The following is a 144,179-nucleotide window of genomic DNA, read 5'->3' on the forward strand; positions in this document are numbered from 1 at the left end:
GGCAGGAATTGGATTATAGGATAGTTAACAAGATTATGTGCTCCTGAGGGTTAATACTCCTTCCAGGGGTACTGCTGGTATTTCAAAGGTGTGTTAACCCAGACGCACAAGAACAGCAGACAGGGCTGGTTTAAAACCTGTCCCTAAAGAAGGCAAAGGCCTGGGGCGTGACTACCGACTATGACCTGCCCAGTTAGGAATTTATGATCAGATCACCTTGTGAGGCACTTTCCACAAAACCCACCCTTTTTATTTTCAGCCTAAATAGTGTTGCAGGAAAATCCTACCTATTATTGGTGGATAGTTCTTAGGCAAGACAAACATTTGAGAGAGTTCCTACTTCTGTTAAACTGACCCATTAAAACCTACCTACAGGTAAAGAGAACTTTACCTAGGAAAAGCAGTCTGGCAGAAAGGTAACCTAGATTTGTTTTGAAACTGTTTGCACAGCAAGCACAGTGTTTTCTGGGGTTTTCCCCCCTATTTGTATAATACAGATAAATAAACAAAGCGAAATTTCTTGAAGGTGCTTTTACTCTCACTTTATCTAAGATTGAATATGCCAGTCTATTTATGCCAGCCATTCAAACACACATTAACATTGACCTGCCTTGAAGGTTAGAGATAATTTAAAGTATTTAGTATCTATCTAATCATTTAGCTCCTATTTATTATGATAAACAGGGCCCAAGGCTCTTTGACTTGGAGGTAATGATATTTTGGTATATCTTATTGAAAAACTGGTCGCTTTTAATGTCATATTTTATAGGAAGTTAAGACAAACTCTGGTTCAGTTTTTTACCTGGACTGTAGGACTTTGAAACAGATTATATATAATGCATTCTTTGAAATCTCTCCAGCATAAAGTACAGCTATTTGCACATTGGGTTTTTGCCAACCTGAACCTAAATTGCACTGGTAATAAAAACAAAGGTCTTGATGTACTCGTGGGACATTACTTTCCTGAAACACCAGGGAGAGGGAGAGGAGGAGTAGGTTCAACCATCCGATGATACATTAGCATATTTTAAACAGGAAAAACAAGATTTATCTTTTAAAAACTCATTTGAACAATTATTTGAATATTGAGTTTGTATACAGATAATTGATGTTTCATAACTTGTGAGGGCCTAGAGAACCATCTCCCTGCTTTGAAAAGACAACCCTATACCTGTGCTCTATATTCAAGTTTTCCATTACAAAGAAAAAGAAAAAGAAATCTAGGTCACAGCTTCAGGTTCACAATCTTTAGTATGCCATTCTCTTTGTTCTTTTTTGACATTCCAGTCTTAAGGAGATCATTTGCCTGGTCATCAGTGGCTGTGAGGTGCATTTAAAGGTTTTGAAAGGATACAGTGCATCAGGGAGATTATTATGATAACTAAAAGCAGCATAATTCCCAGTGTTTACAATGTACTTCAGAGCCATCATCCTCAAGACCCAAACCAATCAAAACCAAATCAAAGACCCCAGTGAAGGGGTCATCTTTTCAAGCCAAGTGGCTTGCTCTGTAACCTGGAGTTTCACCTCTCCGGAAATGTCCATCCAAGTGCAGCAGAATGTACTGGCCACAGCTCAGACACTGCCTTTCTCAGCTAAATGAGAACCAAGGTCTATCCTATTATCAAGAATAACTTTGGCCACAGAGTCTAAGGATCAATATCTTCAATAGTCAAGAAGAGGTTCCTCCTCAAAATGTCATTTACATTTATTCCTAACTAGGGAGTTAGGGCCCTGCCAAAGGAAGCGAATTCTGAATCATGAATGGCTTCTTGATAGGTCTCTAACTCAAGGATGTAAATCCAGAAGAGTTGACTAATGAAGTGGCCTAGTTCCTTTGTGAAAAGTTAGGAGCACAGTTACAAGTCCTAAGAAGCATCGCCAGTTATATGCCAACCATCGAGATATTTATAGGCCCAAGGAGAATAATAGTCACCACAGACAAAGATAAATCCTATCCAGGCACAAACCACTTCCACCAAGGTGGCACTGTTACTGGAGTCATTCACAGATTGTTACATTTGCCCACTTAAGCCAGAGGTCAGACTTTTTCATTTTTTTAAAGATTTTACTTATTTATTTTTAGAGAGAGGAAGGGAAGGAGAAAGAGAAGGAGAGAAACACTGATCAGTTGCCTCTCATGGGCCCCCAACTGGGGACCTGGCCTGCAAACCCAGGCATATGCCCTGACTGGGAATCAAACCAGGGACTTTGGTTCGCAGGTTGGCACTCAATCCACTGAGCCACACCAGCCAGGGCTAAACAGTAGTTATTAAACATAAAACAAGCCAGGGAGCTGGAATGTGGCATGCTCAACTCTTTGTATATAAAGAATCTTACTTTAGCGAGGCGTTTGGGCTTTCCAGCGCCAAACTAAAACTTAAGAGGGCTTATCACGGGAGTCTTTTCAAAGTGAAGAGAGCTCTGACAACCCTTTTACACTCAACCTGTGCCCACCAGTGTTCGCAGCAGTTTTTATTTCCGAGATTGCCATTAGCAACTAGCCTTTATTTAAAAGAAAATTGTATTCAATTTTGTGGTCTCCCATTGGTCTCATCTGATTGCTAAACCAGTCCAAGCTGGACAAGCTGGACCCGGTCCAACTCTAGCTGGTAACCACCAACAATTCTCAATGTGGAAAACACTGTACCAGGCTTTACACAAAACAAAACAAATGTGCACATTAACACAGCAGCAGTAACTAAAGAAATGTTACTATGGACTGGCCCACAGAAGGCTGTGCACAGTACCAGCAGTTCCCATTGTGGAGTAAACCAGCAGACTGCAGTGACTGGGGACTGCAGACTGGAACTGGGGAGAGGACTAACCCAGCAAACCCCAGTGAATGGGGACTGTGGGCTGGAATTGGGGAAAGGAATTCCAGACACCTGGGGAATTGTGGACTCTGAACCAGAAGCTATGGGAATTTGTGATCTGGGTGAAATAATCGGCCAGCTCGAGCTAACCTACCAATCCCTGGATTGGACAGCTAATTAGATCCGGAGCTCCATGAAAAGCCAGCAGAGTTCAGAACACCAAGAGCCCTCCGAAACAGCAAGAAAGGCAGAGAGCTCAAAAAAAGTTCTTGGCCATCACACCTGTGTTTCTTGTCCCCAGATGCCGTCAGAACTTCCCTTTAAATCCCACCATTGCTGTCACCAAATCTGGTAAAGAACAAAAATCCAACCAAGTAAATTTAATGATCTAATTGGATTGAAAGATTTATGGATTAGGCAGCATCCCATCTAGTAAGCAGAGAGGTGCTCCAAGAAGTACAGATAGGAAGGTTTTTATAGGCAGAAACTGGGCAGGACAAGGAAGTTACTAACAAAAGAAAAGAGAACTGTTTCTGGCAGGGTCACCTTTGTTTGGGAAAGGGTAGCCCAGGTCTTTAGAGGGCAGATTACCTCATTGGTGTAGGTAAACCGGACAGGTTTGAGGTGACATTCCTGGGCAGGCTGAAAACTGCAATTAAGTTTTGGCTTGTTATGGGGTGGGGGGGGTGGGGCAAGTGACACCACCTAGTTTTTTCCTAACAACTGGGAAAAAGAGGAGAAAACCTGGTTAAAGGCTGCAGCTCTCTCATATTCCTATTGATACCTGGCTCTCCCATCCCCATTGCCTTAATGCCAAAGTGTTTTGAACCAAATAACTTGTTCCTCCAGGATAATGAGGACCCTATTCAATGACAAATAATCTGCAGGATGGATAATGACTTGGGGGGAGTAAGGACTATGACCTATCTTGTGGCCTCCAATCACCTGCAGATCCTTCCCACCGCCCGAACCCGCGGAGATACAAAGGAGGACGAGGAAGTCCATTGGTACAAACTGACACATCAGCCTTCCCTGGCACAAAAGCAGGAAGAGAGTGGAGAGTAGATACGAGGGGCAAATAGAAGACAGGTGAAGTTGTTTCCAAGAGGCAGTTATGTGGAAGCAGATATATTAATGTGTTTAAATCACAGACAAGTAGCCAAATTCCTTCATTGACATCATTGACGTATGGGCACTGCACTACCGTGAAGACCGCTAACACCCACTGCTGAGTTCTTTAGAGACCGTTTGAGAACACGTTCACCCTCCCGTTCTCTCCTCAAGCATACCCTGTTTCCAAGAAAGTCCTCCTGTGTGTCTTCAATGAAGGGCCTTTCTGATTTTTCACTTCAATTAAAAAAAAAAAAAAAAGCAATGAACGAAACCACTATTAAAGAGAAAGCCACAGGCCCAAAATGGTGTTAGTCGGGACAAAATCCTGTAATACTAAAACCTAGATTAAATATCTGATCTACTTGCAGTTTCAAACTTCCCAGAAACATAATCTTAAAGAACCTCTCTGGAATTTTCTGGTCAGTAACAGAGAAGGAAGAGGCAATCTGCATGATAAAAAGCCTTCTCTAAAAAAGATGTCCTGGCTTACTTCTTTTGATAATCAATTCCTTGCCACACCCTTGTTCCTATAAAAGCCTTTCATTTGACACAAGCCCATCAGAGTGCCCTTCTAGTTGCCAAACAGGATGCTGCCTGATTCATGAACTGCTTAATAAAGCTAATCAGATCTTCGTATTTACTCGGTTGTATTTTGGTTTTAAACACCAGCAACCACGGTTAAGTAGCCCATGTAAATGTAACTTTGCAAAACCATTCCACATCACCTTTTTCTCAACTGAATTAGCTTTTAATCCACACGTACAGTCATGCGCTGCATAACAATGTTTCTGTCTGTCCCTGACCACATATACAAAGGTGGTACCCTAAGAATATAACGGAGCTGAAAAATCCCCATCACCCAGGGACCTCACAGCCATCATCTTGACATTGAGGAACACAAGGCTCACGCATTCCTGGTGAGTATGACACCTACAATTATTTACAATACATGGTACCGTATTTAGTACACTGTACTTTTTATCGTTGGCGTGTACTCTCAGCGATAGGCTACACCATACTGCCTAGGTTGTGAGTATACTTCACGATGTTCGCGCAGTGATGAAATTGCTTAACGCCACGTTGCTCAGAACACATCCCCATCTTTAAGCAGCTGGAGGGAAAGTAGAATGTGTTGTCTGAGTCTGTACAGTGTGGATTTGTGGACAGGCTTTTGTCACAGGGTCAGGCATTACCTGGCAGGACTCCCAAAGGCTGGTTACAATGAAGAGCAGCTGGTTGGTAGTTAAGGCACAGGAAGCTTCACCAATGAAGGGGCTAGTAAAGTTGGTGCCCCTCGGGGTAGAAGTAAAAACCCCTACTTACCCAGAAATGGATTCAGGAGGTTGCTTAGGTCAGGTAAATCGGGCACTAGTCATATGGAAAAAAAGAAAGACCTTATTGTCTCCATGGGTGTCCGCTCAGGCCTGCAGGCTGCATGCAGCTCAACACAAAATTGTCAAGTTACTTAAAACATTACTTAGTTTTATTACTAAGTTTTATTACTTAGATATGTACATTTTCTATAATAGTGGTCACCAACTTGGGACCTGCTCAACGATTTTAAAAGATAATCGAAAGGGCCGCTGCATAATTAGGGTTATCATGTGAGGACTTTTTGGCTTATCCGTGGTGGTGGAATCTTGAAAATTAGGCATGGACCTTTTTTTTTTTTTTTTTTTGGTTCATCAGTTTTCGTTAGTGTTTGTATATTTAATGTGTGGCCCAGAGACATCAAAAGATTGGACACCCCTGGTTTATACTGTTGTAATGTTTGCATAGTTTATTGGCTTTGAAATTAAATAATCTCCATTTTAACGAGATTGAAGTGAGACTCGGGGAGAGGGGTCCTGTACCGTTAGTTTGACAGCCCTAAAGCTGAGCATATTTTCAGCAAACATAAACGCCATTAATTCATAAATACACGCACGTGAATCCAATGTCATCACCTGTTGAATTTGAGTGCCAATTACAAAGCTCTTATCGGATTTAAAAAATCAAAACGTGTTTGTACCTTTTTAACATAGATCTATCCCTGGAAAAAGTATTTGGAACATCCTTAGTTTTTAAACTAGTGTTCTCCCTACAAATTAACTTTGTAAAAAAGAAATACTAACTTCTTGTTTACTCAAGAGCCCTTGAAAAATACTTCAGTTCGAGACTAGCGGCAGGGAAGCGCACTAAACCAAGTGCCTGGGCGAAGGTTTCCTCGAGATTACACCGCTTTCATTTCGGACGAGGCTCAAAATTACTGATGACTGCGCTGCCCCTTAACACTAAGGGGGACTTTTTTTGACCGGCTCGGCGAGAGGAGAGACGCAGGGCACAGTGCGACCCGTTCAGTGGCCCCAACCCACTCGGGAGCGGCCCACTGCGGGCGGCCCGGGTTCCCCCTGCCTGCTCTTAGGGCTACCCCGCCTCAGCACCCGGGCAAAGTGTCGCCTGGGCGCCACGTGCGTAGCCCGCCCCGCCCCTGCTTCGCCCGCCCGCGCCGCCGTAGGAGTACGTCCTAGTCACAGAAGCTCGGTGCGCGCCCCGCCCAAGTGCCCGCAGCCCGGGCTACCGTAGCCCGCGAGCCCGGAATTGCCCAGTGCTCCCTCCCTTCCCCTCGGGGTGCCGCTGGGGCGGGCCCGCCCGTCCGGGCCGGCTTGTCCGTCAGCCTCCGCGGGAGGCGGCCGTACTAGATCCGCAGCCGGTGAGTAGCCACGTCACGCAGCTCCCGGAGGCCCCGCCCCCGCCGTCCCCTCCGACCGCCTCCTCACGCCCGGCGAGCAGTTACTGGCTGTGGGGCGCGCGCCTCCCGCACTCGGCCTGAAGTCCTACAACCCTGCTCGCAGCGCCTCCGTCGCTGCCTGTGCCCGCTGACGGCTCGCGGCTCCCGGCTGCGGCGCCCGGCGCGGGTTGGCTGGCTCGCGGCGTGCGTCGCCGAGGCGGGCTGAGTCGACGGGCGGTTAGCGCTCCGTTCGACGCGGGGAGGGGCGGCACGCCGGGCGCTGCACGGCCTCGGCCGACGCGGGCGGCGGTGGCGGCGGCGACGGCGGCGGGGCTCTCGGGCTCTGCGCCCCGGGCCGGAGCCAGCGGGTCTCCCGGCGGAGAGACGGGCAGCCCGGCTCCCTGGCCGCGGGCTCCCTGGCCGCGGGCTCCCTGGCCCGGAGCACCCTGCGGCTGGGGCGGCTGGGGCAAGGGGACGATGTCTGCTCGCGCCCCAGTGCCCGCCGGTCCCTCTTCAGAGGAGCCGCCTGCGGCGGCTGCTGAGAAGGTGTTGCCGTCGCCCGGGGCGAGCCGGGAAGCCGAGCGGGTGCCTACGCCCGAAAGGGAGGGCAAGCCGGCGGCGACGGAGGAGAGGGCCGCGACCGCCACCAGCTTGGGGGCGCGGGGCGAGCCGTCGCCGGCGCCGGTGCTGGGACACAGCGTGCCCCAGGCGGCTGTGCCCGTGAGGCCGCTGGCGCTGCACCTGGCGCACAGGGCGCGCGGGTCTGGGGGCCCCTTCGGGGGGGAGCCGCTGCCCCCGCTGCCCCCGCCGCCGCGGGACCTGCCGGCCGAAGACGCCCGGGAGGAGGAGACGGCGGGCGGCTCTGAAGAAAAGCCGCAGCCGCCGCTGCCCCCGAAGGAGAACCCCTGGACCAAAAAGCCGCTGCAGCACCTGTCCCCGGCCGGGTCGGAGCCGCCGCCGCCTCCACCGGAATCCCCGGAAGCAGGTCTGTGGCTCCTCGGTGGTGGGCTGGGCGCGGGGTGTGAGTGCTGGGGGCGGCTCGCGGGGAGCCCGGGGCTGGCGCGAGCGGGGGAGGGGCAGGCCTCCTTCCCTGCCAGAGGTGTTTGTTCCAAGGTGTCATTCACTCTGCCTATTTACATACATGGACATCTGGACCCGAGCGGCCGGCGGAGGTGGGACCTCGGCTTCTCCGCCTGGCGGGCGCGGCCTCGGGGGTCATGCCCCGCGCGCGTGCCAGGGACTCGGGGGAGCTAAGTTTAGGTAGCTATTGCATGCAACTCCCCCTATAGAAAAGTTTTTGAGGACGTTTTTTCAAACGAAGGGAAACAAGGGGATTTATTTATATGTGGGTGCGCGGTTGCGTTTTATTTTTATTGTGAAATAATGGGTAAGCTGGAAATGCCAGTGTTTTCAAAACACTAAGTAGTCGGTTAAAAATGAGGCTCTAGACCGTAGTTGCTACTTAAAGGCGTTGAATTGTGATTGTGGTGGAAAATAATTGAGGTAGGTAAATGGTAGTGTTCTAACATTCAGATCTCCCTTTAGAGGAGATCAGATTATGTCACTGTCTTTGAATGCTGGCCAATGACTCTAGGGACTGTTTTGGTTGTAGCACCTGCATTTTTGTTTTAGAAAGTTTAAATGGAAATAGTAAATACAACCAAGAAGCAGTATCTCCTAGTTTTGCTTTCTAGATTAAATTACAGTAAATTAATTGAACTTTTAATATAGAAATTACAGCTGTTCACTTGCAAATTTTCCCTTTTTCTTTAAATGAAAGGTTAGTGATGGGGATGGGGAAAATCTGGGCATGTTTGTAAGTCTGTGAAGATCAATGAGATAAAACATGGTGTAAATGTAAGGTAATTATTGTAGACACGTGTATTATCACAGGTGTATAACATGTCTTCAGAGGAACTCCAGTGGAGTTAAGTGTTAATTGATTACTTTAGCTTTTGCACAGTAATACTAATCATTATTCATAAGTTTTGACACTTGCAGAAGAAAACTACTTAAACACTCGTTTTAAGTTTAATATTGCCATCATTCTCTTCTAGCTGCAATTATTTGTTTACTACTATTATTAGCCAAAGAAAACAAGTAGAATCTCCAGAAAATTTTAGCTAAGAGAGAAAACTAGTGAATCTTAATGGCTGTCTCAACTCCCCGCTTTCTAGACTTGCAACACATGTAGAGAACTACCAAAAAAACCCAAAGTCTTTTTTTAAGTATATTTATTGATTATACTATTATAGTTTTCCCAATTTTTTCCTCTTTATGTCCTTTCCACCCTGTACCTCCAACCCTCCAGCATCCCCCCCTTAGTTCATGTTCATGGGTTGTACATATAAGTTCTTTGACTTCTGTTTTCTATATCATTTTTAACCCCTCCCCATCTATTTTATGCCTATCAATTATGTTTCTTATTCCCTGTACCCCCCCATCCTTCCCCTCTCCCTCCCCACTGAAAACCCTCCAAGTGATGTCCATTTCTCTGATTCTATTCCTGTTCTAGTTGTTTGCTTAGTATTTTCATTGTTTTTTTTTAGGTTCAGTTGTTGATAGTTGTGAGTTTGTTATCATTTTACTGTTCATAGTTTTTGATCTTCAATTTCTTAGGTAAGTCCCTTTAACATTTCATATAATAAGGGCTTGGTGACTCCTTTAATTTTACCCTGTCTGGGAAGCACTTTATCTGCCCTTCCATTCTAAATGATAGCTTTGCTGGATAGAGTAATCTTGGATGTAGGTCCTTGTCTTTCATGACTTCAAATACTTCTTAAAGTGTTTGTTCACTGTGAAATCAATTTGACAGGTTTTTAGACCATTAAGGTAAGACTCAGGAGTTTTAAATTGAAAATGACCTTGTGAAAAATATTTAACAGTTTACTGTTTTATTTTTTATTTATTGATTTTAGAGAGAGAGACATCAATTTGTTCCACTTACTCATTCAATCATTGGCTGATTGCATGTGCCCTGATGGGGAAATTGAACCCTGAACCTTGGTGTATCTGGATGATGCGCTAATCAACTGAGCTACTTGGCCAGGGCCTAACAGCTTAATGTAATTAACCTACAGGTGCTTTTATTGAGTGTCTTAATCTTTGTTTGAGATTAAGAGCAAACTGATGTTTGATGTGTGGTGTGGTTCATGGGAATTTCAATTTTGCTGATATCTCTGTATAGGCAACTCATTCTGTTCTTTGAATCCATTCTGTTCCCGCATAAATGTTAATCTTCAGACTTGGAGTAGCAAGTAACTTAGTCTTTCCAACCCTGACTGTACTTTTCTACCACAGTCTTTATTTGCAGTTGAATACTTAGGGAGCTTAGACAAGAGACTAGTGTAGAAGTGCATGGTTCTGCAAGACTTAGGGTTCTAGTCCAGATATTGTTGCTAACTAGCTAGACTTTTGGCAAAATTGCTGGGCCCTGTAAATGAAGTAGATGTATCTCTTCTGGTCCCTAATACCTGTGTACTATCCATATAACTGAGTGTCTTTGCCTCCTATTTTCCTAAGTAAATTTGCAACTTCAAGAACGACCAGCACTGGCCTGCAAAGCAAAGGGTCGCCCCTTCGATTCCCAGGCAGGGCACATGCCTGGGTTGCAGGCCAGGTCCCAGGTGGAGGGTGCCTGAGAGGCAACCACACATTGCTGTTTCTCTCCCTGTCTTTTTCCTTCCCTTCCCCTCTCTCTAAAAATAAATAAAATCTTTTTTGAAAAGCAAAAGAAAAAAAGTGATGAAATAGGAGCAGAGGACCTGCCGTGTCCAGAGTAGGTGAAAACTGGGGAATGTTAAATTAGTACAATAATCTATTAGTAGGCCTGTATAATTTATCCTACAAAACAGGATATTCTTGAGAGGGAAAGAGAAGGATATTAATTATGCTGGGGTAACAGGCTTAAACCATGTCTGTTCTAGCCAAACCTGGATTTATTGTCACTGTCTTAATGAGGTACAAGGATTCCATCCACAAGATTTTGCTAGAAAATTACAGGAAATGTAGGAGTATTTAATCATGAAATTGGATTGTTAATCATGAAATTTCTACGTTAGAAATTGCAGGTGAGGCATTATTGCTTCTTCAGTCCTTGTGAGACACTTTCTTCTACTTTTGGGATGGTTCTTGCCTGTTTCTACGTAATCCAGATAAGTCTCTCTTTTCAACCTAAGCCTGGCCCACCCAAGATACCTAAAATACGTGTCACTGCGATTTTGAATTCAGTCAGGAAACTAAAAAGAATTGTTTCTGTCCTAACCTTGTTTTACTTATTTTGGGGACTTTTATTAAAATCACAGTATGGAATTTATTAATCACTTACCTATAGTTTTCTCTGACCCCCTCAACCTTGTTTTCTCCCTACATTTGCTCCCCAGCTGTTATTACCCTAGTAACTTTATAAGTTAGTTATATAAATGATGCATAAATATATTCTCCTTGTAAAAACAGAACTTTTGATGTACCCTTCAAAGATGAGATAATCAGCTCAAGTAGGTGGCTCAGTTGGTTGGAGCCTCATCCCATACACCAAAAGGTTGAGGGTTCAATTCCTGGTCAGGGCACGTACTTAGGTTCTGGGTTCAATCTCTGGTTGGGGTGTGTACAGGAGACAACCAGATGACATTTTTGTCTCACATCAGTGTTTCTCTCCCTTCCTCTCTAAAATCAGTAAACATATTCTTTGGTATGGATTAAAAAATAATAGCTAATCATGTTTACTAAATGTCCTTTTAAACCTGGGCCATTATTTCCAAATACAGTGTTTTGTGTATGCATTTGGAATATAACATCATTCTTTTTTCATTTAGAGTGGTTTTTGGTCCTTTTTACTTATTATCATTAGTGAGGTTTTTAAAATTATTATTGAGGTATAATTGACATATAACATTAGTTTCAGGGGTACAACATAATGATTTAATATTTGTACGTATTGCAAAATGATAGCCACAATAAGCCTAGTTGTCTGGCCCTATACATACGTAATTGACTTTTTCTTGTGATGAGATTGGTCCTTTTTACTCTAAACCCCTTTTAAAAAACTGCTGAGAAGTGGTTTGTAAATATAACTGACATAGTTAATTTAGCCATTTATGTATTGACTAGCAGCACCTCAATTATTTCAAACATTTTTTATACATACCTCTGTGTCTGACTTTCTAGGCTAGGTAAATAGAATTGTTAGATCACAGGATATTAATCGGCAAGTTACTCTTTAAAGTGACTGTGCGAATGGGTACATGGATACTCCCACTTTTAGAGTGAGGATCAAGGCTTGGGTTTTTTGTTTGTTTGTTTTTTACTTTTTTAAAGCAGTGTAGCAAAGTGACATTTTGCTAGATATCTGTCTTAAACATAAAATTGTGAAATATTTATAATAGTGTGTTTTCTTAAATAACACTTTGCTAAAATGATGGTCATGAAAATTAGAATAAAATTGTTGGTTATGTTGCATATTTTGTTTTTAGTATCCTCCTAGCTCTTAAAATCATTTGTGTTCCTTAACAGTTTAGAATCATTTCTTTATAGGTTCTCAGGGTTATATAATATTTTTTTAAAAATGAGAAACTGAGTTTATTAGTGAAGCAGTGAGATAGAGAACGGGCTACTGCACAGACAGAGCAGCCAAATGATAATATTTTAAAGATACTGGAATATTAATCCAAAAAGTTATACTGGTATAATAAGTACCTCACTAATGATGTTTGAAAAATGGAGATATGAAGATCACACGCTTAATTTGTTTATATACATACATACATACATACATACTTGGAGCCACTAATAGCTTAAATTTGTTTCTTAGGTTTCATCTGTTGAAAAGGTATATATTTTTAAATCCTCACCTGAGGATATGTTTATTGATTTTTAGAGAGAGGAAGGGGCGGGTAGAGAATGAGAGACAGGGAAAGAAAGAGAGGAAAGTAGGTGTTGCCTCCCATACACGCCCCGACCAGGGGTCAAACCCACAACCTTTTAGCGTATGGGGTGATGCTCAACCAACTGAACCACCTGGCCAGGGTGAGATACATATCTTTTTAGTTAAAATTTTTTAATTTAACTTTATGCCCAGGCTGCTGTGGCTCTGTGGATTGAGTGCCAGCCTGCAAATCGAAAGGTCGCTGGTTCGATTCCCAGTCAGGGCACATAGTGCCTGGGTTGCAGGCCCGGTCCCCAGTTGAGGGCATGCAAGAGGCAACCTATTGATGTATCTCTCACACGTTGGTATTTCTCTCCCTCTTTTTCTCCCTCCCTCTCCCTCTCTCTAAATGTAAATACATAAAATCTTTAAACAATAAATTTAATGTTATAGGTTGACTTAGTTTTCCAATTTTAGGTTTTCTCTAATGACATACAGGGCAATTTCTTCCATTTTTAGTTAAAACACGGGAAAATAAAAAAAAACTTTCTTAGGCTTTTTTTGGTCTGTTCTCTATATATGTATATAAAATTAAAAACCTGGTGCACTTCTTTCTGTATCAGTCAGTACATGCAGATTTATCTTATTTTCTAAGTTTTACATTATTTCTGTATAGATGTACCATAGTGTAACTTTTCCATATTAATGGTTGTAGGAATTATTTAAATACAGCTATAAGCAAAGCTATAGTAAATATCTTAAACAGACATCTTTGTACCTTGTCTTGATTCCCAGATAATTTCCCAGAAATGGAATTGCTTTATTGAAAGGTATATACATTTTAAATGACATATTATCCTTTAAAGATTATACTACTACACACTCTTGCCAAGAACATGAGAGAAATGTTCATTTCTTTTATTTATTCCCCCCCCTCTTTGGGGTGGTGGTGGTAAATGTTCATTTCTTTATAGGCTGGCCAACACTAGCCATACTCTTTTCTGTTCTTATGTTAGGTGAAAAATCTTCTGTTTTAGTTTGCATTTATTAGCGCAATTGATTACTATTTTATGTTTGCCTATTTGTATTTCTTTTATGAATCACCTTTTCATCTTTTACTGAGATTTTTTTTTTTTAGGTTCATTAACATCTTTTTAACTCTAAAAGACTGGGTTGATGAGGTGGTCCAAGTAAGAAGCACACAAAGGACTTCCCGATGTTGAACTTGGAATTAGACAACTGTGTTGACATAGTTGGCATTGCACAACTGCAATTCCCCTTCTATCTCTGTTGGGGAGCCTGCTCCTGTGAAGTTGACAGCATGAAGAAGCAGACCACAGCACTTGTTTTTTGTAGACAGCTAGCTCCCAAACAGTTAACTTTGTGATTATTTGTCTAATTTATTTGTAATAAAGCCATTATAAAACTTGGTCATGTGGCCTATCCCTTGTTACTTCTTAGTATGTCAGAGAGCTTGTATAAGGAGGTATTTTGTAATTACCAGGCCCTTTATTTACTTAACTTAGCAACATTTTTCATTTTGCTATGAGAAAAGTTCCTCAAATGTCCTATACTATATTAATTTCGTAAAATATATGTAATATTTACAGAACATACTTCAATGAAATTCTAGATAATGTTCAGGAAAATATTATTTATTTAGTTGGGTTTTTTCCTACCCCATATTTTTTTCCTATTTTCCCATATTTTTTTCCTACTGTATCTAATTTTTCTTAATAAAATATTTTATTCTTATATCCATTATACATGTCTACATATATACACACATAATATGTATACCTAAAGTATAAAGAAGAATAAAACAAATACCTGTGTACTCTTCTGCTTTAGAACTAGAATTATTACAGTGTTCAAGATCCCTGTATGTCCATCCCTGGTGACACCTTTCAGCCTTTGTCCTTTATTTCCTTTTTTGATAAGTGTAAATGGACTTTGATTTACAATGGGATTACCATTTGGCACCAATTATAAATTGAAAATGTCATTGTCAAAGATGCATTTAATACTACACTGCAGAGTATTGGTTGTTTACACTTGTGATTGCATGGCTGACTGGGAGCTGCAGTTCACTGCCCAGCATCATAAGAGTATTATATAGCATATCACTAACCTGGGAAAACATCAAAATTCCAACTTAGAAGTACAATTGTACTGAATATTTACTGTTTTTTCACCATGCAGAAGAAAAAAACTTCAGTCAAACCATTATAATTCCGGACAATCTGTATCTTATTTAAAGGTCTTATTTATTGCCCTAACCACTGTGGCTTAGTTGATTAGAACATTGTCCTATAAACCAAAAGGTCGCTGGTTTGATTCCTAGTCAGGCCATATGCCCAGGTTGCAGGTTTGACCCCCAGTCGGGGTGTCTGCAGGAGGCAACTGATAGACAGATGTTTTTCTCTCTTTCCTCCTTTACCCCCTTCTCTACCTCCCTTCCCCTCTCTCTTGAATGAGAGTAAAATAAACCTTTAAAAAAAACTCTTAGAGATCTTACTTATTTTTAGAGAGAAGGGAGGGGTGGAGGGAGGGAGAGAAACATTGACTGGTTGCCTCTTGCATGCCCCCAGTTGGGGACTTCCTGGCCTGCCACCCAGGCATGTGCCCTGACCCGGAATCTAACCAGTGACCTTTTGGTTTGTAGGCCTATGCTCAATTCACTGAGCATAGGCCATCTGTTTCTTATTTAAATTTGCTTCTCGACAACTGTAATTGAATAACAATAAAAATAAATAAAATAAATTTGCTTCTGGATTTTAACTCAAATATTGTTGCATTCTATGAATTGGTCATTGTGATTTTGAGGATTCGTGTTTTGCTGAATTATTGTGTACATTGTAGATGCAGATCCCAAGTTTATTCTACTTAATGTTTACTTTACTTAGCTAGATGATATTGCCATCTAGTTATCTTGCTAGGCAATGAACCAAACTAAAAGAGAGTTTAAAACTTGGAGACAATATTTTTTATTTTTATTTATATATATAGTCATTTATATATATATATTTATATATATAGTCATTTATATATATATATATATGAAATTGTCAACCACTGTGTTCTTATTCAAGATAAGGACAAGTGGTGATTCCAAGATAGTCTTGTACAAACTTTTACACAGGCCTGTTTTCTACAGCTAAACTTATAGTTGCCAAATGTGTGTTTTCAAGAACAGTTTGAAGTCTTTTGACTTATTTTCTGGATGTTCCTTAATGAACATGTATTAATTTTTTAGAAAAAAGTGTAATTTTTTGTAGTAAAACTCTGTACTGACATGACATTGGTATTATCATAGTTACTCTTTTTTTCTTCATAAGCACTTGTGAGCATTTAATGAACTTCCTCCATGTGGCTTCAGGCTCCCAGGACACAGCCCCCCCCAACCCCAAATCTTCTCAGCTCTTCTGCCAAAGAATTCGGCCTTCAACAAGGACAGGCTGCTTTGGGAGCTTTGCTTTCTCCTGAACTTTGTAGTGACTCGATTGCACCATATCAGTGATGGGACTGGCTCCAGTCTTGTTTTTGGCAGCATTTACCTGTGTCTACTCACTGACCAAGGTCCACAGTTTATCGAGGTTGACAGTTAGGCAGAAGCTCTGGTTCCTCTTTAAGTGGTAGGGCCTCATAACAGCTTTCCTAAAGTAACCTTGGGTGATACTTGTTGAAGTTGATCCTGTGACAGTGCAAGCTACCAGCATTACCTTGGCTTCCTGGGTACTTCCTGTGCTTGCCTGTAGGATTACAAAGTGATGTGTCTGTGGCCATAGCTCATGTGGCCCTGAAATTTCTGGGTTTCCTCAGTCTGGATGGCATGTTCGTGGCTGAGATACAAGAGGGTTACTTGGTTAAATATATTGAATGAAGTGGTTGTAAAAACAATTCTATGTATTTTTTTTAGAGCTCAGTTCCCCCAAAATTATAAAAGCAGGAAAACTCAAGGCAAAGAAGTTCAACAAGGTATGTCTTTACATGAAGTAGTTCTTAACTACTATATGTTTTAAAAATCACAGTGTTCTTAGATTATTGCATACTTTTCTTTTAATTGTATTATTGATGGTAATTTAAAGTAAATAATACTAGAGAATTATAGCCCTTACACAAACCCACATATGACGTGTTATCCTGTTTATATCAGTTTAGTTAGTGTCATCAAATAGTACTAGAAATTAGAGCATAAGACCAAGACATACTTGTTTAAGTTTTCCATTGTTTGGAGAAGCTTTGGGATTAATTTGGCAAATGCCTGCATATAATTGAATGTAGGTGATTTTTTTAAAGATTTTATTTATTTTTTTAGAGAGAGGGTAAGGGAGAGAGAAAGAGAGGGAGAGAAACGTTCAACCCACTGAGCCACACCAGGCAGGGCTGTAGGTGATTTTTAAAATTGCTTTCACTTTTAGAAAATATTTTTTCTGTTTAAAATATCTGATTTGCAGACATAACACTTATTTATTATTTTTAGGCTAGTGATTTCAGCGATATGGCGAATTGGCCTACACCAAGTGAATTATTGAACACTGGAGTGAGTATTGTTTTAGGCTTTATATGGAGGGAAAAGAATGTTCTCATTTCAACATGCAGCATTTATTTCACTTCAAATTTAGAGAATTACATTAATAAAGAGGTGCTGAAAACTCAGCTGCTACCCTTTGCATAGCTTATCTATTTTAATATGTGTCTAATTAAAGCTCATTTTGTTTCATAATTTATGCTATGTGTTCTGATCAATATATGTTTCAGTGCTAACTATATGTACATATATATACATATGTATTATATCAAGAAGTGTTTAATGAATGGAATTTTAATTTAATTTTAATTATGAAAGATGCTGTAAAAGATGGTTCTGAGATATTTTATCAAGTGGATTTTTAGAGGGGCAGCATATGTAATTATACATGTTCTCATTTGACAGTATAGTTTGCTATTTGTAATTAATGCAGTATTAACTGGTGTGTGGTTGTAGATAATATATTAATTTAAACAACTTAATTTGGTATATAAATGACATAATAAATTGCAAATATATAAAGTGTACAATTTGATAAGTTTTGACCTTAAATAAACCTGTGAAACCATCACCACAATCAAGATAACACTTAACCATTACCCCAAAAGTTTCATCACACACCTTTGTAATTCTCCCTGTCACATATCCCCTTATCATCCCAGGCATTTTCTACAATTTTATATGAGTAGAGACATACAGCATGCTCTTTTTTTTTTCTTTTTGGCTTTCATTCAGCTTATTTTGAGATTTATTTGTATTATATGCACCTGTAGTTCATTCCTTATTGCTGAATAGCAGTAGTGTATGGATATAATGCTGTTTATTCATTCATTTATTGATGGATATTTGTGTTGATTCTACTTACTTTTGGCTGTTAGACATGAAGCTTTTATTTATACATTTGTGTAACAGTTCTGCATGGGCATATGCATTCATTTTCCTTGGGTAAATACCTGTGAGCAGAATGGCTAAATTGTATAGAAGCATTTGTTTAGCTTTTCAAGAAACTACTAAACTTTTCATCCCTTCTATCAGTGTGTGAGAATTCTATTTTTCCCACATACTCACTAATATTCTTTGGTTAGTCTTAATTTTAGTCATTCTAGTTGGTATGTGGTAGTAGCCCATTGTAGTTTCAATTTGCATTTTTCTGACTAAAGACGTCAAGGACCTTTTCATATACATTTGCCATTAGTGTATCTTTTTAATGAAGTATCTGTTCAACTCTTACTTGGTTTTTCAAAAATTGAGTTTTCTCATTATTGCATTTAGAGAGTTCATTACGTAGGGTGGAGTAAAAGGTTTATAGTTGTGAGTATGCAAAACACAAGAGTTTATTCTTGTATTATTTATTAATGTATTCTTTTCTATATGAACAACTATAAACCTACTTTTACCCAACCCTGTATATTTTGACTACAAGTTTTTTATCAAATACTTAGGAAATAATTTCTCCCAGTCTGTGGCTTGACTTTCTCTTAACAGTGTCTTTTGAAAAGTACCTTTTACTTTTTAAAAGTTGGCATTTGTCCTGCCACATTTAGATGAGGTATATTATCACAGATTTTTGGATATGTTAGTAAAAATGTTATTGAAAATTATTTCATTCAGTAATACTTTTTTGCAGTGTCAGAGTGTCATCAACCAAGGAAATAAAAAGCTACAAAATAAGAAAGAAAGAGAAGACAAGTTTGAAAAAAGAAGTAACAGTGAGAGCAAAGAAAGCCGGGAAACAAAATTAGATGGTCTTGGTGAAAATGTCAGTGAGGATGAAGCTCAGTCAAGTAATCAACGAAAGAAAGGTTAGTTCATCTATAAGTATATCTCCTCCCTTCCCATTTTATTGAGATATAGTTGTTAGTCTAAGTAAGGTATAGAACACAGTGATTTGATGTATGCGTATATTGCAGAGTGATTACCACACTGTTAACATCCATCACCTGAGTCAGAATTTTTTTCTTGAGATGAGAACTTTTAAGATCTATTCTCAGCAACTTTCAAAAATAATACAGTATTGTTAACTAGTGTAGCCATGCTATACATTGCACCTACAGAAGGAACTTATAATTGTAAGTTTGTATCTTTTGACCCTTTTCACTCACTTCTCCCATCTCCCTCATCTGTTCAGTTTGAGTTCTGCATTTCTAGGTTCCACGTGTAAGTGAGGTCATACAGTATTTGTTTTTCTCTGTCTCACTTATTTCATAGCATAATGCCCTCAAGGTATATCTCTGTTGTTGCAAATGAATGGATTTTCTTTCTCACGGCTCAGTAGTATTCCATTCCATATATGTGACACATTTTTGTTATCCATTTATCTGTCAGTGGACTGTTTCTATGTCAAGGCTATTGTAAATTAGATAGTGCTGGTAAAAATGTCAGTGAGGATGAGGCTGTCAAGTAGTTGATGAAAGAAAGGTTAATTTATGTGTTCATTTTAGTTTTATTTTTTGTAAGAAGGTTGTCGTAATGAAGAATTGTATTTAATCAATTGATTCCTTGTAGTCACCAATGAGAATTTTTGGATTTCTTCATGATACCATCTGCAGTGGTAACTGATTTGCTTTTGTAAGATTCATTTCTGAACTGTCAGGCTTCTGTAAGAATGGAATGAAGTTCCACTTACAGACATGAGTGTAAATATATGATTGGAAAGTTGTGTGATGACTATTGTTTTTTCAGTCTGCATTGGAACTAATCCTTACCTTTTTTGTTTACATATTCTTTTTGGAGGTTTTCATGTGTCGGGGGACATGTTATGATTTAACTGCTTTGTAAAACCATATACTAATCAGTGTTCTGAGCCTAGATAAAAGTGCCTGCATGGGTCTTTTGGCAGAAAAATTCTTTAAACTGTCAGAAGGACAGTAGCTGAGGCACATTGAACATTGGAGAGAGTGGCAGGAGATGCTATTGGAGAGGTAGGCACAGTCCACATTATGTAGGGTTCAAACTTGGGATTAGCATTTTGAGTTACATGGGAAGATATTGTAGCAGTTTTAAGTTGTGGAGGTTATATGGCATGAGAGGGGGCATTTCATGATGAGGTAGTTGCGGCCAACTTGTTTAATAGTGGAAGTAGCAATCTATCATGTCTTGAGCACTTACTTGATTTTTATTTTAATGATTGTCCTTAGCTGCAGAGTAAGCATTAGGCTCACTTGGTACAATGAGCCAAGGCTAATTTCTCAAAAGTGGTGCCAACAGGATAACCATATGGTTATTAGAAAAGAATTTCCCCAGTTCTTAAACATTTTTTATGCTTATTAGACATATAAGTGGTCTTTTTGGCTGTGTAGAATTCATACAGATGGCAGACCTGTCATCCTGCTCTAAGATTTGTCTTCTTTTTTAATTGCTTTAATTAAAACTATCAGCCAACACTAAAATCCAGGTATTTATAGTTAGAGCAATTCATATACTCCAGTCATGAATTGACTCTCCTCAGAGAACACATTTTTGTCTTCAAATTAAAGACTGGCTTGTGCCAAAGAATTTGTACTGTAGTTGTACACTTGATACTGTTCCCTTTCCCATGATTGCCTTTGTAGTGTTTCCCTTGCTCAGGAGTCTTTTTATTTGTAGTCAAAAAAAAATATCTGTCAGAAGACTGAACATTTTGAAACCTTAACTGTGGAATCTGTAAATAGGTAATCTTGAGCATTACACTATAACAATTACATTATCTTTTAGTCAACAAGAAAAGTTAAATTGCTTATATCTCAAGTTAGGAAAATGTGTGTAGTAGTTTTAAAAAGATTAATCAAATGGAATTAGACACATTTTACACTTAAACTTAATTTTCAGAAACCTCTTTCATTAGTAGTAATGCTGGATAAATGAATATTTTAGACAGTGATTTGAAACTAAAAGTATTTTGAATCACTAGCCAAGTTCTCCAGTGTGTACATTATTATTTTACAGCCACACCCCATTCTGAAGCCTAAGAATCAAGCTTTAAACAGGATTAGTGTGTACACATACTATTTTAATACCTTAGTCATCAGAATTAAACAGAAGAGTGAGCATTTCACTTAAAAGCAAAAGAATTCCAGTGATAATTCATTACTGGTTTTTCATTTGATTTTTAGAAACATTATTTGAACAGAATAGATTATTAAGGAGCTGTGTGAGAAGGAAATTGTTTTGGTACTCTACAGGTAATCCTTTTAAGGACAAATTAAGTCTTTCATTTGATTAAAGTTTAGAGTCCTTTCAGAACTACAAAGCTTTATTCAAAATTGTGCATTTGTCATTAAATTATTTTATTTTCTTCAAGCTAATAAGCACAAGTGGGTACCACTCCACTTAGATGATGTAAGACCAGATAGTCAAGAAAGACCAGGATCCCGGAACAGCTCAAGATGTCAACCCGAAACAAATAAATCATCACATAACAATAGGAGAAATGATACACGAAGTAAGTTACATTCTAAGGGAAAAATGACAGAAGAACTTTGTCTTATTGCTTATTATTTTAATAGCCATGTATAATATAAACTATTTGAAAGTAAGTTGCTGATACTGTTCCTCTTTAACCCTGAATATCTTCAGAATATATATTGCAAGAACAGTATATATAGTGTGACTATCCACAGGCGGATTTTTCAAAAAATGTCCTTTATGATTTCCTCCTCACTTTTCTTTTTCTTTTCTTACTTACTTTTTTTTTTTTTTTAAGATTTCATTTATTTATTTTTAGAGAGAGGGGAAGAGAGGGAGGAAGAGAGGGAGAGAAACATCAGTGTGCACTGTGCCTCTTGCACATCCTCTACTGGGGACCTGGCCCATAACCCAGGCATGCGTCCTGACTGGGAATCAAACCTTTGACTCTTTGGTTCATAGACCAGCACTCAGTCCACTGAGCCACACCAGCCACAGCATCCCTCTCTCTTTTCTAGGATCTAATCTGTATCACACATGCTTTTAGTTGTCTTTCATCTTTCTTTCCATTAGTCTGAAATAGTTCACTTGCTTTTGTCTCTTATGACATTGAATCTTTTTAGTATGCTATTTTTACTACTTAGAATATCCTTTTATCTGTCAGTACTTTTATGGGCTCTTGTTTTTATGCTGGAGACATTTTGACAAATTTCTGTGGGATCTCTTAAGTTTGTATCTAAAGATTGCCTGTTTACTAACAACTAGTTACAAAGTGGGGAGGGGCGGTTAACTATGCTTTCATAAAGATAATCATGTTATTCATAGCTGCAAATTGTAATGTATAAGACGGTTTTTATTTTTTAAAGGTTGGAGGCGTGATAGAGAAAAGAGAGATGATCAAGATGAAGTTTCCAGTGTGAGAAGTGAGGGTGGCAACATCCGTGCTTCTTCTAGAGGACGAGGACGAGGCCGGGGACGGGGTAGAGGACGAGGCAGAGGACATCCTCGATGTATGACATGATTTTTTTAATTTAAATTAGATTAACTTTGAAAAAGTGTGCAAGGCCTGTTAGTTTTCCCCACTATCTCATACGTAACTAATTTATTTTTGTGATAATAAATTAGATAATAAATAGATGGTTTTATATTTGTTATTCCTTGAGATACTCTGCTTTGTGTTTTTCTTTATAGTAACTATTTTTTCTGTTTTTAAAAAAATTTCTGACTACCTTTTTCTTTTTATTTATATCAAGTGAACTTTGATTATTCATATGGTTATCAAGAACATGGTGAAAGGACTGATCAACTACTTCAAACAGAACTTAATACCAGTATGATGTATTTCTATGATGATGGTACAGGCGTACAGGTATATCCTGTGGAAGAAGCATTGCTTAAAGAATACATTAAGCGCCAAATGTAAGTTCATCAGGTATAAGCAGATGGGATGATAATATCAGTTGCAATGTCAAACTTCAATATCTCTGATAGTGAATATGTTCTGACACATTTTTTAAGCTGTTTATTCATAAATAAATTTGGAGGATTTTTATGGCATTTTGTATTATTTTTTTCTAGGAAATGGTAAAATAAATATTTTATAAAATTTGTTTGGTTCATGTTATTTATATGACTACTGCTTTGTCTCATGTTTAGGTATTTCTTGCTTAAAGAATATTTGTTATAATGTCATGGGATAATCTGAGTGATTAAATATAAGAATATAAGACTTTGAAATTGAGTAAGTGAAGTTTGGCTTATTTGCAAATGTTTACATTAAAATTTGCAAATGAATATGAATGGCAAAATTTGTGAAAATTATATTTTGTTTTTCAATTACAGCTTACATTCATTCAGTATTATTTTGTATTAGTTTCAGGTGTATGGCACCATGGTTAGACAATTATATACTTTACGAAACGATAGATTGTCTTGATTTTCTTAGCAGTTGATTTCAGGATTTGAAGTTCTTTAAATTTTCTTTTCTTGTGACACATTAAATAAGAACTGCCTAATCTTTTTTAGTTCAGACTCCTTACTCTATTTAGTTCTCATAATAGTTGCTTTCTGAATATTGAAGTCAGTTAGGAGAATATTAGTTTGTGCCTGTTGTCTTTAAGAAAAATACAACCCCTGAGCATGTTAGTATAGTATAACATGTTTTGCATATTTGTAGTGTTTATATAATGGTGAAAAAAATGTTTTCAAGTGATTTGCATAACCAATTTGCTGAAATTTTATTTTTTGTATCCTTACAAAGGTGAAGGTAAAAGGCTATTTTATAAAGGGCATAAACATTCTTAAAACATCTATTTTTATTTAAGAAAGAAAATGGATGCTACTCTGTCACTAGAAAATAATTTCTTCATCATCATCAACCAGACGTCTCCATGAGATGCTTTCATTGGCTTACAATATGAATCAGCTTGTTTATTTTGTTCTTTTGTTAAGTTGATGCAAATACTGAAGAAAGGGACCTTTTTATTGGCAGAAAGTGCCTTACCTGTGGCTAACAACTTCAAACCACTATTCCTGTCTTTTTGGAACTCTTGCTGCCAGGTTCCTTGTAAGACCTGGTAGTGGGCATGCAACTCCATTTCAGGATAATCAGCCTCACATGTGCTTATACAAGTGAGGGGGAGCAAAGCTACTTCCCTATTGACACAATTCCTGATCATGCACTATAGGATCCACTTCTTACGGAAGGACATGATAAGGTTCCTGAGGACAGTGAACAAAATGTCAGACACGGCACTGAGCATGACTCCTTTTGTTGTTACTGTTTTAGCAGGAGGGTTTTTGGCAGATGTTATAGCACCAGATTTAGAATGGCTCTTTACTGTTACCATTCTTTGAGTAAGGAACATCTCTATTTAAAGAGTCATGCTTTTGATTTTGTGTCTTTGAGGTTTCACATACATACCAGGCTTATTGATTAGGGTTTAGATTTTTCTCTTTGAGCAGTTATTGAAAAACTTATACTTGTGGAAACTTTTGCTAAATGGATTTTGAAGTAAGAGGCCTAGCTGATTATAGGTGAGTTTTTTAAATAATTTTAACTGAAAATATTTCTTGTTTTTGCTTATTTCTAGCTGGGACAGTCCTTGCCACAGGTTTAAATATGAGTATGTTTATAAGAAGATTTAACATATATTTGCTGTAGGTAATAGATTTAGAGTTTGAGCATATATATTAGTGCCCACCACATGCCAGGCATTGTGGAAAGGCTACTGAAGTATAACAAAAATCAGAATGTCCAGTCTCTCAAGACTTAGACTTTTTCTTAGGTATTAGATAAGAGTAAATGATTTACTAATGTTACTGAAATGTCAGTAATATTTCACTGAACTAAGGGAGCTTTGCACTGTGATAGTTGGAATAGATATCAAGAGTATAAAAAAACAACTTGGGTATTTACATTTCTAAAATAAGATATTTTCCTCCCAGTAAAAAGTAGGTCAAAGCCAATTTTCATCTATAGGTGATAATTCCTTCAAAGTTTGAATTTGACCTAAATACTTCAGGAGGATCTTTAGTCACCCAGCCTTACACCCAGACATACGACGTGGTATGCTTTCTCATAATTGGCCACCCATCTTTGCAACTTTCTCTGCAATTTGGGAACAGGATAAAATGAAGCTGTAGGCCATATCATTATTGATGTCCTGTATTCTTTTGTATTTTACATTTTTCCCTATTTATCATTTTGTTCTGTCTTTCTAGAATCCTATTCTTATTTTTCTGTGTGGAGGCTATAATTTAAACATGTTTGTAAAATGCCATTACTAAATGCATTCTTCATATTTGTATCTTGCAACTTGTAGTTAACTGATTATAATATTTACATATACATTTCTACACTTTCCTAGAAAGTTTAAGGTGTCTAAGCTTTTTTGTTTTTTCCCCCATGTATTTCATGATGTCATAGTCTTTGTTTAGCTATTTGCTGGTTTTTTTTTTTAATATATTTATTGATTATGCTATTACAGTTGTCCCATTTCCGCCCCTTCACTCAACTCCATCCTGCCCACGCCCTCCCTCCCACATTCCCCCCCTATAGTTCATGTCCATGGGTCATACTTATAAGTTCTTTGGCTTCTACATTTCCTACACTATTCTTACCCTCCCCCTGTCTATTTTCCACCTATCATCTATGCTACTTATTCTCTATACCTTCCCCCCCTCTCCCCCTCCCACTCCCCTATTGACAACCCTCCATGTGATCTCCATCTCTATGGTTCTGTTCCTGTCGTAGTTGTTTGCCTAGTTTGCTCTTGTTTTTGTTTTAGGTGTGGTTGTTAGTAACTGTGAGTTTGCTGTCATTCTTACTGTTCATATTTTTGATCTTCTTTTTCTTAGGTAACTCCTTTTAACATTTCATATAATAATGGTTTGATGATGATGAACTCCTTGAACTTGACCTTACCTGAGAAGCACTTTATCTGCCCTTTCATTCTAAATGATAGCTTTGCTGGATACAGTAATCTTGGATGTAGGCCCTTGCCTTTCATGACTTGGAATAATTCTTGCCAGTCCCTTCTTGCCTGTAAGGTCTCTTTGGAGAAATCAGCTGACAGTCTTATGGGAACCCCTTTGTAGGTAACTGTGTCCTTTTCTCTTGCTGCTTCTAAGATTCTCTCCTTCTGTGTAATCTTGGGTAATGTAATTATGGTGTGCCTTGGTGTGTTCCTCCTTGGGTCCAGCTTCTTTGGGACTCTCTGAGCTTCCTGGACTTCCTGGAAGTCTATTTCCTTTGCCAGACTGGGGAAGTTCTCCTTCATTATTTGTTCAAATAAGTTTTCAATTTTTTGTTCTTCCTCTTCTCCTTCTGGCACCCCTATAATTCGGATGTTGGAACGTTTCAAGATGTCCTGGAGGTTCCTAAGCCTCTCATTTTTCCGAATTCTTGTTTCTTCATTCTTTTCTGATTGGATGTTTCTTTCTTCCTTCTGGTCCACACCGTTGATTTGAGTCCCAGTTTCCTTTGCATCACTATTGGTTCCCTGTACATTTTCCTTTGTTTCTCTTAGCATAGGCTTCATTTTTTCATCTACTTTTCGAACAAATTCAACCAATTCTGTGAACGTCTTGATAACCAGTGTTTTGAACTGTGCATCCAATAGGTTGGCTGTCTCTTCCTCGCTTAGTTGTATTTTTTCTGGAGCTTTGAAGTGTTCTGTCATTTGGGTCATTTTTTTTTTTGTCTTGTTGCATCTGGTACTTTAAGGGGCGGAGCCTTAGGTGTTCCCGGGGCGGGGTAACTCTGGTTGCTGTGCTGTGATGCTGTACGTGGGGGAGGGGCCAAGAGGGAGCAATGGCACCTGCTCCACTCCACCGGATTTCAATCTTTGACTCAGCTACCCACAATCAAACTGGGCCCCTCTGGTGCTGGTTCCCAAGTGGGTGGGCTTGTGTACACTCTGGGCCCCTGTGGGTCTCTCCAATGACCTCTCCTGTGAGGCTGGGAGTCTCTCCTGCTGCCGTCCCAACCCCCACGGGTGTTTTCAATCAGAGGTTTGCCTGGGTTGCGCGGTCTGCTTCACTCCCTGCCGTTTGTCTGGTTTATCTGTGAGCGAATGTGGAGCTGCGGAGTGCTACCCACCGCTCTGCCTGCCCCGTTCTCCGCCACTCTGAGTCCGGCCCTCTCAGTTTATCTGTGCGCAAATGTGGGGCCGCAGGGTCTGCCAGTGGTCAGACTGCCTGCCCCCTTTGTCCCACACTCCGCCAGTCTCGGTCCCGCATCAGCAATGCAAGTCCTCTCCGCCCCGGCTGCCCATCTCCGCCCCTCCTACCGGTCTGGATGAATGTTTATTTTTTATTTCCTTGATGTCGGACTTCCTTGCCGTTTGACTTTCTGTCAGTTGTGGTTGTGCGAGGAGGCGCAGTGTGTGTACCTACGCCACCATCTTGGTTCCCGATTTCCTTCATTTTTTTTCTTTTTTTTTTTTTTTTAAGATTTTATTTATTTTTATAGAGAGGGAAAGAGAAAGAGAGAGAGAGAAACATCAATGTGTGGTTGCGTCCCACTAGGGACCTGGCCCGCAACCCAGGCATATATCCTGACTGGGAATCGAACTGGCAACCCTTTGGTTCACAGCCCACGCTCAGACTACTGAGCTATACCAGCTAGGGCTTGGTTAATCCTTTTTAAAAAAAATAGTTCTGTTACAGTTGTCCCACCTTTTTGCCCATTGCTCACCCCTACCCCACCCTCCCCCCTTTTCCCACAGTCTTTATACTTAGGTAAAGGTGATCTAAATAAAAGTCATCTAATAAAAATCTATTCAATTGTTGGAAGGAAGGCAATCAGTATTCTAAATTACTTTTTTCTCATGTGTAAGAGGAATTATTAACTCAGTAGAGTTTTGCTGTTATTTCTTTTTTTCTCAGTTATAGTTTATACGCGGTATTATTTTGTATTAGTTTCAGGTGTACATTCTAGTGGTTAGATAATCATATCTTTACAAAGTGTTTCCTCCATATTTCCAGTACCCACCTGGCACCATACATTTATTACAGCATTATTAACTATATATCCTATGCTGTACTTTATTTCCCCATGACTACCAGTTTTGTAACTACCAATCTGTACTTCTCAATCCCTTCACCCCTTTCACCCAATCCCCTGAACCGTGCCCCTCTGGCAACCATCAATCTGTTCTCTGTATCAATGTGTCTGTTTTGTTCATTTATGTTGTTCTTTCAATTCCACGTATAAGTGCTATTATTTCTTATATTTATTTGCCCTGTGTTGTATTAAATATATATAATGCCATCAATAAATTAGTTTTTTAGCAGCTGATGTTAAAAGCAATAGCTATCTTTATTTCCTATTGAATAAATGGATGGAATTTACATTTACTGCCTTCCCTTTTTAGTGAATATTACTTCAGCATAGAAAATTTGGAACGGGACTTCTTTCTTAGGAGAAAGATGGATGAACAAGGTTTCTTGCCTATTTCCCTGATTGCTGGTTTCCACCGTGTTCAGGCCCTCACTACAAACCTCAATCTCATTTTAGAGGTAATTATACATTTATGAAACAAATAATACAGTCTGCACTTTTTGTTTGTGCTGTGAACCTGAAACCGCTCAAAAAACGAAATTCTATTAATGTTTTTAAGGGGAAAAAAGTGAAAACAGTCTGTAGTTGCCTAAGGCTTAGACTGTATTTATGGCTTTCTTCCATTTTATAAAGCTCAAGTAAATTACTAACTTTGGAAATCCCTGAAAGAATTGGTAATCATGTTTCTACCTATTTTTAACCTGCTCCTTTAAAACTTCAACATTCTTGGCTGTTCTTCGTTCTTTAGTCTTCTTCACGTTGCTGTACAATGGTGTATATTCCCATTTATTAAGTTTTTGAGAATTTTTTTGTGAAACAAAGACTAATTTAAGTCATTGCATTTATGTTCTTAATGCTTTTATTAAATCTGTTGTCTGTCCTGTTCTAGAAATGCATTGAACATTTTTGGTTTTCTATTACATACATATAATCATTTGACCTTTTTGCTGTATAGTTCTGTGAGCTTTGACAGATTTACACCCTTGTGTGTACCCTTTGTAGCCAGTCTGTTTCCTTGTACATAGTACCTGGGAACTGCTGACCTGATTTTTGTCCCTCTACTTTTGCCTTTTCCAGAATATCGTATAAATAAATTATATCTTATAACCTTTTATTTCTTTCACTTAGTGCATTTGAGTTTCATGCTGTTGGGGGCATCAGTAATTTTTTCTTTCTCGTTGACTTATTCTATAGTACCACAGTTTATCCATTCACTTGTTTTTAGCTATTTAAATTGTTTCCACTTTTTGGAGTTTATGAGCAAAGCATAAAGGTATTTATGTGGACATATGTTTTCATTTCTAGTGGATAAATATTGATTAGGATTGCTTAAATGTATGGTAAGTGATTCATACTATAAGAAATTGCCAACCTATTGTCCTAAGTGGGTCTGACCATCATGCACTCCTATTTGCACGAGCGTTTCATTTGCTCCATGACCTCATCAGCATTAGGTATTGTCAGGCTTTTTTGAATAATAGATCTGTAGTGGTTTCTCATTGTGGCTTTAATTTGCATTTCCCTTATGGTTAATGAAGTTGAGCATCTTTTCATGTGTTTATTTACCATTGGTATACCTTTTTTATTGAAACATCTGTTCAAATCTCTTGCCTGTTTTTATTGGAGTGTGTTTTTTTTTTTAAATATTATTTAATTTTAGGGGGGAAGGGAGGGAGAAAGAGAGGGAGGGAAACAAATGAGTTGTTGCCTCTCACTTGCCCCCTTCTGGGGGCCTGGCCGGGAATCAAAGCAGGCCAGAGCTGGAGTGTTTTTTTTTTTTTTTTTTTGGTTTTGTTTTTTTAATAGAATTGCAAGAGTTCTTTATTCTGGCTACAAATCCTTTATGTGTATTTTACAAATAATTTTTCCCAGTCTTTGACTCATCTTTTCACTTTTTAAACAGATTTCTATAGCAAACTTTTTTGAACACATGTGCTCCATGCTTTAAAAATTAGCTATAGAAAAGTCCAGGTTTTGAAAACACTATAAACTAGTGATTTGTTATTTGTTGATATGTCATTAAAGAGTTATTTTACAAAAAAACATTTCAGGCAATGCCATTATTACATTTATTTATAGATGGTATTTAAATAAAGTTTCTGTATACTGTAACTTGAAGAAAATCATGTTTAGTTCTGTAGCAAAATATTATGGTCATTTTCATAGTAGAATGAGTTTATTAACTGATGCCATTGTACTATATATAGCAAAGATCCAGCTCAGGTTTCATTTTCAATGAAGTTGTTACAATTTCCCTCACTCATTACTTCTGTAGGAATCTGGTTGTAATTGTATACTTTTTTTGTGTGTTGTTTTTTTCTTTTTGGTCTGTTCTTATTCCATTAAGTCCTCAAGCACAATTTTCAGATCAAAAATTTTCAAAATTTACAGCAGTAGGGAAGGAATGTTTAAAAGAACTTTTGTGTTACAATTATGTTTAGCATTTTTGGCATATAAGCTGTTTCAGTAAGAAATAATGATTTTAAAGTAATGTCCAATTATGGAAAATATAACTTGAGAAGTAAGTAGCATGCTTTACTATTATTAAGGGTATACAAATAAGGAAAATAAGGGTGACTTGCAATAAGCACTGTGATACTGTAAACGGGAGGATCTGATAATGCAGATGGCTACTAAGTGGCTAAAAGTCAGGTTGCATAAGCTGGACAAAGGGACAGTTCACACCCAGTGTGATATTTCATCATGCTACTCAGAACAGTATGTGCGATTTAAAATTATGAATTATTTATTTCTGGAATTTTTCTTTTAATATTTTCGGACTGCAGTTGACTACGGGTAACTAAAACTGCAAAAAGTGAAGCTGCACACAGATAAGGGACAGATGAGGGAACTGCTGTACTTTATTTGAGCTTTAGTGTCCTCATCTATGAAATAGTAATTTTTAGAATTTTTAGGCTATTGGAAGTACAGGATGTGCAAGTAAAATTTTTAATGAAAGTTCTTTATTATCTCAATATTCCTACTTATAGGCACTGAAAGATAGCACAGAAGTGGAAATCGTGGACGAAAAAATGAGAAAAAAGATAGAACCAGAAAAATGGCCAATTCCGGGCCCTCCTCCACGGAGGGTGCCACAGACAGACTTCTCTCAACTGATTGACTGCCCAGAGTTTGTACCAGGCCAAGCCTTTTATTCACATACAGGTAACAGCTTTTCTTCTAGAGCAAACTGCATAGCAGTGGGATTCTGTTGCATTTTTCCTATCTTTATAAAGTTTACTTAGGATCAATAGCAAAATTAATGATAACTAAATGACTTTTGATGCTCTAAATTCTATTCATATTGTCTTCCCACGCAGAGCTGTAAATTAAATAGGGATTTAAGAGTAATGAATGAAGCTCTGCTCTAGTCTTAAATTATTTGCGAACATTGTTATGTGTGGAGTTTCTACCTATCTTGTCATTAATTTTACTATATGATTATAGATATATTGTGTCAGTTTTCCCCCTGTAAGCTTGGAATAGTAGGGTTGGAATAGTCTAAACTCATGAGTAGGGAAGACTTCCTTTAATTTTCTTACCAATGTGCTTTAATCTTGTCTTGAAAGGATGAGATGACCTACCTATAAGAAATGCAGAATTGCGATTTTCTTACAAAGTTATTATAATTACTGATTAAGGAAGTGGTGGTATTTAGAATTTCCAAACATTGCTTTAAAGTTAAGATTTTTTTTTCCTGGGCCATTTAAAAGACATTCCCTCTTGGGAAAAAATGTGTGCTTAAACTTTTTTCAGTCAGGGTGATGATCTGCTGATGCTCTTGGATGTCATATGATCGGAATATGCAGAGGAATAGGTGACTCACTGAAATATCATTATAAATATTGGAACAAATCGTGCTGCAGAAATGAAAGCGACCAGAGTTACTTCTGTGCAAGAATGTCTACTCCTAACTCCTTGTGGAGGCAATTGAGCCAACACTGCAGTGGAGATAAACACCTTTGTGATGATGATGATGAGAGACAGACCAGAGGACTGCTGTTGTTTTTATAGGAGCTGCCCATTTATGTGTAATTAGCCTGGGCTGCATGTGCTACTTTTATTCACGGTGGGAAAGTTCATTTTCATTCTGGAAATATTACATGATTCTGTCTTTTCCTCTTAGACTTATGTACTTGTGTCCAGATCAATAAAGCAGAAATAGAGAGGTTTGAGTGGCATTTCCCAGATCGTTAGGTCCTTTGTTATTTAATTTGCCCTTCAGTATAGTGTATGTTGTATAACTTAGATGTTGTCATAATATTTCACATGGACTTTAAGATTTATTAATGTGGACACTAAGATAAGAAATTTAAGAAATGAACAAAAGTATTTTTTTCACTCTTAAAAGTTTATTTTTGATACACCTTTATGAGATACATGCCATCAATAAAGCACTGATGGACAGTCTCAGATATTTTTATTTTTTGTTTCTTTGATTGTCAGCCCTCTGCCTCTAAACCCAGAAAACAGTTTGGGCAAGTGTTTTAAAATTTGAAGACTAGTGACATTTTTTAGGTTTTTAAATAAAGATATGTCTGTGTAAGTTAGATTAATTTATTGTGTAAACGTGGGGTCCAAGATCACATTTTTAACCTGCTTATGAACAGGCATTAGTTAAATTAGATAAAATAGAAAATGGTTCTTCCACACAGTAGCTAAGTCAGACAAGTTGCTGATGCCTGTCCATTAGCCATTTATGCATTATTAATAAAATTACAGGAATAAAACCACAATGTCTTAACATTTTTGTGTTTTTTTAATATATACTCATTTACATGCACATTCACATTGCCTGAAAAAAGTCAGTGTATATTTTAAAATGTTAAAAATTTTAGGTTCTTTTAGATTATACATCAGAAACAAGATGATGATGAGGCATTATAGAAAGATGGAATATTTTTTGAGTTATGCTGACACATTACATCATAGGAATAATTATGTAAATTAAACCTTTCCCTGTGAATCCCAAAATTTCTGACCTTAATAATTCCCCTCTGATATGAAAGCCTTAATTTCCTAACTTCAGTAGAGAAGTTATTTGAAATGGAAGTAAGGGATGGGAAATGTGGATTGTGTTTATTTGTGCACATGAATACAGAAAAGTAGTGGAACTTTTATCTATATCCTTTTTACTCAAATAACAAGACCTTAAATTTCAAAAACATAATCCTTGATAATATACTTTCTGAGAGATTTGTGCAGTAAAATATTTAAAAATTTTGGTCCTTTTCATCAAAAAAATTAAAATTTCTATTTTTCCCTCTATGGAGCTTGAATTGTCTAACATGGATTGACCTTTGTGATGAACAGAGGACCATAATGCACCAGAAAAAGGTTGATTATGGGAATGGTAAGGTGTTTTGAAATTTAGGTTTTTTATCAATAGTAAAACAATTTCATTCACCAAAATTGAGAAGCCAGGTATCTGACAATCTTGGGTTTTGTTTGTTTGTTTGTTCGTATATGTAATGTATAAGGGGATCCCTAATAATTATTAAGCTGTGGGATTTCCTTTGAAATGTTGATCTGCAGAAGTGTTCTTGAATGTGCTGCACATAAAATATAGAATCCTTTTAAAGCAATCTATGTAATTACCAAGAGCTGTGATTCTGGGTGGATAAAAAAGTCATGCCAGGTAAAAAGCATGGAATATATAGGATGGGGCAAAAGTATGTTTATAGTTCGTATGGGAAATAATAAAAATAATGATACAAGAATAAACTTTTATGTACTCACAACTGTAAACCTACTTTTGCCCCACGTTGGTTTTTTTGTGTATGTGTGAAGATTTTATTTATTTTTAAAGAGAGGGACAGAAACATTGGTGTGCAAGAGAAACATTGACAGATTGCCTCTCACACACCCCCAACTGGGAACCTGGCCCTCACCCCAGACATGTAACCCAACTGGGAACTGAACTGGTGAGCTTTGGTTTGCAGGATGGCGTTCAACTCAATGAGCCACTCCAGTCAGGGTCTGCTTTTGCCCCACTTCATTTAAGGTGATTTCTCTCCGGAGAGTCATGTTGACAATTTTCAATTAATGAAAACAGCAACAAGAATTTTTTTCATTGAGTTCTTACAAACTAGAAGCCATAACTGTCAAACTATGTGTCTCATTTTTTTGTTTATAAGTTTCATGTCAAGTAATCATTCACATTCATATTCATTTTGGTCTTGAAAGATTAGGGCTTTGCTATTACCCTTAAAATTCATAGTTTAAAATCTTTTCATGGTAAAAGAAAACAATCACATACAACATATGTATAGCTTAATTATAAGGCGAAGCCCTTTAAAAACTAAATTTTCTTGTCTTACCCAAATTCTTTGGTATTTTAATGTCATTTAATTTATAAGCACACATCCTGTGAATATAGTGAAACACTTTACTTCGTGGGAGAAATATTCAAGCTTAAAAAGCATTTAGAGATGATTGTGTAATAAACTTAAGTAGGTGTTTAAAGGTTACATTTCTCTGTTAAAAAATAGTCACAACTGATTTCCCTAGCACATGCCAGGTGCTGTTCTAATTATTTGTACATGCAGTATGCATAGTGGTAATTTAGTTAATTCTCACTGAAGGGTGGTGGTTCCAAGTCTAATTTTATTTTAATTTCTTTAAAAGATTTTGTTTATTCTGTAGGAGAGGGAAAAGGAGAGAGAAAGAGGGAGAGAAACATCAATGTGTGGTTGCCTCTTGTGTGTCCCCTACTAGGGACCTGGCCTGCAACCCAGGCATGTGCCCTGACTGGGAATTGAACTGGCAAGCAACCCTTTGCTTTGCAGTCTGGCACTCAATCCACTGAGCCACACCAGCCAGGGCCCTAGTCTACTTTTAAAACTTTATTCACTGCATGCACATTGATGACTTACAGTATTAAAAATAGAGTTCTCAGTGACTTTAATTTTTTTTTAATTTTTTATTGATTTTAGGGAGGTAGAGAGAGAGAAATGTGAATATGTTGTTCCATTCATTTATGCATTCTTTGGTTGATTCTTGCAGGTGCCCTGACTGGGGGATTGGCATATTGGGACCTTGGTGTATTGGGACCATGCTCCAAGCAGCTGAGCTACCCGGCCAGGGCCCTGCTATAACTTTAATAATCCTGACCCAAAACTAGTATTTATTTGTACTAATTTAGTGGATCAAATGATGATACGTATACCATTAAGGAAGTTACAGAGTAGCAATGTTCAGCAGAAATCTAATGTTTGCCCTGCATGTAATCCTAATAATTTTAATAGCCTTAAAAGCTACAAATTTTTTTTAATATTTTAAACATTTTAATGCACCTAAATATTACTATAACAGTATAAAATTATGGTTCTATTTTACCTTTTTGTACCATGTCTGAAATCTGGTGTGTAATTTATACTTACCCTGAGGACTAGTCACATTTCAAGTGCTCAGAAGCTCCATTTGGCTAGTGGCTACTATTGGACAGTGCAGTTTAGAGCCTCTTTTGTTATGAAACTATATTCTTTTTTTTAAAGATTTTATTTATCCATTTTTAGAGAAGGGGAAGGGAGGGAGAAAGAGAGATGCAAGAGAAACATTGATCAGTTGCCTCTCGCCCTCCGTCAGCATTCCCCCAGCCGAGGACACAGCTCATAATCCAGGCATATGTCCTGATCAGAAATCAAACCAGTGTGACCCCTTGGTCTGTGGGATGATGCCCAACCTGCTGAGCAACACTAGTGAGGACAACAATATATTCTTTTTCAAGTAATAGTAATCTAGTGATTGAATCCTGGATCTAACTATGTGTCCATGGAGAAGATAAATTTATCTGGTTCTAACATGTAGTAAATGAAAAAAATCTTGGAATATTCTTCTCAAACCCAGGTTCTTGGAGTGCCTTTTGCATTTTCATTTACTAAATAAAATGAAAATTGTTGCTCATTTACATCAGTTTTCTTTATGTAACATACTCAACTTTTGTAAAATTTCTAAGGAATTGGATTGAGTAAATAATGTTTTGAATTCTACAGTATAAATTTGTTATTAAAACACTTTGTCCAAAGCAAGTCTATATTGCATTGTAATGTAAATATTCTTTGACTTTTGGAAAAGAAATTTATAAAGGAATCAGTTTAGATTTTACTTATGAGTGTATAATTACTTTGATTAAAAACAAAGATAGTGTGGAAAAGGCATTTTTAATTCCAACAGAGTTTTAAAACGTTATTGCCAAGGCAGTACACTTTAATGATACGACATTCTACTCTTTAGTAGGAACCAAGTGCGCACTCTGCATTCAGGTGAACCTTGTTAAACAAAGGAAATGTGAAAAGTAAGAGTAATGGCTGCCGTAGTATAAATCCTGGCAAACACAATGAAAGACTGAATTTTGCTGGGAATAAAATAGGCATTTAGTCTAACTGGCTTAATAGCACTTAAAATTCCATAATTTCATTGTATTTCATAAAATTTGAGAATTGACTCCCAAATAGATGTATTGTCATAATTAGCAACTTTCATTGATATTCTTGAATTTTAATGAGTGTGGTCTTTGTAAAGGTTGATGACATTGCAGTTATTATTCATTGGTTTCATGTGAATACATCTTACAAGGTCTTCAGGTTTGAAAATAATTGGGAAAGTTATAATTGAAATTGATTTATGTTTTGTGAAAAACCCAAGGAAAAAATGAAATGTTTTATAAGTAATAAAACTATTATTTTAACTATAGAACTAACTTAAAATTTTAGAGTCTGCTCCCAATTCTCCAAGAATTGGAAGTCCACTGAACCCAAAGAAAAATACTGAAACAAGTAATCTTCAAGCAATGTTTAGAGTTTTGTCTACCAGTTTGCCTGACTTGGACTCAGAACATTGGATAGAAGTGAAAAAAAGGCATCGTCCATCCTCAGTGAAATTGAAGGTAAGTTGTCATAAACCAAGTGAAGTGTGATAAATTCTAGTGGAGTGTTTGTCAGGTTACATATAAAAAATTAGGAAAAGTTTTTAGAAATTGTAAAAATTGGAACTATTGCCTTTCAGTAAAACCTTGTGTTTTACTCAGTAGCTAAAACTTGGTAATATGGTATAAACTTTTAAATAACTTTTCTGGATAAGGTTTGACCTTTCTATGTGACTGATTTAAATTTCAATAATTTAGTTTCTTAAAAGCTGACAATCTAAATTTTAATTTTTTAACCTTGTTAATGTTATTCATAACTTTGTAAATTATTTGTAAAGTTCTTACACAAATAACTTTGTAAAGGATGAACATCAGGTTTTATATGTTTTGGTGTTGTACAGTAGGAAATCGAAAGAGAATTAGTTTCTTGGTGGCACATGAGAAAGTGAGATGGGTCTGGTTAGGAAACGATAGGTGAGATCCTCATGGTAGAACTGCTGTATTTTTGGTGGTTGAACTCTCAAAGGTGATAAAAACCACAAACACAAATGAGTACAAGTAAAACTGGGGGAATCTGAGTAAGATTGATGGGTTATATCAATGTGCATCCCGTTTGTGATATTGTACTATACCGGCAGGGGTGTCCAACCTTTTTATGTCTCTGGGCCACACTGGAAGAAGAGTTGTTTTGGGCCACACATTAAGTACAATTGTCACATGTGATCACAAAAAAACCCCTCATAATGTTTTAAGTAAATTTACAATTTTGTATTGGGTCGCATTCATAGCCATCCTGAGTCACATGTGGCCTGAGGGCCACAGGTTGGACATCCTTCTAATTTGCAAGTTTGGGGGAAACTGGGTAATGAATGCATGAGATCACTATTTCTTACAACTGTATGCAGATGTACGTTTATCTTAAAGTGAAAAGTTTACTACAAATTAACCTGTAAACAGTGCCACTCAAATGATTCAAATATTAAAAATACCTTGTGTGAGGAAAAGCTTACTAAAAATAATTGGGCATAGATGTGGAAAAGATGAAGACTATCTCATATTGAAGATCATTATGAACAGGGCTCTTTTTCCCTAAGATCAAAACATGAAGAAGGGAGGCACACAGGACTTAGGAGTGGTTCTCCTCTGACAGGCTGGGAGACGTTGGTATTTTTGCCTCACCAGGGGGCATTTGGTAACTATCTAGAAATATTTTTGGTGGTCTCCAGGCTCGGACTAAGAGAGTGCTACTGCATCTTGTGAGTGGAGGCCAGGGAAGCTGCTAAACATCCTGTTAACACACACAGCCACCAAGTCCAACATGTCAGTAGTGCTGAGTTTGAGAGATCTTGATCAAAGATAACTTTTTAACTTGCAATGGTAGTTAAATATAGTATACTTAAATGTTTATTTTTCCTTGGGGGCATTTTAAAAGCCTAACAAAGCTATTCCAAACAAAATTTTCTAAAGATCTAATAAATTTTTGTATTTGTCATGGCAAACCTGGGTAACTAGGGAGGGAGAATAGTATCCTGTATTCAAATGACAGGAATTTGTACCATATTTTACTTCTTCTAAGAGCTACGTTTTCCCTCCATATACAGTATCTTCACATTTAAACATTTCTTTAAAAATAATGCTTCATCTTAACATTGATAGCATTAGGACCATTCTAACTCTAATGGAGTCTTGTATTTCTTTGCTCAACTTTTTTTTCTTAAGTACTTATCAGTTAGCGTATTTTGCTGTGTGTGATGTGCATTTTTTGCCCAGATTTTTTGAGGGAAAAATAAGGATACTCATTATACATGGGTATAATGATTAAATACCATGGGCATAAATAATCCCACGTATAATGCGCATAAAACGTGGATGTGCATTATACACAGGAAGGCATTATACATGGCCAGATATGGCACATCACATTTTCTGGTTCAGAATAACACTAGCTGATTTTCTTTTGCAATTTGGCTGCTAAGCTAGTCACTGAACACACAAGTTTTGTATTACTTGTAACATTGTTATGTGAAATTTATCTTAAAAGTGACAGAAAAGTTTTTGTGCGGGGGCTCTGCCCTCAGAGCCCCCTTGGCCTCCACAGATGAGAATAAGTCTACCAAGAGATGATCTGCTTGGGGAGGAAAGGTAGCCGATCTGTCAAAGGAGAAGGGCCTTGAGCCTGTTCCTCAATGGGCTTTTATTGGGTTCAATTTGCACAGGAATACAGGTAAAGCTCATCAGTCATTGTCAGGCAGTAATGATCAAACAATAGATAACATTCAGAGAACTATGAGGGCTTATTCAGAGTCAGGATCAGATAGCTAAAGGGCCATAAAACGTAGGGAAACAAACTCATTTCATGCTTGTACCCCTATCAGAAAATTGAGGGCATTCTTAGCAAAGCAGGTTTCACAGGATTTTATGAATTCTTTCTTAGGCCTGATGGCCCTGGGGAACCGCCTATTTCTGCCCAGGACTGTACCACCCTCTGGCATTGTTTCAGGTTTAAGTCACATAGGGGAAGTGAGGCAGCCAAGAGATTAAGAGACTTCTTGCAGACAGAATGAGGACTCAGTCTATGTCAAAGCTGAGGGTTGAGGGTCCATCACCCCCTTTTTCTATAGTCCCCCAAGTCCTTCCCTGATGTCCCCTCTGCAACTATGCCTGTCTTAGGTTGTCCCTCCCTTGAGTAATCTTACTGGTTATTGGCTAACCAGTCCGCCCAGGGCCAAGCAGGGTGAAGTAAAGGTGGCAGAGGCTGTGCCCCTGCCAGGGGAATAAGCTTTGTCTTCTTAGTGGCTTATGGTCCCAAGGTCTTTTTACTCAGCCTTAGCCATGGTTGGTTCCCAACAAGTTTTTATATAAAATGCCAATTTTTTACTTTAGGAATCAGCATCTCTACCTGAAGAGACATCAAATCAACTACACCCCCCCGATGAACAAGAACAAGAAGAACTTGATTTTTTATTTGATGATGAGATGGAACAAATAGAAGGACGAAAAAACACATTTACTGATTGGTCTGATAATGATTCAGATTATGATATTGATGACCAGGATTTAAACAAGATTTTGATTGTCACTCAGACACCACCTTATTTGAGAAAACATCCTGGAGGAGATCGCACAGGCGACCATATGTCTCAGGCAAAAATTACATTTGAACTTGCTAAAGTTATCAATGATGGCTTATATTATTATGAACAGGATCTATGGATGGAAGGAAATGAAAACACACACACAGCCATAAAGGTAATTGTTTCTGGCCAGCATGTTTTTGCTGATTCTATGGCTTGATTATGTGTTATTGCTTATATTTTCTGAAACTTTTTTAAAGAAAAATTTTGGGTCTTTCATGTTATGAAAGTAACCACTAGTTGTAAATTTAATGGGATGATTCTGGCCCGTTAGTTTCCCAGAATCCTATCAGAAGCAAATGTAATTCTTTTGTGAAGACATTCACCTTTATTATAGACCTGAAAGAATTTACTCAAATTATTTTTATAGGAAAAGTGAACGGCTTACAAGACAGTTTACAAGAAACTTCAGAAATCAAGTACAGAGTGAGAGAATTAGAATATACGAAAGAGGGTGTGGAATGATAGTATAGACAGTCTTTGGTATATTTTAAGTCAAGCTGTATAATTTAACGTAGTGGGTTTTATTTAAAGTTTTTTGTTGTTGGAAGAAAAGGTAAAAAGCAAGCATGAAGTAAGAGATATTGATTGATAAACGTGGCCTAAGATAGATACTTAATGGGAATTTTAGAAGGAAAGAGAAAGAAAATGGGGCAGGCAGAGTCAATATTTTAAGAGGTAACATATACGACCTTCTCTGAACTGAGGGGAGGTATCAGAATAGAACAGCTGGATAAAAAAAAAGAGTGGGCAGCCCTGTCTGGTGTGGCTCAGTGGTTTGAGTGCCAGCCTGTGAACTAAAGGATCGCCAGTTTGATTCCCAGTCAGGGCAAGTGCCTCGGTTGCAGGCCAGGTCCCCAGAGTGGGGCAGCATGAGAGGCAACCACACATTGATGTTTCTCTCCCTCATCCTCCCTCCCTTCTCCTCTCTCTAAAAATAAAAAAAAATTAAAAAAAGAGTGGGCAGCCAGCTGACTGCTGACTTCCCTCCAGCAACAGTTGAATGCAACAGTGGATAGTGTTAATACACTAAGGAAAAATAATTATCAACCTATAATTGTATGCCTTAGAAAAATAGCTTTCAAGTTAGAGGGTGAAGTATGAGGAATTGCAACCAGCAGAAATTCCAAAGGTAGTATAAAAGTGATTCCAGGAGCCAGAGATACAGAACAAACAGAAAAGCAAAGCAAGTGTTAAATACATGAATAAATCTAAATAAATATTAACTGCATTAAACAATAATTAAGTCTTAGAGATTTACAACATTAACAGTTATAAATGAGAACAATAAATGAGTGGTGTTTAAAGGTACTCTTTAGTCTGGAAAGAAGATTGATTGGTTTTAAAGTTTCTATGTTGCTGTTTGAAGGATACCCATATAAAAATAAAATTAGAGGGATAACTTTAAAATTAGAAGAAAATGAGAATGGAATAAGACAAGAAAAAGGGGAAAGAGGGCCTTCAGCTCCAAAATAATGTGGTAGATTTAAACTCAGATATTTAAGTAAAAGAATGAATAAATATTGTCAATGTTTATTAAATACAGCCAAGTTATGTTATTTACATATGCCACATTTTTTAAAAATTGAAACAAAAAGGTTAAAAGGAAAAGATTGGAAAAATACATACTATAAAGTAGTAACCAACCAAAATTAATCTATAGGTTCAACGCAACTCATCAATATTCTAACTGGCATGTTTATAGAAATTGATAAGCTGATCTGAAATTCATTTAAATATTCAAGAAAGGACTTACAGTAGCCAAAACTGTCTTGAAAAAGAACAAAGTTGAAGCAGTCCTTAAATTATACTAGTACTAGTATAAGGATAGACATGCAGATCAATGGGAGAGAATTGAGTGTCTAGAATAAACCCATGTGTCTGTGGTCAGTTGGCTTTCGGTAAAAGTACCTAAACCACTCAATACGGAAAAAGTAGTCTTGGGACAAGAACATGTCCACATGCAAAAGAATAAGTTAGATGCCACCCTAATTTACCATGTACAAAAATTAACTCAAAATAAGTTGACACCTCCGGGGGATGGGCAAGGGCTGGGTAGAGGGGAGAAAATGGGAGACGTCTATAATAGTGTCAACAATAAAATGAGTTAACACCTAAATATAAAAGCAAAAGGTATAGAACTCTTTGCAAGAAAACATTTGACAGTGGTTTCTTATGGCAACATAGCAAAAACAAAATAAAAAATACAAAAGTTGAATATAATCGAAAAAATTTTGTGCATCACGAAGACAGTAAAAGGACAATAAAAACAATTTACATTTACATTACCACCCTGAGAAATGAGAAATACTGACGTATAAGTCCAAGAAAATATGTATAAGATTCATGTGAGGAATATTCTAACTGATGAAAGAAATCAGAGAACGCAGTATTATTCAGGAATGATCAATATTATCAGTTCCCCCCAACTGGATCTATAGATTCAATGCAGTCCCAGTCAAGATTTCAGGAATTAATTTTGTGAATATTGACCATCTAATTCTAAAATTTATGTGGAGATGCACAAGACCCAGAATAGCCAGTTCAGTATTGAAGGAGAGCATCCCGAGGACCAATACTATCCAACTTCAAGAGTTACTGTGAAACTATAGTGATCAAGAAAGTGTGGTGTTGAAAGAATACACAGATAGGTCAGTGGAACAAAGTACCCCAGAAAAAGACCTCCAAAAATACAGTACAGTGATCTTTGGCCAAGGAGCAAAGGCAAATAGTCTTTTCAACAAGGTGATGGAACAGCTGGATATCCGTGTGGAAAATTGAATCTCTACACAGACCTTGTATTTTTTTACAAAAATTAACTCAAAATGCTTCACAAACCTAAATGTAAAATGCAAAACCATAAAACTCCTAGAAGATAATCTTGAAGAAGATCTAAATGAGCTTGATTTGGGCGATGATGTTACAGATATGACACCAAAAACACAATCCATGAAATTGATAAGTTGGATTTCATTAAACCAAAAACTATTCTGTGAAGGACATTGTCGAGAACAAGAAGAAAAGCTTCATAATGAATGGCAGAAAGATACATCTGGTTAGACTATTATGCAAAATATGCAAAGAACTCTTAAAACTCTACAATGTCAAAAACAACTTGATTAAAAATGGGCCAAAGACCTGAACAGACATATATACAGATGGCAGTTACACACATGAGAAGATGTTCCACATCATATGTCATCAAGGAAATGCAAATTAAAACACAATACTGCTACACACAGAATGGCCAAAATCTAGAATAATGACAACACCCAATGCTGGTGAGGATATGGAGCAACAGGAACTTTCATTTGTGGTGAGAATGCAAAATGGTAGAGTCGCCTTGGAAGACAGTTTGGTAATTTCTTGCCAGACTAAAGCATATTCTCTTTTATGTGATCTAGCAGTCACCCACCTTGGTACTTACCCAAAGGAACTAAAAAGTCATGTCCACATTAAAACTTACACATGGATGTTTATATTAAGCTTTATTTGTAATTGCCCAAACTTGGAAGCAACCAAGATGTCCTTCAGCAGGTGAATGGATAAATAAACTGATGTATCCAGACAATGGAATATTATGCAGTGCTAAGAAGAAATGAGCTATTAAGCCAGAAAAGACAGAGAGGAACCTTAAATGTGTATAACTAACTGAAAGATTCCACTCTGAGAAGACTGCTATTAATATGTACTGCATGGTTTCAATTTTTCAACATCCTGGAAATGGAAAACTATGGAGACAGTAAAGAGATTAGTGATTGCCAGGAGTTGAGGGGGGGAGGGAGACACGAATAGGCAGAATAGGAATTTCGGGGCAATGAAACTATTCTGTATATAGTATGGCATGATATATAATGATAGGTGTGTGTCATTTTACATATATGACAACCCATGGAATATACAACACCGAGAGGAACCTGTATAAAAAGTGCATTTTTGGTGATATGCCATTGTGGGTTCACTGATTGTAAGGAAAGTAACAATTGGTGAAGAATGTTAGTAGTGGGTAAGTTGTATGTGTGGGAGGGTATCAAGTGTATATCTGTAGCTTTTTGCATAATTTTTCTGTGAAGCTAAAACTACTTTAAAATTGTCTATTTTTTAAAAAGGTTAGGATAATATATTTACAAATCATGTATTTAATAAAGGATTTGCATTTATAATATATAAAGAAATCTTATAACTCAATAAGAAGACAACCCAGTTAAAATGAAAATTACCTCATGAGATACCGTTTCATAACTACTGGGATGAGTACACAGTTGACTCTGGGGATTAGGGGTTTTGACCCTGTGCAGTTGAAGTCCATGTAAACCTTAACTCCAGTCCTGCAGTATCTGCACGGGACTAGTTCTAGGAACCCCTGCAAATACAAAATTCATGATGTCCAAGTCCCCTTTATAAAATGGCATGGGACACTGCATACAATTGACCCCCCATATTCATGCATTCCCAACCACACAATGAATATATGACACTAGAAAGAAATTAATTTACTGACACATGCTACAACGTGAAAAACATTACATTAAGTAAAAGAAACCAGTCACAAAGTACCACGAAATTGTGTGATATTGTTCATATGAAATGACTAAAAGAGATAGTAATTGGGTTGGTAGGCTGCCTGGGAGGGAGGCTGGGGTTGGGGGATTAGGAGGAATTAGTTGCTGCTTCTAATGGGTGCCGTTGTTTCTTTTTGGAGTAATGAAAATGTAATATTGATTGTGATGATGGTCACAGAACTGTTTTCTAAAAACAGTACAATTGTGCACTGTGGTAAGTTGTACCATATGTGAATTAGATCTCAATAAAGCTGTTTTTAGAAAAACAAGTAAAAGGGAAGATACTCCAGGTACATGAATTGGAAGTTAGTAGTACCCAATGTGATCTACAGATTTAGTAGAACCTTAATCAAAATCTTAATCATCTTTTGCAGAAATAGGAAAATCAATACTAAAATTCATATAGAATCTCATGGGACCCTGAGAGTCAAAAACGATCTTTACAAAGAAGAATGAAGTTGGAAATCTCATACTTCTGATTTTAAAATATATTACAAAACAGTAATTAGGAGTTCTGGCCAAGATGGAGGCATAGGTAGAAAACCTTTGCTTCCTCACACAACCAAAAGGAGGATAACAACCAGAAGTGCCAGAAAAATCAAACTGCATGGAACTGACAACCAAGGAGTGAAAGAAACAGTCAACTAGACCAACCAGACTGGTAGGAAGGAGATGGACAGAGAGAACCCAGGGCAAGGTTGGGGCACTGCATGGGTGGGGCTGGCTGAACAGGAAACAGACTCAGAGCTGACTATGGACTACAGCGGGGGTTGCCACAATGGGAAAAACTCCCAGTCTCACAGGAGAGTTTGTTGGAAAGTGGGGCTAGAGCCCAGCAAACGTGCTGCATTATTCCCTCTCTGACTTTTCCCCCACAGACAGTGCCACAATGCAGCAAAGGTGGTTGCCCTGCCCTGGAGAATACCTAAGGGTCTGCCCCCTTACAACATACAGGTGCACTGAGACAAAGAAATACAGCCCAAATGAAACAACAGAGTAAAACTCCCGAGAAAGAGCTAAGCGATGAGATAGCCAACCTATCTGATGTGGAATTCAAAACACTGGTGATCAAGATGCTCACAGAACTGATTGAGCTTGGTTGAAAAATGAAAGAACAATCAAAGGCTACTCAAAGTGAAATAAAGCAAAATATTCAGGGAACCAACAGTGACGAGGAAGGAAACTAAAACTCAAATCAGCGATTTGGACCAAAAGGAAATAAACATCCAACTGGAACAAAATGAAGAAACAAGAATTCAAAAAAATGAGGAGGGGCTTAGGAACCTCCAGGACATCTTTAAATGTTCCAACATCTGAATCATAGGGATGCCAGAAGAAAAACAAGAGCAAGAAATTGAAAACTTACTTGAACAAATAATGAAGGAAAACTTCCCCAGTCTGGTAAAGGAAATAGACTTCTAGGAAGTCCAGGAAGCCCAGAAAATTCCAAAGAAGTTGGACCCAAAGAGGAACACACCAAGGCGCATCATCATTAAGTTACCCAAGATTAAAGATGATGAGAGAATCTTTTTTTAAAAAAAATATATTTATTATGCTGTATAATGAGAGAATCTTAAAAGCAGCAAGAGAAAAGGAGACAGTTACTTACAAAGGAGTTCCCATTAGACTATCAGCTGATTTCTCAAAAGAAACCTAACAGGCAAAATGGGGGTGGAAAGAAGTGTTTGAAGTCATGAAAAGCAAGGACCTATATCCAAGATTACTCTATCCAGCAAAGCTATCGTTTAGAATGGAAGGGAAGATAAAGTGCTTCTCAGATAAGGTCAAGTTAAAGGAGTTTATCATCACCAAGCCCTTATTATATGAAATGTTAAAGGGGCTTACCTAAGAAAAAGATCAAAACTGTGAACAGTAAAATGACAACACACTCAAAACTATCAACAACTGAACCTAAAAAAAACAACAGAAACAAATACTAAGCAAAAAACTAGAACAAGAACAGAATCAGAGAAATGGACATCATCACATGGAGAATTTTCAGTGGGGAGAGGGAGGGGAAGAATAGAAGGGAAAGGTACAGGGAACATAAGCATAATCGGTAGGCATAAAATAGACGGAGAGAGGTTAAGAATGGTATAAGAAACAGAAGTCAAAGAACTTATATGTACAACCCACAAACATGAACAAAGGGGGGTATGCTCGAGGGTTGGGGGTGCAGGGCGAAGGGGGATAAAGGGGAAAATAGGAAAACTAATAGCATAATCAATAAAATATACTTAAAAAAGTAATTAAAACATTGGTTCTGGCACAAAGACATAAAGGGAATAGAATAAAGAGCCCAGAAATAAACCTGTTAATTGACTTTTATATGGTCAAATGATTTTCAGCATGGGTGCCAAGACCACTCAATAGGGAAAGGACAATCTTGTCAACAAATGGTGTTGGGGGAACTGGGTATGTACATGTAAAAGAATGAAGTTGGACCACATGTAAAAAAGTATAAAGATTTAAACCTAGGAACTTAAGTTATAAAGCTGCTAGAAGAAAACATGGGGGTGAAGATTGAAGACTTGATTTGGCAATGATTTCTAGGACATGACACCGAATGCACATGTAATAAAACAAAAATGGACAAATTGGAATTCAATATGTGTTAACAGACACAACAGAATGAAAAGACAGCCTATAGGATAAAGTATTTGCATATCATCTGGTAAGGGGTTAATATACTTGAGTGTGTGAAGAAATCCAACAACTCCACAAAAATACTATTTAAAAAACTGGGCAAAGGACTCAGACATTTCTCCAAAGGTAATATACAAATGGCCAATAAGCACATAAAAATATGGTTAACATCACTACTCATTAGAGAAATGTAAGTCACAATGAGATATTACCTCATACTCATTAGAATGACTACTTTCAAAATAAAAAGCAAAACCTCAAAAGTAAGTGTTTAAGAGGATGTAGAGAAAGTGGTGCCCTTGTTCATTGTTGGGAGCATAACATGGTATAGCTGCTATGGAAAACAATATGCTAGTTCCTCAGAAAACTGAAGAGAGATTTGCAAACCTATGTTCATAGCAGTAATCAGAATAGCTAAAAATTGAAAACAATTCGAATGTTTGTCATCAGATGAATGAATAACCAGTTTATTCAGCCTTAAAAAGGGAAGAAATCTGTCATATGCCATACTGATGATCTTTGAGGACAAGCAAGTCACAAAGACATACAGTATAATTATACTTAAATGAAGTAGTAAAGTAGTCAAATTCATAGAAACAGAGTACTGTAGTTGGTGGTGGGAGGGGGAAGTGAGTGTTGTAGAATAGGTAGAGGGTTTTGCCGAGAGGAAGAATTGGGGATATCTGTTGCCCAACAATGAATGCACTTTATCATTACAAAAATGTATATTTAAAGGTGGTTAAAATGGTGAGTTTTACATTATGTAGTTTTACCCAGTTGAAAGTATAAATTATAAAAGATAACTGAGGTACTTACCAAATATAATTACCAAAAAAGGCCATTGCATGTATGTTCATAGCACTTACAAAGTAGACTAAAAGACAAAAGGCATTGCTAGAGTATCCTTTTGTAATGATTACAAGTGAAGAAGTCCATCAGAAAAGTGTAACTTAAAATTTAGTATACTTAATATTAAATATTCAAATGTATGAAGCAAAATTGATAGAAAAAATCCAGTCACAGTGAGTGATTTAATTTAGCGTCTAAGTAAACAAAATATTACAATTGTTTTCAGAATCAACTCTAACAGCTACAGAATACATGTTCTTTTTGAGCATATCTATAGTACTTTGACGTAGAGTAGTTTATAAAGCAAATTTCAAAGCAGTGGTATTACATAAAACACATTGAGTAGTATTAAGTTAGTGTTTAAATTGAAAAGCAAAATAATAAAACTATGTTTTAAAACAAAGGTATATTTTAAATAACTCACCAAAGGAGAAATCAGTGGAGATAAGAAAATCTAAGTGGAATGATAACTGAATTTAAGAGGTGCACCCAAAGATATAGGCTTAAGTGTAAAAATATATTAGAAAAAAATGCTTGAAATAAGTCAATCCCCAATATTACCTTTGCTGTATAAAAAATTTTCCTGAAATCTCAAAAGCTTAAAGTAAAAATTTCTTAGATTATTTGATGGTGGCTGTGGGCTAGCTGTTGCAGCAATGTGTGTGTTTGTTTCTGTCCTGTCTTCTTTTAGGGTTTCATACTGAAAGACCAACCCCTATATAGCACTTGTTCGTTCATTCACACTGTAGAGGAAACAATGTGTGGTTGCCTTTCACATGACCCTCACTGGGTACCTGGCCTGCACTCAGGCATGTACCCTGACTGGGAATCAAACTGGCAACCCTTTGGTTCTCAGGCCAGCACTCAATCCACTGAGCTACGCCAGCCAGGGCTGTTATAGCTTTCAAGGAGCTATAGAAACTTCCCAAGAAGTCAAAGGAAATAATAAAAAGCAGAATTAAATTAATTGTATTTAACACAATAGAGGATGAATCATACCAAACACGTAATTCATTGAAAATACTAAAATTTAGAAGGAAAAAAGAGGAAAGTATCTTTGCATGGAAGATAGGATGCAATTACTGATCATAAAACTTTAAAAGGTATTTTAGACCAATAATTTGAACATTTACATGGGAAAATTTTATAGACATGTATAACTTAAAAAACTGACTGGAAAACAGTTGCTCTAAACAAATTTTTAAAATCTTTAAGCCTGAAGATAACTTGGCTTTATTATCAAGTTCTAAAAGTTGGAATAAGTCTAGCTATGCACAAATATTTCCAGTGAATAGAACTAATAGTAAGGACTAAAATAGTTATTGAATGGGGGAGGGGGGTAATAGGGAATACTTTGCTAATTTCATGAGAATATAATCTATATACTGATAAGAGAACATGAATGTGCAGTTCATGAGAATATAAATGAGAATCAAGCATTACAAGTAATCCTATGTATAGATATTGTGAAACAATATTAGCAACCATATCAGCACTGCATTTTTTTGAAAATAGGTAACCACATTTTTATTTCAATAATGCAAGTTGTACATTAGAAAAATCAGTCAATACAAAGACAGTCTGTTAGGGTACAAACCCGCCATCTTCTCAGATTGCCGACCATCTGAATAAAGTGCCCATAAAGATTTAAAAAAATCAGTCAATACAATTATGAACAGATTGAAGAAAGATTGTGATCACTTTAATGAATGCAGAAAATTCATTTGATAAAGTCAACATGCATACATGAGATTTTAGCAACATAGGAATAAAAGCAAATATGTTTACCCTTGCAAAGTGTTTCTGCAAAATCCCATACGAAACAAACAGGACATTCTGAATGGTAAAATGTTGAAGCTAATCTTGTAATCACTGTGAACTTATCAAATACGTTGAATATCTTTGTTAGACCAGTAACACAAACAAAACGATACGAGCTTGAAAGAAAGAAGCAAAAGCTTCCATAAATAGAAAACCCAAAAGTATCTTACAGGTGACTGACTAAATTAGTAAGTGCTTAATAAGTTTTCTAGGTAATTATTTTAAATTCAGAAAATTTCTACTTAGCGGGAGTTAGTTGGAAATAGTAACTTTAAGATCTTATTTTCTAATAAAACAATAGTAATAATCTATGTATTTTCTATGGCTGCCATAAGAAATTAACAAAGATTTGGCAGCTTAAAACAACACAGATTTATTAATTTCTGTAGATACATGGTCCAGGTAAGCTCAGCTGGTTTCTCTACTCTAGATTTACAAGACTGACATCCGGGTGTTCATGCCTGGACTGTTACTGTAGGTTTTATGTGAGAATCACTTCCAAGTTCATTCATGTGGTTTGTAGAATTCAGTTTTTTATGGCTATGGGTAGAGTTGAGGTCTCATTTTCTTTATGATTGTCTGGAGCCTCTCAGCTCCTTTAGGCCACCTGCATTCTTGGTCAAATTGCAGTCTGTAAATGAGCAACAGTGGGTGGAAGAGCCCCATTTTGCATCTCTGACATTTTCTTCTGCATCTCTTATGCCTGTGGTTGGAGAAAGTTCTCTGCACAATCCACGGTAATATCCCTATCTTAAGGTTGCTTATTAGAGATATTTAAATCTGCAAAATCTTTTTATGCCATGTATTTAATATAATCACAGTTATAGGAATTGGGATCTGGACATATTTGAGAGGCACTTCTGTCTACCATAGGGTAGATCTTTAAAAGGATATAGCAGACTTTAAGGAGAGTATTATAATATTTGAAAGGTGTTAGTGAAGACATAATATAAAAACATATGTGGTAAAGAGGGTAATTTTCCCCAAATTGATTCAAAATTCAAATTCCAATAAGCATTTCAACAGGTATGTTTTAAGAATTTGATAAGCTGATTTCTAAAATTTATACGGAAATGTATGGGACAAGATACTCACCACATTCCTAAAGGCACAACAACTTTTTTAGCAGATGGAAGGTATAAGATAGATCATAGAAATGGTATAGGAAATCCAGACACAGTTGTATGTACATATGCACGCTTGGTAAATAGCAGGGAGAATTGCCCGATCAAAGAAAAGGTCTGATTTTTAATATTGAACACATGGTACTGGAAAAGTTGTGTAGGGAAAACACAAAATTATAGATGCCTCTGCCTTGTAGTGTCAAGGAACAACAATTAAAGATCTTCATGATCTTGGAGTTGGGAATGTTTTTGTAAGGACATAAACAGCACAGTTTTAAAGGGCAAGATTAAAAATGTACCACAAAGTATTTTTCTTTAAACATCAATAAAAAAGTGGATACATAGACCACAAAATAAACAAAAGATGGTTTCTACTAATGATTTGATAGAAGTTGTAACCCTAATATGTATATAAAGAAGTACAAATTAATAAAAGATTCACTAAAAAAAGAAAAACTTGTTATATGACATGAACAAGCATTTCACAAAAGCAGAAACCTAAATTATTGAAATCATGAAAAGGTGTTTAACATTAATCAAGAAGATGCAAGTTAAAAGTTTTAATGAAATATTTTATAAAACCCACATTATCAAGGTTAAAACATCAGACAGAAGTGTTTGAGAGTATTTGGAATAATAACTTTATTAACCTGTGTGGGGATAAAACATGTAAAACCATACCCTGTGCTCACCATCTCTGCTCAGGAACATGCTGTTGAGTTGCATTGTTCAAATACGTACGATAGCTGTTAACCACATGCGGTTATTGCATCCTCAAAATGTGCGTAGTCCAAAATGAGATGTGCTCTGTTGTGCACTATGGATTTTAAAGACTTCATAAGAAATAAAAGATTATAAAATATCTCAATGGTTTTTATAATTATTGATATGGAAATAATATATTTGGTTAAATGAAATATTAACATTTCATCTTTTTAAAATTTTTTAGTATAGCTACTGGAAAATTTAAAATTGTGCTTCTTAGTATGTGTATATTTGACAGCACTGTCCTAGGGGAACTTAAAAGTGTTCATCAAAAATAATAACTGAACAACAATAAAAAAATTTAATAAAAAGTTAAAAAGAAATATATAACAGTGTAGCAGGATTGTTCATTAATTCACAAATTGTAAATAACCAAAATGCCTTTCAGCAATTGGTTGGATATGTTGCAGTATAGCAAACAATGTGATGCTATATACTAGTGAAAATGAATGACAGCTATCCACATCTTTATTAATGAATCCAGAAAACAATGCAGAGTGCAAGAAGTTAAATAAGGTTACATACAGAGTATGATTCCATAAAGTTTAACAACAGGTCAAATCAAACAATGTGTTTTTCAGAACTGTATGCGTATATAGAAGGTAATACAAAAGAAAAACCAGGAATAATTATCACAAGTCAGATTTAGGGTTGTTTTGGGGGAAGGGAATAGGACACAGGGGTTCTAATATGTTAACAGTGTTGTGTTTCTAATCGTTGTTACCCATATTTGTTTCATACATTCTGTATGGCACATGTCATAACAATACTAAAAACAGTGTAGCACGAATGGGGATGTGTGGGATAAGAAGCAGCAAGTTGAAACTGACTTACTCACTTCTAGGAGCTGCAGGGTTGTTGCTCCTTGGGCTAAAGTTAAGGTAGGTTGAGCCTATCTTTTGTTTTGCATCCAGTTGTCTTCCTGTCCAGTGGTCTCCTTGGGGGGATGTTGTGAACCTGTACAGTGTTGAAGGCTTTATTAACAGGATGTACAGATAAGACTTTTCCATCCCAGAGATGCTGGGCTTCTGCATCTTGTCACTCATATTACTCACTTGCCTCTGGGCATGTGAGGCTCAGGAATTGCCCAGTCTCCCTCTCTCCTGATACCTCTCCATAAGTAGAAATTTTAGTTTGAATCTGCAGAACAAGGGAGAGAAACCATTACAACCAGTTCCTTAGTTACTATATTCTCTGTCCAAGTTGCTTATGTGGAAACCCAAATGTGCTCAGGCTTCCCCACCCCCACCCCCACCCCCACCCCCCAGCATTTCAGGAAAAAACCTTCAACTTGGGTTCTTTTGAATTACATTGGTCAGGCAGTTAATCTCATCTTCAGGCTCGTAGTGTCTGCTCTTGTGTGGTATGCAGCTTTTTTGTACAGTACTTCTTGGAGTTACCACCTGTGGTTTCAGTGTCAGATCTCCTTGGATTTACTGGCTTTGTATTGTATGAGAGAATATCTCCAGGTACTATGTAGCACGTGTAGCACGACTGGGTGACCCAGACCATCTGCAGGCACGTTGTTGAGAGGCTACACTGGAGGTGGACGCTTTCTCTTTTGCCTTGACCTGGACAGTTTTGGAGTTTGTGGAGCCCTTGAGCCTTGAAAGACATGAGGATTCTTATCCACTCTGACTTTGCTGACCATGTAGCTGTCTCCTGCTGCATCCCCCTTACAAATGCAGGCAGGTCCTTTTCTGTATTTGATGCAGGTGGTGAGAGGAACTTGAGTGAAGTCTTTGGTACATAGCTGAAAAGGTTGTACAAATTCACCAGGAAATGCTACATCATCACCTGGCAGACAGACAGTGCCATCCAACTGACTTGGCAAGAGGGGAGAGTACCTTAAATTTTCCCTCACCCCACCAGAGAACAGCAAATTGAGAACCTGTTTGGCGGGAGAACCAAGATGGCGGCGTAGGTAGACACACTGTGCCTCCTCGCACAACCACAACTGACAGAAAATCGAACGGCAAGGAAGTCTGACACCAAGTAGATAAAAAAGAAACATAACATCCAGACCAGTAGGAGGGGCGGAGACAGGCACCGGGGCTGAGAGGACTCATGTGGCTGTGGTGGGACCGAGACTGGTGGAGTGTGGGATGAAAGGGGGCAGGCAGTCTGACCACTGGCAGACCCTGCGGCCCCACATTTGAGCACAAATAAACTGAGAGGGCCAGACTCAGAGCAGCGGAGAACAGGGCAGGCAGAGCGGTGGGTAGCACCCTGCGGCCCCACATTCGCGCACATATAAACCAGGATGGCGGGGAGCAAAGCAGACCCCGTAACCCAGTGCTCCAGCACGGGGAAATAAAGCCTCAAACCTCTGATTGAAAACGCCCGTGGGGGTTGGGGCAGCAGCAGGAGAGACTCCCAGCCTCACAGGAGAGGTCATTGGAGAGACCCACAGGGGCCCAGAGTGTGCACAAGCCCACCCACTCGGGAACCAGCACCAGAGGGGCCCAGTTTGATTGTGGGTAGCTGAGTCAAAGATTGAAATCCGGTGGAGTGGAGCAGGTGCCATTGCTCCCTCTTGGCCCCTCCCCCACGTACAGCATCACAGCACAGCAACCAGCGTTACCCCGCCCCGGGAACACCTAAGGCTCCGCCCCTTAAAGTACCAGATGCAACAAGACAAAAAAAAAAAATGACCCAAATGACAGAACACTTCAAAGCTCCAGAAAAAATACAACTAAGCGAGGAAGAGACAGCCAACCTATTGGATGCACAGTTCAAAACACTGGTTATCAAGACGTTCACAGAATTGGTTGAATTTGTTCGAAAAGTAGATGAAAAAATGAAGCCTATGCTAAGAGAAACAAAGGAAAATGTACAGGGAACCAATAGTGATGCAAAGGAAACTGGGACTCAAATCAACGGTGTGGACCAGAAGGAAGAAAGAAACATCCAATCAGAAAAGAATGAAGAAACAAGAATTCGGAAAAATGAGAGGCTTAGGAACCTCCAGGACATCTTGAAACGTTCCAACATCCGAATTATAGGGGTGCCAGAAGGAGAAGAGGAAGAACAAAAAATTGAAAACTTATTTGAACAAATAATGAAGGAGAACTTCCCCAGTCTGGCAAAGGAAATAGACTTCCAGGAAGTCCAGGAAGCTCAGAGAGTCCCAAAGAAGCTGGACCCAAGGAGGAACACACCAAGGCACACCATAATTACATTACCCAAGATTACACAGAAGGAGAGAATCTTAGAAGCAGCAAGAGAAAAGGACACAGTTACCTACAAAGGGGTTCCCATAAGACTGTCAGCTGATTTCTCCAAAGAGACCTTACAGGCAAGAAGGGACTGGCAAGAATTATTCCAAGTCATGAAAGGCAAGGGCCTACATCCAAGATTACTGTATCCAGCAAAGCTATCATTTAGAATGAAAGGGCAGATAAAGTGCTTCTCAGATAAGGTCAAGTTCAAGGAGTTCATCATCATCAAACCATTATTATATGAAATGTTAAAAGGAGTTACCTAAGAAAAAGAAGATCAAAAATATGAACAGTAAGAATGACAGCAAACTCACAGTTACTAACAACCACACCTAAAACAAAAACAAGAGCAAACTAGGCAAACAACTACGACAGGAACAGAACCATAGAGATGGAGATCACATGGAGGGTTGTCAATAGGGGAGTGGGAGGGGGAGAGGGGGGGAAAGGTATAGAGAATAAGTAGCATAGATGATAGGCGAAAAATAGACAGGGGGAGGGTAAGAATAGTGTAGGAAATGTAGAAGCCAAAGAACTTATAAGTATGACCCATGGACATGAACTATAGGGGGGGAATGTGGGAGGGAGGGCGTGGGCAGGATGGAGTGGAGTGAGTGGGGGGAATGGGACAACTGTAATAGCATAATCAATAAATATATTAAAAAAAGAGAGAACCTGTTTGGCAAAACTGGGGCCTATTCCTGACCAGGAGTCAGCCATGTACAAGCTCCACTAAGTGCAGTTCTGGACCAATAAAGTAACTTCTCTGAATTTCAGATGAGGATTATTCTTGTCCTCTCTGCCTCATAGTGTTGTAAAGACTGTTGGAAACTGAAAGACTCTGTCCCTGTCAGCACTTTGTCAGGTTTTGTGTTAGGCTCTGCTAGGGAATCTAGAATGTGTCTTATATACTGTGAGGGCCTTACTCTATTGCATGGCCTAAGTTTTAAATCTTATCTGGGTGTCAATGATTGGTTTACAAGGGACTTCTATTGTATTCTGGGTCTGTATGCTCCATCTTGCAAACCTGTTGGACTTTTAGTGTGTTTCTTCAGCTCAGCCCCATACCAGCCACTTTTGGACATGTCTCAGGGGGTCTTGTCCCCCCAAGTATGTGGCTCAGCCTTCGGCCAAGGACTCCACAATGCTGTGCTCCACAGATTTCACTGCTTAAATGGATAACAATCATCTTTTAAAAGTTTAATATTTATTGAATTTGGTCAGTTATGCATCCTAGGAAACACCAGTTTCATTTCTACATGTATATGTATATAGATACACAATTTAATTTACCACTAACAGTGGCATATGAGTTCCTGTTGCACCATTCATGAAGTTTTAATATAGTGAAACTTTGTCATTTTATGAGTAACAGAAAATAATATTCACTGAAGTCAGTATAATGGTAGCCCTGGAGAGAAGGAGGAGAATGTCACTGGACAGGTGCACACAAGGAGGTTCTAAGGCATTTGCAGTATTCTATTAATCTAGATGATGTTGGTGAGTAGTGTGCACTGTATTAATTTGTATACTGTACACATTTTATATATTTTAGAATAAAACAAAATTATCATGTTTTGCTATGTATAATGTGGTCCTGTGTATAATGTGCACCCATGTTTTTGGCCCAAATTTTCAGGAAAAATCTTTCATTTACATTTTTTAATTCAATTTTTTATTTAGTTATATTTAGAAACAAAGCTGATTATCATATTTCAGGGTATTATTTTGCATATAGATTATCATTATTGCTTTCTAGAGCTACACTTATAACGCAAAAGCAAAAATAAAAGAATTAAAGCGCTGGCTGATGTGGCTCAGTGAATTGAGTGCCAGTCTGTGAACCAAAAGGTTGCTGGTTTGATTCCCAGTCAGGGCACATTCCTGGGTTGTGGGACAGGTCCCCAGGTGGGGGCGTGCGAGAAGCAACCATTTGATACATTTCTTGCATATCAGTGTTTCTCTCCCTTTTCCTCCCTCCCTTCCCCTCTCTCTTAAATAAATAATATCTTTTTTAAAAAGAATTAAAAACATTTTTATAGATATGGAATGTATCTATACATTCCATACCCATGTATAATGTGCATCCTTATTTTCCCTCAAAAATCTGAGCAAAAAAGTACTCATTATACATGGCAAAATATAGTACTTTAAAATAGCTGGATGAAGAATTTTGAGAGTTTCAAGTTGTTATAATCAAGGGTGGCATTATAAAGAAGAGTTGGGCTTTAACTAGACCCTAAATAATGGATATTATGTATTGCATATAGCAAAACATTGAATCTAGAGCCCACTATTTTTCTAAATATTCCCAACCAAAAAAAAATGACACAAAAAGTGACTTCCATTGGAAGACATTCTTTTTGACTTCAGTTTCTATCAAGTTCGTTCAATCCATTCATTTACTTTACAGATATTCGAGTGCCTGTGAAATGCCAAGCAAAGTGTTAGGCACTTGTGTACAGTGCTGAGGACAGTAAAAAGTCTCTGCTGTCATAGAGTTTGCAGGTCCAAGGTCCTTTATGTTTCCCCTGTCTGTTGAGCTGAGACTAGGAACCTCTTTTTTTATTTGGTGTAAGGTATGTGCTGACCATAAACAACTGAGTCCTCCTTTCTTGCCTTTTTCCTAGGATTCTCTCTCTCTCTCTCTCTCTCTATTTTTCCCCTTAGTTTCTATGGCAGAGGTTTCTTTCTTTTCACCACTGCTAAGACAATTATTGAAAAAAATTCCCCCTTTATAACTTCTATTAAAAATTTCTACCCTTTGATGCATGCCAGAACATCGTCTTGGCTTTCAGGAAGTATTTGGAAATGTACAAAATCAAAACAGGAAATAGGTAGTCCAACTAAGGAAGGTAGCCAGTTGGCTTGATTTTTGAAAGGGGAAAATGGAGAAAAGAGCAATGAGAGCAGAAAGTAGCCTCTGGCGCTGTGAGTCAGCAATCAAATGTTAGGGCCTTGTGATTATTTCTAAGAACAATGGCTGATGAAAATCTTGTGTTTCAAAGAAAGTAGATTGAAGAGTGACCAAGAATTCAATATTAAAGGTATTTAATAAGTCAAATAAAATTTTAGTTTCTAAAACTATCTTCTTCAAAGTTAGTATTACAGTTAGCTATTATACTGTGAACCAAAAGGTTGCTGGTTCAATTCCCAGTCAGGGCACATGCCTGGGTTGTGGGCCAGGTCCCCAGTTGGGGGTGTGCTAGAGGCAACTATTTGATGTATTTCTTGTAATCTATGTAGTTTTTATAGTGCAATACAGATGTACTTAGTCATATCCTGATAAAGGTATAATTTTTATGAATCTACATGTGTGATAAAGTGACATAGAACTGTATAGACACATTTGTGATGTCAATTTACTGTTTTAATTTTGTACTTTAGTTAGGTAAGTTGTAGCCTTTGGAGGGAACTGTGTGGAAGGTGCGCTGGCCCTCTCTGTACTATTTTTCCAGTTTCCAGTGAACCTATTATTATCTCAGAAAGTCCAAAATTTTAAATATGTAGCCATTCTGGTAGATGTATTATTTCATTGTGGTTTTAATTTGTATCTCTCTGATAACTCATAATACTGAAAACCTTTAATATATTTTATTTGGCTAGCTTCTCCTGTGAGGTTATTATTCATTTCTCTCGCTCATTTTTATAGTTTCTTCCTCTCATTGATTTGTAAGAGCGTCCACTGTGTAACTCACCTTTTCAATCTCATATTGTGTCTTCTGGTGAAAAAAAATTTGTTTAATGTAGTACATTTTTATCAACCATTTCCTTTATTCTGATTTTCTTGTTAACAATCCTTCCCTACTCAAATATCATGAAGGAGTATCTTCTAGAAATTTATTTTGATTTTCACATTTAGAACTACAATACACTTCAAATTTATTTTTTTGTGTATGGTATAAGGGTAAATGTGCATTCTGCAGACATTGGGTGCACTTAATGTCTATTTAAGCCAAGTTTCTTAACAATTCTATAGAGCCATAAACTATTCAGGGGTGTCAAACCTTTTGGCATCTTTGGACCACACTGGAAAAAGAGTTGTCTTGGGCCACACATTAAATACACAAACACTAACGAAACAAACAAACAGAAAATCTCACAATGTTTTAAGTAAATTTATGATTTTGTGTTGTGCTGCATTCACAGCCATCCTGGGCTGCATGTGGCTAGCAGGCTGTGAGTTGGACAGCCCTGTGAGTGAATCTCATAAAGATAGTTTTACATAAAAGAAGCCATGCATCATGATTCCATTTTTATAAATTTGGAAAATAGGCAAAAATGAATCCATAGTGTTGAAGTCAACACATTAATTATCTTTAGGGAGAGCGGGAGGGTAGTGATGGAAAGGGACATGAAGTGTACTTCTAGGTGCTAGTAATGTCTTCACCTGAATGGTGGTTACACAGGTCTGTTCACTTTCAACTACTACTCATTGAGATGTATACTTACGGTTTGTACACTTACTATTGTGTGCTTGTATGTGGATATATATATATGTTATATCTTAATGAATTGGTTTTAAAAGTTGAAATCAAACAAACGTACTGTTTGTGTTTCCATCAGGGTAAAAACTATGTTATTTATCTCTGGCATATGATAAACATAAAATAAGTGTTTATTGAAGTGAGCATTGCTAATAGCAAGCTCTGTAGCAAGATTAAGGAACAGTGAGGAGTAATGATTCTGAATTAGCTTGAAGAGCTTATTGGAGACTTTTGGGAAAGCAATTTCGGTAAACGGGTAAGAGCTGAAGTAATCAGTTAAGGCATTTTTATGAAAAAAATAGCTTCTAATTTAAAGGCGAATAGGATCTAGTAAATGGTGTGATGGCTCAAGTAACAATTCATGTTTGAAGACAGAAGGAAAAGATCATTCAATTATCTCTTAAGAGCAAAGTACAACTGTTTTGTAATGATGATATTTAATTTGGTTCATCTGACAACTACTTCTGCTATTTTTTTTAACTTGCTTAAACACTCTGTAGATGTTGCTCTGCAAAGGGTCAGAGATCCATTAGCACTGAGTGGTGTAGATGGGACATAGGGTTTTGTGGGGGGGGAATTATAAGCAATAGTAAAGTGCAAGCAGTCCCTCTTTTTTATTCCACAGCTTAGGCCAGACATGGATGGTCTTCACACAGCATGGCCAAGTGGCCTTCCAGTAGAGAATGGCCTCCACCTCCCTGATGCTGTACGTATGTGGAGGTCAGGGCAGAGAACAGCTAAGTGACCATGTAACAATAGAAAGGGGAGGCTTCAGGAGCCCCAGGGGCAGAGATTCTTGCTGGGAGCTGGCAACTCAGACCTACTGAGCCTCTTTGCTGCTAACCTTATGAAAACGGTTTGGAACGAAACCTCCAGGGCCATCTAGATTTATCTTTTATTACATGTTTCCCTGAATATAAATAGTTAGAAAATAAAGTGAAAACTTCTTCACCTGGTATTAAACATCTAGTAGCTTTCTCCAACTTATCAGGCCTTTTTTGCCACTGGTTCTACACAAATTTTCTCTTTCATTGGATTAGTTTCTAATAAATGATTGCTTACTCCAAGCTTCTCATCTTTGCTCACATTGCCTAATTTACAATGCTTTTTTTTTCTCTAAATTCTCGCTCTTCAAGAGCTGCCTTTGTCCCATCTCTTCTGTGATACTTTCCTGATCTCAATTCTTATACCAAATGTTATCACTTTCCATGTACTACCTAATATTAGTTTTTATATGTACTACGTTTCCTCCTTTCTAACTTGTAAATTCTTTATGGGTAGGGAACATGTATTGGATTACTTAGTAACCTTTATAATACCCTAGTGGTCTAGTGTATAAATGCTCAGCAAATAATTAATGATTAGAATGTATGCTCTTATAATGTATTTTAAATATAATATTTCAGGATTCTCTATGCCTCTTTAGACTTTGAATATGGTTATTAAGTGGAATGCTAGATTCTTTATTAGAACATCTTTTTATTCTGTTGCAATTAATCCCTGTTTTAAAAACTCATTTTTTGAGGTTGGTATCAATTATTGTGTGTTGGTTACACTGTCAGCTAGTTTAGTAATTAGATTCCTCCATTCTACTTCAGCAAGAAGTTGAGAACTTTAAGAAGCTAAATCTCATTAGTAAAGAGCAGTTTGAAAACCTAACACCTGAACTTCCTTTTGAGCCAAACCAAGAAGTTCCTGTAGCAACTTCGCAGTCCAGGCAAGGTATGTAAATAAATGCTTTTGTGTTAAGTGTCTTAATACTATTAAAGCAATTCTAAATTGTTTTTAAAGTCTGCTTTATTTATTTGAAAACATGTAGGTATCTTGGGTAAAAGGCTAGAATTTTAAAATTCAAATTTTTATTTATCTTTTGGTGAATTTGAAAACATCATAGAGATGTAAAAATACAGATTGTAAAGTTGGTAAGACAGCCTTGTAGTAAATGGACAGAGTCTGAGTCCCACCTTTACTCTTTTTTTTTTTTTTTAATGAAGAAGGATATGCTTATTGATTTTAGAGAGAGAGAGTAATGGAAAGAGAGAGAGACACTGATGTGAGAAACTTTGATTGGTTGCCTCCTGTATGTGCCCTGACTGGGTGTCAAACCCACAACCTGGGCATGTGTCCTGACTGGAGATGAACCCTTCACCTTTTGGTGTATGGGACAATGCTCCAAGCCACACCATCCAGGGCTCCCACCTTACTCTTGGTGAGTAGGCAGGTACTTACAAAGGTGACATAGGAGCCATGTGTTACACCACCAGCCCAAACCCAGATGCTCACTTAAAAGTAGGTAGAATCAGTTGGTTCTTTATGTGTCTCTCTTGATTTTGAGATTGCGAGAATGTTTCTCTTCTCAAAATAAAGAAAAGTCTTCACAGACTTGCTGATTTTTAAAAATATACCGCTGGCTCATTCTTTCGTTTTAAGATGTTAGCTTTGTGTCAAAATGTAAATACATTTTAAATCATCACAAAGTTAATCTGACTTTTTCAGGCAAGTGTAAGTGATTTTGCTTCAGTCTTTTCTGAAGTGAGGTTAAAGAAAAACTTTTAATTTGGAAAACTTGAAACATACACAAAAATAGAGCAAATTATATTTGAAAACCCCCATATACTTACTACCTAACCATTAGCTACTTTATTATACCATAGTCAATTTTGTTTCATCTCAAAGCCACTCATTTGTCTTTACCTGCCACTTGATTCTTTTGAAGAAACTCCCAATCATATTATTCATATTTTTTGTCCCTAAATATTTCTGTACATGTCTTTAAAAATATAAGGACTGTACCTTTTAACATAAGTAACACAGTAATTTCTTTTTTTAATTTTTTAAAAGATTTTATTTATTTGTTTTTAGAGAGGGGATGGGAGGGAGAAAGAGAGGGAGAAAAACATCAATGTGTGGTTGCCTGTCACATACCCAAAACTGGGGACCTGGCCCTCAACCCAGACATGTGCCCTGACTGGGAATCGAACTGGTGACCCTTTGGTTCACAGGCTAGCACTCAGTCCTCTGAGCCACACCAGCCAGGGCAGTAACACAGTAATTTCTCAATATCAAATAATTAGTTTTCAAATTTCCTCATTCATCATGTTTAAGAAAAAAATTAATATCCATGTAAGTTGCAAACATGGCAATAGGTTGGTACAGCTTTTTTAGTCTGTAGGTTTATACTATTATTTGTCCATGCAATTTATTGTTGAAGAAACAGGATTGTTTATCCTATTGAACTTTTCACATTGTGAATTTTATTGATTGCATCCTCATGGGTTCCTTCAGCCTGTTTTCTGGTCCTGAATTTTCTGTAAATATTATTTTGATACAAAGGCTGATGATATTGAGGCTCAGATTTTTGCATTTGATACATATTTTTAAAGGAAGCTTTTCTTTTCATTGATCCATACTTTATTTTTCCCAGTTGTGTTATTTTCAGCTCTAATCTTTTAATACTTCTTTCTGCTTAGTTTGGGTTTATTTTGCTACCCATTTTCTAGTTTCTTAAGATGGAAGCTTAGATAATTGATTTGAGAACCTTCTTTTCTATAATAAGCAATTAATGTTATAAATTTTAAGCACCGTTTAAGGTGCATCTCACAGATTTTTGTATATTTTCATTTTCATTCAATTCCTAATATTTTCTAACTTATTTTGTATTTTTTCTTTTACCTATCAGTTATTTGGAAGTGGTTTTGTTTAATTTATTTATATTTGGATATATTCCTGATATGTTTTTAAAGATTTTACTTATTTTTAGATAGAGGGGAAGGGAGGGAAAAAGAGAGGGAGAGAAACATTCATTGATTGCCCATTGTAGGTGCCCTGACCAGGGACTGAACCCCCAACCCAGGCATGTGCCCTGACCCAAAATTAAATTGGAGGCCTTTTGCTTTACAGGACGAAGCCCAATCAGCTGAGCTACACTGGTCAGAGGGAAGTTTAAATTATTGATTTGAGACTTTTTCTGTTAATAGGCATTTAATCATGTGTATTTTCCTTTAAGCATTGTTTTAACTGCATTTCACAAATTTTGATACGTTTTGTTTTAACTTTCCTTCCCTTCAAAATATTTTCATTTCTCTTAAAACCTCCTCTTTGGTCCATGGATTATTTAATAACATGTTTAAATTTCTTTTTTACCAGTCTTACTGATGTATGGTGTTGAGGTTTATTTTATGACCCACAACATGGTCTGTCTTGGTGAATGTTTCATGTGCATTTAGGAAGAATATTTATACTGCTGTTTTTGAGTGGAGTGTTCTATACGTATCTATTACAATCAGTTGATTGGTGGTATTGATGATTCCTTGGCTGATTTTTTGTCTGCTACCTCTACCCCTGAGAGAGGTGTTGAAATCTTCAATTATAACTGTAAATATGTCTATTTTTCCTTTAAGTCCAGCCAGTTTTTTATTTATTTTGAAGCTCTTCTTTTATGTGTATTATACCTTCAGGTTTATTGTGGCTTCTTAGTGAGTTTACCTTTTTATCAGTATAAACTGTCCTTTTCCCCTGGTCATTTTCTTTGCTCTGAAATGTAGTTTATCTGATTTTCATGTAGACTTACCAGCTCTCTCTGTATATGGTATATCTTTTTTTATCCTTTTACTTGTAACCTATTTAATTATCTTTGAAGTGAGTTTATTATAGAGATCATATAGTTGGGTCATTTTTAAATTTAATCTGACAATCTGTCTTTGAATTTGGTGTGTTTAGACTGCATATACTTAAATGTAATTATTGATATGTTTAGATTTAGATTGAGTATTTGTCATTTTCTATTTATTCTGTGCTTTTTATTTATGTTTCCCTTTTTCTGCCCTCTTTGGGTAATTTGTAAGTTTTTTTATTTGCATTTTAATTTATCTATGATGAGCTTGGCCACATATATCTATTTCGTATAGCTTTTTTAGTAGTTGTTCTAGGGCTTGCAAAATACACACTTAACTTTCACAGTTTATTTAGAATCAGTATTTTACTATTTCAATAGGAATATAGAAACCTTATTTCCATACAGATTTTTTTTGTGCTATAGTCATATATTCACACATTGAAAATTCTATCAGTGTTATATTTGTTATTTTAATTATCTTGTATATTTTAAAGAACTTAAAAAGAGAATAGTCTGATATGTTATTTATATATAAATTTTAAATTTATATATAAATTATTTTTACCATTTCTATTGTTCTTACTATCTTTTGTTACATTCTAAATTTCCTGCTGGCATCATTTCCTTCTGTTAGAAGTACTTTCTTTAGCAATTTTTTAAGAATAGTTGTGCTATGATTTAGTTTAGTTTCCTTCATCTGTTGAGGTTTTCATTTCACCTTCATTCCCAAAGGACATTTTCATGGTTATATAATTCTGGAGAGACAGCCATTTTTGTCTGAGCAATTTAAAATGGTCAGTCACTTCTCTCGAGCCTTACGGTTTCTGATTTTTTAAAAAATGTAATCATTCAGATTGTTTCCTTATACAAATTAGTTACTTTTCTGTAGCTACTTTGCAGAATTTTTATTTAAGTTTTCAGCAATTAGAGTGTGATGTGTCTGAGCTCTTATATCTTCAAAAACAATTTTTTCTTAAATACCTGCACTCTTCTTCCTCTCCTAAGACCTTTTGTGGTTGTCCTCCAGGTTCCTGAGGCTAGGTTAATTTTTCCAATTGTCTCTTTATTGTTCAGATTAGTTCAATGCTGATACTGGCTTTTTAAAATATTTTCTCTTTATTATTATTGTAAGCAGTTTAATTGTGATTGATTTGGTGTAATATTCTTCATGTTCTTCTGCTTCAGCCTTTAGTTTTGGATTAATGTGTTTATATATTTTTAATCAAATTGGAAAACTTTCAGCCATTATTTTAAATAACATTTTGCCCTGGCTGATGTGGCTCAGTTGGTTGGAGCGTTGTCCCAGGTTTCGGGAACCTGTCCCGAAAGGTTGCAGATTGCATTCCTGGTCAGGGCACATACCCAGGATGTGGATTCGATCCCCAGTCAGGGTGGGAATGAGAGGCAACTAATCCACGTTTCTCTCTCATATCCATGCCTCTTTCTCTCCTTCCCCACTCCCTCTCTTCCTCCTTCCCTCCCTCCCCCCTTCCTTCCTTCCTTTCTCTCTAAAAGCAATGATCGGTGAGGATAAAAATAAATAATTAAATAAATGGGTTGTATGGTATGTAAATTACATAAAGCTTTTTAAATAAATTCATTAATGTTTTAAATTTTAAAAATGTATATGTTTTTGTACTTTTTTCTGTTTCCTCCTTTAAGACTCCAGTTGCTTGTATATTAGGCTACTTGAAGTCCCTGTAGCTCACTCATGTTCTTTTTTTTTTTTGGTCTCTTTTTTTCTACATTTTGGGTAATTTCTACTCCTGCATTAGTCTTTTTCTGCAGTGCATAATCTATTTTTAAACCCACCTGATGTGAGGGGTTTTTTTTGCAGACAAATTGTAAATTCGTTATTTGGATCCATAGCTGTCTGACCACTCTGGTTCAGTGGTTGGCAAATCATGATCCATAGGTGAAAACTGGAACATCACGATCTGTGTAATCTGCCCACACCCTTCATTTACACATGGTCTATGTTTGTGCTACAATGGCAGAATTGAGCAGTTTCAGCTGAGACTTTGTGACCAGAAAAGTAAAAAATATTAATATGTGGCATTTACAGAAATTTTTGAATTTATTAAAAAAAAGTGTCATTTGTCATGTAGTATTTTTATTATCAGCCTTTATTGAACACAAACAGCATAATATTATGTTCTGTTTTTTATAAAGGTAATTCCTGTTTTATAAAGCCATTGAGGACTATGGGCAAACTTCATATGGTCCAGGCACACAGCTGTGCAATGATTTGATTTGGTAGCAATAAACTTTGGAAAACAGTTTTTTTTTTTCTTTTAGATTTTATTTATTTATAGAGAAGGGAATGGAGGGAGAAAGAGAGGGATAGAAACATCCATGTGTGAGAGATACATTCATCAATTGCCTCTTGTGCACTCCCAACCAGGGACTTGGCCCACAACCCAGGCACGTGCCCTGACTAGGATTCAAACTGGTGACCTTTCAGTGTGCAGGCCAACATTCAGTCCACCAAGCCACACCAGCCAGGGCTGGAAAATCTTTTAAGTGGTAGAATAGTTAGCACACCCGTAGGCCACTAGATCTTAAACTTTAGCAAGTATCAAATTTACCTGTAAAGCTTGTTAAAACAAAATAAAGGGCTCTGTACCCAGTGTTTCTGGTTTAGTAAGTGGAAGTGGGACCAAAAAATACGCATTTCTAACAAGCTCCCAGGTCATGCTAATACCACTGGTTGGGAATGCACTTTGAAAATGAGTGCTTTAGCCCAGTCCTTCAAAATATCAGACTTCTCTGATAAACTTAGCAGAAACTGTGTAGTAAAGGATCACAGTTGAGGTTCTCTGAGGAGCGGATAGATGGTCTAGTCTTCTGTTTTTTACAGCATTATTGAGGCACAATTTACATACCATAAAATTAACCCACACTAAGTGTAGATATAGTTGTACACCATCACCACAATTCAGTTTTAGGACCGTTTCCTCCTGCTAAAAGTTTCCTCATCATTTGCAGTCAACCTCAACACTGAACTTCGTTTGAAGTAACCAGTGGTGTGTGTTCTGTCTGTATGTTTTTGTACTTCCTAGAAGTTTTATATAAATGGAATCATGTATCTGGCTTCTTTCAGTAAATATATTTTTGAGGTTAATCCATGTTGTGGCTTATGTCAGTACTTTGCTCCTTTTAGTTGCTAAGTAGTATTCTATAGCATGGACATGGCACAATTTGTTTATTCAGTTGATGAATATTTGGGTTTTATCCACTTTTGGCTATCACGAAAAACATTATTTTGAACATTCATGTACAAGAGATATTCCATGATTTTGATTTAAAAGAAGTTATATATCTAGATGATACTCATATGTCATTTGAGGCTTGTACCTGGTTGAAGAAACAACTTTAATATGTTCTTTCTTAATCTCCTATAAATATTTTATACTCATTATTCTCTTAGCTACTTTTTGATAATATGTCAAGGTATTGTAAATTGGTCTATGATATGCTGTAAAAATTCTGTAAAATACTTCAAGATAACAAAAGTACTCTGTAGATGGGTTAAATTCTTACTGAGTTAAACCTGATGTGAAATAAATGTAAAACTGGAATCTCACTTTTTAATAGGAAAATGTTGATATATAAAATAAAGTAGGGAGAGCTATGTAACCCCTTTGTACTTATCTCACCTAATGTCAACAAGTGTTAATAGTTTGATACTCTTTTCTCATCTGTACCTTGTTCCCCATCTGTTTCTGGTATTTCATATTGAATCTCAAACATATCATTCCTTCTATAAATAGTCACTGTATGTTGCAAACTATTATATATAAATTTTCATGATACCATTATTTCACATGAAATAGAATTAATTTCTTAACATTACTACCCAGTTTATGTTTGGTTGTACCTGATTGTATGAAATACGTCTTCTCCAAATTGGTTGTTTGAATGTGGACCAGACAGGGTACACATACCACATTTGATTGATGGGACCAGTAAGTCACTCTTAGTCTACACTCATTTCTCTTCTTTTGTTTTTTCTGTGCCAATGATTTGTCAAAGAAACAGGTTAATTTGTATAGAATTGCTTATGGTTTACTTGATTGCATCCTCATACCGTTTAATGTTTGTTTATTCTTCTGTTTCTTATAAACTGGTATTTAGATATAGAGGCTTTAGTATACTCAGGATTTTTCTTTTTCTGGTGGCTAGACTATTAGGAGTTGATGTTTACTTCCTACTGCATCATATGTCTTCTAGGCTCCCTTTTACTGGTGTTTTGATTGATCATTAGGTTTAGATGTTATCAGCCTGATTTATTCATCATAAAGTTTCCCTTCAACTTTTTAAGACTTCCTTTTGAGATCAGTTTTAGGCTCACAGCAAAATTAAGGTGCAGGCACAGAGATTTCCCACGTTCTCTATGCCCACAACTTGCTTGGCCATCACCCGTCGGGATGGGTGTTGTTTCCCCCTAGCAACATCCCGCATGAAAGTTAGAATCAATGACCCTGCAATGGACTCATCAAAATCACCCAAAGTCCACAGTCTACATTAGTGTTTTCTCTTGGTGTTGCACATTCTATGGCTTTGAACAAATTTACATGGACATGCACCCATTATTAGAGTGTCATACATAGTATTCTTACTGCTCTAAAAGTCACTCACTGAAAGTCAGTGGTTTACATTGGTTTCACTCTTGGAGTTCTTCGTCCTTTGAGAATCACGTACCTACTATGATACTCTCATACAGAATAGTTTCACTGCCCCCAAAAACCCTGTTTTGGCTGTTCATCCCCTCCCTCCCCCAACCACTGGCAATCACAGATCTTTTTACTGTCCGTAGTTTCCATTTCCAGAATGGTGAATAGTTGAAACCACACAGTATGCAGCCTTTTCAGATTGGATTCTTACACTTAATTATATGCATTTAAGGTTCCTCCATGGTCTTTCATGGCTTGATAGCTCATTTTGTTGTAGCACTGCATAATATTCCATTGTCTAAGTGTACCACAATGTATTTATCTATTACCTACTAAAGGACATCTTGGTTGTCTCCAAGCTTGGGCAATTATGACTAGGGCTGCTATAAATGTCCATGTGCAAGGTTTTGTGTGGATGTAAGTTTTCAACTCCTTTGGATAAGTTGAAGGAGGGCAATTACTAGATAGTATAGTAAGAGTATTTTTAGTTTAGTAAGAAATCACCAAACTGTCTTCCATGCTGCTTGTACTGTTTTGCATTCCCACCACCAATGAATGAAAGTTCATTCCTATTGCTCCACATCCGCTCTAACGTTTGGTGTCGTCAGCGTTCTGGATTTTGGTCATTCTAATAGGCGTGTTGTGGTAGCTCGTGTTAATTTACATTTCCCTGATGATGTGTGATGTGGAGCGTCTTTTTATTGCTTTTTTGCCATCTTTACATCATCTTTTGTTCAGATCTTTGATCCATTTTTTAATTTAGGGTGTTATTTTTGAGTTTTAAGAGTTCTTTGTTTATTTTGGATAACAATGCTTTATCAACTGTGTCTTTCGTGAATATTTTCTCTCAATCTGTGGCTTGTCTTCTCATTCTCTTAACAGTGCTGTTTGCACAGCAGACATTTTTAATTTTAATGAAGTCCAGCTTATCAATTATTTCTTTCATGGATCATGGCTTTGTTGGTATTGAATTTCCCTTCAACATTTTACCAAATGATGGTAGGCAGTCATGGTGAATGTTCCCTAGATCTTCTGTTTCATTAAAGTTGCAAGCAGGTCCTTGAATAATGTCATTTCATTCAACAGCAATTTGTTACAATGTTGATGAGATGCCATAGGAACTTAACTCTTGTTCATATCAATTAGCCTGTGCTAAAATTGGTTTCATTATATGTTTCAATTAAAGTTACAGAACCTATCGTTGACATTAATTGTGGACTTAAAATGATCTTTTTGTATCATTCCTTCTGTATTTCTTACCTTCAGTTCTTTGAAGAATATTCTTTTATCAGTTTTTTTGTGGTTACCCTGATGCTCAATTTTTACAGGAAAGGAAGGGTAATAACTTCTTTTTATTCTGTTTATCAATTTTCAGAATAATGAGTTAGTGCCTCAGCAACCTACAAATATGATTAAGGTTTAAGGTACCCTTATGAACTTAGGGAGCTTATTTATTTGATGTGTTTAATTAATTTCAGTCATGATTGTCAGTGGTCAGATCACTTCATTTTACTGGTGGGGTCCCCTAAAGTTTTCCATTGTGTCCTCATGACCTAAGCTAGTATTTTCTTTAGTAACCTCATTGCTGTCTGGCTCAAGATTTCCCAGGCTCCTGTTACATTTTGTGTTCCACACCTTATTTCCTTTGGAGACCAAATCAGTGAGAAATGGAATTTAGGGACTACAGTCTGGTTGCTAGTAACCTTATTGTTTCTAGGTTGTTATGGCTCCTAGATCTTTAACAAAAGCACTGGATTTTACATATATTTCAGTATAGGGTCATGCATTTATTTATTTATTTAGTACAAGGTAAAACAGCATTAACACAGTTCAGTTAAGCTATCAGTCACTTGGTAGGGACATACTTTCCCCAGGTCCTTTTTTAGGAGCTGGTGTACTAACCTGAGACTGTGGCCCTTGCTTTCAGGGAGGCTCTGGACTTGGCTTTAGCATCTAATGGGATGATATGTAGAAAATAAATTTCTATTTAATAAATCAATAAATGGATAAAATGCAGAATAAGCAATATCAGGAAAGTCTTATACTTCATAATAAAGAGCCTAGACTTTGACAAGAGGCAAAAGAGAAACACTTGAGAGAGTTTAGGTAGAAATTCAAAACGACCTAATTTGCTTCTCAGAATGTTCATTCTGGTAACAGTAAGGAAAATGGATTAGGAGGGGAGATGACAAAGAGAGGGAGAGTAGATAATAGAGGGGTAAGTTCACTTTTGAGTTTACAAACTTGTGTGTAGAATAGTGCTTGCCATATAGTGGGCATTCAGTATTTGTTGAATGAATGAACAAAAGGTTACTATGAATCTAAAGTTAAGTCTGAAGAAAAATCATACAGAAAGGGAGCCTACATTTATGACACTCCTACTTGATTCATGTGCTTGCTTGCTTAGTATCTTACCATAGGATTTTCACAAACTAATTAGTGAATCAACCCAGTAGAAAAATAGTCAAAGGATGTGAATGGCAAGCTCATGAAAGGGGAAATCTGAGCAATGACTATACATATGAAAATATGCTTCACTAATAACCAAGGAAATACAAATATCATTTAAATCTCACATGGTGGAAGAATACTTAGAAGTCTGAACAAAACCCAGTCTTGACCAGAAGATATTGCTGGGACTTTTCCATGCTGCTGGTGGGATTACAAATTGGTAAAGCCTCTATGGAAAGCAGCTTGTAGTCAGCATTCAGTAAGTCAGAAGATGCTTTTGACGTTCATCTCAGCATTTCCATTTTGAACATAAACACTGGAGAAATGCTCACACTTGTACCAGGAGACATGTTCAAGAATCTTTATAGTAGAATTCTTCATTATACCAAAAAATTGGAAATAGCATAAATGTGGATCTTCAGGCGAAGAGATATATTTTAATATATTTATATAACAGCATAATATTCTGCAGTAATATGAATAAACCAAAGCTATGCAAATAGAACTTGAATATTTAAGTCACAAACAAAATATTGACTGAAAAGCTTTCAAAATGATGTCCCTTATATAAAGTTAATTATGCAGAATAATGTTATTAAATGTATAATAATAGATTAAAATGTCCAATTTAAGACATTTAATATGTCTTATCTGTGAGTAGGAAAAGCAAAGTATGGTTAGGGAAGGTTAGACAGTGGGCTCCAGGCTTTTTTTTCTCTTAATAAAAAATGCCAGAGGCAGCAAAATTAAAATTTAGAAAAGCTAGGTAATATGTAGACTGGTACCTTTTAATTTTAATGTATTTAAAATGTTTCTAATGCAGAAATCCTTTGAGAGTAGAGAATTTAAGAATTACCCTTTTTCTCAAAGTAAAATACTGTCCTAGAATCTAAATACTTTAATAATTTTTTACTTTTTCAGATTTGACTGATTAATTAGCTCAGAAGCTCTTTGTTGTTTCAGAAGTATCTTCAGCAACAATGGCCTGTTCGCTGCCAACAGCAGTTCCAGAATCTCCTAGAATTTACCCTTCGAGGACATCCAGAATACCTCGAACACCCAGGTTACACGATCCAAACAAAACACCAAGATTTTATCCTGTTGTTAAAGAACCAAAAGCCATTGATGTAAAGGTACACAAAACAACCAGGAATATAAAGTCTGCACTTTGTATCCTTTAACATTACAAAATGAGGCTTTCTAGTTTCCATCACATTCAAAGACATATATTTTAGATTGTGAGAATTTTTTAAAAAATGATATTTTTACCATAGTGATGTTTTCTCAGGTTAGGGAGTAACTTCTTTACAGTTGGGTAGTATAACTAAAGATCATCAGAAGGTGTAATGAAGAATACTAAGAAGAATACATACTAAGTTGTATATTTTTAATACTTGGGTTGAAACCTAGCCAAGGGCCTTGTTTAAATTTTGTAACTTGTATGTGATATGTTTGAGTTTTGTGACTTCATATGATTTCATAATGTGTCATCCACAGTATGAAAATGTTGGAGTTGGTTTACAGTCAGAGGGTTTTAATTTACTTGTGAAGTTCACACCCGTGAAAGTGATTGCAATGTTTGACTTTTCTTTAGAGTCCAAGAAAGAGAAAAACAAGACATAGTACAAATCCCCCTCTGGAGTGTCATGTCGGTTGGGTAATGGATTCCAGAGATCACGGGCCCAGAGCATCCTCTGTTAGGTACTGTACTTGTCACATATTGCTTTGTTCTTGATTTTGAGTTTGATGAAAATAGTTACTAATTAGATATTTATAAATACTTAAACATTAATTTGTTAGCAAATAATAAAACAATGAAAATACTAAAAAAAACCAAAGAGGGAAAAGTAAATGCTCTTGGATGATCTGATCTTTTTTCTATTCTTTCTCTGATAAATTTAATTGATCTATATTCCAGTTTACTGATTCTTTCCCCAGCTCTGTCCTGTCCAGTATGCTGATAAGCCCATCAAAGGAATTCTTCTGATATCTGTGTCATCGGCAGTTTTTCACTAATCTCTAATTGACTTCCTCAAAGGAGTGGGGCTTCTGAGCCTATCTGTACCCTACATTTCTCAGCAGGTGCCTTTGCCCTCTATTGTACAGCAGGAATTCTTTATTTCCTTTCTCTTATCTCTCACTGCCCCTTCTTTTAAAAGGTCTTTTTTTCTGGCTCTTTGTGATGTGTGTCAGTAATGGTTCTGTCATTGTAGTGAAATTATTTAATGCCAACTAACACTTACTATACTCTTTCAATGATTCCCCAGGCACTGTGCTCAATGTTTTTTACAGGCATTATATAAGTTTTTGTATATGTCTTCTTCAGACAGTAAATTCATGGATGGCAGAACCTCAGTGCCTGGCATAGGTGGTACTCAATAAATGACCAGATTAACGAAACTACCTTCCACATGCGAAGACACTTATGTAATCTTGTGTGAACAAATGGCGTTGCATATAGAACTTCTTGTAAAATTTTAATTTTTCCCTGGTTTATTTGGTTTACATGGTTCCTAGTCCTATAGAGACATTTTCAAAGCACATTTATCCTTTCCCAAGAGCCTCCTAAATTTCAACTGGTTTTGCTTGTTTAGAAAAGTGATATTAGCCTTGGAAATTTACATGTAAAATATTAATTAACCACATAGGAAAAAGGGTTTTTCCTGCATTTTGGAAATTAAATGCACCATAGGCAAGTTAAACTTTTATTCATCCTTCAACAAAATTTTTTTGAATACCTGCTATGTGAAAAGTCCTATATTTGGTGGAATGGTTTATTAAGATGAACATAAATAGTAATTCATATGTAGATCTGTATGTCATTAGTTTAGGAGAGTTTGGAGGACTAATGTCTTTTCTATGGCTTATATTTTCACTAATGAACAAATAGTGCAAATTGGTTTAAATACTTGGTTGTTGATGCTTTAGTTTGAAGGCTTTTTCCCCCCTCTTCAAACAGCAGTTCAAACGCTTCGCCTTCAGAAAGTGTACAGCTGGTAGGAAGTTACGGATGTACCCCTCATTCATTCCCCAAATTCCAGCACCCTTCTCATGAGCTCCTGAAGGAAAATGGTTTTACCCAGCAAGTATACCACAAGTATCGTCGAAGGTGCCTGAGTGGTAAGATGCTTGACTTTATATAGCTATATTTAAAATTACAATATAATTCTAAAAAATTCAAATTGTGACATTTAATATCAGGTTAAGATATTCTTTTATTTGTAACACTTATTATTTAGGTATTTAAATGTATATATATTCTTAAGTATTTTGTAGCTTAGACACATTAAGAAATAAAGTTTGCTATATTCTTGTTACTATTGACAAATGCTTAAATTTGGGCAGTGAGTCAGAAAATGGGTTAATATTTGTCCTTTGTTTAGAAGAAACCCAAATACATTTTGAGGATTAATATGCTTCATCTTTCTTTATTTTAAGTTATGTAAAATATCTGCTGTTTTGAGTTTAATAAGTATCTTTAATTTTAAAATGTTTTATTTTAACATTTTCCAGAGAGGAAGCGCTTGGGAGTTGGCCAGTCCCAAGAAATGAATACTCTCTTTCGTTTCTGGTCCTTTTTCCTCAGAGACCACTTCAATAAAAAAATGTACGAGGAATTCAAACAACTTGCTTGGGAAGATGCAAAAGAAAATTACAGGTCAAATATTTTTTCGTATGTTCACACTTGGAGAGTTTTTAAAAAATAAAAACTAATGTAAAGTAGCCCCGTTTTGAACTGTGAAAGTAGTACTACATAATTGGAGGGGGGTGCTGTACTCATTTTCTGTTGTTGCATAACCAAATTACCCCCTAACTCAGAAGCTTAAAACAACAAACACTTATTAATCTATGGGTCAAGCCTCCAGGAACAGCCCAGCTGAGTCATTCTTGCTCAGTTCTCTCATGAAATTGCAGTCAAGGTGTTGGATGGGGCTGCGACGTCTAAAGATGACTTAGGCCAGAGGTTCCTCTTCAGTCTCATTCACATGGCTGTGGGCAGGAGTCTTCAGTTCCCCACCACACAGGTCTCTGTGTAGGGCATCTGGTGACTCACTCCACTCAGAGCTAGTGAGCTACAAAAGAGGGAGAGCTTCCAAGAGGGGAGCCTCAGTATTTCGTATAATCTATACTTAAAGTGCCATACCCTCACTCTGCTGTATTGTGTGGTTGATGGACCCATGCTGGTACAGTGTACTATTCACAAGCTTGTGAATACCAGGAGGTGGGATCATTTGGGACCATATTCGGAGCTCGCATAAAGGCCAAATAAAATTTGAAGGAAAGAGTTTTCTTTCTCTTGCCCCTGCTATCACAGACTTCCTGTGTATTGGGTTGGCCAAAAAGTCTGCTGCACTTTTTCCAGACAATGGCTCTAGTAGCACTTAGTTGTCTTTAACTTCATTTGAAACAATTTTGTTAGATTGTGTTGTGTCAGCTGTCATATCAGTGTGCATTTAAAAAAAACTTAGCAAAATCGGTGAATTTTTGTGCAGCCATTTTAATAGTGAAGACGGAAGAAGGTATGCAACATTTTCAGTGTCTTTATTATTTCAAGAAAGGTGAAAACACAACTGAAATGCAAAAATACAAAAGATTTGTGCAGTGGATGGAGAAGGTGCCGTGACTCATCAAACGAGTCAAAAGTGGTTTGCGAAAGTTTCTTGGTTACTGTTGACATTTTGGCCAAATAATTCTTTGCTGTGGGTCTGTCTTTTGCATTGGAAGATGTTTAGTAGCATCCCTGACCTCTAACCCACTAGAAGCCAATATCAGGAGATAGCCAACATACTCAAACTATCCAAATCAGTAAGGTTATTGGTGGAAATGAAAAATGTATCTTTTATGGAAAAAAATAACAGACTTTTTGGCCAACTCAGTGTTTTCACATACATCTCCACATTAGTACATGCTTGAGCCAAGAAAAAGTAAGGCCTCTCATATGTCCTCATTTTCTCCTACTGTTAGTCCTCTGGGCAGCCACAGTACTGAACTACACATTCTCTGAGTGAACCAAGCTCTCTAGCGTCCAGACGTCTGGACATACCCTTATCTCTGCTTGTTCTCTTCCTCCCTCTGCTTTGCTAAGTTGTTCTTTCTGTCCTGGTTGGACCTTACTTTTTTGAGAAGTGTTCAGGGGGAATTTTGAGGGTACCTCTAGGACTTGAGTTAAGACCAGATCAAGAATGTGAGAAGGAACATCAAGTGGACTCATGCAAACTGTTTACTTCTGGATAAAGGGAGAAAGGAGAAGCGATGGAAAGAATAAACAAGATAATTTTCCTCTCAGTATTTTCTAAATTTACCCTTCTCCCAGTTCTAAAAATGGATTCCTCTTGTAAATCTCAAATAAGAATATATTGTTGTTAATTAGATATTGTGATCTTGAAGAGAAAAAAATCTGCAAATAAATTTTTCTGAAAAAAACTGCACTGGCTTATAAAAATAAAGCCCACTTAATTTTCATCTAGAATCTTTATCTTGAGAAGGAATGACAGATAGGTGAAATTTGTACCTCTGTTTTCCTCTCCTCTGTTGATTGCTGGCATCTCTAACCAGTCCCACCAGTTTAAATACTGTTCTTGAATTCAGATTTATAGTCTTTCTTATCACAGCTTTAATAGCTACTGTTCGTTAGTTTACCAGAGTTTGATGCATAAGGCAAAATTTGCCATTTCTGATCTCAGTGTTTTCATTCACACTGTGGTTTGTGAAATCAGTTTAGTGCTTCTGACTTGTTTTGAAAATACAGTGGAAAATACAGTAAGACAGTACTGAACATCGTAAGGTTAAATTGTTTCACACTTCATACACATGCAAACAAATTTAAGAATAGTTTGAAAAACATACATGCTTTTATGTACACACGTAATATATATGAGTGTTGTATTGACTGGGTCACAACTTAAAATAATTTTCTTTGTGTTGAACTTCGAAAGGTTTGAAAGCCCAGTATTATTATGATTAGTTCAGCATATTTTGCTATTTAAGCAAATGATGTGTTTGTTCTTCAGGACTTTCTAATACTTTTCTCATCCCATTCCTACCCAAGTCTAAATTGGGAGTTCCTCTTCTCTGTTCCTCTGTATGTTTCTAAAACCTTGTTAACACTGTTTTGTAATTTTGGGTCTCTTTCCTCAGCATTGATGACTAGACTGGATTTAGCTATTTCTTAGGAAGTATATAGCACAGTGGTTCAGCGCCAGAAGGCTTTGTGATGAGACCTGGTTTTGAGGTCTCAAAATTAATGTGTTGTGACCATGGCAAATTATACCCCCCAAGCTTTTAGGTTCTTTATAGAGTGGGGGATTATGGTACATACCCTCATAAGGCTACTGTGATTAAACAGTAGCCTTATACTATTTTGTTTAATCTCATAAGATTAAACAAAAGAGTGTGTGCCGCGTTTGCTTGTATCAGTGCTACTAAATAAGAGATGTTAGCATTGCCATAGCAAAAACTTTATTGTAAACATTTTTATTTCTTTTTCACAGGTATGGATTAGAATGTCTGTTCAGGTTTTATAGTTATGGACTGGAAAAAAAATTCAGACAAGAAATTTTTAAGGATTTCCAAGAAGAAACCAAAAAAGACTACGAATCTGGTAAAAAACAAAACAAAACAGTAGCTATTCTATTTGTTCGTTGTAAACCTGAGCCTGTCAATTCGTAGGAAATTCATAGCTTTCCCGTCAGGGCAGACCACTGAAGGCCTTCAGGCCACTGTTGTGGTGCTTGATGAAGATGGGGCCCCACAGGCTGTAAGAAGACATTGCCTGAGGTGTGGGAAAATCACTGCTGCTTTATGGAGTTGTACTTTGTCATTATTGTTCACTTGACACACAAGGCTGCTTACTGATGGCCTCTTAGTGACAATTCTGTGTAACATCAGAAGGTGCGCTTAGAATGGTGCGGCGGCACAGTGGGCAGTAGCCAGGCTCTGGCCGAGGTTGGAATCCCATTTCCACTGCTTAGTAGCGTTGTGATCTGGGCCACAAAGCAACCTTGTTAGTTGCAGTTTACTCATCAGTGGTACATAAAAAAGTACCTATATTCCAGGGTTATAGATGCTTTAATATATAATAAACCACTTAAATACTACCTGTTACATAGCAAAAGCTCAATAAATGTTAGCTGCCTTTATTCATTAAAATGTGTTATTCTCAAGATCTAGATAATGTGTATATTGGAAGATAAAATGGTTTATTGCTGGTAGGATTATGTTCAATATGAATCATTTTTTAAAAATTCTGTATAACTTACCATGTGTATTCTTCTTTGTTATTAGGTCAGCTGTATGGATTAGAAAAGTTTTGGGCTTATCTGAAATATTCTCAATCTAAGACACAATCAATTGACCCAAAACTTCAGGAATACCTCTGTAGCTTTAAGAGGTTAGAAGACTTCCGCGTCGATGTAAGTTTTAAGTCCTTTTCTCTGTATTCTTTTCATTACCCTTATATTTTGAGCTATCAGTGACTTTCTTAACTTTTACTATTTTCAATTTTTAACCTTTTATTTTGAAATTTTAACTTCCTAGTTCTGAAATCAAACTTTAAAACAGTACAGAGTATTCCCATATACTCTTTTACCCAGAATTCCTAAATGTTAACATCTTGTATAACCACAGTGTAATTGTCAATTCACTTCAATTTTGATATGCCTTTATAGTTAAACATATTACAGACTTAGTAACTTTTATATGGATGTGTTGCTAATTTCTCACTAGCAGCTTGAAATCTTTCACCTTTTATCTTAGTTTTCGTAACACATGCTGATATACCATGAATTCAGGGTGCCCTGCATGATAAAAGTAGGCCAGAATGTTATGTGTAGACAGCAGAGTAGGGTCGAAACAATGTAATTTGAAAAGGAAAGGAAAGCATTATAAGAAGAATGGGATAAGCCTATATAAATAAAAAGGAGGTAAATTAAAAAGACAAAGTAGAGAAAAAAGAAGGAAAAATTGAGAAGAATCAAGAAGCAGAAAAGAGAGGTGAAAGGAAGGCTTAGTTCACATCTTAATGCTGCGACTTGTATTGAAGTTTTGTGTCTTAAAGGCATTAGATGGCCCCGGGATGGAGCTAATGGAATTAAGAGCTGTGTTTCTAGACTAGTCTGGCCAGATCTGTCACAAAGATGTCCCTGGTCTGTAATACTGTAATAGTGACTTTTGCCCTTTCTGAACAGAAGCTAAGACTTCAGGCCCACACTTTTAAATACAATGGACTATTGGCAAAGGAGATTATGGTTTGAATTTGTCTTCAAATAAAAATGTTTGGTGGCATATCAGTCTGGCTCTCAAATCTCTGTAACTGTAGGGAGCAAAAGGCTGACTGTTTTTGGAGGCAGGATGCCTTTCCACTGCCTGCCTTCTCTGTGCCTGCAGCCTGAGGGGATTGGGGAACTTTATGGGTACTTAGGGTTGAAAGTGTTTAAATTTAGTACCATCAACAATGCTCTCCAGTCTCTTTACCCTAGAAATCCAAGATAAAGCTTCAAACTTGCTAAAGGTTATTTGACTTGGTGTCTCTTTTTCCTCCTGCTGCTTTCATTTATCTGTTTGTTAAACATTACCATTTAAGCAAGGCTAGCATAGGAGGTTAGGGCTGAGGAAGGTTCTAGAGTTATAAATGCTTGGTAGTTGGCAAAAGTTGATTAAAGACAGAAAATAGCCTCTCTGAAATGTTTTCTTGGAGGCAAGGAACCCAGCCTTAGGCTTATGCCCTACTATGTAGTTTGAGCCCTAAAACATAAGAGAAGCTTGATAAACATGTGTTGAGTGAAAGAATGAAAAAAATACTAGCAAGCTGATTTAGTTGGGGACATTTAAGTTTAGTACCTTAAATTGCTGTTAAGTTATATTATACTAATAAAACTGCTGAAGTGCCTACAGTTTCCTCTTTGTTGGAAAAGTCTGGCCTTAGATTTTTAAGGGAGGAAAAATAGTGTAATCGTTGCCATGTTGTCTCTCATAATTTGCAGCCCCCTATTAGTGAGGAATTTGGAAGAAAAAGACATTCATCTACTTCTGGTTCAGAGAATAATCATCATAGACTTCCATCTGATCCCTGCACAAAATCACCAAATGCTGCTAAGCCTGCACCTACCAATCATCTTCAGGTTCCAGTAAATTCTCCCAGAAGGAATATGGCGCAGGACTCCAGTGACAATTCAAGTGCTGCCTCAGTCTCCACAAATGGTGAAGTGTCTGAGAAGTAGATGCTTATGAGAGTTGTTTGCCCTTGAGATCAACATTTACATCAGTATTTATTTGGGAGAATCTTCTGATGTTTAGTTGTGATAATCAGAAAAAAGAAAAAGGAAGAAAAGTGGTAGCATTTTTTTTCATAGCAAGATAAATTCTGAAAACGTTTTCCCGATTTCCCGGTGACCTTTTATAGAGATCCTCTAGTAATATATTTGGTCTCAGTATTTACTTTTCAAGACCACTGTTTACAAGAACAGCATTCCCTAAATATATTCAAAACCAACACAAGGAATGCCTAACGTTTCAGCTCATACTTCTTAAAGAAGATATAGTATGTTGTATTCATCTCTTCTGTAGAGCTTTTTTAAAGACTCCAATTACCCCACTGTCAATTCATATTTGAACTTAACCAAAAACAAAGGAAGATTACGTATATATTTTTTTAATTCAGGACAAGAATATGAAATGATACATTTGCTTTTAGGTGTATAGTTTAAAGGAAACCTTTTTTTTTTTAACAAAAGCAGAAATATATTGCAGTTATATTAAAGCATATGCACTTTGGATGCTAGATTTTTCTTTTTCCCCTGCTAGTTATACCGCATGATTTCCACAGTTACTGTTGTGTCAGTGTGGAGTGTTGTGAATTGGCATTAGCTGGTTACATATTAGGAGTGATTTACTTTTTGTGACTATATAAACCTGCAAAAGTAATTGAAAAGTAGTGAAAACTGGACTGGAATCGGTTGAAATATTGTCCTAAATTAACTAAATCTTGCACTGTTTTGAATGTATCTGCTGTTTGTACATGTGCAGGTGGGTATGTCACACACATATCTCCTTTTAAGAGGTGTACTTAGTTTTTCTGTTTTCTTTCTTTTAGTTTTGTTTCATGGTTGTGTTTTCAAGAGTCATAGCAAATTGATTTCTAATTCTTACTGCTGTTGCATCTGATGTAAATGATAGCTTCAGTTTTTGTGGGAGTTAAAAAAGCACTTATCCTAAACTATTTGAATTGATTTTTAATTATTTTTGTTTAGAATATAGTTGAAAAGCTGTAATATTCAAATGTTGGTTTTAGAAGACCGTTAGATTTTGTGAATAAAGTTTTAGTTATAAACATCCATTTTTATTTAGCACATATATTTTCTTGTATTGTAGAAGCTGGTTTAATAAACTAAATTTATTATTTTTTCTGGTGTCATGTTCTTATAGAATGGCAACGTTAAAATACATACAATCTTGTTTGGATAAGTGGGTTATTTGAAAAAAGATTTTTATTAAGTTATTTCCCATGCATAAGTGATTATATTTAATGTTGGCAGGGTCATTTTGATGTTTTAATTTTAAGAAAAAGTCAAATTTGAATATTTACAAAATAAATTTTACTTGGAAGGAGATCTTGGATAATGAAAATGGAAAACAACTAATGATTTAGAATAATAAATTTTTTTAAACATTTTATTTACTTTTAGAGAGGGGAAGGGAGGGAGAAAGAGAGGGAGGTAGAGAAACATCAATGTGTGGGTGCCTCTCGCACAACTCTGACTGGAGACCTGGCCTGCGACCCAGGCATGTGCCCTAACTGGGAATAGAACCAGTGACCCTTCGGTTCACAGGCCAGCATTCAATCACTGAGCTACACCAGCCAGGGCTAGAATAATAAATTTTTTAATGTTTTCTTAAGTGGATATGTACTTCTGGCTTTTCATTGAGAAATTTCCAAACCGTGCTTATTACCTTTAAGTCATTTCTTAAAATGCTCTTAAATTTTTTCTTAATATCCCCTTTTGTATTGAACACATATGTTTGAAACCTGTATTTAACCTAAGACTTTATACTCACCTAAAAATGCAAGTGCAAATTTAATTGGAAAATTGTATATTTTATTTGAAAATGCAGTAATCGAGTTTTGTGATATGTAATAAATTAGTAATCTTATCATACTATTTAAGTATATTTTATTTATTATGCTATTACAGTTGCCCCATTTTTTGCCCTTTTATCTCCCTCCACCCTGTACCCCCCTTCCCTCCAGCATTTCTCCTTTAGTTCATGTCCATGGGTCGTACATATAAGTTTTTTGGCTTCTCCATTTCATATAATATTCTTAACCTCCCCTTGTCTATTTTATACTTAAAATTATACTTCTTATTCCCTGTACCTTTCCCCCATTTTCCCCCCTCCCTCCATTTGATCTCCATTTCTGTGATTCTGTTCCTGTTCTAGTTTAGTTTAATTTTATTTTTGTTTTAGGTTTAGCTATTGATAGTTGTGAGTTTGTTGTCATTTTACTGTTCATAGTTTTGATCTTCTTTTTCCTAGATAAGTCCTTAAACATTTCGTATAATAAGGGCTTGGTAATGATCAACTCCTTTAACTTGACCTTGTCTGGGAAGCACTTTTTCTGCCCTTCCATTCTAAATGATAGCTTTGCCTGGATAGAGTAATCTTAGATGTAGCTCCTTGCCTTTCATGACTTTGAATACTTCTTTCCAGCCTCTTCTTGCCTGTAAGGTTTCTTTTGAGAAATCAGCTGATAGTCTTAGGGGACTCCTTTGTAGGTAACTGTCTCCTTTTCTCTTGCTGCTTTTAAGATTCTCTCTTCATCTTTAATCTTGGGCAATTTAGTCATGATGTGTCTCGGTATGTTCCTCTTTGGGTCCAACTTTTGTTTGGGGCTCTCTGGGCTTCCTGGACTTCCTGGAAGTCCATTCCTTTTCCAGATTGGGGAAGTTTTCCTTCATTATTTGTTCAAATTTTCAATTTTTTGCTTTTCCTCTTCTCCTTGTGGCACCCCTATGATTTGGATGTTGGAACATTTAAAGTTGTCCCAGAGGTTCCTCACCCTCTTCTTTTTTTTTTTAATTCTTGTTTTCTTCATTCTGTTCTGGCTGAATGTTTATTTCTTCCTTCTGCTCCAAGTTGTTGATTTGAGTTCTGGTTTCCTTCCTTCCCTGTTGGTTCCCTGTATGTTTTGCTTTATTTCACTTTTCATAGCCTTCACTTCTTCCTTTATTTTTCAGCTATACTCAACCATTTCTGTGAGCATCCTGATTACCAGTATTTTGAACTCTGCATCTGATAGCTTGGCTGTCTCCTTATTGCTTAGTTCTTTTTCTGAAGTTTTGATTTTTCTTTCATTTGGACCATATTATTTTTGTCTTGGTGCAGCTGTTACATAGTAAGGGGTGGAACCTTAGGTATTTGCCAGGGCTGGCAACGCGCTTCTCAGTGTTGTGACGCTGTATGTGGGGGAGGGGTCAGAGGGAACAGTGCCACTTGCTCAACTCTCGCCCCACTTTCAGTCACTTCCCCAGCTACCGAAACACAACTTAGGCCCTTCTGGTGCTGATTCCCTGGTGGGTGGGCTTGTGTATGTTCTAAGACCCTGTGGGCCCCTCCAATGGACTCTCCTGGGACACTGGGAGTTTCTCCTGCTGCCACAACCCCCATTGGTTTTTACAGCCAGAGGTTTTGAGGCTTTATTTCCCCATGCTGGAACCCTGTCTTCGGTCTGTCTTGCTCCCCAGTTGTTCTTCGCGCACAAATGTGGGACTGCCAGCCCCCACTTCGCCCACGCTGTCGTCCAGCCACCGCCTTTCTGCGTGTCCTCTCCACCTGCCTGTCTCCACCCCTCCTACCAATATGGATGAATGTTTCTTTAACTTCTTGGTTGTCAGACTTCCATACACTTTGATTTTCTGGCAGTTCTGGTTGTTTTATTATGTTTAAATTGCTTGTTATGCTTCTTTTGGTTGTGCAAGGAAACGAAGCTTATCTACTTAGGCCTCCATCTTGGCCATTGTTGAGAAATAAATACTGTGTTGTTTTGATTATGAAGTTAATGCATGCACCTGGGGGAATTTACAGAAGCACAATGAAGAAGATGAACCTTTTTAAAACAGGAAAAAACCACAAAATAACCTTTTTAAAACAGAAAAGAACAAAATTGGTATCATGATATACATACAACGTAATAATATTTTCACATACTAGGGTGAGCCGTTTCTGATGCCGTATCTCTACACCATGACTCTTACAATATACGTGGTATTGCAGCATATGAATGCACATATTGTATTTAGCTGTCGTCTATTGTTGACCTTTAGCTTGTGACCAAGTTAGGGCTCTTATAATCAGCAGTTTAACAATATTCCTACAGAGAATTCTTTGTGTATAAACTTGGAGTTACTGCTTAGCATAAATTCCTAGAAGTTGAAATTCTAAATACATGTACTCTAAGATGGTTGCACAATTTATACTTTCACTAGCATCTGTTTTCCTACATCCTCACCAACACTACTTATTATAAATCTTTCTCTTTGACAGACTGAGCAGCAAAAGCTATTACTTTAATGTTGTTATTGTCATTTTCATCTGGATACTACTGAGTGATGTTTACTGTAAGCTATATTATTTTTTCCTTAGCAGAAATACTCTTTGCTTTCTAATTTTGTTTGTGTATGTTTGACATGGTATGTACATTTTTTTTGTAAAATTTTTTTTAAAAAGTATGCCCCTTAAATTTCAAATGTAAAACTCAAGGCACAGTGTGGGCGAGTGCTCGGCCGGAGCTGCCAGGCACGGTGATAGTCGCTTGATGAAGTGAGGCCTCACCAGCGTGTCCTTAGCATCTTTGGAAGGTCTCTTCGGGAGAAAAGATTTTTATAATTTTTTTTTTTTGCCAGTTTGATACTCCCCTCTGACATTATCTCATGCTTCTTGTCATTATACTAATTACCACTTTCCTTTCTGTGCCTAATGTTACCTTTCAAATAATTTCTTAGCTGTTGTGAACTGCTTGTGTTTATTTTCTTCTTGCATAGGAAGACTGTCAGTAGAGTAATGCCTGATTATATTGCCACTAGATGGCAGAATGGAATAAGTCAGATCTGTAGTCTTTACAGAAGGGGGTGTATGTGTTTTGGAGGACTCTAACTCCATCATGTGGTGATACAGAATTATATCAATTACTCTTGCATTCCCAAATTGTGCTTAGTTACTAGTAAATACAGAATAAAGTAACAACATTAAAATTATGTATGATTAAAGGTAAAGATACTATTGCTTTGTTCTTTTGTCCTTTCACTTAAGAGTTTGAAGTGCTTCATTAGCATTGTTTGTGATGAACTCTTGGAATATAAACACACGGAAATTGTAAGGTACGTTTAAGTGGCTGGCTAACAACCTGTGTAGCTAAATCACACAGCAAGTTAGCAGACAGTTCTGCCTGAAACATGAGAAACTTAATTCTAGGTGTTACTCTTATAAATGGTTTCCCACAATAGGTAAGGCAAAATAAAAGCTAAACTGAGCATTTTATTCAGAATGTGCCTAGAAATTTTGTATTACTTTAGAGTTAGTGTCAATGAAGATATTACAGTACTATTCAGGAATAATGATATTCTAGTCTTTAAAAAAAGCTTGAAGGAAGTTTGCCACATGGTTAATTAACAGGAAAAACCTCTGGTTTTATGTTCTTTACAATGAGCCTGTTTTTAACTAGGACAATGAAGACATGATTTGCTTATTAGAATGGTTTCTACCAATATACTATACATACACATACTTGCTTCAGTAAAAAAAAAAAAAAAAAAAAAAAAAAAAAGAATGTATGTGCTGTTTGTTTTGATTTTGGGTTATTTTTCAGATAATATTCCAAGTCCACAAAATTGCATACCTTTCTCAGGATGCTTTAAGATACACTAGACCGTCAGTACAATGTGAAAGTAATCATGGTACTGTGATGTTTAATGTTAAACTTTTCTGCTTTCTAGCTGAACGCCCTGGAGAATAAGCTGAGGTAAGGCTGACTGGTAATGAGTTAAGAGAAGGGCTCAGAAGGGCTTTGAGAAGGCAGGTCTGCGAGACCCCAGAATTTAGTGTGTAGAACTTTGTATGTTTATGGGTTCTTTGGGAAGATGATCCTTGGCTTTTATCAGATTCCTATTAGGATTTATGACCCCAACCTTAACTTGTTTGTTAGAAACATGAACTGAATTTTAGCTCCCTTCACTAAGTTGTAGTCCTTGACCTACAAAATGCACTTACCTCACAGTGTCCTAAAGATTATGTGTAAAGCATTTAACATGTCCAGTGTGCTGTGAGCTAGCACTAGCATGGTGAACACTAGCTATGAGTAGGACTAAGCTCTGGACAAGTTATCTTCAGGGATGTAAATCTTCGTGTGAAATTACAACATTTTAATGAGTGAAGAAAAGTTAGATTCCTTATAATTGTTCGGTTGTTCTAGGATGATAAAGTTCTGAACCCTTACCTGCCCTTGTGGTGGCTCACTGACCTCCAGGTGAGAAACAGCGAGGTGCTTAGATGCTGCTGACTGAACAACTGACAGGTAGGAATTCCTATGAGCAGTCACGGATCTGAACGATTATAATGTCTGCCTCCTAGTTTCTTCCCTTTGTGTTGTGTTCAGTGAATGACATTGCTCATCAAGTTTTCCCAACATCACCACCATCTATTACTTTTGTGGCATCGTGAACATCCAGTCTCTAAGCAGGTTATGAAAATCTTCCTTTCCGTGACCTATGGCCTCTCCCAGGTCAGTGGCCCTCCAGTGACCTCCTTGCTGCCACACACTCCCTTTTGCATAAAACTGAGTATGTAGTCTAAGAACCAAGAGAGGCAACAGAACATCTCACAAGTTTATAAAAAACATACTTTTGGAAACTCCTTAGTAGTAGAGAGGCAACAGAACATCTCACAAGTTTATAAAAAACATACTTTTGGAAACTCCTTAGTAGTAGTGGTCTCGTGGTATCATTCAGCAGTCCTCAAGTTGGAGGCATGCCAGGAGCTCACGAATACTTTTAGAGGGGTTTCCATAGGTGTATATCATTGTAAAGGAATTAACTTCCAGATAATCAACTTCCTAAGGAATTTTTCCTGAAATTGATTTATAATATGCTCAAGTTCCTAAAAGTCTTTTTCCCACTTCGTAAAAGAAAAGCATTGCCCTTTCCCACCCCAAATATTTAGGAGTGAAAGCCACACAAAGGTGAGGCCTTGTTTAGTGATGCGTTGAGCTCTCATAAACTTTAAGACTTGATGAATTTCTCTTCTTTATAAGTATTTCTGTTAAGGGTAAGCCATTGGGTATTCTTGGTTGGTGTTCAGTGTGTTTTTCAATGAGAAAGTTAGAACATGTTCTTCCTAATTCAAATAAAATATATATTACAATAACTGAGGCCCATATCATCTGGTAAAATGTTTTAAATTTTCTATTTCCTATTTATGAGTCTTATTTTTTAAATAGCTTCCAGACAGGCGTTTTTAGCAGACTAAAACATTCTTTTACTGGATTTCTTTAAAAGGTTGGATCACAATTCTTTTCAAGACAGGTATTTCCAATAAACTTGCAGTGGAGATTCTCTAGCTGTTTATCCAGCCCACGTCTCCTCCCCTGGTACCCACTGCGGGACTGCCTGCCTGCCCCTCCCCCTGAGGTGCCAGGTGTGCCAGGATAACTGGGAGGAAGTATGGGGCACCGCTTCCACACCTGCCCACAGGCCAACTCCCTGCTCGTTCTTCAGTTTCTGGCTCTGTGGAATCCATGTGTTGAAGACAGCAGAGCCACGTCTAACATGGGCTGGGGATACCTGTGCCCCAGATCACCACCAAGGCCCTTCTGGGACTCTGTGATCATCAAGAGGTAGCCTTTCATTGTTTTAAGCCATCAAGAACTGGTGTTTATTTGTTAAAGTAGCTAGTATTACCTTAAAAAAAATTAGTACTTGTATTTAATAATTATCAAAAATGTATATATATGTTCTCTCGGTCAGTTATGTATTAATAATTATTATAACTCAATCCAGAAGAAAATCAACTACAACCACTTACAGTTAGAGGACAATAAATAAAAATTTAAATTACATACTTATTTTTGTTGCAGGTAAATATTTGGTGTTCAATAGGATTTTCAAACATTAAAATGTATTAGTATAAAAACCCGAACAAAATGGAATGGAAATATGAGTTGAAGGAGAAAAGGGAATGGTGTAAGTTTTCTAAATATTAAAGAAAAGCTTGCTCATACATTTTAAAACATGGATTTAAGTGTTATATATGAGTTTTACTGGATTCACTTAAAAGTGATGTTAATATTTATAATTTTATAATAAGTGTCAGTGTTTATAATTCTCTGGAAATTATGACTTGCAACTATTAAAATGAAAATTTTTAAATGTCAACTTAAAACAGGCATACATAAGTCTATGAAAATCATTTTAGGGGTTTTCAGGTGAAAATGTTTGAAGACTGATGGGAGGGAGGAAAGTGTAGACTTTGGAGTTAAGTGACTCTGCATCCAAATTCTGATTCCGAGCTAACTTGCCCGAAGTGGGCAAATTAGGTTAATCTGTGGGCCCTAAATCTACTCCAGTATTTAAAATACGTGTAAATTACTATCTGGCACTGCTCTGTTTTTACTGTTAAAAACTTAAGTACTTCTAGAAGGGGAAAGAATTAGCCCATCAGGTGAAAGTTAATTCATCCTGGAAAATCAGGTACAGACAAGAATGAACTTTATTTGGAGGAGAAGGGACAATTGTAGGACATGAGGCATGGGCCAAAGGAAAAAGCTCTGTTACGTGGCAAAACCGTACAGGGAAGGGGCCTTATCTGGGAGAACACTGGGAAGGACGGAAGGCCGTGTTAAAGGAGAAATAAGAAGGAAGCATAAGTATACTTGAACTTACATTGATTCTAGTCAACCGTGCAGTTAAAATAGCTCTCAGATTTTAAAGTTACTCAAAAGATGGCTTTTAAGTTGGTGTAATTATTTCGTATGTACCATAAATAGCATGTACCTTAAGTATCTCCTTGTGTTCCACATGACTTCTATTTTAAGTAGCTCCAAAGTGATACCAGAGAGTGAACTAGGTCAGCTGCCACCAGTGTTTGTTTCCTTTATAATTCTTTTAAATCTCTAAGAGAATTCAAGACATTACGTATGGCAACTTCTTGCCTAATATAATACCTCTGAGTACAGTGCGGACCTATTGAGCCACCAGATGAATGGTAGTGGCCATGCCTAGAACAGAAGGAAACTGGGGACGGCCATGGAATTGGAAAATGCATGCCTGGTAAACAGGGCAAATGTGGTTAAAACAGGACCTGGTGTCACCTGACCTTCCATCACTTCATTAGCTACCTTAAAATTCAGATTTACGCTACAGTTTTTGCATTTAATAAGGGATCTGAGAAAGAGAACAATATTTTGAAAAGTGTTAGCCATTGTTCTTGGGAGTTTAAATTGGTACAAAAGTTCTAAGGCTGAAAATTTACAAATAGCTTTCAAAATTTTAAGTGTGCTTACTATTCAACCTAGCAGTGTCACTTTCTAGGAATTTACCCTACAAATACAATTTATGTACATGTGTGCAAAGATGTACATACTAGTGTTGCCATGAAAACATTTTTAATAGACTAAGATTGGAAACAACTTGAATATCTCGGACTGACTATTAAAGTATGGCCATAAAATGGGATTGTTTGAAATGTGGCACCTTAATGGTTGATGTGGAATAATGGGGTATTCTTTAAGGAATAATTTCCAAGACATGATAAATGAAAACAAGGCATACAGCATTGTGTCTAGAATTGTATGTTTTGATTTAAAAGTACACATTATCTGCTTATATACAGAGAAATTATAGAAGGATAAATAAGAAAGTGATCATGTTGCCCATGGGGAATACTGGGTAAATAGAGGGTTAGATGGGAGGAAGACTTTTTGCCCTATTCCTTTTGAATTTTGTGCCATATGTATATATTTTTAATGTTTTTAAAAAAAGTTCCCAAGCTTTACAAAGCTGACAAATCAGGATGTATCTTTTTTTTTTTTTTAATCCTCACCCAAATATATTTTTTTCATTGCTTTTGGCAGGGGAGGTGGGGGGGAGAGAGCATCAATTGGCTGCCTTCTTGTACGTATCTCCACCAGGGATCAAACTTACAACCTGTGTATGTGCCCTAACCAGGAATTGAACCCACAATCTTTCGGTCTACAGGAGATGCTCCAACCAGCTTAGCCACACTGGCCAGGGCTGTTAACCGATCTTCACACCCCTTTGTTTTTGCTGTAAACACAAATCAGAGCAGCTCAATGTTTTGGGTTTTAAGCAGGAGATAAGAAATTATGCTCCTTTCTTGCCCTTCAGTGCTACAGACCAACTCACATATGTATACTCAGGAGTCAGACAGAAGGGGGAAAAATCTCTATTACTCCCAGTGACACTGGATCTGACTCCTGGGCGTAACAGTCAGCCCTTTGCTCAGAACACTAACCTTGCCCATCTAGAGACAGCTGGACAAATGCAGGCCTCTCCTCAGTGACAAATGGCCACTGAGAAGAGGAAGTGGAGATGAAGAGGGAAAAGTGCTCAGGTCTACAGGGAGTTGGACCTGGTAGGAGGAAGGGGGAGAGGGGCTGGGGAGAGCAGCTTGATTGTCCTGCGGGTCTCACCAGTGGGTCACTCGCACAGCAGGGCAAGAGTAGAGAGCAGAGGAGGGAGGAAACTACTTTCCCAGCACAGTACAGTTGTTTTAGTTTCTGTTTGTGGACTCAGCAGGAATGCTGGGAAGAGGAAAGACTGGTTTCTCTTGGAAGGACCTAGCATTGCAGCCACCCAGGGCTCTGCTGCTCTCTCCCAATTCCCTGTCGTCACCTGGTCATACTGGCTTGATCACTATCCCTTGGCATGCTTTGCGCAGCTTGCTGCCTTTCGCTCATGGTTTTCCTGGTCCCCCCACCCAGTGCTTGCTGTTTGCCTTTGCAGGTCCTGAGCAAGCCCTGCCTCCGGCAGCCCTTGCTCCTCAGAGGCCGTTCAGAACTTGTTCTCCAGCCCCTCCTTTGGTCTCCAGCATGTGTTACCTGTCTTGTTACATTTTTCCCTATGGCTGGAGGCTCTACTATCTTCGCTTATCAGCCCTAACATGATAATTAAGGAAACCTTAGCTTGAGTGAGTGAGTGAGTGAGTGAGTGAGAGAGAGAGAGAGAGAGAGAGAGAGAGATAGAGGCTGAGACCCTATGGGTTACAGGTATACAGTTTATATGGGGAAAACCAAGATAACCTTTGGCTTGTTTTAATATCCCAAATCCAGTATAGAAGACAGTGTGCGGCAGAGACCTGGCTGTTCCTTCCCTGGCTGTGGAACTCAGTGTGCAGCAAGGGAGATGTAATCTCTCTCCCCACTTCCATCTCGTGTTTCCCGGGATACTGTGGCAATTGTTTGCTCATAGGTGCCCCATAAGCTCTTGGAGGCAGCTGAGAATTAAGTTGCTTATTAATTCATTTAGTCTTGACCTACATATGGTTGAATAATCACAGGGCCATCTGTCCTCCTTAATTAACATGCAGAGATGAGGAGAGTTCTCTCTACCTTCTGTGGATCGCGTGTGAATCTTGTCAGGACCCAGACGCCTTGCTGCCAGAGTCCTGCCAGCTTCTAAGTCCAGCTGCTTCTAAGTGAAACCAACAGTTCATTGGGAGGGCTTTGCTGTTTTCCTTTGTTTTGTCTTTTTTAAAAGGCCCCCTGTTCTGAGTAGCCCTTGCTATTTCACCAGCCAAAGGCACTCTTGTAAATGAATAAGCAATAGTGTGTTTCCTTTCCTGTTCAGCAGATAGAATGAGCTTTTTTCCAGATGCCCGGGAGTTCCGTCTCCCATAGGGTCCTCCCACTCGCCTGTAGGAATAGAAGGACTAAAGCAGTCGGTGGCAAAGCACAACTTCCTTGTGGTTGTCGACCTGAAATGTGATGGGTTAAAGAGCTGTCCACTAAAATGAGACAAACCCTTACTGATGACCCTTGGGAGTATCTGAACTTTTATGACCAGAAAATCCTACTTATCAGCTTTCCAGGACCTGACTGACCAACCAGTCAGTTTCATAGCTCTGACGAGTGGACGACAGCAGTCACGTGGGCAGTAACAGCTTCCCTGTGCACCAAGGACTGCTGCATGCATTGCCGCTCATCGAGGTCTGCAGGGCAGTGGTCTAGTCTTCATTTCATAGATCAGTGCAAATAAGTGAACTGAGCCCTGGGGACATAGGGTGCGTGTTACTGATCACTGCTTTCAGTGCAGAGTTGGAACTAGAATCCTGCTTCTGGTCTCCTTATGAAGTGCTATTTCCAGTACAGCACCCTAATGGGGTTTCCTTACATCCCTTCATTACCCGACTATGCCACAACTGTCCTTCATTGGCTTACAGTTTCTGTGGGTTAGCACTGGGCAGGGCTTAGCTGGGATTACCTGGGCTGGACCATCCACGATGGCCTCACTCACATGCCAGGTGCCTCAGATGGGATGGCTGGACCTCTCTCTCCACAAGCCTTTTGTCCCAGTCTGCCTTACACAATGGAGCTTTCCAAGGGGACAAGAACAAAGGCTGTGAGGCCTGTCGAGGCCAGGATCGGAAGTCACGTGGCACTTTTAGAATAGTGTGGGTCAAAGTGAGTCACAGGACCAGCACAGATTCAAGAGATGGGGAAACGGTTCACCTCTTGATGTGAGGAGCTAGAGCTACAAAGAATTTGGGGCCATTTTACATCCCTTGCCAAGGGAAATGCAGGTTCAAAACAGGTCAATTTGTGTTACAAGGAAAGGGAAGAATTTCTGTATGTTGTATTCTTGAGTACGTGGTTTGAGTATGTACCTGCTCCATGCGGCCACAAAGGAACTGTGTTGGACAGTTTTCATGTCCTTGCGAGGGCTGTTACAAATGAGCTTCTGGAGAGGAGGTCTGCCTGCCTCTTTCCAGTTAGTTATTTCTTTGTTGCTTCAACATCCTGGTGCATACCCAGGTAAGAAACTCATTTTAGAGCTCCCTAAACTTAGGCCCTGCTTTGTATGATGAGGCATATGATTTAACCTCGGGCCATGATTGATCGAAGTCCTAAGTGGGTAAGATGTTTTTGAAATGATCCCTCCTTTATGTGAAGTTCAGGGTACATGATTCGTTTCAGAAGGCATCTGCTGACCTTAAATGCAAGGGAAGTTCTGCTGACCATGTGTTAATGTTCAGAAAGGAAGCTGGTGTGGAGGAGCCTTGTGAATGCCCTCATTTTAAATGCTTCATGCGGAAATGGGGTGTGGTCAAGGAGCTTACAACCTCTGAAGGATCAATGCCTAAGACTTTGGAGTTAACACACATTGTTTTTGTGGTCTTACCAGGGAAGTATAAGTCTATGCTCTTCAGAGTGAAGGCAGGAAAAGAATTCATTTTAAAAAACGCTCTTGTCCCCTTTGCTCTCCCTCTGGAGGTGCCTCACTTTGCCATAACAGGTCAGCCCTGTCTTCCCCAGGATTCTCTGGGAACTCTGATCTGGAGGATGGGATGGCTTTGGGTCCCATGGTGTGCTGCTGACTTCCTTTCTGCCAACCAAGGTAAGCAAATGTGAGCACTGTGAGGTGTCGTAAGCAGAGGAAGCAATCATTTGAAACTTAAGTACACTGTTTCAACTTTCGTCCTGACCTCACTGACTCATTTATAGTGCCGTTTGTAAAAATGAAAAATTCAGTCTCCTTGCTGAGCCCGCTGGAACGTTCCATCCTTTTCCTTTACTAGAAACGCACCATCCATTTAGTCTTGGGATCCATCTGAAAACTCTCACCAGGACCTGGGATTTCTTTTCTTTCTTTGTAAGGCATCGCGTGTTTGTCATTTTCTGAGCACCCTGGTGAGTGTGCTGATGGTGATGTTTTTATTCCCTCAGTGCAGACGTGTTTCCTGCCTGACCGCAGCTCAGCCTCTGTCTCCCACTGGGGCCTGATCAGGCAAGCTGTGTGTACACTTCTTGAGAAGGTGGATTGTTGTGAAAACCTTTCTCACAGAAAACAGAAACAAGGCACTGGCTCTTTCAGATGCAGTTGCCATCAACTTTTCTCCTGTGACCTCTGGAACACAATTGCATCAGCTCAAAGACTATCTGGGTAAGTACTTCCCAGCTTGGTGGATGGCAAAATGCCTAAGTGCCCCAGGCACATCTGCCTTGGTCTCCAATCCTTCAAAATGTTGCAAGCTGACTAGATCTGCCCAAACCTCATAAAGGTGGTATTGCTCTCGAGGAAGCTGGAGTGACCCTCACCTCAGGTCATGTGCCTTCAGAGCATCCTTGGGTGCTTGTGTTTCTGGAGCTAACCTAAGGAGGAAGTGTTGCTTTAAGACAGATCTCATTTAGCTGTATTCTTCATTTGTTCATATTCATGAGCAGATAGTGGCTCATGGCTAGGGCTAGACACACAGATTCCATTTCTACTCCTCAGAGCTCATGCAACAGGGTGAGGATCTAAGAGAGAGAGGGATGAGAGAGATGTAAGTATATGTTTCTAATACAGAATGCAACAGGGTGAAGATCTAAGGGAGGGAATGGAGACATAAATAGATGTTGATAATATAGAAACCCTTCCCTCACCTTTTTAAAGTGAACTACCTTTTGCCCTACTGTGGGAAGTAAAGTTAATCCATTTATTCAATCACAAAACATTTGACGACTGCCTGCTGCTTGCCAGGCCTTCCGTGTCAAGTGCCGTGCGCACACTTCAGGAGCAGCCTGAGGGTAATGCTGATCAGGGCAGCACCCTCCCTCATCCCCTCCTTCCCTCTGCAGTTGTCCTTTTACCTTGTCCTCTGGGCAGCAGTCCTAATCCTTTTTGGGTCCAAAGGAGAAAGGTGCACTGGAAAGGGAACTTCAAAAGGAAATAGATCTGCCGTGTAAACATCACTTCATCCAGGCCAATTATTCGTCTCCCTTTGTCTGTAAACACAGACTCAGCTTCAATTCATTCAAGACTATGAGGCGGGTGAAGACATCTGTACAGATAGTTCTCTGCTTTTTAGTTTATCAAGCACCGCCCCCCCCCCCCCCCCCGCATACTTTAGTTCAATGAATCATATACAAAAAGAGAAATTACTTGGGTAAATGTAGCTATTGTAACTGCTAAGGAGCTTCTTGAAATCACTGTATGGAAAATGAAACAAGCTAGTTTTTAAAAGGTAGATTTTATTTGTAATATTATGGAAATGATTCTAAAGTACATGAATGAGTTAAACAAATTTTCAAAATAACACATGGTAGCATACCATTTGTTTTTAAAAAAGAGGGGAGGGGAAATGATAAGAGCTAATATTTTATAGTGTTTGCTATGTACCAGGCACTGTTAGTGTTTTGCAGAAATGAACCCATTTGATCCTGAAAAACAACCCAATGAATTCGGCACTATTATCTCTTACAGATTTGAGCTGAGGCATGGACAAGTTGAGTCTCTTGCCTGAAATCCCAGAGCTAGGATTTAAGCTCAGACATTTATCTGCAGATTGCGGAACTTAATGCTGCACTGTTTCCATAGGTACAGCTGTATGAACGTCAGTACCTAAAAAGGTCAGGAAGGTGCACCCTGAACTGAAAACCGTGGTTGTTGTTGGACGGAAACCAGGACTTGGAAGTTGGGCACAGTCCATTCAGCACATTAGGTACAATGTTTGAGGGTTGTTTTTTGCCCAAAGAGAGTGATTTTATGCTATTTCTGTTAAATTTACAATCTAAAAAATATTTTAAAAGTCAGCACTGGGTTAAACTTAAGTGATTTTGAATAAAACTACTAATTTTACATGGAGTTTGGAATCCTCGCGAGCAGGGTTGGGTTCGTCTCCCCTCTTGGGCAATCTCATGACCTCTGATGAAATGTTATTTCAGAGAGCAAATGAAAAGGTATCTCAGATTTTATCTGGAACAATGGGAGGCATATTGGTAAAAGTATTACATTTCATGGCTGAAATGTCAGAGTTCAGAAACTGAAGCCCAGGTGGCTATATCAGATTAAGTATTAAGTACTGAATGAAGACAGAGTTTTTCATTTAATTATAAAAATGGAGTACAACTAATGTCGCACATGTACTAACAAATGGGAAGTGGCAGTATATTAGGATTGACCAGAGACACAGCTCAACAGATTAAGTAGACCTAAATCTTTGAACATATATATAGGAGTATAGATAGATGTAAATTTTTGAAGCTAGGCCTAACTCTTCGGAAGATGGATAGGTAGTGTGGGAATATTTTCAGGAATGGCTCGCACAGGTATGGGCACTGACCAGTCTGGAATTTGTGAGACGGGCCAGCTGGAAATCCAGGTGAGAGCCGGTATGCAGTCCTGTCCAAAACTGACAGGGCCGGTCAGCAGGCTGGGAACTCAGGCAGCAGTTCCATGTCTTGAGGCAGAGTTGCTTCTTTTTTGGGAAACCTGAGTCTTCACTCTTCTCAACCGACTGGATGAGACTCACCCACATTATGAAGGGTATTTGTTCTACTGATTGTAAATGATGATCACAAATACAAGTACCTTCACACCAATAATCTACTCTAGTGTTTGACTAAACGACTGGACATCGTGGAACAGCCAAGTTGACACATAGGTAACCATCATGAGTGAATTCCAATTGAACTAACTTCTCACACTGCTCAAGAATATGGGTAGATACCTGAGATACCCATAGAGAATGTGGGTAGATATCCATAGATACCTGAGTCTAGTGATGGTTTTCATTTAGGATGACTAAAGTTTTAACTTGCTTTAAGAGACTCAGTCATGTGAGAAAAATCTTTGAGTAGTACATTTGAAATTAGCTGTTCTATTCACTAGTTTTGCGTAATAGAAGTTGGGTTGTGAGACAATTCTGAATGATTTTATGGCACTTGGAATTAGGTTAACTAAAACAAGTTACTCAGATTGGTGAAATGGCACTGAATGCATTGCTACAATGTAGCCGTTTTCTTTTTTTCTTAAAGATTTAATTCATTTATTCTTAGAGAGGGGAAGGAAGGACATCAGAGAGGGAGAGAAACATCAATGTGTAGTTGCCTCTTGAGCGCCTTCCATTAGGGACCTGGCCCACAACCCAGGCATGCGCCCTGACTGGGAATCGAACCAGCAATCATTTGGTTTGCAGGCCAGTGCTCAATCCACTGAGCCACACCAGGCAGAGCACAATGTAGCATTTTCCATTTTGCTCCTAGTTAGAGCTGACTTATGCCCAATGTGCTTGCTGTTCTTTCAGTGAAGGTACTCAGTGGTGAGGTGGCTTCAATTTAACATAGACACACAGTTCCATCTCTGGCATCTCATGCAGAGATTAAGTTATGCAAATGACTTCAGGATAACAACTCCACTTGAGTTCACATTCTCAATTAATTATGAGCTGGGCATGTGAAAATATTAATAAATGTGACCTATGGCTCCTGGTACTTTAACTGAATTTTAATATGGAATTGATGCTGTTCCTAAATATATCAATACTTTGTTCCTGTCAAACTAGGAAAGCTAGTAAACACTTTTCAGATTTAGGACTATCAGTTTAACAAAAGGTTTCTCCGATTGTGCCTTTAAATTAGGAAATTATGTACCACCTAGAAAGATACTTAAAATGTCTCTCTACCGCTCAAAGTAGGAGGAGGGAACAGTGCATTGTACGTGTCATGAAGTCGATGGCCTTCATCTTGTTTCTCACCTGTGAGGTAGATCCTGTTAGTCCCTTTCCACGAATGAGGAAAATTAGGCTCAGAGAAGTTCCGAAACTTGCTCAAGGTCACCAGAAAGCTGCAGACCCCCTTCAAGGCTTAAACTCTTTCCACTACAGACACAGCTGAAACACAGATGGAATTAAAATGTTTACTCTTATATTTCTCACATAAGAAAGGTGATGAATTCCTCTTATCTTGCTTTTCTCTTTTATTGGGTTGGCCAAAAAGTCTGTATGGTTTTGTCCATAAAATAAAAGACACATTTTTCATTTCCACCAATAAGTTTATTTATTTGGGTATTTTGAGTATGTCGGCTATCTCCTGCTATTGGCTTCTAGTGGGCCAGGGGTGCTGCTAAACATCTTCCAATACATCAGACGGCCCCACAGCAGAGAATTATTTGGCCAAAATGTCAATAGTACCAAGAAACTTTGCAAACCACTTGTGACACGTTTCAGCAGTCACAGCACCTTCTCCACACCCTGCGCAAATCTTTTTTTGCACTTCGTAATTCTTACCTCTTGTGATATTATAAAGTATAAATACACTGAAAATGTGTATCTTCCTCCATCTTCAATATCAAAATGGCTTGCACAAAAAATCACCAATTTTGATGTTTTTTTTTTAAATGCATGCTGATATGACAGCTGTCACAATACAATCTAACAAAACTGTTTTGAATGAAGTTAAAGACAACTAAGCACTACTAGAGCCATCTTACAGAAAAACCGTAGAAAACTTTTTGGCCAACTCAACAGCACAGTTGTGACGGCAAAGGTCTTTCCCCACCCTCCCCCTCCCCCAATTAAGACATTTCTTCCTAGGTGAGTGCAATTGGTTGGACTTTTTCCATTATACTTTGATTACATTGCAGTTTGGCAAGATCAGACTTAAACTTCCTTCTCACTTCAACTTGTCTTTTTCTAAATTACCATGGGAACAGACTCAAAGTGCAGTGAGTGCCTGTGTGATAGCAGTGGGGGGGACGGAGGGTGGGGAACACACTGGGAGGGAGCAGGGACTCCCTGCATGGGATTTCAGTGGCATTGATGAGAAAAAAAATTGGGAGTCCTTCCTCTCCTTTCCTCCCATGTTCTTTTCCTGACCCCAGTTGCTGCAAAACAATTTCGATGAGACAGGCACACAGGTCAGGGCCACATGTCACCCAGGTAAGTCAGGAAGACAGAACTGTACCTGGCAGTCATGTGATATCGCTAGGTATGTATGAGGTGGCACAGTTCTACCCTTGAGTTGTACTCACACTGACAGGGCACTAGGAATCTCAGAGCCCAGTGGCTTTCCAACACTTTTTTTCTGGTAGCATAAACTCTGTTAATTCCTTGAAATGGTTTAATTTAAAAAAGACTTGTGTCCTTTCACATCATAAAATGTGGGCTAAAGTTTTAGGCTGCAGAGAAATTCTTTACTTGAGCAATAGTGATTCAATATAAATGTTGATTGTATTTTTAAAACCCTTCAAATTCTTACTTGCAAACCCAACACAAACAAGAGCTGCTCTTATACTGCACCCACGCAATCTTCTCAGTCCTTGGTGTTTCCTTGGAGCCCCCATTTTGAAGCTATAGATGTTAGTCTATCCCTCTCATTTCACAAATTTAACAAAAACATTTTGTGCAAATACTAGGTATCTAACATTGTACTAAGCTTAGGAAAAACATTGGGCTAAAATATGAGTGTGCTCTGGTCCCTGGGTTATTGGGGAAACAGATGATTACAACACAACATAGTAAATTCAGTGAAACAGCAAACAGTAGCTGTGATGTGATGGGGGCCTGGAATCACTGGGAGCCTGGGTCTCTGAAACACAGCAAATTTCTCGGAGGGCAGTTAACTGGGAAGGTGTGGAGAAGAGTAAAATCCAGACTGCAGAATGGAGTGGGTCAGTAGCTAGGGGTACATTCTGGATGGTACCAAGTTTTATGCAGCAGATAATACAGTGGGAAGTGAGAAGAGGGCCTACAACTTGTATTGAGTCTTCAGGAAATAAGGAGCCACTCAAGGCCTTTAAGTAGGTCAACAAGGTCAAATTTATGTTTGATATTGCCAACAGGAACTATGAATTTGATGACAACAAGCAGGGAGGTAGGAAGACCTACCTGTAGCTCTCTGACAGTATCAAGAGCAGGAGTAAATCTGGGGATAACATGAGTTCATTTTGAGGTTCCAGGTAGAGATGTCCAGCGTGACTGGGATGGAAAGCTCAAGTCTGAAGCATTGGAGAATACACTATGGTCCTGTATACATAGAAAGGGAATGGAGATGTAGGAAAAGGTTAACATTGCTTCTCTTGATTTTGATTCTCATTTTCTTAATCCTTTTTTGTACACTGAGCTTATATTACTTTTATAACTAGGCAAAAGCATAGTTATTCTAGTTTTTAAATTATCTTCCAAACTTTGCTATCCCCCAATTTCCTTTAAACCAAATTGGTACCATACCCTATATGGAATTTCCTGCATTTTCACTAAAAATTATACCATGTTTCGCCATGTATAATGTGCACCTATGTTTTTGGCTGAAGCTTTGAGGGAAAAATATTTTAATTTTTAATTCAATTTTTTATTTGTTTATATTTAGAAACAAAGCTGATTATCACATTCCAGGGTATTATTTTGCATACAGGTATCATTATTGCTTTCTAGAGTTATACTTTTAATGTGTAAGCATAAATAAAATACTTAAACACATTTATATAATGGAATTAGTACTGCCCACGTATAATGTGCATCCTTCTTTTTCCTCTCAAAAATTTGGGCAAAAAAGTGTGCATTGTACACAGCAAAATATGGTATTTGAGAACAATACTATATGTAGCCATTAAAATCATGCTTTCAAGACAAATATGCAAATATTTATCAGTCTTATATCAAACTTCATGATTTGGTATACTTGGGTCCTATGCAGATACAGCAAGATAGAAGAAAAAGTCTCTGGAAATTAAACCAGTGTTCACAGCACTTCAAGTGCTCTTGAGTGGAGCAATCACAGGCAACCCAGTGTTCTCTGTCGCTAGTGATGGCAGAACAAATGCGAAGCTGAAATCTGGCCCAGAGCCCCAATGTCTGACTCACGGAAGTGTGGTGAGGAGACACAGGCTTTTCTGACATTGCCTGGGTATGATAAGTCTTCTCTAAACAGTAAAGAAAGGTTGAGTGTTGTTTATTGTAACTTTCTTGCCACAACAAATACATCATAATCTGTGGATATTATCACCTACTAAATTGATAGCTGGCCTTAATGAAACATATACTCAAAAGCTATCTTGGAGTATTTGTTTTTAATTCATTGGGGGGGGGGAACCATCACTACAATATTCTGTAACTCTTATTTCCACTCTGATCAGAGCAACTTAAAATTTTATGAATTCCTTATTGTGGTATTACCAGTTTATTTTGACCTATAATTGCTCTCTGTAAGATTATACACTGTTAACAAAAAAATGGCATGCATTTCCAGCAATTTGTTGTACTTTTCAGTTACCAAGAGGGAATCGGAATAGATAACAAGTCTGATTCAATGTCAAATTTTCTAGAGAACAATTTTCTCCAGTACGAGCTCAGTAAATTAATTTCAGCTTTATAGGTTTTCAGTAGAAATAGGTATCATGTCGGATTATGCAGATTCATAAAAAAGGCATATAGAATTACTGTCAGGAAAACATAAGCAGCCTTAGTACCAGTCAAGGTTTTAAAAACTTGATCTGTATCTGAATGGGCTCAATTTTTGTAGAAAGAAATCATCTAGTAAAACAGTGTAGATTTTATTTGGGAAATATGCCAACTTGGAGATGCTATCAAAATACAAAAATCTGAATAAAAATAATCACATTAGATTTCTATGTGAAACTGATTTTTAACTCAGGAAGTTGAGGGAAGGATACAAAATGAAAAAACAGGGAATCAAACCAAAATTATCCAAGAATAAGTTGCATTTCCATTTCTCTTTCAAGCAGATGACAGAGGTGGACAATATAATTTGAAAGGGTTAGTGTGGTTTCTCAAACATGCCTGGCCATAAGAATTACCCTAGGCACTTCTTGCAAACGGAGTCCAAAATCCATTCTCTTTCAATTCTTGCTCAGCAGCTGGTAGGTTTGGATTGGGGACCAAGGTCTTACACTTAGCACCCCAAGTCATTCAAATAATCAGGCAGGAATGAATAGTGGCTAAGAGGGAAAACTCCAGCAGCAGCAGCACCACCCCAGCGCCATGCCCTGACTCAACGCCTGCCCAACATACTGCCTAAGAATGAGAAACACTCAACTGAAAATGAGGAATTGTCTATAGAACATAGTTTATTTCAAGTCCAAAACACAAAATTACTCATTTTTCTTAACATACTGCATAATTTTTACTGTATGAATATTTAGAGTTTCTGTATTCACAAGTGTATGTTTATCTCTGAACTTTAGGCTCAAATGATTCATTCATATATATCAATTTAATACAGAGGACACGTACTTTAACAAATGTGTTTAGAAAATATTTTACGTAAAAACACAGAGCATTTACTAACACTCATCTTTACAACCAACCAGTCTTCAGCTAATTTTTGGTTGAAGTCCATCACTTTCTGCAAAATATTCCAAGACTGAATATAATAGAATATAGTACAGTAAGTCCTCACTTAACATCATTGATAGGTTCTGCAACTTTAAATAATGTAAAATGAAACCTGTTTTACCACAGGGTAACTGATATAAACAAAAGTTAAGTTCTTACAGCATCTCAGTCTTATCATGAGATGACATTAAATGAAATGTTATTTGAGGACCTGCTGTATTGTACGTACTTTATGTTGTTATTGCAGTCACAAGTTCTCCCTTCTTTGATGGCTTCTGCATGTAATCTGTTCATGAAGCAGGGGACTTGAGTAACTGATGACTTACAAATAGAATGTATTTTTTGGTAGAACTTGTCCCCAACTAAGAACCAAATAGTCATACTGAAATCGGGTAACCAACATATAAGGGTTTTTTTCAGCTGACATTAGAATACCTGTTGGTATAATATCCTGTACTGTTTTGTGTCCAGTAATTATTACCTGGAGTGCTATTACTTGTAGTATAATCAGTTGGCATCAAAATATAAACTGAAAATATGTACCTTTTTATATGTCAATTCTTACCTGAATAATCTCAGATCTCTTAGTGTTACACAAAGTGGAATGTCTTCCTAAAGTTACAGTGAATGTGGTACAATGTGTACAGCTTGGTTAACCAGTGCCTGCTTTTTTTGATTCCGAGATCTTCCCTATCGAGAATCAAGTGTGGAGTCTTGACTGTCATATCATAATACACTGGCTTCCAGTTTGTATAGAAAGTCCGACTCAAGCTCATTTTGGTTTATCATACATGCTTTATTAAAACGGTACTGGTATGTACAGTATCTGCAGAGTCCCTTCCGAGGCGCTCTCATACACTCACACACACCCACACAACATTCACACTGCGGCTCCATGCACCCACACTAGTGAGCTGTGAGGGTCAGACTCCTCAAATTAGGCAGCTGTTGGGGGATAGAGTTGTTGATTTGGTTTTCAGTTTTTTTGAAAAGAGAAAAGCATGGGGGAATGCGTTTGGCCATTACAATGCTAATTGAGTTCGTGTACATTGACATATGTGGCAGTAACACTGAATGTTCCTTTTACATTCTATATACACAGAATGACATCAAGGTTTTACGGTCAACAGAATATTCCATCTTCGGTCTCAGTGCTGCTTGTAGTGACTTCTGAACTCAAGTATGGGCTTTCCCTAAAAACAATTCAAGTCTATGTAAGTGAAATAAGGCACAATTAATATTGATTTGATCTAGTGGAAGGGACGGGATGAAAACTATTGCAAATGATGTTACTATTGGGGTTACTTAAATCCACTTGAAATCCCGTCTCCTAATATCCAAAGATTTCTTAGAAATAAAGGTTTTTTTTTTTCCCTTTTCCCTGATAAAACCCAACAAAAGTTTTGGGATTCACATTTTAATGTTTCAGTAGCCTAAACTACTCAAATTGAAGGGCACCCTGCCTCTTTGCCCAGATTTCCTCCTTCCCACAATACTGAAACAGAAGCACAGCACAGGGAACGGGAATCCCTTGCTGTTTCTGAGATTTGTACACTTAAGTAGCAAATACATCTGGTTGTGTTTGATTTCTTTTTTCCTAAAAGAAAAAGTAACCTCGTAACTTTCTTGCTCTTTAAAAAAAAAAAAAAAAAAATCCCTGTCTCCTTCTTTTCAGGATGATGAAGCCCCACATTTACCAGACATTATAAACAACTGCAACAAATGAGTTTGGCAGCATAAATAATGTCTAGTATTCAAATCTTCTTAGACTCGTTTAGCTTGTACACAGTCTGTTGAATGTTTTTTTGCAGCAGGTGAACCAAACCCAAAGACGCTGGACATTCTGTGAAAAGGAGTAAGAATTGCAGTTATGAAGGCCCCTGACTTTGGTTGTTTACAAAGTTCAATCCTGTTTATTGTGATCCTTGGTATCTTCTTCATCTGTATATTCTGACGGTTCTTCTCCTGGCTTTAGCAGTCTGCCTACATAATCATATTTTTCTGAAAGACACATCAAAAGAAAATCAGTAGTGATCAAATTTGTTTCACTATTCCATTATACAGCAGGGAACGCATTTGCCTCTCCTGGAATCATACAGAATAAGCTAAATGTTTTCTACTGCTCACCTTTGCTGGTCTTTGTACTCATGTAAAGCTTGAACAGAAGAAAACAGGATTAGGGACCTTACAAAGCTTGGGAATTGTGCTTTGCAAGAGACTGTTCCATACTACCACTCATTGATCAAGGACACAGCATCAGAATCTCTTATACATCTTTTTAAAAAATATATGAATGTCCAGGACCCTTCTCAGAGGTACTTATCCCAGGCTGGGTTAGGTCTAGAGATGTAATCCGAAACTGGTCTCTCTTGTGCACTGTGAGTCTCAGAATAGTTCCTTAGATCTTAATAGTCCGAAGTATTATAATTAAAGAAACAAACTGGCAACACAGGGCATTTTTAAGTTATTAAAATCTATAAATATATTGAGCTTTACATAGAAGAGATGAAAAAAAATACAGTATTCTTTCCTCTATTAAATTCTCTTCTTAGATCTGTTACGTTGTCTGTTTTTACGTCACCAGCTGTTTAATGTAGAACATTGTTCTTTCCAAGTTAATACACATTCAGTTATTTCTTGGTCAGGAATCTGAACCTGGGTTAATTAAATGAACTGACAAACCAAGAGGAGAAAATAGGAGGACTGCTTTTTACTGTAGAACCAGTACAAGTGCCAAGAAGCCAGAAGCAATCCATAGGTCACACAGGTCCAGAGTGTGACACAGGTGGTAATAATTGATGTCATGAGGGTATAATAGGATATTTTTTCCCATACAGTTCAAAGGTAAGATCAATAAAATCATTTAGAATAAATTATAATTATACTCACATTAGCAGTAATCAGTTATAAGCCTGTATTTTTAAAAAACTACACCTTAATGAACAATGCTTATACCAGTAAAGGTGTCGCAATTTTTCTTGGACTTAGTTTATAACAAGTCAATTTTTAAATATGGATTTTACAAATCCTATGTAACAATCACATTGCTATATCACATAATGATGGCGATGAAAACATATGGCATCCTTGGGCTTGAAAAGAATGTTAAGTACCATTCTCTTTTTTCAGCCATAAATTTAGTATTTCCAAAGAACCCAACAAAATAAAGGTACCTTTAAACTGCATTTCCCATTCTCGGACACTCTCCATTTGTACGGCGTTCAAATCTGAGAGATCATCATATTCATCTTTAAGTGCATCTTTATCTAGGCAAAATGTCGCCAGTCCTCTGGAGGCATCCCTACCAGCAAATATTCCATATGGACCCGCTGGGGGAAAGAGAAATTATTTAGATTACCTAACAATATTTTAGACTGTCTCAAAGGCAAAAGTCAAAAGAAACCTCATAATGACTCATATATGGTACACAGTCTTACTTTCAAAACATGCACAAATACTAGATGGGGTAATGAGAAAAAATGTCTTGGAAATCTGCCCTTTTGACCAAAGTAAAGCTTTTCGCTGGAAATTTAAACCCTAAATTTCAATTATTTCAGTTGCCTCAAGACTTGTAATCAAAGATGAAAACTGTGAGGTATTAGGAAGAATAGGCAATTTGAGCCATTAGGTTTGGAAGCCAGTTTGCTTCCAAATGATGCTTTACTGATTGCTGTTAATTAACTGGCGTATAAAGATAACTGACAGGACACCCACTGGATAAGCACTATGTGAAGACTCAGGTGAACTGGGTCTAAACCGTTTTTTCTCCTACCCAGTGCAGGGGGCATGCACTTCCACGAGGGCAGAGACTGAATCATCTTTGTGCTCCCAGAGACTGCTCCAGTGTCCAGCCCAGGCGATATCCAGCAAACCTTTGCTGAATAAAGGTTTGATCAGAAATACGACCTGATTTCAAAATAAGTATCACCTGATTACCATAATATACTCACCATTATCTATATAAACTAAGAAAAGTCAGTAAAGAATGTAATGATGTTCATTTGTCACTACTTTTGGGAAACAGCATGGCCATAAAGAACTGTTCACGAGTTGAAAGGCTGAGCTCCTCCAACATTCGTCCTTGAGAGCAGTAACTGTCTTACCCGCCCCTTCCCTCAGTGCCTAGCACAGTACCTATGTTCCTATGAAGTGGGAACATGAGTTTCTTCCAAACGAATTAGCTGCAATTCCAAACAAAGAGAAACTAGATTTTGACCCTTTACTTTGAATAGATTCATGTATGATAACCAAAATCTCCACCTAAATATAGGTTAAAAAGACACTTCACTTGCTGAAGACCAATACCAATAAAATTGAAACAAGCTAATTTTTTTATATCAAGAAATTGGTTAAATAAATTATAGTATGTTAATTCAATGGAATAGTATACAGCTATCAAAGAGAATGAGGTAACTATATGTACAGACATAGAAGTCTATGATATATTAACTGGAAAAAGCAATTCAGAAGAGTGTGTATATGCATACACACACACACACACATATGATGATTCACTTTGAATTAAAGAATATACATGTATGCACAAAAAACACCAGGAAGTACACAGACCAAACACTTAACAGTGGCAATGCTTCTGGGGAGTAGAGGGGAAGTTTTTACTTCATATAACTGGTAAAGTCTGGCCACTGAAAAAATGATTTTTTATAATAACCTTTTAAGAGGTAATTCTGTCTTCATCTTAGGCTACAGAGCATGTAGAATTTTTCTGTTTAAAATGTTTTAAGAATCATATGCTAATAAGATTTCCGAAATAGATACATAATTTTTAAAAAGAAAAAAATACCTTTCCTGAGTCTGAAAGTCATCCATACATGACAAAGGTAATTCAGAGACAATTTTAAAGCCACAAGTATTGGCTTACTTGAGTTACAGAGTGGTCAGCAACAGAGCTACTGTCTAGTTACCCGAATAAAGTATTTTCTAAAGAGAAGTAAACAAGTAGAAAAAACTGGAAATTCCTTGATTTTTAAGTTAGCAGAGGGATTATACCCATATTCACATTTGAAACATTTAGGAAACTAAAGGTTATGGGTCAGACAGCATTTGTACCTTTGAAAGTGGTATTCAAAATTTTAAATAGACAAAATTCTAAACATTTATGACCATTAACTTGAGTTACAGAAAGCACTGCACCATAAAGTTCAATGACTGTAAGAAATTCACTGTCTGAAAAGTTCAGTGCACGCAACCAGAAGCGGCATTAGCAATAAATTTTAAAAGTAGTAGTATTTGGTACTGCTACACTAATAAGAAAATAAAGGTGATATTTCCAGTAAAGTACTGCATTTTTTATCCTGCGTTTCCCATTCTTATGTATTTTCCATATTGTTACTGAATATTAGGTAACTATCACAATTATCATTTGGTTACTGAATTTATTTAATCATTCTGTAATTCAAATGGAAAGAATTAAGAAAAAAAGCTATAGACACCACCAGCTTGTCTTAGCATTTTGTTGTAGTATTCACCTCCCTGGCCTACACAATCCAGGCTACTTAGGGTACTTCAGAATATAAACCATAAAGTACATCTAAATTGTAAAAAGGAGAAAAGAAAAGATGAGCATTATATAAAAACAGCAATCAGAAACCCCTCCATCTTTGAGCACACTAATATCTACCAATATCTTCTCTAGTAAAGTTCTCTGCCTGCTTCCCTAGAGGCCTCAACAATGAATGAATATAGAAACAAACCTTCATGGAACATGTTTTTTAGATGGCTAACTCAGTAAGAATGAATGTGAGTCAACAATTATTAATTCAAGCCTAATTCTATACAAAATGTTTTTGCTAACTCTTGAACAGAAGAGTGATTTGGTGATTACCATATTTTTCGGAGTATAAGACACACCGGACCATAACACATACCTAGTTTTTAGAGGAGTTAAACAGGAAAAAAAAAACCCTGCTCTACCACCCCCCCCCCCCCCCCCCCCCCGTGAGCCAGGTAACCTACATTCACAACCTACTGTAAGATGCACCACCATTTTCTTCCCAAATTGGGGGGGGGCATCTTATAGTCCAAAAAATATGGTAACTTAATTTCCCCACTCTCCAAACTATATTAAGCTGTCTTCTCCACAAGTTTGAAATTTCCCTCCAGAAGCATTTAACTTCTGAAAAGGTGTTTTTGGTAAGTTTTCTTTACTCTTTTCTGTAAGACCATAAAGAACATAACCTTAAGATTAAGAACTAGAGTTGGAATTGGATAGGTTGGTCAGAGAAGGAGGATTTGCGGTCTAATTAAAGTCCATTTCTCTGCATTCATAACACAACCAGAAGCATACTGAGAAGTCAGCAACACTTCCCCATTCCACCACCCCCTGATATAACAAACTTACATGTTACTGATCCCAGTCTGTCAGTAATAACAGGTTACACAGCCCATGTAGAATGAGAATTCTAAGGTGGAAAAATAGCTTAGACTTAATTATTATCTGTTGGAATTTAATAACAGTAAAGGTACTAGTAAAAGTGTTGGAGGAAGAAAAAAAGCTCAGTGCAAAAAGTCTTTACGACACAAAACACAACAGCCATTAAATGAAGATAAATTTGAATACATAAAGCTAAAAATATTTGTGTGGTTTATAAAACAAACTAAAAGGATAAATAACTCAGAAAAACATTTGCAGCAAAGGTTGATTTATTTTTTAAAGAACGCCAAAAATCTATAAGAAAAGACCAATTTAATGATTGAAAAACTGTGGCAAAGAATAAACAAACAGCTGTTTGCAGGCAAGAAAACATAAATGACTCAAATTTTTTAAGATGTCCAACCTCAATAAGAAAAAGAGAAATGTAAACTTCTCAAACTGACAAAGACCAAGAAGTTTAACATCACATTTTTGACAACAGTATGAAAAAACTAGGCATCTTCATGGAAGTGTAAATTGGTCCAACTTCTCTGGAGGGCAATTTAGAAAAACACCCAAATTAAAGATGTACAAGTACATACCATCAAACTTAGTAATCCTACTTCTAGGCATTTATTTTATAGATAATTATAATTTTACTCACATGCATAAAATGACATTTACTGGGATATCTATAGTAGTGCCATGGAATAACAAGAGACTAGAAACAATTTAAATGTTCATTAATAGTAGGCTGTTATGTTATATTCATACAATAGAATATTATGCATATATTCAAAAGAATGAAAGGCTCTCAAGATATTAAAATGTGGTTAAAGGTGTGCACACTCTGCTACAGTTAGCGTGGGGGAAAAAGTACACATCCACATGCTGGCACTTGCAGAGAAAGCTCTGGAACAATACTCAGACTAGTTCCTTGCCTGTAGAGAGGGGACTGTGGTGGCTGGGTTGTGGGAAGGAGACATATTTCACTGTCGTTTTAAGTATTCTCTACCTAATAAAAAAGTGTCAGAGAAGAGACCCCAGCAAACAAAAAGATGGTAATTGCTGAGGGTTAAGTTTGCAATGAAAACTATAAATGACATGAAGGAACAAACCACCATGGAGGAGTGAGTACATCTAATCGATAAGAGAACCAGCATCCCAAGAATAAGATAATAGATAAAATTACTTATAATGATTAAGAAATTCCGAGATGGAACATAAGGAAAGATTAAAAGACATGACGGACAGAACGAAAAGCTAATGTGTATCTGAGCTCCAGAGAAAGGAGAGAAGAGAGAATGGGAGAGGCAGTAATTGAAGAAATAGTGGGTTCACATTTTCTAAAATAAATGAATGACACACATCTTCAGATTTTAGTAGAGTCTGGAACAACTTAAAAAAAGAAATAAAACCCCTGCCTGGACAAATCCTAGTAAAAGAGCAGAACTCCAAAAGCAAAGGGAAAAAAGTCTCAACTGTAGCAGTCCTCACTTACATATTCTTGATAGATTCTTGGAAACTGCAGTTAGGCTAAATGATGTACAACAAAACCAATTGTACCATAAGCTAACTGACATAAGCAAGATTTTAAGTTCCTATGGCATATTTTTGGTCACAAAAACTCGCCAAACTTCTAGATAAAGCCTCAAACGACTTGTAACAAGCTCGAAATAAATGTGAGCTATATAGACATAATTGAGGAAAGATGAATAAAAATGAGAATTCTTTTCAACCCGTGTATTATAGTTGAGGGTCAAGGCTGGTCAGAGCTTATCCTGGCAGCTCCGTGCAAGAAGGGACCCACTCTGGACAGGACGCCAGTCCATCACGGGGCCAACTCAACATCCATGCTGTCTCACACCAGGACAATGCAGACACCCCAGTTCACCGAATGTGCACATCTTCGGGACGGGGAAGGAAAGCAAGTCTCCAGAGAAAACCCATGCAGGCATGAGAGTGCAAACTGCACAGAGTGACCCCAGCGGAGAATCAGTATTTTTCCTCATCAATGTTATAACGAAACAAGGTTGAACAAATCAGTTATTCGAGGACCTGCTGTACAACCAAAGGGGAAAAAACATAATAATCCAAAGAATGAAAAACCAATTGAAAAAAGACAGTAGAAGACAGTAGCATAATACCACTGAAGACTATAGGTACAATAACCACCTACAATTTTATATCTTAAACCTATACTACTATTCCTGATTGAGGGAAGACAGAATTGGAACTTTTTTCTACCAATGAAAAATACTATAGGATGTACCTCACTAAACTGAAAACTGAACCCTGAACAAAGGAATAAGATGCAAGAAAGAGCAGTGAATAAAGAAAACTATGTTGCCCTGGCTAGTGTGGCACAGCGGATTGATTGAGCACCAGCCTGAGAACCAAAAGGTCACCAGTTCCACTCCCCATCAGGGCACATGCCTGGGTAGTGGGCTAGGGCCCCAGTTGAGAGCGTGAGAGGCAAGCAATTGATGTATCCCCATGGATGTTTCTCTCCCACACTGATGTTTCTCTACCTCTCTTTCTCCCTTCCACTCTCTATAAAAATAAATAAAAAAAGAAAAAGAAATAGTGCCTCTAGCAAAAACTTAAGGAAATCACCAAAAGAATAGAAATAGAATGTATCCAAATCAGTGTGGGAGAAAAAGTAAAAGGAATTTAAAAACATCAATCTGAGAAGGGGGAAAAAAGTGAGAAAAAGGCAAGGAAAAGTATGACAAATTAGTAAATAAGATGGTAGAAATAAATTTAAATAACTAGTAATGACAAACTGATTAAGGTGTTATAAGACATAGAATTGATAATAGATCCAATGGAAAACTATCTAGCTATTGGCTATTTATTTATAAGGGAAAAATAAAACATAACACAGATTAGCTGAAAGTAAAATGATGGAAAAAGAAACACAGGTAATACTAATCAAACAATGGCCAAAGCCAGATTTGAAAACCAGGAAGTAGCACTGTAATGAAATCCAGGCAACTCCTTAGTATTTAAAAATGGATCTGAGATCCTACATTAAAGATCTTGAGACAAGATGCAGGTTCTAAGAGTACAGGGCTGTCTGTTGTGGGTGTGGGAGTGGCAAGGAGTGTGCTATCTTACAGATTCAAAGCACTGTTAAAAGAATGTGAATGGCTAACTCCAGATGTTACTAAATCTACTCTTTTCTTCCAGTTTTTATAACATCTTGTACCTTCATACATACTTTAAACTATCCTTTTATAATTGCGACAGTATTTAACACAAATATAATTCCCTCAAAGATTAAAAACAATAGAATGATTTTAAACTCAAGAGAAGCCAACCAAGTAGGTACTGTAGAAAAAACTAGTATAAGTTGGAGCAGACTATTAAAATTCATCAAAAAACGAAGCTGATCCTTTCATCTTACTGGTAGGCAATGGATGTGAATGGGCATTAAGCCTTAAACAGAGATTCAGATGGCTGCAAAGCAAGAAGGTGGGATGAGAGCTGGGACACCCATGAAGGAATAAGTCAGGTTGGGCCTGGTCTGTATGGTACAAGTCTTGCTTCAAGTGCAATTTCACAAACTGTAAGTGAACATATTGAAGATAAAGTTCAAAAAAAAGAAAAAGAAAAACACCTGAAAGGAACATGTATTCCTTTCGCCAACCTCCCAAATATTAGAAATCTCATCAGGTACTTCTCATGTGTGACTTATTTTTCTTTCCAATGTAATTTAAAAGTTAAGTTGAGCCCTAGCCAGGTAGCTTAGTTGGTTAGAGTGTTGTTTGTATGCCAAGGTGTGGGTTTGATCCCCAGGCAGGACACATACAAGAATCAACCAATGCATGGCTAAGTAAGTGGAACAACAAATCAATGTTTCTCTTTCTAAAATCAGTAAGTTAAAAAAAAAATGTTAAAGTTGAAGAAAATATCTCATTGGCATATATCAAAATACTCTACATAGAAGTAGGGGAAGTAATATATCTAAATTTCAGAAACATGGGATAAACAATGAGAAAGGTAAATTGTATATGATCTTTTGCCATCCTAAAGAAAAAAAGGCTGTTTTTAGTAGAGTTCCACTGCAGTAATATTAAATCAAATTATTTAAAATTACCTGTTTGGATCTTCTGAATCTATTGACCCTGGAAATCTGTGAAATTATGTTGTGATATAATGTGAAGGGATGGCTTGTGAAGCCAGTTACACTGGGTTGGTTTCTAACTTTGCCACTTACTAAATATGTGACTTTGAGGAAAACCTCTCTAAGTTTATTTCCACATTTGTAAAATGAGAACATCTACAAAAATGGAAATACCCGATAGTGTGCACTGTTCAATATGGTGGCCATGTGGCTACTGAGCACCTGAAATGTGGCTAGTGTGACTGAATAACTCAATTCGCAATTATATTTAATCTGATTAATTTAAAAGGTGTGTGGCTACCACACTGCTCAGAACAACATAAAGCCATGAAAGTGTGTTTCTTCTGAGGCTTTAAATTCCTATGGAAACCAGTAGAGGGTATAAAAAAACAACAGTAAGATAGACTCTACAAGTTTATCCCAAAATGCAGTTTACCTGAAGTAGTGTAAACAGCCTTTGTGGTCAAATATATCTGGATTTGAATGCATGTCTGTGTAAACTAAGCCAATTTACCAAAACCTCAGACTCCCCCGTCTAAAGGGCAGAAATACCTATAACTTCACTGAGGCAGATGTCAAATTAATGGGTCTGGTATATCGAATATAGGTGCTTAACAAATCTGGTTTCCTTTCTCTTCCCACATTCACTGTTTCTCACATGACGTCCTTCCTCACGTGCTGACCAAGTGCATGAACTGTTACTAAACTTAACATCAACAAATGTAATTAATGCCAACTGTTTGCCAACATGTGCTTATACACTAAATTGTCAGTGTTTAATTTTTTTTTAAGATCTTGTACTTTAAAAATGACCCCAAAAGTACCTTTAACATAGAAAAAAGAAAAAACACCCTCAGAAAACAATCTTTAACTCTAAAACCATTATTGTCAACTGGAAGTAGGTATTGGCTAAGCATAGAAACTAGGTTTTCTGGTGCCCTTAGCTCATTCTTTCAAGCTACTAAGATTCTCAAATAAGGATTACTGCTTCTCAGCTATTCTCTTACAGAACTGCTTAATTGATGTGAGGATAAAAATAAAAAATAGAACAAAAACTGAACTTGTATCTGTTTCACAGCCAGAAATTTGCCTTCAAAACTTTTGCAAAGTGCTACATCTTTTACATATTCCAAGCCCATAAGGTGTTCTAACTACCTTTAAGGTTCCTTTCAATAATAAAATATTCTAAATAGCTCTATTAGGTTGCCGATCAAAAAATACCTAGAATAAAATAATTGACTATCGCTCTTAGGCTGTTCATCAGCACCTGGAAATTGGTGGAGGCTAAAACTGACTTCTCCGTTGTTATCTGAGGAGGCCCCTCACTGCTCAAGCCACACAAAGGCTATCTACATTACACCTATGACTCTTATCTTAATTTTTAATTTCTGTGGCAGAACATTTGCCACTGGAAGCTGCCAAACTGTGTCTATGACTCTCAGCTATTTTCAGATAGTGGGAAGGCATAACGTGTGAGAACAAATATGCTTCTTTGCACTAAAACTTTGTTTGCTTCACTGTCGGTTTAGACAGGGGTTACAGAGGCAGATCTTTTAGTTGGGTAAGCTCTTTATTAAATCACTGATTAAAGTTTCTAATCACTGAACATACATTTTAGTATCAATGGGGAAAAAATTTCAGGTACAAAATACTATATAAATCCGTACTAAAATTTTTTTTACTATATTTAATTTGGTCTTTGCGTCCAGATACTGTACTTTGGCCCTATTGTCTCACATGCTCTTAAGTAAACAAAAATGTATTAACCATTTCAGCTGATATAAACCATCTGTTTTTCACATTCATATAACAAGAAGCAAATACTTTATAAGCTATCAAGGACTTAGTAAGGCGAATGTAGACATATGCACAAAAATACAGCAACTAAGAAATCATTCAATACACAAAACCTCTAATTTCTTATCTCTATTTTAATTAACAACACAGCAAAGCACTTCTAAACTATTTTCCAGGCACCAAGCACTAAAGTCATAAGTATATTTTTGCAAGTGTCAATAAATCTCATGCACCAACAGATTGAATCAAAGAGTAAACCAACTTGTCTTTAAGACTTGTCGCCAACCCCCTGGACTCCAAGGCTTGGACATACTCTTTCTGAATAACTCACTCTAGATCTCTAATTTCATTATTTTTTATTGGAGTCACTTTCTTAAAGCTTAGAATTAATTACTACACAGCCAGGATGTACAATATTGTTCAATTTTATGGTACACCAACAGGATCCATGAGTCTGAACTGAATCTTATTAGCATGATCAGAAATGTGTGCTGTAACTACACAGTAAAAGAAGGGTTTCTACACCAACTACCCTGCACACCCAGTTCTCTGAAAGCAAAGTTCTAAATATGTTAAACTTGCAGAACTGCCTAGGAGTATGAATTTATAGTTTTTTAAGTTCTTTTCTTCTGTGAAAACACAGTAAGTCATTACAAACGTATTTGAGTACCTGCCTTCCTACTACAAAAAGAGAGACCAGACTAGACTGACATGCCTTCTGGGTATATGAGCTCCACCCCCAAAACTCTGGGCGAATACCCTTGCTAGTCTTTCTTAACATCTGCATTCTGGTCTGTCCTCATCCCACATACACTGTTAATCTTGGAAAGCATCTCCATACAAAAACTGGTTAAAAAAAAAAGTCTAAGATGTTGCTTATATACCCAGACTTAAGACTAGAGGGTTGGGTCTTGGAACTACGTGTACTAAAACGTGGCCTTACGGGGAGTAATAGTGGGAAAAGGGAGATCTGTGGCAAAAAGAGTAAAGAAAGGAAAACTGAATTACAGGGCCAAGAACTTGAGGTCCCTCCTTTAAAATCTCCCCTGCCCCCACCCATCCCAGGAATGAGACAGCTCGGGGAAGCTGGAGGGGCCAGGCATGACTGGTGATAACCAAAAGGATTTTGAAAAATTCCTTTTGCGAGGAGAAATGGGATGGAATTAAGATGAAAGCTGAGAGCTGTTTCCTGGGGCGACACTGGGCCCGACCCCCGACTTTAGTGGGTAAGTTGGAGGTGCCCGCGGCTGGGGGTGTGTGCGGGGCGGATAGCCCTAGGTGCCGCAGGTCCAAGGCACGGCGGTCCACACTTCGAGAAGGCTGGGCCAACTAACCCGGGTTCCAGGGACCTCTTCAACAAAAAGGGGTAGCACTTGAGCTGCAAGGGGTGCCCTTCCCCTCCCCTTCCAGCTCCTCCTTACCAGGGCCGTAGAACTTGCTGCCTTTGGTCACGTCGAAGACTTTCCCATTGACCGCGAGCAGGATGCGCGGGGTGCGGGACCCGTCGTATTGGCGCAGCTGCTCCAAGCTGAAGTCGCGCTTCTTCATCCGCGGCAGCGTGGCGGCGGGGCTCTCCTCGCCCGACCCTGCTCCAGCCCCCAGACCCCGTCGCCCCCAGCGCACCCACAGCCGGTAGGCCCCCAGCAGCACCAGCGCCACCAGCGCCACGTTCAGCAACATCTCCCCGCCTCCCGTCAGAAGCGCCAACGCTGCTGCCACCCAGCCGCCCCCTTCTGCTGTCGCTCCCACGCTGCCGGGGCTCCCGCTGCTGCCGTCGCTGCTGCTTTCACTGCCACTCCCCAGGGTGCCTAGCTTCACGTCCCCATCACCCGCCGCCATCACTGCCCGCCAGCACCTTCCTCCTCGTCCCCGCCCCCTGCCCTCCCCAACCCCACGGCCAGCCCCGCCCATCTCGGGACCTCCCAGCCAATAACGTGAGGGAAGGGGGCGGGGTCATGCGGGCTCCGGATTGGGTGTTGACGGGGGTAACGTTGTCTAGGATCTCCCTCCCCTCCCCTTTTTTGCTGGCCGCGCTCCGGAGCGACGCCCCGCCCACCTCGCCCCACACTTCCCCGCTCTCATTTCTCGTCCCGAGCTCGCTGATGTAGAAGTGCGGGGCGGGACTGAAGAAAAATACGCCGCGCCGGTGGCGCGCGCGCGCGCGCTCATGGGCGGAGCGAGACCACGGCGCGTGCGCGGGTTTCGGAGCGCCACGCGCTCTGCTTTTCCCCGTAACCCCTTTCGGAGGCAAGCTCGCCCAAGTCCCCTCAGTGTGCGCGTGCGCGCCGGAATCGCTTCCCTCCCCAGCCTTTAGATACGCGTCCGCGAACTCCCGCCTATTTGCCGTCGCTCCGCCCAGGAGCTTCACGTGCTCTGAAACTGCGGCGGAGGTGGGGCGCGGCTGGGGCTCCTTTCTGAGGGCGCGGGCTGCTGGCTTGTGGGCGGCCGCGACAGTTTATCTGCTGGCACAAACTGGTGAGAGGCGTCTCTCTCCCCTGGGCTCCGTCGCGCCTGTCCGGAAGCCAGGAACGTGGGCGCGCAGACAAAGCTGCTGCCCAGAAGTGTTGGCGACTAGATGGTCTCCTTGGCGCGGGGAGAGTGCACGGAGTCCGCGCCGGGTGGTTGGGCGCCTGAGATCTACGGGCTGTCAGCGCTGGCACTGCGCAGTCACTCCCTGGTGGTTTTGGCCAAGGCTGCAGTTGTAGAATTTTCTCTCAGGTGGTGGAGAAGTGCGTAGGATGAAGTGGTACTGCTAGAGTTTTGTCCTCTTAAGTCCTTAAAATTCCGGCCTAAAGGTCACCTCTGAAGCCTCATTAAGGGCCCCCTACCTCAGGCACTCGTTTGCTGGGCTGGCTCCAGCCAAGGTGTGCCTTTGTGTCGCTGAGTCACCCTCCCCCCCCCCCAAATTCTATCCCCACAACTCCTTGCTGTGCACTTCCGGTGTGATGGATGAATGAAGGTGTACCAAGGCAATAACAGTTTTCCTTTAACCTGAGCCACCGACGGGGTGGAGGGGAGACCTGGGCAAGCCGTGGGGAAGGTGCACGGAAGGCGCTAAAGAGGGCTCGTTAGAGGAAGGGATAAGGCACGTTGGGGGTTTGCGTAGTGAGGAGGAGCGAAGTCTGGACAAGTAGTTGCAGCCTGTAGTAGTAGGGATGGGTGTGGACCTTATATTGGTTTTGGAGAAGCCACTGAGAATAATGAAAGCGCAAATGACAGGCTCAAAACTGAATAGAGTGGGGGAAAGAATGGGTAAACCAGTTAGTAGTAGTATTTGTGCAACAGGTGAGGAAAATCAGAACTCAATGATGCAATTGGAGCAGGGGCCGGAAAGCTTTTTATAAAGGGCCAAACATGAATAGTGTTAAGTATTGTTTGTCATTTATGCCTTGTAGTGAGAAAGCAGCCCTAGAGGAGTTAGCATGACGGTTCCAGTGAAACCTTGCTTATGGATACTGAATTTTAAGTTAATATAATTTTGGGTATCACACAGTATCATTCTACTGATTTTTTTTCAAGCATTTAAAAATGTAAAAAACTTTTTTTTCCTCCCTGAAGGTACAAAAAACAGCCCACAGGCCATAGTTTGCTGATCCTTGCTTTAGAGGTATTTTCTTGAGGCAGAGTGAACTGGTTTTAATTGGGAATAATAACTAAGTGACCATATAATCTAACCTCCTCCAATCAGTAATACTTTCAGAAGTGAAAGGGGACACTATTAATTACAGTTGGAGAACAGGAGTGAGAGCACATTGCTATCCCAGGCAAATCTGAATGAGTGATCACCCTAAGGTTAAGAGTTAGAAGTCAAAACTGCCTTAGGACTTGGTAACAAGAAATGGAGGTGTCAGTGATGGAAACAGGGAAATTGGGAAGAAACTGGTTTTGGGGAGGAGATGGCTGTAGCAGTTCCAGGTGTCATACAGTTGGGACGATATCGACCAGCGGAAACCACTCCAGAGGCTTTCTATGGGGGGGACCCCCAACAAACTATTTATTAAAAATTGTGTGTTTTTTCCATGTTTAAACCTCAGTCACCTTCAGAGTACTCTCCAATTGATGCAACAAACCTATCCAGACTTTCCACTGATCAAAACAGTTTTGAATTTGTCAATTTTGATGCCTTTTAGTGCTTCTGCCTTTGTTTGTTTGTGTCACCTCTTCCACATTGGCAAAACATTTCCCTTTGAGGACTTTTTTCATTGGGGAAACTAACAAAAAAAGTCACTCAGGGTGAGATTGGGTGAATAGGGAGGGTGGGGCACGGAAGTCATGCTGTTTTTCTCATAAATCACCCATCATGAAATGGGCAATCGTGTTGAAAAGTCTTCAAAAAGAATTAACTGAAGCTGAGCACAGCCTGTCAACAACAGCTGGCCCACTGATGCAGATGGGTTCCTAGAGCGCTCACCTAGCAGGGGAGTAACTACAAGGGGTCCGTCCTCATGAAGATAATTCTGGTTTTTCTTGGTCCCCCCTTGTAGCAGGCCACTCCTTATATCTTACCAGAACTGGGTTACTAGCTATTCCTTAAAGCAGTAACTGACAAAGAGCATGGGACTACCATGACAGGTTAGTGTTTACCCAGCTTTTAGCAGTTTTTATGGAGGACTATGGGATGCATTACCCAACCTTTAGCATCATTGGTTCCTTTCCACCAAATATCAGGTGCACTCCAGGCATTGTGACACCAAACAAACAAAAAACCAAAAAAACCTCTTCCCTCCACCCTACACACACTCCCTATAGAGTTGATACTGGCTGAGAACCACTGGCTGGCTTAAACCGAACAGGATTTACCTTGGAGCTGAATTATGAGTGTGTAGGTTTCTTTTCCCTGATTGTTTTGGAGGGAAGAGTAATTGAGCAGTACTGAACTTCTGTTGTCAAGGAAGTAAGTAGGGTGGAGAATGTTGTGTAGGTAACCAACACTTTCTGCCATGGGAATAAAAAATGTTTTATTTTACACCCTTGATTAAATAAGTATCTCAGCTTCTCCACATTTAAAGCCCTTCCTTTTTAATTTTTTTGTTCTTTTTGTCCTCTGAGCAACTTATTCTCCTTCTAGAACCCCTGATGCGATCTCTTGCAGTAGGGTATTCCTTTGAATACTGCAGTAACTGGCTGACTAGTGGTGTACTCTGTCTTTCCCTCCTTCATTCCCACATGAAGGAACTAGTCCTATATGCTGATTTCCTTTACTCAGACACCTGTCTCCAGTGATGCTCAGCTATTTAAAGGAAAGAACTCAGAAATCTCAGTGGGCACTCAAAGGCCTCCATAAATCCACAAATGGCTTCCCTGGGCTGTCCTGCCACTGCAAACCTAATCCATGTTTTCTGTTACTCCTGACACACCCTCTACTGCAGTGATATATTTTCCTTTACAGTACCTAGTCCTGTTCCCCTCAACTGCTGAGTTCTTTCCCCATTCCAAGAATTTACTCATGCTGTTTCCTCGCTGAGAGCACCCTTCTCCCTCCAACAAGCCAAATTCTGTGACCTTCCAGTTCCTTCTCTACCTCTGCCCCATGCGTGTGACTGCACCAGCCCACACTGATCTCTTTCTTTGAATTTCTATGCATTCCTACCTATACCAACAATTTTAGCCTTTTATTTTATGCTCTTCTTTGGATCCTGATTGCTTCTTTTGCCTCTGTAGATTTTTTTTTAAAGAAAAATTTTTTTATTTTCAAAGTATATTGTATTGATTATGCTATTACAGTTGTCCCAGTTTTTTTCTCCCCTTTATCCCCCTCCTCCCTGCACTGTCCCCTCACCTTCCAGCATTCACCCCCGCCCCACAGTTCATGTCCATGGGTTGTACATATAAGTTCTTTGGCCTCCTGACTCTTCCACCTTCCTTTTCCTCCTTAGATCCATCCTCCCATGTCAGGAGGTCATCTATAAGCATCTCTTGTCATCTACATTCTTTTCCCCTCTTGTTACTCATTTTCCCTTGAGATTTCATCTACTTAGTGATTTACTTTTCATCTTTACAGAAGATGCACCTCTCTAGCCATGTCCTCTCTCTGGGAAATACAAATGCTTGTCACCAAATATTTTCATTTGTGAAAATATTTCCCACACACATAGTAGACTTCCATTTCCCTATTCCATTGAACTCAGCACGGCCAATGAAATAATAAGTGATCTGTGTCACTTCCAAGCAAAAGCTTTAAGAACTCGTGCAATTTTTCAGTCTCTCCTTTTGACACAGTGATGGAATATTTTAGTTATCTATTGCTGTATAATAAAGTACCACAAATCTTAGTAACTTAAAACAGTAACCATTTTATTATCTCTGATGGTTTTATGGTTGAACAGGCTTATGGGCAGTTGCCTAATTTTGCTCAGGGTCTCTCATGTGATTCCAGGCAGGTATTGTTGGGCTGGAGTAATTTGGAGGCTCAACTGGGATGCTAGAATGGCTGAGCCTTTCCCCTTCCAGGGGAGGGGACATAAACTCTACCTCATGATGAAAACTGAGGAGAAGAGTGACAAAGAATTTTGTGGCCCTCTTTATCATACCAACTATATCTGAAGTGGTGTCTCCTTCCATCAGCTGGGCCCCTAGGGTCAGGACAAAGTGGAAAAAAGCCCTCGGCTAACACACATGGCAGCATGAATGAGAAATATGTCTATGCTGTTCTAAGTCATTGAGATATTTGGGGTTGTTTAGTCTCAAACAAAGCCTGATCTATAGTAGTACAAAAATTGGTAGCAGACATAAAACACTGCTGTAACAAAAACCCTAAAGTATGTCACTTTCACATATATGGATATGTTACAAATGTTAGTGGTTGGTTGTTAGGCAGCATCCAGCTCTGATGCACTTATGAATCTCCCAACAAATGTAGCTCAGAAATTTGAACTCAATATTTCTCAAATAACAGAGACTGTTTCTTGTAATCCTGTTCTATTTCCCTGTTTTAGGGGAAAACACTTCTTTCCCACATCAGATGTTTCTTGAAGTATGGAGGGGGTGCTACTAATATAACGCTTGATACTCTATTCCAGTACTACTAGCAAGTTCCCTGATGTGTAAGTTTGGTGCATGCAACCCACTTTCTTTCTTCCTATCTCCTTTCTCTTGGGAACCAGGCGACCCACAGAAAGTGTGCTTCCTGCTCTGCTGCTTCATACCACAAGTTTCACAGGGGCCTGCCTGCCCATGCCAAGGGAGGCCTGGGATCAGCTTAAAAGATAGATCTTCTGGGGGAAGGGGAGCTTCAGTTTCAGGAGCTAAGTTCACTGCCATGGAGTGGCAAAACCTTGTATTTGAACTGTAATTCACAAGAGCAAGAGAGTTCAATGTTGGACATTAATAATTTTGGAATTTAACACATGTTGGAACTGATTATGTCGGGCTGTAATTTAGAATGAGATAATTTAATCTCTGAACTTTTTGTTTCTCCCTGAAAAATTCATGTTGGGAGGGCTCATAATCAAATTGAGGCCATCTTTTTAGATCTTAATTTATATTGTATTTTTATGTTATCATTTGCTCTTCTTTTAGAACTTCTGATTATATTGAATAAGGTAGTGGGAGATAATTTGAGATAGCAATGGGACAGGTTGTGTTATATATAGCCTTGTGTTCTGAATAGCATTAGAGCTAATTTAATTGGTGTATTGTTCTGATTCATTCAGGGCATTCTGTGAACAAAATCTGCTTTTCCAGTGGCCCTAGGAGATCCCACAAAAGAAGTGAAATCAGTATTCGAGAAATGGCCTTATGAAGAGGGGAGCAGGACGACCTTAACTGACTCCTGACTTCTTACCCAGGAGGGATACCATATCCCAAGCAGATCTTAGCGGGTAAGCTGAAAGAATTTAGGCAATAGTCTTTATACATTTTTGCAGATATACCTTCCCCAAATAATTTCTAAATTAACGTAAAATTTTTTTGTCATGAATTTAGTTGCAAAAGATTTCTGGTGTAATATAAATATGAATATTTTTAAATAAAAAGGGCTATGCCACTTAAAAATGCATTTCATGAAATTAAATCTCACAGATATTGAATATTCACCATCATTAACTTTTAAAGAAATTTTACCTTACTCTTTTTTCTCTTTGAATTTGTATTTCCATTCTACTTCCCTACATAAATTTTAAAAGTGTATTTTCTATCCTCCACTCCTGCTAGCACCCTCACCTACCCCACTTCCAAAAAATGTTATTGGATTGTTCTTTCAAACTACGAAAGTAATACATGTTGTTTGCAACAAGTCTAACAACACGGAGATGTACAAAAAAAGGTTAAAAATTTTTCCTTTCCTCTTAGCACCACACACATACATGCACAGTGTGCTTTAAAATATGTATTCTTTTAACTACACTAGATCCGTGCTGTACAATGAGTACAGTTCTGCCCTTCTTCCTCCCAAACAAAATCATGGACATCATTCCAGTACCTGCTAGATGCCAGGCACATGCTTTATCTCCTTTACCCCACTACTACCATACGAGTAGGTACTGTTAGCTCCATTGGGTGGACGAGTAAGATGTGATAAATTTGCCAAAGGCCGCACAGCTAATGATTGTGGAGCAGCAGTTTGAACTTGGGCAGTATGGCTCTCCAGTTGATGATGCCAGCCATTGCCTTTTACTATCTCCCAAATAATGTGATTTTTGTCCTATTAAATAACTGTACAATATTCATTTGGATGTCCAAAATTTATTCAGTCATTGTCCTAATGATGAACATGGAGGCTTTTTTATTTTTATTTTTTTGCCACTACTTAAAATGCTTCAGTAATTCTCCAAAGTGGGATTTGAGATCAGAGGCCATATTTATTTTATTACACATGGCCAGGCTATGTTCCAAGGGTAATATAGCAATCTTATACACCAAGAAATGTGGGACAGTATCTGTTTCCCTATGCCCTCACTAGTCCTCATGATACTGATATTTTTGGGGGGATTTTTGGCACTGTGTTAGTAAAAACAGTGCACCTTTGATTTAATTTGCATGTTTCCTGACTACAGGTGAGGTTGAGAATTTTTCTGTATGTTTTAGAGCTATTTACATTTCCTTTTCCCTGATTTGTCTATTCATTTCCACTCCTATTTATTTTTTTTGTTGGGTTTTGTCTTTGCTCATTTTGGGGGAGGGGTGTTTATTGTAGTAGTAATGTTAACCCTTTTTTCTGATGTGTTCAAATGTTCATTAACCTTTTGATTTTTGTCAGGCATACTTTATAGAAATGCTTAATTTTTTAAAAGATTTTGTTTATTTATTTTTATTAATTTTTTTAGAGAGAGGAAAAGGGAGAGAGAAAGGGAAGAAGAGAAACATCAATCAGTTGCCCCTGGCCTGCTACCAACTGGGGGACCTGGCCCACAACCCAGGCATGTGCCCTGACCAGAAATCAAACTGGCAACCTTTTGGTTCACAGGCCAGCACTCTATCCACTGAGCCATCCCAACCAGAGCAAAATGCTTAATTTTTGGCATATCTGTTGTTTTTCTTTTTGTTTCATGGAATTTGGGTTTCCTGAAATTAACAGGTTTTAGGCAACTCTCTTCATTAAGGATTGGTCAGCCAGCTCTCCTTGGAGGGTGTCTGATGGGCATTGATCACTTTGTCTAAGGCTCTTTTTACCTTTGCTGCCACTTCCCAGTCTCCTTCCCAGGACTCTCTTTCTCGGGGCTTGTTACTACATTCAAGCAAAGTCTTTCTGGCATGGATGTCACTTGTCATTTATGAAAGTGTGTTTATGTGTCTTTGCTCTGGTTTTAAGAAGAATCACCATGGGTTCTTCTATTTTATGTTTTGAGTTTTGGGTATCTTCAGCCTCTGAGTTCTTAAGCTTTTTTGAGGCAGTTTTGAGGGGAGATATGCTCTTGGTACAAGAACTGTGGATGGTGAAGATAAATTGGTAATGGGGAGCTGGTGGGCTTGAGAGTGAGTTTGACTCTGTCTTTGATGGTGTATAATCCTGAGGAGGTTGTTCTAAACCTCAGGGCCCTTCTCCATAAAATGTAAGTGAAAGCAATACTGCTCTGAGGCCACTTTTTGACAGTGCAGGTCGGCTTCTAACAGTTAATTTAGAAGTTTCTTCCTTTTTGGTCACCTTTCAAGAATATTTTAATGATGTCAGGCCTTCACAAATTATCTTGGTACTCCTCTTGGCAAAACAACCTCTTTTCATTTGCTGTCAGCCCGTAAAAGAAGGATTATCGTTTTTGGCTTTAAAGACTAGAATCCTTTACAGAGTCTCTGAAATAAACTGCCCATGTTTCATTATTGAAAAGAGAAACACTCAGACTCTCAGTGGAAATTAAATTTGAGTTCATTTTACACGAACCATGGCTTAGGACCAAGGATCCAAGATACAGCAGGCATGGGTGGGGAGAAGAGTCTGGCCTGCATTTGGGTGATTTCAAAGTATGTACAGAATTTGTTCCAAGTCTTCATTAATGGGGTCATCGAACACAAAGTCAGAAGGGACCTAGAGTTACCAACCAGGCCTGTGCCCTGCCCTCAGACTGGTAATCACAAAACCGATTAGTGAAGGCAGTTTGTTCATTGTCCATTTATTAGTATTCCTAGGTGGTAAGTAATTTTAGGGGATTCTGGGGCTCAGAAGCTAGGCAGAAGAAGTGGGTTTCAGGGTAATTTGTACCTGACCCTGTGCAGTGATTGGCCTCTTCTTTGTTTCCCAATTGACCTTTAAGGCAGCAGGGACCTGCTCTTAATCTGGATCCATAGACAAGGGAAGGAGGATTAAACCAGCTCCTATATTAAAAAGTGTCGCTGTCCTTCAAGCTCAGGCCCTGAAGGGATCACATTTTATGCAGGAATTCAAATGAGCTAACATATTTGGATGCTATGTGTAAGATGCTGTATGGGATGGTGTGTATGCACTGAGAGACGGAGGTGGGGCAGAGGGAAAGGGGGTGAAAAAGGAAGGCAGAGTTCTTGCTCTCAAGTAGCAGAGGTTGCTGACTCAAATGTCTAGGAGACCAGGCACATTTAGTGGCTTTGCACGCGTAAGAAAACAGCAAAGTAAGCATGATAAATGACAACAGATACTGTGACAGGAGGAGGAGGAGGTAGGGGAGGTTGTGGCAAATGGAGTGTGCACCCCTATTTGACAGGAGCGGCCGTGCAGTGATCTAGCAAAGCATGGTCCCTGGACCAGCAGCATCAGAATCACCTAAAAAGTTGTTAGAGATGAAGATTTTCAGCCCAGCCCAGACCCACTGAGTCAGAAACCCTGGGCATGGGGTCCGCAGCCTGTGTTTTAACAATCTCTCCCTATGATTCTGATGCTCCCTAAAGTATGTATTGCCTCATGAGAATTTGGATCTGGTGTTGCTAGATCTTTTGACTTTTCAAGAGAAGCTGGAAAACTAAATTTTTATATACATTTACTGATTTTTAAAAATTAAAAATGGGGAGGATATATTATATAGATATAATTTTGGGGTGGAGGAATACCCTGTACAGGTCACATTATAGACCAAAGAGAGCACATCTGTGGGCTGTGTGGTCTCCAGGCTTCCAGTTTCAACTTACAATAATCAAATATCTTATTGATGATGGAATAATTGAAAATACTGTTGGACTAGAGGTATGACTCTCAGTGTGTGTTTGTGGGTGTGGGAGAAACTGCAGGACATTAGAATATGGCAGGAGGGGGCTTTATTGTAAAAGCTGCACCGATTCTGATACTTTCCCACCTCCCGTGGGGTGGAAGAGCTTCCCCTAGGAGGGCAACAAAGGGGAAAGGGAGCCTGTGTCACAGTTCTAGAGTTCGTGGGCAAGTCTTCATCAGCTGCTTTCACACCTGGCCTTTCATCAAGTCCTTCCAATCTTGTGCAACAGGCATGACAGGTATTGTCTGTTTAGAGCTGCCTTTACCCTGGGTGAGGCTGCAGTGATTTGCCTAAGGTCACACAATTTATAAGAGGTAAATGTGAGACTAGATATCCAATCTTATGATTTCTAAACTCCCACATATAATTTTAATTTTTAGAATATATGTGTATTTGTTTATCCAAACCACCACGAATTCTTGAAAGGATATGATGTGGCTCACTGCACCGACTAGTTGGTCTTTCCATGTCCTATGACCAAGCCTCAGCTGTCCCCTCCTGGATCTTCTTCCTTTTGCCTCCTGTGAATCCCCCCAACCAGTCACTTGTTCTGAAACCCTTTCCCATCACCAGGTCTGCTCCTGGGCTCTGTCCGTTCCAGGGTTCTGGGTCTCCCCATCCTGGCTTGTCTTGCCACACACTAAGCCTCATGGGGACACTCTGAGCCCTGAGCTGTCCCCAGTACAGGTGATCTGTGACCTGGACCTCGGTTGTATGGGACTGGATTGAGCACCCTCGACTCACTTTGCACAGACTGCTCGAAAGCTGCCAAAGCAGTGCCTTTCAAATTTGGGTGATAGACAACATGCGTTCTCAGGGGAGCTAGAATTTAGGATTCTCAAGAATCCTCCCGAATCTAGCTTAAAATTCAACAGTCATGCAGAGAGAGAGACAGAGAAAGAGACACAGACAGAGGCAGAGACACAGAAGGGAGAGAGACACGGAGAGAGACACACAGAGAGACAGACTGAGAGAGGTAGTGACTTAGTGACCCACAAAGCCCTGCAGTGCAGACATGCTCAGTACAGCCCTGCCGTGGGTATTTGTAGGAGGGAACGGGGAAGGCACCTTTAGCCAGGGCCTCACTTTGCCCCAGATTGGTTTTCATGACAGTATTTTATTGGGGACAGCAGATCACCAGTGGGAGGTGTGTGTTCCAGCTTTATCTTGGACGCTTCCTCTCTTGACATGACTTAATCCAGAAACTATACAACACAGTTTAGTATGTAGATCGTACCATTTCCTTCGTATGTACTGAAAGTTTTATTTAAAGTCCTTGTAACAATTTTCACTATTTTTCTTCAGTAGGAATATTCAAGTGAGACTTGTAAACACTTCTTTGGCCATTTTTACTTGGCAAAACAGTTCTGAGACAGGCAGATTCTCCACCATGCCTGCCCCCCGACCCCCAAACTCTAGAACACCTAGGGGCAGGAGAACCAGACTTTTATAGGAGGACTGTAAATTTTTGCCAATTGTCACATACTGCGTAAGACTATTTTTTACTTTAACAATAGTTTAAAAAGTAGAAATGGGCTTATTGATATGTTGGTCTCCAACTTTCTCAACAAATATAGAGTGTAAAGTATTTCTCAGATGATTTGAAAAAATGTAGGAAGGTATCTTTAAATTTCCCTCAGTGACCACATAGAATGTCACTTCCCTGTTTACTTCAGCACAGAGGTGTTGCATAGCAAGTGAAGGCTCAGGTGGCCAGAAATAAAAACATTAATTTATACAGACTCACTCAATTCTCACAGTAGTGCATGGACTATTATTATCACCACTTTACACATGAGGAGGCATGAGGCTAAGCAACTCTTCCAGGTTACATGCATCCAGGCAGTCCACACCATATGGCTCCCCTGACATGTTATTGCAGGGCTCGGTTGAGGATCTAGGTTCTCCAGGGCTGACACCTGTGCTGAAGTTGGCCCACAGCCTAGTTCTGTCGTATGGCACGTAGCTGCTATCACTCAGCAACCCCCTAGCTCAAACAACTACACATAGCTGATGTTTATTGAGCACTTACTCTATGCCAGGTAATCTGGGAAGTACCTTACATACCTTACTTATCTCACCAGATCTTCCTGACAACCTTAGGCGCTAAGGGCTGTTTTACCTCCATTTACTTAAGAGGAAACTGAGACTTAGAGAAGGTAAGTTACTTGTTCAAGATCAACAGCTAGTAGTTGTAGAGCCAAGGTTTATCATTATGCTCTTCTGCTCAGGGGCTCGGCTTCTAACTTCTTCTGGCTCCTAGTGAGGTCTCTGCTAGCATACATTTTCTGTAGGTCGTGTTGAGCGAGGAACTTCCTGAAATTAAGGTTTAAGAGTACTTTCAAAAGACAAAGCCTGGCTTAATGGTGGATCTGGAAGAGCAGGTGATAGAAACTCTCCCCTTCAGTAGGATCTGAGCAAAGCACATAACATAGTGTAAACTATGAAAATGGAAGCTGTCAAAGTATTCATGGTTGTTTACAGTGTGGCCTTCAACCTTAACCAGCAACTAGCATTTGTTTCTACTTTACTTAATATACGATGTATATTTCCCTTTTTTTCATTCATTTGGCCACTGTTGATACCTTAAATGTTGTAGTTGCCAACTATAGCCAAAAAGCTCTAGCAGAATTAGTTGGAAATAGAATCAACTCACCTATATCAACTATCAATTTTGTATTATAACAGAATAATTATAGTAAGTAATGTCCATTATATACAATGAAAATATTAATACGTAATACTAGATTCTACATGTTAATAATAAATGTTTACTTCTGGCATCTTCCCTGGATATCTTTTCTTTCAATATCCCATAAACTCTCACTCTCTGTCAGTCTCCTTTGTAGGTACTATAAAGGTAAATGAGCCATGGACTTGTCTTCAAGGAACGTGTAGCCCCTTTGGGGAGACAACTGATAAAGAGCTCTGAAAACACAAAGGCTAGGATGCAGTTCAGAACACAGGAGGTGGGCTGGAGACACTGGCCAGGGAGGACTCTTGGAAGAGTTGAATCCAGAACATGTAGTATATCACACCGATGGGGAAGGGTTGGTGGCTGAACAAATGGGCTTGGGAGTCAGGGACATTCAGATCCTGGCTCCACCACTTTGTAACTCTGTGGCCTTGGGTCTTGATCTAATTTTTCTAGGCCTTTGTTCCCTTAAGTGTGAGATACTCTCAAGTTCACAGGGATGGGATGGGATGATACTTACACAGATAGATTTAGAACAACATAAACACTCAATACAGGAGGGCTGTTATTTAATGATATATAACAATGTTAAAGCATTCTACATCTTCAAATAGAATGGACTTCAAGTTCATGGACTTTGTATAGATTCTCCTTATCTCCTCAAATATTAAACAGTTGTCTAGCCTTCCTAGTCTCTCCTACAATGCCTCTATCTCTGAAATTGCTTCTTACAGTACTAAGGCAACTATAGGGAAATACAACCAGGGAGATGATATTTGGGCTAAGGTGTCATGCAACAACCTTACTGTAGTTGTCAAGAGTCTCCTTTAAAAGGACATATTCTGGATAAGAGTTTGGAGAAATCTGACTGACTCTTGATTAAGAGTAAGCTCTGTAATTAAAATAGATTTTATTCTCTTCTTTTTTTCTTTAAATATGAAGGTAAAACCTAATCATTATTCTCCAAATAAAGAGAACATCAAACTTCAAACCAAAATATACAAAGAATTTTCATATTGATTCCAACTTAATTATTTTTAGTGAAAATATTAATCAGAAAAGTCATCTAAGATTCCTGCCCTCTCTGGGAAAGTCAAATTAGAACAACACAATAAACCACCTTGCATTTTAGTACAAATTTCAAAATCATATTTTTAAACTTTGGGAGAGGTGTGTAAGTTCAGTTTTCTCTTTGGCCTTCACTGAAGAGCCTGTCCTTCTCTTGCATGGTAACATCTCCTTTAACAAATTCTCTGGAGCAGAGGTCCTTCAGTCAGCTGTGATAGAACAGGAAAAGCCACATGAGGGTGCCAGACAGGGCAGCGTGAGCTCAGCAAGCCAGCCTGAGAGCAGCCTCACCGAGGACCCTCAGGCAGCTGTGTCTCTTGTCTGTGAGCAGCAAGGCTGCAAGTCTTCACAGTTTCTCTTTGGGGTCTGTACTTTTCCTCTGCCTGACATTTACCTCTCTTGGCCACTATTCTCCCCACTGTCACAGGGCATGTCTCTAGCCCCCGAGTCTGATACCAGCTGTTCCCCCTCATTCACAGGCCCCAGACTCTCCTTTCCAGAACCTGGGGTATTCTTTGTCCTAAGTGTCCCCATTCTACCTTTCTCTAAGTGTGAAAGGATCATGAGGCCCAGATGGGATGTTCCAGCTGTAAATTTCTGAAGAGAAGCCCTGCTGTCCGTGAAGAAGGTGCCTGGGACCAAGCACAGGACACTTCCCCAAGGCCCAGACACCCCAGTCTCGGCAGTGAAGTGGTGGCAAAGCCCTTGGCCCCTGTACACAGTGCATTCCCACGCTGTGGGTCCCGTCCACTCCTCTCTCTTTCACCCTCACCTCCTGGACTTTAACCGCTCCCTTCTCTCTGCCTCAGAGACTTCTGTTGCATAACTTACGTTTTTCAGAATGCCCAGTGCTATTTTAATAAACATTTAATTCTGTTTTCATGCTGTATAAAGGACTTGTGATACTGTGATAAGACTCTTAATGCCTCTTATTTCTGTCTAAAAATGAAGTTTATGACAAATAAATATTTTGATGGAGTATAATATCTTTATTAATAGAAGTAATTAGTAAACTGACTCAGTTGTCATTAAGGAATATTTTAATTTGCTTTTTCACAAAATAGTGATGGTGAATAGCAAGTAATGCATTAAGAATGGTAAATTTCTTATTTATCATATCCATATTAAAATGTCAGTAAAGGGAAATAAATATTAAAAAATTTGACTTATAATTCTACCATTCCAGATAATTACTGTTTTTATTTTACCATGTTTTCTCCTGAGCCTAGACTCTACTTGGGAAGCTGCTGGGTGGGGTTCCTAAGGCACTTCTGCGGTAGAGGAGTTTCTGTGAAGAGTCGTATTCCATTTGACGACTGTACCTGGTACTAGCTCTTAGTAGTGCCAGCATTTTGACGTACTGCATTAACCAGCTTTAGTCAAGTATCTCAGAACTATGGCTGACCATTATAGTGTTGAGATTTTTTGGTGTTGGGGGGCGGGGGCGGGCCGGGGGAGCTATGACTTGACCACCAGCACACGGGAGAATAGCTGCTGATACTAGATTTTCATTGTATGCAGTGAGTTTATGGGTATTAACAGGCCTTTACACAGAAGAGCTAAATAATTCCTTCCTTATCTTCACATACTGTGTTCTGTTGACATCATGGAAAGTTCTCAGCTCAAGATAGGCCGTGGACCAGCCTGAGGTAATAATCTACCTTATCCTCCAAAAGGGATAGCAGCTCACATTCCCATACTCAGGGGAGAGCAGCAACTCCCTCTGGACTCTCCCTCTTCCTAGTTTTCTTTCTGAAATTGCAGATTTCTTATCTTGGTGTTTATAAAACTTGCCTGATTACAAAAATTATCTGAAATGCTGATGAAAAACATAATTTCCTGGACTTTTTCCAGACCTATTGAATTAGAATTCTGAGGGACGGCTTGGTTTCAGCAGACACCCTGGTCATTTTTACCATCTATGCAGATTTGGCAAACAGTAGTTTATTTGAAGCCAATTTATAGAGGCTGGCTCACACATTTGCTTAGCCCACTTCTGAAGAGGGGTGGCCAGCAATTCCATCCTGGGGAGACCAACAGCTGTGCCGGTCCTCTGCTTCTCTCATTCCGGTTGTGGCTCTGGCCGTGGCTCAGTGAAAGCAGCACAGGGCAGGGGAGCAGACCCGGGTGGGAAGATCTCTCCCTCCTGCCCCCCCAGCCCAAGCCATCATACAGAAGACAACCACAGCCTTCAGTTTGCCTCCGCAAAGAGGGAGAAATACAGAGATGGGGTTATTTTCTCTGTGTCACTTGCATCTTTGGAATTCTGTTCCTCACTGAAACTATGTTCATCAGAGGGTGTGTAGGTGTGTATGTGGATGTGCTTTTAGAATTTTTCCTTATTTTTTTATGTGGTTATTGGGTTGCTTTTAATTCAGTTTACACACTGAAAAAGTACTCCCTGATTAATTCCAGTGCTTTTAATTTGAAAGACAAGCAGAGTTTGTGCAACTCCCGGTCATTGCCCGGATCTAGAGTGGTATTCCCTGAAGTAAGCAGTCCCAGAGTTGGGAAATAATGGGCCTTATTTTGGGTTAACACTCACTTCCTGGATCCCTCCCCTTCCCTCAGGGCTGTCTTCCTACAGCCCAGTTCTCTACTCCTCTGCACCCCACCTTCCAAAGCAGTGCCTTGTGCTCTAAAATCATCTTGCCCTCCCTTTTAAGTAGTTTTTTTGTGTTAAAGATAAAAAAGAATAACAACAATAAATCATAACCCAGTGACTCTTATCTTCTAGATTTGGTGACTTCAGCCAGCTGGCAGAAAGAAGGGAGTGGATGAAACAAACTCACGCTGCAGTGGCAGACTGGTTAAAGACTTACTGCATTAACAAACTATCCCAAGGACATTTACATTTTAAGACAGTGCTTGTTAAACTAAAGGAATAGTCTGTAATACAGGATACCAGGCAGTTTTAAAGGAAAGTGAGGGGAAATTTGGGGCAAAGGCACCTTTAAATCACACCCCCAGGGCCATAATTCACTCTGCTACCTGAGGTTAGCTATTGATCTTAGAAACATGTTGATAGGGTGTTCAGCCAAGAAGGCCAGGGAAATATGCTTCAGTCTGGTTAAAGGGCAAGTCCTGGCCTTTTTCCCCACCCTCCTCATCTCCTTGACCTCCTGCAGTGTGTTATGTGAGTTACTCTACAGAGTGGGTTGTCAGGGGAGCAAATGGATCCCCTGTCGGCAAGGGCCCACCCCAGCAGAACCAGGAGCTGCACAAACCCACAGTCAGGGTCCTCACATTTTCATTCTTCAAGGCTGTTGACTTGTGGACTAAGTGGGTGTCACTTACAGCCCCTTCACGTAGACAGAATCAAGAACCTTTGGCACAAGCTCTTATCACTGTGTAAAGGTGAAAATTTGATTGGAAGAAAATGCGGCACTTTATTCTGCCTGGTGTCAGTTGAACATTTAGTCTGTGTCACCGAAATAATATGCAAATCCAAATCCAGGAAGGCTTTTTCCCCCCCTTCATTAGAGGATTCTGCGTTAGGAAATAAAAATATTTTACAGAGTAAATGCAAATGAATAACGGGGCAAGCATATCGTACCCTTGCCCCTAAGCCTAGATACAAACTGTAGTCACTCGTCAAGCTGTGTAGTGACACGGTCTGCTTCCTGCTTGTCCTTGGGTCCTTAGGTATTGTGACTCCTTGGTGATAGGACAGACCTACAGAGACAAGGTTGGACGTGGCTGTCTTGCATTTTATTTTCTACCCCCTCCCCACACGTTTATACTTCCCATATTAAATAAAAACCTGAAATGTTGGCAACAGAAATGTGATGGGCCTGATTTCCCTCATGTATGAGGTGTATGGGATGATATCAAAGAATCCCTTTGGCTCAATATCAATGATTTAAACATTCCAAAAGACTTGTTTTCCTGAGGGCCTTTGATTTAATGTAGTGCTTTGAGTGACTTCTTTGGGTTAGTGTTTGAAATTACTTATTCTTCAACTGAACTGGAAGAAGCAAGTATAGATATGTTATTGTGGAATAGTAAAAAGTTTATCAGTAATAACTGATGATTTCTGCGTGCTGGGCTCTGTTCTGAGTGTTTTGCGTGTATATTGTTTCTAGTTCTCACAGCAGCCTCATGAATGGCTGCCTTTTTTGTGGCCATCCTGAGATGGGGAAACCGAACCAAAGGGGTTTTGGGTGACTTCCCTGAGGTTCTACACTGGCTAGCTGTGCTGGTGGGCTGTAGGCCCCGGGAAGCGTTACTCCCCAGTCTTCACGCTCAGTTACAGGGCCATACTGCCTTCCCCATAAACACACACCTAGAGGAATGGTCTGCAACCTGGCAGGACAGGTCTCCTCTAGGATTATGGGAAGGGAGCCAAAGAGAACTTTTGCCTTATCTATATCACTTGAATTTCTATTTATGATGATAATGCATTCATGAATTACTTAATGCAGTTGAACCTGTGTAATTTTAAATTGTCAAAGTTCTAAGTCAAGTTATTAATTTCCATAAATTCACTGCTATTTTAAAAATTTTTCTTCCATTAGAATCTTAAAGCTGGTGGGGAACCTAGAGATCATTTAACAAGATTCCCTTGTTGTTCAGATGAGGAAACTATGGCTGAGTGACTTCTCACAGAGCTAGTTTGTGACAGAGCAGGTCTGCTGATGCCCAATTTTGTGTACTTTCTACTGCATGTTTTGAGACATACCTTATTTGGAGTACAACGTACAGATCTTAAGTGAATAGTTTGAGAGTTTCAGCAAATGACTGTACACATGTAACTGATTTCAAAGCCAAGATGCAGATCATTTCCATGATCCCTGAACGTTTCCTTGTTCTAGGCATCTTTTTGAACACATTGCTGTTGTTCATTTGTATGTATTGTAAGAATTCAAGTGTCTACATTTCATATGTATCCACACATTTTACAGTTCTCAGCCAAGACACACCTTAGTGTGTGGATGCTTCCTTCAAGATACAAATAGGGTTTTCACAAAGTCCCACACTCTTCTTATCTTTTACAAAGCAGTTTATAATTACTGGAATTGTTAATTGGTATTCCTTGTTACTAATCATTCACTCAAGGTGGTCTTTAGCCTGACATAATTATCATTACATACAAAATTATTCTTCAGTCATCAGATGCCCAAGCTCCCTGGCACATTTATAGGCAAAGTCCATGTCTTGTTTTTCCTTTAACCAAGTAGTTTCTATATTAAAATTTTGGAACCTCTGTAAAAATGAGACATATTTACTAAAATCAGTGCATCTGAGCATGAACAACTTAAGTCTACTGTGCTTTGCGTTAACTAGAAAAGTATTCCAGCTAAGTTGGTGGTGAATCAACACAGCAATAGTCTGTCAGTTTGGCTCCCTTTCTTTCCCCACTTGGTTTGCTTCTTGGACTCGGTGAATGGTGTGTATGTGTGAGTGTCTGTCGGTCTGAGAGCTGCTGTCCAGCAATGGTACCAATATGCTGATGAACAATTTTCAAACTGACTCCATATTTACAAGTATGGAGAATATTCTCTGGTATGAAAGAATCTTAATGCATGTAATTTTCACATCTAAAACATTATGGTCCCCTTTCTAGATTGTGTTATATACAGAATTATCCTAAATCCCTAGGATGTATTCCCAAAAGGAAATAAAGTAATTTTTATAGATATGTTCACAGCAGCGATACTATAATTGTGAAAACTGGAAATAACAGAAATGTTCAATAATAGAAGAATGATTATGTGGCAGAAAACTATGTGGTTACTAAAAATGATTGCTATATGAGCAAATCGATACGTGAAAATACTTAAATAAGACAATATTAAGTGAAAAAGAAGATCCTAAAGTTTCTAATGCTATATAAATAGTGTTTTGCAGCTATGCAAAAATATTTATACCTTAGTAGAACTGGGTTATAAAATTTTATGCATGAAAATAATTTTGATTTTAATGTTTTATAGGTCTTTATTCAAAAAATGTTTTTATTTTGAAGTAACTTTAAACTAGAAAAGTTTCAAGAATGATTCCAAGAACTCACTCTGACCTTATTTATCCTTTACTTGTCACTAATTTTTAACACTTTGCCACATTTGTTTTATCATTTGCTTCCTCTCTTTCCATACATACATATTTTTCCTGAGTCATTTGAGAGTAGGTGGCATATATCATGTCCATTTACTTCCTAATTCTTCAGTGCATCTTTTCTAAAAACAGGGATAGTCTCTTATGTAACACCATGGAATTATTAAATTCAGTAAATTTTACATGAATATAATACTTGTAAAAATAAACAGTCTATATTCAGTCTATATGCCAGTTCTGTCAGTGTCCCAGTATTGTCCTATTGTAGCATTCCTCCAGTTCACGATCTAGTCCAAGATCATGTATTGCATTTCATGTGGTCTCTTTGGTTTTCTGTAACCTGGAAGATGTCTGTTTTTCTTTGTCTTTTATGACATTGATGTATATGAAGAACACAAGCCAGTCATTTTATATTATATTCATCTGTTTGGGTTTGTATGATGTTTCTTCATGATTTCATTCAGATTTCCTCAGGATTAAATGTCTGGCTAGAAAACTACAAAAGAAAGCTCGTGTCCTTCTCAGGGTATAGCATCTGGAGCCACATGATGTGCACCTGCTCCTCATTGATCGTGTTAATGCTGATCACTGATTGAAGCGTTGTCTGGTTTCTCCACAGTACAGTTCCTGTTCCCCCTCCCAGATGGTAAGCAGTCTGAGGAGCGGTGCATTAAAAACATGTAAATGTCATGCTCCTGTCCTTACTCTCTCCCTGATGTAGCTTGGGGTGTGTGTGTGTGTGTGTGTTCCTTTTTAAAGCCACATTTCCCAAGGCTTATTTACATCCTAGGTAAACAGGAAACAAGTGTTTTTGCTGAAGCTTTCCCTTTGACTGTATAATATCCCCATTCAAACTTGTTTAGTTGGTACCACAATTGAAGCCTATCTCAAAATGTTATCTTCTTCCCTATCCTTAACTAGATTCAGCATCTTCCTCTTTAACCTCCAGGAGCACTTTGTATTTTCTTAGGGACACACACACTGTTAACTTCTTTGTGCTTGCAGCTGATGGTGTACTTCCCTTATTCTAGTTACCAGACAGCAAGTGCCTTGAGGATATAGACTGTATCTTAATTATTTCCGCAACCTCTGCTAGGCCCAGAAGAGGCAGTCAATGGGAGGCATGTTATCAGTGTTTATTCATGAAATGAGTATTTACATCTACTACTCACTGCTTCCAGTGTGCTAGTTGAATACCCAGTTGCATATTTCAAGGACTCAGTTTCATCTGTTTAACATTTCTTCACCTCCTGTTTAACAACATTTTGCTATTTTGCCCATGAAGTAAGAATGGAAACCCTTCAGTGTCTATCATTTCTGTATTCTTAGCTCAGGTGTTAAGAAAAGTATTGAGTGAATGGGTTGTTTCCTTACAGTTTGGATGTGTGTTTCACATTTCCATCTAAGTCTCTTACTAGAGCACTGGGCCAGCTTCTCCTTGCTTTGCCACAAAGGTATGATGAGGTCTGCGCTTCCTCTGGGGCATTCTTGTAACATTCATTAAGGATGAGTCCATGTGTATTGAGAGGAGAACAGATCCCTACCTAAAGGTTCCCCTGTGTACTGGCTTTAGAAACTGAAAGTATAAGCTGCCAAAAGCATGAGACTTAGGAGCCAAAGTCATTCATTTGTTCAGACAGTATTAATTTGTTCTGCCAAGACATGTAAGAACAACCATTAGTTTAGTTTGTAAGTTTAATGAACGACTGGAAGAACCAAAACTCTTAAGTAGGTCAGTCAAATGTTACAATACAACTCACTCGCAGTTATACTGGGAAGGAGTGTCCAGACAGATGTCACTAGCCTGTTTCTTTCTTTATTTGGAAAATATAAAATACATAAAAAATCTATCATTGTTTAAGTGTTGTTTTTGAAATGGATGAAACCACGTAATTCTTCATAGTGGGACTTTCCTTAGAATATGAACAGACCTATTATTTTAAAGATAATTTTACAATTTTATAATAGTTTTAGATTTCCAGAAAAGTTGCAAAGATAGTACAGAGAGCTCACATATACTCCTCACCCAGCTTCCCCTATTGTCAACATCCTGCGTCACTATGCACAGTTGTGAAAAGTTAGAAATAAGCATTGGTGCATTATTATTAATTAAACTTAATACTTTATTTCACCAGTTTTTCTCTAATGTCCTTTTCTTTGTTCTGGGATCCCACCTAGGACATCATGTTACATTTAGTCATAATGTCTTCCTCCCTAGCCTCCTCTGGCATGTGACAGCTTTTCAGACTTTCCTCTTCCTTGATGACTTTGACTGTTTTCAAAGTACTAGTCAGGTTTTTTACAGAATATCTCTCAATTTGGATTTCCTCAATTTTTTTTCACGGTTAGACAGAGGTCATGGGTTTGGGGGAGGAAGACAGAGAGGCATAGTGCCATTTTCATTACATCATATTAAGGTTACATACTATCAACATAACTCATCATGTTGATGTTAACCTTGATCGCCTGGCCAGTGTACTCCAGTTTTTCCACTGTAAAGTTTCCTACTCTAAAGGGCGTAGGGTGATAGAAAGTTAAGTTCTACCTATTAGAGGGGAGAGTATCTACATAAATTATTTGGTTCTTCTGAAAGGGAGATTGGTGTCTTCTCATTTATTTATATTAGTCATTTATTTTTATCAGAATAGATTCATGGATATTTATACTTTGGGTTATAATACATAATTGTGTTATTTATCTAATTGCTCAAATTGTTCTAGCTTTGGCCTTTGAGAGCTCTTTTAGTTGCTTCCTGCATCTCTTGATGTGTCCCATCATTTTGCTTTTTGACACTTCCTTATTTTATAGGTAGGGAAATGGGGGCCAAAATCGAGGGGTGACTTTGACAGTGTCTCGTAGCCTATCCATGGTTGACCTGGGATAAGTCCAAAGTCTTTTTGCTGCACCGTGTACCTCCTGGGACGTTCTAACTCCAAGGGTTGAAAGTCCATGGTGGGTTTTACAAAGCATTTTGAAGGCTTGACAAATTATTCCTGCCATTGCTCTTTCTGAATTGACACATTTTAATCTCTTATATACTAGGCTCTTCGGGGAGAAAAATATTTTCTTGTCTTTTTAACCAGGAAAGATTACAACAATTATTTTTTTCTAAGTTGATCATTTCATCCATCAGCTCAGCCATCACTATGATTTGAGGAAGAGGCCAAAGAGGGGTGGGGAAGACATCTCACAGCTGTGATAACTATCTGTCTTCTATGGCCTTTCTGTCGGTTCCTAAGAGGTGTGTCACCAACATGTCTTAAAAGCTACATTTTGCCTACCTAGACAAATGATTATAATGAAAAGTTTCAAAAACACTAAATTCCAGTATGTGATTTCTTAAAGATACACACATGAATTTAACAGATATTTACAGATGATCTTTCGTGTGCAAAAAATGTTATTAGGTTTTTTTGAAATATAAAAATTAAGACACGATCCTGTTTTCAAAAATCTACTATATAGTAGAGAAGGCTTTAATTACAATAGAAAAAAATAAGAGTCATAAAAATACAACTATTGATGAAGACTAGAAAAACAACAATTGACTTCAACTCAGAGGATCAGGGAAGACTTTCCAAAAGATTTGAGCAGGACTTCAACTGCTGGTCAGATTTCAGTAGCTGTAGTTGGGGGTGAAAGCTCTACAGGCCAAAGGACATGCATGAGCAAACGTGGGCATTAGGAAAAGTGCGCTAAGAAACATGTAGTAACAAGTTTGGTCACATGTGCATGGCTCTGATGGCTAGGCTAGGGAGTCTGCTCCATTCAGTAAGCACGTGGGATCTCTTACAGGCTATTGGACAGGGAAGTGTCATGATCTGGGGTGAATTCAGGAAGATGAACCTTGCAGGATTGAAGTGGGGAGAGGCTGATGGCATACAGACCTCTAAAGAAGCTACTGTGGGACTTTCAGCAAGAGCTGGTGCTGGTTGGCACAGGAGGCTTGGCAGTGGGAGTACAGGGAATACTGATGGACGTTATGGAGTCATCTTTGACCTAGTAGCAAGATGTAGAAAAGGGGTTAAAAAAGAAGTTAAAGGTATTTCTGTGGTTTGGCACCTCAATGACTGGTAAAAAGGTAGCATTATTACAGAAACAGGGAAGAGAGGAAGAGGGACTGGTTTGGGATGGAAGATGGGGGTACTTGCAAACTGTTGAGATCAAGGGGTTAACTGGCTGTCAAAGGAGATATGTACATTTGGGTCTAGGCATTCTGGGGTGAGTGTAGTTTACAGATTTTGGGTTGGGAGTCATTTGCACAGGAAATAGGGGGTAAGGTCACTGTTTCTTATACTGTCTCCTTGTTATTTACTGCTCCCTATAACATGTAAGTTTCTTTATATGTTATAGTAGTATTCAGTCCACATAACAGCACTATGAAACTGAGGCCTAGAGAGATTGGTTGGTTTGCTCATGTTCTCACTGTTCAATTATCTCATCACCTATTGAGGACCTCCTATGTGCCAGATCCTGTCCTAGTAAATGGCAAAAATTAGGTCAGATCTGTCTTCAAACTTAAAGTCTTACTGCATGAGGAATGAGAGATAGTTTAGATCCACAGGTAAAAAAAATATAGGATAAAAATAAGATGAAGATACAATCTTGGGAAATACTAAGCTTTGAAGAGTTAGGGGAGGAAGAGAAAGGCCCAGAAGAAGACAGGTATGATGCAGGGAAAGGGAAGAAGAAAATCAGTATAGCATCATGTCTCAGAAGAGGAGAGAGACAGAGCTAGAACTAGAAGGAAGAAACATTTATCCAGCCAACAGTGTCAAATACTGCAGAACAAGCAAGGAACTGAAAAATGAGCAAAAGTCTCTTAATTTGGTTGTGAGTTGGTTAGATGAATTACAGAAATATGGAGAGAAAGTATTATAGCATCAACATAGCAATATGTGTAGAAGCCAGATTTCATGGAATTAAGGAATAAGTGGATGAAACAAGGGCAGAGATAGTTTGGTAAATGAGGAAAGGGAGACAGTGATCCACAAAGTAGGAAAGGTAGGAGACCAAAGCGCAGGAGATTCTAGGGAAGTGGTGAATTATCTGACCATTGGACCAGGCTGGATTGGGAAGCATATCAAGCTGAACTGAGATGAGTTATGGGATTCTGAGCTGATATGAAGGTCAAAGGGCAGTGGGATAAAAGAATGGGAAAGTTGGGGAGATGGCAGATTATGGTCCTATAAGATGAATTGAATTTCAGATTAAGATCTTAGAAATGGGGGAGTAGATAGAATTTTTTTTTAAAGCTAAGGTTTAACTGTATTAAAAGGAGACAGCAATGGAGTAAAGATGGAGTTTTCTGGGATTGAACAGGAGGGAGGCCAGTGTCAGGGTTATCAATAGGTATGGATCTTCCCAGAAACGATGGAGAGTTCCAGTTGCAGAAGAAGACCCAAAGATATTGGTAGAGGATGGACTGGGTGTGGAGGAGAACGTGGAGCCTGGTTCTAAAGCAATTGGGGAGGATCTTTCAGGTCTATGAACAGCCATGAGGAGGGATGGCAGATAGTGGGGAAATCGGATTATCTTTACCTGATATGAGGAAAGGTTATTATATAAAGGTTTTGGAATATAGGATAAACAGTCTGAGAGATGTGTGAAGAAAGTATAAAAATGCTTATTCACATTAGGAGGGATATCTAGAAGTCATATGGTCAATAGTGAAAGTCCATTTGGATGGGAATGAAAATGTTGGGGGTAAATGGAAGGAGAGGAGGAGGGATAACAGAAACAGATATTTAAGAAGAGGCTGGAGGGGACAGGCAGTGCTGAAAAGGTCTAATTGAGCTACTGGCTAGATTACAGGTCTTTGTGTGCCTTAAAGTGGTCCTAAAGCTAACTACTATAAGTAAATATAGCTCAAGTGTGTCATACCATATAAATATTTTGGAATACAGAATGGAGCTGTTGTACAGCAATGCCCAGAATACTTACTTTGGACTGACTGATCAAACAATGAACCTGAAAAGGTCGGGAGAGTTCTCTTCCTCCGTCTCTTTTTAAATGGAACAGATGTCACCATGAATCAACATTGTTTTAAAAGTTGTTGTAGCTATATAAACAGTTATGTGCCTTGGAGGAATAATTCTCACACACTTTCGGATAATTTTACTTTCTTTGAAATGCTATAGAATTAAAAAAAAATAAGTTCCTACTTGCTTGGGTAGCTGCCATGCCATCTTTAAAAAGTGCAGAGAAGTTCCCCAAAGAAGTAAACTTTTAAAATTAGTCCTTTTCTTTTGAATTGCAGAACCCTCCTTTAAGTGGACGCGGAGTTGATATAGCACAAGAGCTGGCATTGAATGCCTTGCCTGTAAGACCAACCTTACCGTGTATTAAGGACTGACTTGGTGAAGCTACTTAAACTACTTCAGCTTCAGTTTCTTCATTTGTGAAATGGGAATGAAAACAATATCTTCCCCAGAGATTGGACATGAGGATGAAGTGAGGTAAGGGATTTGAAATCTTGACTCTGAGGGTTGGGTGCTGGGAGCTCTTCATTGGGGAATTCATATGTACATCAGAGGTGGAGTATGTATAGTCTAGGTTATGCCTGCTTACTTATCTGAGTCTCTGGAATGTCCTATAGGTTCTGTAACCAAGAACAAAACCACAGTGCTTATTTAAATTCAGAATAGGGAAAGTCTTGTGGGCCACTGAGGGAGAAAACTCACTATGGGGATTTTAAGTGAGGATTCTGTAGGCTCTGCAAACTCTGCTCCTGACTTCCTTCTTGAGCTGATCCTCCTTGAGAGACAATGCTAGTTCCTCCTCATTATGGAGAGATTAACCCTGATTGAAGTCTCCAGTGTTCCTGGCAAAAGCAGGGTTCAGGTTCTATTTATAGCAGGTCTTTGGACTAGAGCTCTGGCTTTGCCTCTGAACTGATTCTTTTACCCTGGGGACTGTAAAATCAGTTCTGATTCAGGGGTTAGGAAGACAGCTCCAGAGTGACCTTCTACCTTTTTTAGGCCTCTCCTGCTTCAGATCTACATTTGTCTGGAAGGTGTAATTAGGAAGTTAGCTTTAATTTTGCTGATTAGATTTCTAAATAAGATTATCCTTTTCACAAGATTGTAGGACTGGATTAGTCCAAAGAATACCTAGACATTTGTTCAGCTGTCAAAGGCTTACTTAGATTTTACCTATCTTTTCTCCCCTCCCCTCCCTTCTTCTACTTATAACCTCTTCCTCCTCTCCTCTCTTCTCTTCCTTTCTCTTCCCTCCCCTTCCTTTTCCTCATTTATCTACTATCTGTCATCCATCTACCTATCCATCTGTAAGCGTCTGTCCTTTCTATAATCTATCTATCTGTCATCTAACTATCTGTCCTGTGTCTCTGTCTTCCTATTTTTGTTTTGCTTTGATGGAAGTGAGAAGAAAGAGTGATAAGGGAGCAGTAGTTATCTGAAGACTCAAATATCATTGGAGTTTCTTGGAAATGTTGCATGAAGGCAGGTCAATTATACATATCTTGTATCATTTATTGGAATAGTGGTCAAGGAAAAAAAGGACATTTTTGGAGTCCAAAGAGACACACTTTAGGATATTGGGGGTAGGGGGTAGGGTAACGGAGCAAAGGAAACTTGTTGGTTAAAGGCTAGAATTCCAGGTGACTAGAAAACAATTACACTCTCCTTTACCCAGAAGAAGAGAGTCTAGTGGCTCCAACTCCTCACCTGACCTCATATTCCTATTGCCACAGAAATAACTGCCCTGAGATAGACTATGTTCATTTGGTCTGCACCTGCCACCTTTGGGAGTGGCCAGCAGTCCCACGGGTGCTTGGGCTGTGACCACCCTGCAGTGGAGGGAAAGACCCAAGTGCTCCTAGTGAGCAGCTTCTCTCCCAGCTACCACTACTCACTGGTGAGCTGTTCTCTAAGGAAGCCTGTACCTATCGCCGGGGCCC

General features: G+C 38.4%; 2 protein-coding genes and 1 long non-coding RNA gene across 11 annotated transcripts; 2 read left to right on the forward strand and 1 right to left on the reverse strand.

Moving 5' to 3' along the window:
- Nucleotides 1-6,693: 6,693 nt before the first annotated feature.
- LARP1B (La ribonucleoprotein 1B) lies at nucleotides 6,694-81,805 on the forward strand. Of its 9 annotated transcripts, none has more exons than XM_024568566.3 (20): nucleotides 6,694-7,624; nucleotides 16,422-16,480; nucleotides 16,986-17,045; nucleotides 18,661-18,835; nucleotides 21,313-21,453; nucleotides 22,283-22,426; nucleotides 22,670-22,835; nucleotides 28,295-28,439; nucleotides 30,972-31,146; nucleotides 36,696-36,868; nucleotides 39,731-40,096; nucleotides 60,082-60,162; nucleotides 61,055-61,178; nucleotides 72,162-72,331; nucleotides 72,793-72,899; nucleotides 74,158-74,318; nucleotides 74,712-74,856; nucleotides 77,690-77,799; nucleotides 78,483-78,610; nucleotides 80,180-81,805. In XM_024568566.3, the coding sequence occupies exons 1-20, from the start codon at nucleotides 7,117-7,119 to the stop codon at nucleotides 80,414-80,416; spliced, it is 3,375 nt and encodes a 1,124-aa protein (XP_024424334.2). In that variant the 5' UTR covers nucleotides 6,694-7,116; the 3' UTR covers nucleotides 80,417-81,805. The 9 variants fall into 9 exon arrangements, 6 of the variants coding, with proteins under 6 accessions (XP_024424334.2, XP_045058254.2, XP_045058253.2 ...); XM_045202319.2 differs by having other exon boundaries at nucleotides 74,161-74,318; XM_045202318.2 differs by having other exon boundaries at nucleotides 72,165-72,331.
- Nucleotides 81,806-103,308: 21,503 nt separating this feature from the next.
- PGRMC2 (progesterone receptor membrane component 2) lies at nucleotides 103,309-116,712 on the reverse strand. The gene is made up of 3 exons (XM_024569085.3): nucleotides 116,254-116,712; nucleotides 105,707-105,862; nucleotides 103,309-104,534 (listed from the first exon to the last, which is right to left on the reverse strand). The coding sequence occupies exons 1-3, from the start codon at nucleotides 116,669-116,671 to the stop codon at nucleotides 104,437-104,439; spliced, it is 672 nt and encodes a 223-aa protein (XP_024424853.2). The 5' UTR covers nucleotides 116,672-116,712; the 3' UTR covers nucleotides 103,309-104,436.
- A 311-nt stretch (nucleotides 116,713-117,023) lies between these two features.
- On the forward strand, nucleotides 117,024-133,040 carry LOC123480605 (uncharacterized). Its single transcript, XR_006656686.2, has 4 exons — nucleotides 117,024-117,307; nucleotides 121,768-121,875; nucleotides 122,485-122,652; nucleotides 132,942-133,040. It is a non-coding gene; the product is annotated as an uncharacterized lncRNA (long non-coding RNA).
- Nucleotides 133,041-144,179: the final 11,139 nt, after the last annotated feature.

This window comes from Desmodus rotundus, chromosome 9 (genome assembly GCF_022682495.2).
Source record: "Desmodus rotundus isolate HL8 chromosome 9, HLdesRot8A.1, whole genome shotgun sequence".
NCBI lineage: Eukaryota > Metazoa > Chordata > Mammalia > Chiroptera > Phyllostomidae > Desmodus > Desmodus rotundus.

What these genes read in the sequence shown, in the direction of transcription:
- LARP1B (XM_024568566.3), top strand. Translation starts at nt 7,117, where the DNA reads ATGTCTGCTCGCGCCCCAGTGCCCGCCGGTCCCTCTTCAGAGGAGCCG. An exon ending in ACACACACACAGCCATAAAG is followed by an intron (nt 40,097 to 60,081) that starts GTAATTGTTTCT and finishes TTTATTCCACAG; the next exon opens with CTTAGGCCAGACATGGATGG. An exon ending in GATGCAAAAGAAAATTACAG is followed by an intron (nt 74,857 to 77,689) that starts GTCAAATATTTT and finishes TCTTTTTCACAG; the next exon opens with GTATGGATTAGAATGTCTGT.
- PGRMC2 (XM_024569085.3), bottom strand. Translation starts at nt 116,671, where the DNA reads ATGGCGGCGGGTGATGGGGACGTGAAGCTAGGCACCCTGGGGAGTGGC. An exon ending in CAGCAAGTTCTACGGCCCTG is followed by an intron (nt 105,863 to 116,253) that starts GTAAGGAGGAGC and finishes TCTTTCCCCCAG; the next exon opens with CGGGTCCATATGGAATATTT. An exon ending in ATGGGAAATGCAGTTTAAAG is followed by an intron (nt 104,535 to 105,706) that starts GTACCTTTATTT and finishes TGTGTCTTTCAG; the next exon opens with AAAAATATGATTATGTAGGC.